At 46.8% G+C, this 143,755-nt stretch overlaps 2 protein-coding genes and 1 long non-coding RNA gene across 7 annotated transcripts; 1 reads left to right on the forward strand and 2 right to left on the reverse strand.

Annotated features, from left to right (window-relative positions):
- Positions 1–6,655: 6,655 nt before the first annotated feature.
- Positions 6,656–8,614, reverse strand: LOC144325877 (uncharacterized). The gene has a single exon (XM_077920669.1). It carries the CDS (start codon positions 8,591–8,593, stop codon positions 6,656–6,658), a length of 1,938 nt encoding a protein of 645 aa, XP_077776795.1. The 5' UTR covers positions 8,594–8,614.
- Positions 8,615–32,198: 23,584 nt separating this feature from the next.
- On the reverse strand, positions 32,199–62,402 carry LOC114586069 (uncharacterized). 5 transcript variants are annotated; one of them, XR_013391018.1, is made up of 5 exons: positions 62,266–62,402; positions 38,275–41,239; positions 35,585–35,643; positions 34,622–34,901; positions 32,199–32,497 (listed from the first exon to the last, which is right to left on the reverse strand). It is a non-coding gene; the product is annotated as an uncharacterized LOC114586069 (long non-coding RNA). The 5 variants fall into 5 exon arrangements; XR_013391017.1 differs by lacking the exon at positions 62,266–62,402 and adding an exon at positions 60,530–61,212; XR_013391021.1 differs by lacking the exons at positions 32,199–32,497; positions 62,266–62,402 and adding exons at positions 33,367–33,635; positions 60,530–61,213.
- A 420-nt stretch (positions 62,403–62,822) lies between these two features.
- TBX3 (T-box transcription factor 3) lies at positions 62,823–78,476 on the forward strand. Its single transcript, XM_028708989.2, has 7 exons — positions 62,823–63,217; positions 64,924–65,191; positions 66,627–66,773; positions 69,991–70,067; positions 71,818–71,975; positions 74,222–74,931; positions 77,068–78,476. The coding sequence occupies exons 1-7, from the start codon at positions 62,823–62,825 to the stop codon at positions 77,497–77,499; spliced, it is 2,187 nt and encodes a 728-aa protein (XP_028564822.2). The 3' UTR covers positions 77,500–78,476.
- Positions 78,477–143,755: the final 65,279 nt, after the last annotated feature.

Raw genomic sequence — 143,755 nt, forward strand, 5'->3', positions numbered from 1 at the left:
CCAGTCTGGCCTAAATCATACATTGCATTAGCACTCATACTAATGCAAACATCACAAAGCAAAAATAATCACCAGCAACTATATTAAGAGATAGAATGATTGGAGTTTAAGGAATGAATATTATATGTACCTGCAGGACAGAGAGCCAGAAGTCCTTTTACTCTTTTCTCTCTTTCTGTACTTTTTCCTTTCTTTTCCTTTTCTCTCCCTTTCTCTCTCTATCTCTTTTTTAGGTCTCTCCTTTTCTTGTTTTTTCTTCTTCTTTCTGGCTTTGTTATTTTTTAGACTAAGTAGCTATCTTATCTTAGTATATTATAAAAAGATATTTTGTAACGGGTATGCATTTTTGTATATCTCTGAAGAAGTATCAATAAATAAGTTAATAAAAACATCCTTTTTTCAAGAGTGGGGGTGGGAAACCAGTTTGCAAATCCTATCAATTTCAACAGGTGTCACTTACATGAAATCACTTCTTTCATGTAGTTGTTAAAAGACAGATTCCAGCCAGGTAAAATCACTAGAGGATGTGGACAGCAGGTCCCATGAAGGGCGTGATCCCAGGGCATGGCTTGGACAGAGTCTCTTGGGTCAGATAGCAGCAGTGTGGTGGCACATTTAGAACTTTAGGATCCCAGATGATAGTCACAGCCATGCCCCTTTACAGACACCTCTGCTTCTAATGTTGCACAATAATGTGAGAACGATGCAATAATAATAATTAGGAATGCATTGCAACGATCGATGCAAATCTCCATGTGTAGCCGTGTAGCTACACATGACAAATGTGCCTAGACAAATGATTTGGAGAGCTCCAATATCTTCTTTCAGCATGACTAAAGGTGTTTTCCGTGAAGTTCCATTGTACGTCACTGAACTTGCAGACCATTCTCTAGAAACTGAAACGTCTGGTGTTTGTCAGTGTTTCTAAATACTTAGCTTTGGAGCATGTTGTTGTTGTTGTTTAGTCATTTAGTCGTGTCCGACTCTTTGTGACCCCATGGACCAGAGCACGCCAGGCACTCCTGTCTTCCACTGCCTCCCGCAGCTTGGTCAAACTCATGTTCGTAGCTTCGAGAACACTGTCCAACCATCTCGTCCTCTGTCGTCCCCTTCTCCTTGTGCCCTCCATCTTTCCCAACATCAGGGTCTTTTCCAGGGAGTCTTCTCTTCTCATGAGGTGGCCAAAGTATTGGAGTCTCAGCTTCAGGATCTGTCCTTCCAGTGAGCACTCAGGGCTGATTTCCTTCAGAATGGAGAGGTTTGGTCTTCTTGCAGTCCATGGGACTCTCAAGAGTCTCCTCCAGCACCAGAATTCAAAAGCATCAATTCTTCGGCGATCAGCCTTCTTTATGGTCCAGCTCTCACTTCCATATGTCACTACTGGGAAAACCATAGCTTTAACTATACGGGCCTTTGTCTTTGGAGCATACAGAGCAACAACTCCTGCTCACCTTCTCCAGAATGACCCTAGGAGCCAATCTTCCATGGCTGACTCACCTCCTTTCAACCTGGTTGGCTCCAATCGGCACAAAGGGTGAGAAGACTTCATTAAGGTGGCTTAAAAGCTCCCCTTTCATGCTGATTGGGCAGCTATAGGACATGGAAGATAGGGATCCTGCAGGGACTGTGCTGCAGAAATACTAATGAGTCTTTGGCATCCCCATGACCCCAGAACAGGACACTACTGTCATATAAAGATATACCTTTAATACTGTATTCCCTTTTCTCTCCCTTTCTGTTTTTTTTAGGTCTCTCTTTTTCTTGTTTTTTTCTTCTTTCTGGCTTTGTTATTTTTTAGACTAAGTAGCTGTCTTATCTTAGTACATGATAAAAAGATACTTTTGTAATGGGTATGTATTTTGTACATCTATGAATAAGTACCAATATATAAATCATTCCCTGAGCCTGAGGTTCCCCACCCCTGAACTATGGAGCCCATTTCATCCAACACCCTGCATTTACCTGCCAACTGGTAGATACACAAGAGAGAAGGGCTCCTGCACTTTAAATAACTGTACAGAGGAGGGAATTTCAGCTGGTGAGTTTGCTTGCCCAGTGCCCTCTTCTACATAGTAATTAAAGGTGCACAGGGCCCTGTCCTATTTTGCATCTGGATCCCTTCTGCAGACCACACTTCATGCATCTGATGAAATGGACTCTGGTAGTACAGTGGTACCTCGGGTTACATACGCCTCAGGTTAAATACACTTCAGGTTACAGACTCCGCTAACCCAGAAATATTACCTCGGGTTAAGAACTTTGCTTCAGGATGAGAACAGAAATCGTGCTCCGGCGGTGCGGCGGCAGCAGGAGGCCCTATTAGCTAAAGTGGTGCTTCAGGTTAAGAACAGTTTCAGGTTAAGAACAGACCTCCAGAACGAATTAAGTCTTAACCCGAGGTACCACTGTACATTCAACTCTATGCCATAATAAATTTGTTCATCTTTAAGGCTGGGATGGAGAAAGAATGTTGGGCCAGTACGGCCAAAGATCAAGGATGATGGGAGATGTAGTCCAACAACGTCTGAAGGACCACAGCTGTTTCAAGGTGACCTAAGTCTCTTGGCTGACTTTGCTCCAACACAGTTGCACCTCTGGAAATTACTCCGAAGTGAAGTCTTGCTGTCTGGGTGCAGGGCTGCAGCTAAAGTGGCTAGAAAGAGGACAGTGATGCCTTTAACAGACATGTAAAAGATGGAATATCAGCAGGTATAACTGGTCACGTAGGCTACAACTGCTGAGACCCTTTCTTCTGTACAATGTGTCTCATCCCCTGTTGCATCTGGCTATCCAAACAGCAGCCTTCGCCATTAGCAACCCTCATTCTGAAGAGCTATTCCAGTGATGGTGTTTGCCAGCTATCACCCTGAACCCTCTCATCAAATCTCTGGCATCTCTGCTGACTCTCAAGAGCCCTCTTGGGTCTCTGAGTCTGGAGAGAGTCATGTGAGCTTTTCCAACCTGGGGCTGAGTGGCCCACGGCTCCAAGAGCCATCAGAGAAAGACAGCAACAAGATAGGCGGGTTTCAGCAGGCTGGAAGGGGTGGCAACAGGCCCTTGGGGAGACAGGAATGCATTCATCTCATTCCCCCCACCCCTCACCACCATCGCCCACAACATAAGGAAGGCAACTTCGCTAGGCTGGATTCCTGGGGCATCTGGATAACATCTGTCAGCAAGGTTGGGGAGGGGAGGCAAAGAAGGCTGATCCCCCCCCCCCCCCGCTTCCTCTGAGTGTGAAGAGCTAGCTGGGGGTGGTGAGTCCATTGGTAGGAGGCAGAAAGCATATTCCCCAGGTGTGGATTTGTACTGGGAGATGCATCTGATTTCAAATAAAACCAACACGATATCGGAGTGTATATGAGATTTTTTTTGAAATTTAATAAAATATAATAAGTAAAAAGAAGAACAATGTGTATGCTGTTATTCATAACAAATAGCAGTTTACGATTATTGTGCATAAAAATGGTACAGTAAAATCATATAAAAATGTTAACGTTGGAAATCAGCTATTCTGGAAAGGTGTGTTCAGATGGAATAGAAACGTTTTCGGCAGGCATATGAAACCTGAAACGGAAGAAGCTCAGTGAATTAACTATTGGCAGAGCGTTGCACAGCACTGGGCCATGACACTAAAAATTCAGTGTCTTCTTGTAACAACTGCTGCAGAGGATCTCAGTGACCGAGTTGGGATAGAAAGGTTCAGGTGGACCCCGAGGTACCCTAGACCTAAGGTGTTCAGGGCTTTATAACTTAATACAATGACCTTGAACCTAGCTCAGAAGTAGATAGGCAGCCTGTGCAGATGTTTTAGCAGTAGTGTTGCTTGTTCCTAGCCAGATGCCCCCACCCATAGTATGGCCTCCTCATTCTGCACCAGCTGGAGCTTCTGAACTCCCAAGGGCAGCCCCATGCAGAGCACATTGCAGTCATCCAGACTCTTGTAGCACCTTAAAACCTGATTGGAGACACTGGTCCATGGAATTCTATGCCATTTTCAAAAGAATGTTAGCTACAAGACTCTTGATGGTGCTTTTTTCCCCTACACCAGATTAAGGTGGCTTGCGCTTTGGATTCTAAGTGCTCATGGATGGTGCAGAAAGGATGCCTTGCAAGGAGGGGGAGGGGGAGCACTTCTGAGGAGTCACTCCTGATATAGGAAACTGTGTGTATATCAGTTTGGGTAATCTCCCCTTTTTGCTCCCAGTTGCTCTTCAAGTTAACCTGCCGCTTTCTCCCTAGACAGCCTGTCTCCAGTGGTCATTTCTGTAGGCTATAAGGGCTGTCAATCCCAGCTATAAGGTACAGGTGTAAATCTCTCCTGACATTCCAGCCTCCCAGCACCTCCTCACCTGAAGGGCTCCCATTTATGACTCAGAGCAAATAAACCCAGCAGGGTGCTCTTTTTTGGTCTTGTTTTAAGAATAAGCCTCCCCGCAGGGTGGGTTTTTTATGGTGTACCTTCAAGTCAAACCCCCCCTCCCCAATCAACTGTTTGCTAAGGCAAAGCAAATAAGTGTCATTCCAACCCTCTTGTCTCCTCTGTGTACACATATAAATCCATTTTGTCATGGGTTCCCCCACCTTTTCTTTTTGATAGGTCCTCAGAAAATGGGGGCGGGGGAGTGGGAGAAGAGTTATTTCATGTTAAACATTAAGTGGCTCACCTGGAACATGTTCCTGATAGGGAACTTACAAAGATAATTTACACAGATGTACGGATATCTCTCTCTCTCTCTCTCTCTCTCTCTCTCACACACACACACACACACACACACACACACACATATATGCACACACATGTCCAACCTAATATCATGGGAAATAATAAGGCTATCATTCAATGACTCCTAGCCAAGATGGCTCTGCTCTACCTCCACTGTCAGAGCCAGCAATGCTTCCAAATATCAGTTGACGAAAACTTTGGAGGGGAGAGCGCTCTTGTGCTCAGGTCCTGCTTGCGGGTTTCCCATTGGGGCATCTGATTGGCTACTGAGAGAACAGAATGCTGGACTCAGGGGCAGCCCAAGACCTTTAAAGCCCTAATGGCCTCGGTCCAGTATACCTGAAGGAGCGTCTCCACCCCACTGAGGTCCAGCGCCAAGGGCCTTCTGGTGGTTCCCTCACTGCGAGAAATGAGGTTACAGTGAACCAGGCAGAGGGCCTTCTCGGTAGTGGCACCTGCCCTGTTGAACGCCCTCCTATCAGATGTCAAAGAGGAAAACAACTACCAGAATTTTAGAAGACATCTGAAGGCAGCCCTGTTTAGGGAAGCTTTTAATGTTTAACAGATTTTAATATTCTGTTGGAAGCCACCCAGAGTGGCTGAGGAAACCCAGCCAGATGGGCAGGGTATAAATAATAAATTATTATTATTATTATTATTATTATTATTATTATTATTATTATTATTATTACACCTGGAGTGAACCAATAAATGGTGTTAGCCACCAGGGAAGAATGGGTGAGTGTAGATCTACATCAGGAATGAGGCAAGGAATGAAGGAACACGTGCAGGGTGTGTGGAGGGGTGTTAAATCAACCTTACCAGATGGTTGAAGTGGGAATTGAAATAAATATTTAATTGCCTCCCCAAGGGACCCCTGCCTCAGAAGGAGGACCAGGACCTTGGAAGGAGCGCAAATGAAGGCTCTGTACCGGTCGGGAAAAGACAGAGACCACACCAAAATTTGGGAAAAAGCAAAGCCTGATCTTTATTGAAAGAACAGAAAAAACCAACAACACAAAAAACTGTTGCAACAGGGTCCCCGCTCACGCAATGACACGGAGTCAGAGACCCCGAACAAAAAAACTGCCTTGATTCTTATACCTTTTGATTTTCATTGAGATCAATAGCAAGGAGGTGGGGGGGAAGCGATATGAGGGGTGTGAAGAGTGGATTAACATAAAGTAAGCAGGATGTTGAAAGACTTTCTGGAGGTGTCAATTTGCTGAAGGGCTCAGGTGGTATGTGTTGATCTTCGTGTTATTTAATTTTGGATCTGCTTAAAAATGGCTTTTCCTTTATCTACAGGAAAACCTCCGCAACTGCTGATAATCAGCATGCAGATGTGAGGCTGGATGTTTGAGGAGATGTTCAGGAAATAACTTAAATGTTAATGTGAAATCCTATTCTGCATTGCTATCAATTCGGGTGTGATAGCCTGATGTTTGCATACTTTTTGGAAAAGAGGACTGCTTTATTTTGAGCTCATATCTGTGTGTATTCATGGTATGGTTTGCAGACCCAGTAGGAGGCAGTGTGGTGGATTGAGTTTCGGCAGCCTTTTGGATACAATATTGAGTCAAGTATATACATTTTGAAATATTTAGATTGTTACATTCTTTAAAAACTACATTTTGGATACATTCAGAAAAGTACATACATTCACGAATACATTTTAAAAGGATAGCTTCATGGAGAAAGAGGTACACAGGAATGGCAACAGGTACGTTACATTAAGATGATGCATTAAAAGGCACACATTATTTACATTCAATGATACGTGAAAAGACACAGTAAGATGGCATATTCCCAACAATGCGTTCTTTAAGGCACAGTTTATTATTGTTGTGGGACTTTGGGGTAGGATGTTATCATTAGGATCATTTTTTTCCTTTATTCCCCTCTCTGACCCTGATTCTCTTATGACAATTATTGCCTCACATCCATTGCTACATACTCTCCTTCTCCAAGGTGATACATTGGCAGGACCTCGGGAAGGGTGTGATCGGGTTGCAAGGGTGCAAGAATGGGAGTGTGGGGTAAGGGTGAACGGAAGCTGGACATAAGGATAGGAATACATTGTCCGCAGCAGCACAGGAGGCCAAGGAAGACAATCAGGGAAATGAATATAATCAGTATGCCTCTCGCTAATTCCCGGAGCCAAGAGGTCTGAGGTAGCCATGACCAAGGATCCCAGTCGGAAAGACCTTCATGGGGGATCTTCTTCAGAGTATCAGTTAGGGAATCTATGGAGTCAAGGTGTCCAGTGATATTGAGGGTCTGGTCTGACACAAAGGAACAGCATTCTGTCCCGATTAGTTTACAAGCACCTCCTTGGGATGACAATAAATAGTCCAGACATAAACGGTTTTGAATGGACATTTTGCGCACTTCAGTGAGCTCGGTAAGGACAGAACGTGTAGTGGCTTCTGACTCTTTCATGAATTGTAACAGGACATCAGCAAGCCTAAGAATGTCTAGGTGATTTGAGAAGGTACCATAAGCGGGGAGGAGGGCTCGGAGCCACGTTTCCCCATTTGGTTTTGGCTGTGGGCGTGTCGTGGGAATGGGGGATCGCCTGTTTCTCAAGCGGCCGTCAGGTAGAGCTAGGGTAACTCTGAACCCTGGGTGAATATGGCCGAGGTAACAGGACCCCTGCATATGAATAGAGACCCACGTATAAGCTCTTTGCGCACAGATCCAAAATAGTCCTCCCAGCGGCTTTTCTATACGCCCAGTGCGGAAGGCAGTAATGAGGTCTGGCATAGGTTTCTCTCGAGTGAAGGGTGTCAGTACTGCAGTCAAAGCATCGCTGAGAGATTTGAATGAGCGGGTGTGGGAGTGGTTGCGAACCAGTGTGGTGAGTCCCTCGGGGTCAGTTTTGATGGTAACATTACAGGCACTGGAGCCTACATGGTCTCCAGTTCCCGAGAACTCCTTGCACACTGGTCCAAAGGTTCGGCCACTCAGATAAATATATTGGGAGCTGGGTTTCAGGAAAGTTAGGTTGCGTTGAAGCAGGTAACTAGATCTGTATTGATCTAGTGTGAGGGGTGTGCTTATGAAGGGTATCCCTTCATCAATGTGTGACGGGGCGTGTGCACAGATCCAGCACTGTGAAAGATTTGTGGTTGATAGTCTGCGGGCTGGGGGGGGAGGTGTTATTTCTGAGAGCTTAACATGTCTTGGGGCAGTTCCTATGGGGTGGACAGGGTCCTGGGACTTGAGGAGCATTGGGTCAGTTGCTATTCCCCCACATCGCTGCGGTCCCTCAGGATCCCATTCTAAGGTTTTTCCACCACCCACAGGATGCAACCACCCTTCAAGATACGCTTTTCCTACCCAGTCAGAAGTTGTGTGCAGGTCCCATATACAGCAGAATCTTCGGACGCAAATACCTTGGTAGGTGGAAGTAGCCATTTGATTGGTGCAATAAAATCCATAAGTCCAATGTTCGTAGTACATGGAATCCGTGTAGCTTTCCCAAAGTCCTTTGCCGATTTCAGAGGGTTGATAGTGCCTGCTGACTTTTCCCCATTCAGCTTGGATGTAAGTTCCATTGTGACAGACCAAGCGGATCCATGGATCTTCAAGGGTGTATATGGCTCGTCCCAGGATGGCATAGGAGGCGCTTCTGACGATAAGTTCCCAGGCTTGGGTGTTTCTGAGTCGTGGTCGAAAGGCGTGGGGAATCAGGTTCCTAGTGCCCGACAGGCAGAAGTCGAAATCTCCCAAGGCGTTGAAATCGTTGGTGTCAGTAAGGTCGCGATCAAGGTAGAAGTGTTCCACGGGGGTGTCTCCACACTGGGACCCTGGCGGTACACTGGTGGCGACTGGAAGGAGGGTACAGATGAAGTACAGGGACATCAGGCAGGCGATTCTCCAGGAAGTCATGGTGGTGAACCTGTAAAAAGAAAAGAAGACAGACAACACACAGACACACACACAAGGAGGGAAGGGGTGACACAACAACAACAAAAAAGGGGGGGAACAAGGGGGAGAAGAGAGATTATCCAGTGTTGGAGCTGGGTTTTTCTTCCTTCCGGAACTGCATTCTGATGGGGGGGTGGTCGGGGTCTTCTGGGCCAGGATCGACAAGTATCCTCGAGAGCCACTTTTCTTCAGAACTCTTCCCTGGTTCCTCTCCAGCTGCTAGGGGACTACGATTACCCCCGCTGTCATCAGTTGGGCAGTCCTCATCGTCAGGCAGAGTCACGTCTGGCGGGGGGTCGAGGTCTGCGTTGGGGAAGCTTGGAGGATTGGACTCCTTGCAGAAGGTGTAATGGATCCAAGCACTCCTTTCAGATATTTTAATTGCGGTGGGTGTCGTGAGAAGGATCTGAAAGGGGCCTTCCCATGACGGCTCTAGAGTGTCCTTCCTAAATGATTTCACTAGGACCCAGTTCCCAGGTTGAAAGGGATGGGCATCCACATCCAGGGGAACATTTTGGTTTGCTGCAGCGTATTGGTGCAACTTCTTAAGGTGTCGCTGTAGTTGTATAACATAATTAGTCAGTTCGTTTTCTCCCACCTCAAGTTCAGACACAGGAAGCTGAGTGGTGTGGGTAGGGGATGGGCGCCCAAACAAGAGTTCATAAGGGGAAAGTTTTAAGGTTCCTCTCGGTTGACTCCTGATATTGTGTAATACAATAGGAAGGGCGTTGATCCACTTGAGACCAGTGGCTGCACACATTTTTCCTAACTGAGTTTTGATTAGTCCATTCATGCGTTCAGTTTGCCCTGACGATGAGGGATGATACGGGGTGTGCAGCTGCCATTTAATGCCGAACGCTTTTGCTACTGACTGCACTATTTCTGCAGTAAAATGAGAGCCCCGGTCGCTGTCTAAACGTCTAGGTACCCCAAACCTGGGAATGATTTCTTGTACTAGAATACGGGCCACAGTTTGCGCAGTTGCGCGCTTGACTGGATATGCTTCAGGCCAAAAGGACAACTGATCTGTTATGACAAGTATGAATTTATAGCCTAAGCATTTGGGAAGTTCTGCAAAGTCCAGTTGCAGGCTTTCAAAAGGGAGGAAAGCCCATGGTCGAGATCCAGGGGGCTTTTTGGGTTCCCTCTTTGGGTTGTAGCTGGCACAGATGGTGCAGTTCTTTGAAACAGCCTTTGCATGTTGGTGAGCGCCTGGGGCGTACCAGTGTCTAAGGAGACTATCGGCCAGTCTATTTGCCCCCCAATGCGTGCATTGATGTAGGATACGCAAGTGTTTGGGGACCCATGCTTTGGGCATTATGAGGCGCCCATCAGGAAGTGTCCAGGTTTGACCAACTTTATGCCCCCCTATGTCCTGCCAATGCTTAACTTCCTCAGCCTGGGCTGAGTTGTACATACGTGCAAAATTAACGTCTGAAGGCACTACAAGAGCCTGGAATTCGTTTTGAGGCTGTGAGGAAATTGCGGCTTCCTGAGCTGTGGAGTCAGCGATGCGATTTCCGACAGAGACAAAATCAGTTCCATTAGTGTGCGCTTTGCAATGAATTACAGAAATAGCCTCAGGAAGATGTATTGCATCCATGAGCCGCTTTACAAGTGGTGCATGTGAGATTTGGGTCCCTGCTGCTGTTAGAAATCCTCTTTGTTTCCACAGTATTCCTGTAGCATGGACTAGACCAAAACAGTATTTGGAGTCTGTATATATATTAATGCGCTTTCCTTCACTTAATTCGCATGCTCTTATTAAGGCAATTAGTTCAGCAGCTTGTGCACTATACCTAGGACTGATAGGCGCTGCTTCCAATATACTCTCATGGGTGACTACAGAATATCCTGTCTTCCGTACTCCAGAAATGGTTTTTGAACTCCCATCTGTAAAGATGGTGAGATCTGGGTCCTTTAATGGTAGATAATCTAAATCATCTCGTGGTTTTTCTGCCAGTCTGACAGCTTGGGTACAATCATGGTGGGGGGTGCCATCATCAGGGAGTGGAAGGAGGGTTGCAGGATTGAGCGTATTAACCCTCTTAATGCGGACATTTGAAGGGGTCAGTAGGGCAGCTTCATATTGGCTGAGTCTGGCATTACTGAAGTGTTGGCAGCCGCGCAAATTTAGCAAGGTGGCTACTGCATGGGGCACATTTAGGACAAGTTCTTGGTTTTGCACAATTTCTAATGCCCTTTCCACCAATTCTGCTGATGCAGCTATTGCTCTCAGGCATCCTACTGTCCCTTTTGCAACGCTGTCCAGCTGGATGCTATAATAGGCAACTGGCCTTTCCTGCCCCCGGAATGTTATTAGTCATTTGCACCAGGGGTTTGGTCAGTTCACCATACCCCGGGATCCAGGCACGGCAGAATCCACTCATTCCTAGGAAACCTCTCAATTGTTTCTTAGTCTTTGGTAAGGGAACTCTTTCAATAGCTTCTACTCTTTCTGAGGTAAGGGCTCTAGTTCCCTGTCCTATAATATGGCCCAAATATTTGACTTTGGTAAGGCAGTACTGAAGTTTTTTTGGTGAGACTTTGTGCCCCTTGTATGCCAATGCTGTAAGGAGGTAAATGGTGTCCTTTTGACAATTTTCCTCTGAGGTACTACTCAAGAGCAGGTCATCAACATACATCAAGAGTGCGGATCCTGCTGGGAACGTTAAGTCCTGTAGGTCCTTATGGAGGGCTGATGCAAAGATGGTAGGGCTTTCTACATAGCCTTGGGGCAATCTAGTCCATGTTAATTGACTGCTTCCCCATGTAAACGCAAACAGGAACTGGCTTTCCTCATGAACTCTTATAGAGAAAAATGCAGAGCACAGGTCCACGACACTGAAGTGTGTGCTGTCAGGAGGGATTCCTGTTAATATGGTGTTTGGATTGGCTGTGATGGCATGTCTTGGGATTACAAAATTATTTATGATCCGCAAGTCCTGCACAAGACGGTATCTGATGGGAGTCCCTGGGCCAGGTTTCTTGACAGGCAGGAGGGGTGAGTTACATGGACTGGCACAGGGCACAAGGATTCCTTGATCCATGAAGTCCTTTATCATTGGTTTCAATCCTTCTATTGCTTCTGTGGGGAGGGGGTATTGCTTGACGCAAGGAAAAGGAATGTCTGTGCGGTATTTGATTATAACGGGGTCTGCAGATTTAAGAAGTCCTACTGCTGTGGAGGTGGTTCCCCATAGCCAAGGGGGCACAGTGTTCTCAATAGAAGGAGGTATTCCTACCTCAGGGGAGTTCTCTTCAGTTAAGATACCCTGGAAGGAGGCTGCAGAATCTTCGGGCATGTGTAGAAAAATACCATCGGGGCTACATGTGATAGTCGCTTTAAGTTTGCACAAGAGATCCCTTCCCAAAAGATTTACAGGACTGGCAGTGAGGAGGAATGAGTGTTCAGCTGTTAAGGGTCCCAGTGTCACTGTGGTGGGTTTAGAGAGATTACATGTTCTGGGAATTCCGTCAATGCCCATGATGCGTTGCCTTTTGTGACTTGGGGTTAAATGACTATCACTTAAGGTGGAGAATGTAGCACCCGTGTCCACTAGACATCTATATTCATGTCCATTGATATTTATAGTGCAAATGGGTTCATTGGAAGAAAGGTGGAATGTTGGGCAGACTAGGGCAGCTGATTCGGAACTCCCCTCTAATTGTCAATAGTCAGATCTCCGAGATTGGGTCTGAAGGAAGGGATTCTGATGTTGTCTTTCGTGGCTCTGGTTTAATGCTGGGTTTTGGTTGTAGTGATTAGCAGTATTGAAGGTTTGACCAGTGGCATTTAAGCGTGCAGGACAATCCCTTCGGAAATGTCCTTCTTGCTGGCAATGATAACAGCGTGCGTTTGTGGGGTTGCGATTTATTTCATTGTCGGCATTCTGTTGATGGTTGCTTCGGGAAAATGAATAATTATTTTGTCGGGGTCCTTTATATGGAGGTTGGCTATAGGGGTGGTTTGGTTGCGGTTTATATGAGGTATTTGTAGGTGTTGAAGGAGCTTTATATGGTGGGTTCAGAGGAGGAAGAGGAGGATTATAGGGTGCACCAAGTGCTAGCGCTAAAACACGAGCATTTTCCTCCCTCTCCCTTTTATCCTCCTTCTTTTTCCTTTCATCTCTTCCATCGAAGACAGTTTTTGCAATTGCTAGGATTTCACTCATAGGCTTTCCTTCATAACCCAGTTGGTGAGTGAGGACCTTTTTAATATCTGGGCTGGATTGATCTTTGAAGAAGCTTTTTACAATGACTTGATTTTCTGCGTTATCAGGATCGATTCCTCCCCAGGTTCTGAAGGCTGATATTAATCTGGTGTAAAAGGCAGAAGGGGCTTCGTCTGACCCTTGACTGATGGCTTGGATTTTTGTCCAATTTATGCCCTTTTTCCCCGCCAATTTTATGCCTTCCAGTATAGCTTTCCGGAAGATTTTTAAGCTCCAGATTCCTTTTTCTGTGTTGTAGTCCCAACTTGGGTCATTATGTAGTTGAGGCACAGTTACCAGTTCAGCATTGGCGGGTTTTTTGTCTTGGAATTGGGGTTTTCCTAATGCTTCTGCTGCCTTATTAAATATTTCCTCTCTTTCTGGGTCATTGAAGAGAGCGTTTAGGAGCATGTGAACATCAGCCCATGAAGGGTTGTGGGTTGAAAAAATAGTAGATATCTGACGGTAACATCGATCTGGATCTTCCTTTAAGGAGGTCATTTGATTTGACCAGTTCATCAGATCAGATGTTAGAAAGGGAACGTGGGAATAAACAAACGTGGTAGGCTGTCCCACTGCTGCCGGTGCAATAGGGACTGATCTAAGGGGATACTGTCCTTTTCCTATGGCTTCGAGATTTCCCATTGCATTTTCAGTGTTTTGGTCTGATTTAGGGCTAGCCACAGTCTTTAAAGCAGTGAGGAATTGGGACATTAGGTCATCATCCAGACTTTTGCTACGAGTTCGAGATGCAATTGGACTTAATTGTGGTGGGGTAGAATCTGCAGCAGAGGTTCTGCTGAATTCAATTGGCTCAGGATTTAGGACTGGTGGAACATTGTTCCCACTGCTGGGAAGGCTGGCAGGGGTGGGAGTCCCGGACACAAAATTCCTGCTGCTGTTCTCGGGTGGTGGGGGCGATCCCGGGATGGGCTGTCTCTGGAGTGGGGCTAGGCTGCTGGGTTCATCTTCTAAAACTTCCTGATAGGGAGGAGGTTTCTTCTGGGGTGAAAAAACGGGCATTTGGCGGGACATGGCACTGTCAGTTTTAAGTTTGTCCCTGGCATGCTCAAATAGTTCAAGGTATCGGATTTGAAGAGGGTATTGGTCTTCCAAAACAGTGCGCAAAACAACAAGGCGCTGGATGTTAAACGATCCCTCTTTAACCCATCTTTCTTCGAATGTGTGTCGGGTTGTAGCTCGCAACCAGTCCCTGGTACAGAGTTTCACCAGTTTGGATTTTGAAAGTCCTTCTGTTACTGGCAAATCATTCCAGGTTTGAAGCACATATCTAAGGGGACTGTCAGGATTCTGGCGGGAAGTAAGCACAATTCCGGCTTCTTTCCCACCAGGAGCCTGAGAACTCATTTCTTTGGATAGGGGTGCACCCATTTTAAGAATTTAGTAGCGCTAGTTTTTTTTTTTTTATATACTGCAGTCGGGGTTTTATCCCCACTTTTTCAGGAACACAACTATTGGACAACTCCGAGGATTACACACCGCCGTTCGTCTGGCCTGACTTACTAGGCTGGTACAGCTGTTGGCCTTTCCTGGCTACTAAGCTAACAGTGCGATCAGCGATCTCAAACCCCCCCTATGGTCATTACTCAGCCGGGGAGCCCACAGCAACCTCCTGCCTCTTACAATCTAACCTGAGAGTTCCCTACTGGACGCTTGCGTAGTGCAGTGCCAGATTGGGACTCAGAAATGACAAAGAAGGAAAGGAATCAGGTGCCCTTGCTTTCTCTGCTCACAGGTCATTTCTAACAAAGATCGCCATGGCAGAGGTGCGGCTGCACCTGGGAGTTATAGTTTTGAGAAGTTATAGTTTCAGTACAGAAGAAAAAGCACGACCTTTTCTGGGCAAAACTCCGAGAGACTAGGTCAGCAATAGAGTTAAACTCACAAGACCCTCCTCTGGGCAGCTCCGATGGATTTGGGTCTTGTGTTAAGATCAGGTGTTGGAATAAGGGGGGAGAAAGTTAGGGGGGAGAAAGTTTTAGATTTGAAGCAAAAGAGAAGAGTTAAAGAATTTTGGTTGCTGTGGTTTAGAGAACCCAACCCACTACCCGTGTTCCCACTTATACTCACTTCGCAGGCGCGCTGTCCCTCTTCTTTCAGGGAGCTTCGGATTTGGAGATGACAGAAATACCGGGGAGAGAAAAGTCAGAGGGAAACACCCCCCCCCCCAAAAAAAACAGCCGGCTAGATCACCGTTGCTTTTTCCTGGTTGGTCCTGCTGAGGATCCCAGTTAGAGCCGGGACTCAAGGTTTACCAGGGAAAGAAAAGCCCCCCTTGCAAAAGGCTGGGTGCGCTTGGGCTTTCAGTCCCTGACACCCCAAAAATCCCGGGTAACCGGCTCCTGGCTGGCTCGCCAAAATGAAATAAATATTTAATTGCCTCCCCAAGGGACCCCTGCCTCAGAAGGAGGACCAGGACCTTGGAAGGAGCGCAAATGAAGGCTCTGTACCGGTCGGGAAAAGACAGAGACCACACCAAAATTTGGGAAAAAGCAAAGCCTGATCTTTATTGAAAGAACAGAAAAAACCAACAACACAAAAAACTGTTGCAACAGGGTCCCCGCTCACGCAATGACACGGAGTCAGAGACCCCGAACAAAAAAACTGCCTTGATTCTTATACCTTTTGATTTTCATTGAGATCAATAGCAAGGAGGTGGGGGGGAAGCGATATGAGGGGTGTGAAGAGTGGATTAACATAAAGTAAGCAGGATGTTGAAAGACTTTCTGGAGGTGTCAATTTGCTGAAGGGCTCAGGTGGTATGTGTTGATCTTCGTGTTATTTAATTTTGGATCTGCTTAAAAATGGCTTTTCCTTTATCTACAGGAAAACCTCCGCAACTGCTGATAATCAGCATGCAGATGTGAGGCTGGATGTTTGAGGAGATGTTCAGGAAATAACTTAAATGTTAATGTGAAATCCTATTCTGCATTGCTATCAATTCGGGTGTGATAGCCTGATGTTTGCATACTTTTTGGAAAAGAGGACTGCTTTATTTTGAGCTCATATCTGTGTGTATTCATGGTATGGTTTGCAGACCCAGTAGGAGGCAGTGTGGTGGATTGAGTTTCGGCAGCCTTTTGGATACAATATTGAGTCAAGTATATACATTTTGAAATATTTAGATTGTTACATTCTTTAAAAACTACATTTTGGATACATTCAGAAAAGTACATACATTCACGAATACATTTTAAAAGGATAGCTTCATGGAGAAAGAGGTACACAGGAATGGCAACAGGTACGTTACATTAAGATGATGCATTAAAAGGTACACATTATTTACATTCAATGATACGTGAAAAGACACAGTAAGATGGCATATTCCCAACAATGCGTTCTTTAAGGCACAGTTTATTATTGTTGTGGGACTTTGGGGTAGGATGTTATCATTAGGATCATTTTTTTCCTTTATTCCCCTCTCTGACCCTGATTCTCTTATGACAGAATCAAAGGACATCGTGAGGATGAATCATGCCAGGCAGTTGCAGAGCCCAGGAGACCCAAAAAGCAGCACCTGCCATTTCCTCCCTAGGGTTGGAAGGAGAGCAACAGGACCTCCTATTCACTGTAGAAGCGGCAATGGGTGGGGGCTGCTGAGGAGGTGGCAGATCTGGCCTACAAGGAGCATACTGCAGTCATCGCTGCCATCACAGCAGCAGCAGCAGGCAATGCGTTCCCTTGGCGGCTGGATTTATTTCCCCTGTGGATCCTGCTTCACCTTGCTTCATGGGTGTGCCAGCCCTGGCTGGACTAGATGGACCATTGAGCTGATCAAGCAGGTTCTTCTTACATTCTTAAAAGTGAGAAAAGCATGTGTCCAATCACTCTACAGATTTCAAGAGAAGAAAGTTAAATGTTTTAATTGCCCCCTAGATGTTGATGTGCATTGCAGTCTAATGCATGTTTACCTAAAAGTCAAGGACATACGGTATGTTGAATTCAATCAGAGTGGATCAGGTTACCTGAGAGACCATCTTATGCACCCAGTATAGCTCACTGTGGTTTCTCCTACCAGTTCCAAAGACCTCAGAAGTCTGTTCTACAGTTCCTTGGAGCAGGGCTTTTAGTGTGTCTTCCCGTTCTGTGGAATGGCATTCCTTTCGAGATTTGACAGGCACCCACTATCTGCTCTTTCCGGAAACAACTGGCAGGCTTTCTCAGTTGGATAAACAGGTCTTTGCCAAGAGTGTCTGCTCACTGAGGTTTTAGTCTTGCTCTACATGGACTCGTTGTTTTTGTGTGTTTAACTGTTTTTAATGACCTTATGTGTAAATCACATTGAGAGGGTGGTTTAGAACAGTGTTTCCCAATCTTTTTTCTGAACATGGTCCCCTTCCAACCTTGTTCCTTTCCTGTGCCCCCCATGGGTGTGACCGGGAGGCAGGGGGGGCAGCTGCCCCTCCAAATAAGTACAAATCAATACAAATCAATACAATTCTGAGCTTCTGCCCCCCCCAACAAAAGCCTGCCCCCTAACAAAAACCCTGGCAATGCCCATGCCCCCCTCTTACTGGTAGAAAGGTAGCTATTTAAAGGTTTTGTTTGTAAATAGAACATGTTTTATTTATAATTTTTATAATTTATACAAAATACAATTACATAAAATGATAGGAACATAATAAAATATTGTTGAAGCAGACAAACATAGAATCGTGGAGCTGGAAAGGACCTCAAGTGTCATCTTCCTAATGCAATCCCCTGCAATGTAGGAAACTCAGCTAAAGCATCCGTGACAGGACTTCCGGGTTGGCGCCATCGCTGAATGGCGGATTCCCTCCGAGCTCCGGAGGGAATCTGCTTGGCAGGGGTCGGGTTCTGCCGCGCCGGCGACGCGGGGACCCTCAAAAACCACGGGCGCGGAAACCCGTGGGCCTGTGACTCGGCGGGCACCATTAGCGCCCCCCGACCCGCGAAGGAGCCTTTTTAAAGGCTGCGGAGCGGGAGACGGGGAGCGGTGCGGTGCTGTGCTGTGAGTCTTCTGCTTCCCCTGCCGAACAAAGCCACATGCCATTCGATGGAGAGCGCTGACTTCTTCTTCTGAAAAATTGGACTAATTAGAAACAAGAACCCGTGAGTAATTGGGAAATTGGACTAAAAATTTTTTTGGATTCGGTACAAGCGGGGGAGGTGCAAAGAGGAAGTCCGTCTCTCCCCCCCCCCCCCATTGTAAACAATTTAAAGCAAGGATCTGACAAGTAAGGTCGAGTGAAGAGCCTTTTCTTTATTGGAGAAAAGTCATTAATTGCATGGATTGATAGTATAAGTCATTGTGCTGGAGGATAAGAGCTAACTCTCTGAGTTAAATTGCCACCCCCACCCCCCCCACCCCCGGGACCGGGAGTGATCCGCGAGAGGAGCCTGCTGAGGAGATACAGAAGATTTTGACAGCTGTCAGATTAGCTGTCAAAGTCGGAAAAATAGAGAACTTTACTACTGATGTTTTTGCCGGTTACATTAGATACAATATGGTTATAAGTTGCTGAAAACAAGAAGGACTGAAACAAACTAACTTGACTTTTGGGTTGGAAAGTGAAAGGAATATTGAACAACCAGAATCCCTCTAGAGGGGGTTCAGGGACATTACAAGAATGGAAATAGGTCGGAAAATACTAGCTGACCTGGATGAGGTTGCTTTTCTCATGAGAAAGTTGCGAAAGTTGTATGAGCAAGGTCATGTTTTGTCTACAAGTGCCGTAACTTTGAAGTCAACAGCAAATGTATCCGCTGAGCTGGAAAAGGACTTGATCTACAAAACCCAGGCAGCTGAACAAGAAAATGAACAAGAGGAACAGGAAGGAGGGGCTGCAGTACTGCAAAAGGCAAAGGAGAGCCGGAGGCCTGTCAAGATGGATGAAAATAAAGACTGGAAGAGGAAATTTGGTTTGAACTTAAAAAGGAGGAATGGAAAGATCTCCTTTTGTGGGGATCGGAAGATCTATGGACTATAAATTTGAACAAGGTGGAAGTTGGAGCCTTTGGACTATTTGGACTTAAAACGATTAAAAAACAAGATTTTAGCTCCAACTTTAAACAGGGAGGTCTGGCTGGAAGGAACATGGACATTATGGGGATAGTGCCCCTCCGAGAGTTGGTGTTAAATACAAAGGACTTCCAAAGAAACCGGCAGAGAGGGACTGAGAGAGACTTGAGGGCCTCAGACGTGAGGTTGCCAGGCTGATAGTAGATGGACTAATGGATATTGGTTTGGGGATCGAAACCGGGGAAGGGAGGGTGGGGTTTGGAAATCCAAAGGGTGTCTGACTTTTTTCACTTTTTTCTTCTTAATTTTTTGTTGTTATTAGTATAAAGATGGGAAATTCGTGGAAGGGAAATTGGGTTGACCTTAGGAAAAATTTTAAGTATAAATGATTGATGTATATAAGTTAAAAGTTGATATATAAATTGAATTAAATATAATAACAAATTAAGGTTAAAAATTCAGGGTTAAGAACTTGTTGGATAAATATTTTGGACATGGAATACAAGAAGGGGAGGTGAGGGGAAGTTCTGGAAAGAAGTTATTGAAAATCTGGAATGTAATGAATGAATCGTTTTCTTTTTTTTTTCTTTTTTTGTATTATTTGAAACTTTAATAAATATTATTTATAAAAAAAAAAAAGCATCCATGACAGATGCCCATCCAACCTCTGCTAAGAAACCTCCAAGGAAGGAGAGTGCAGAACCTTCCAAAGGGAGATCCATCTTCCATGTATTATAAAAAGTAAACAACACTTATTTGACCCCAGTTTTTTTGACACAGAGGGGGAAGCCTACAGATACAGTCCAAAAGGTGCACAGGGAGTTCTGTATATATGGGACAAATTTTAAAAGCAAGTTGTCCTCACTGACCTGGTGCAACAAGATCTTGCAATCCAGAGGAGCCCTGGGTGCCTAGATAAAACACTATAGCCCCACACACCCTTACCTGGGAGTACGACCCACTAAACTCAGTATTGCTTTCTTCGGAATTATTTATTTGACAGTTATTTACTACAGCGGTACCTCGGGTTACAGACGCTTCAGGTTACAGACTCCTCTAACCCAGAAATAGTACCTCGGGTTAAGAACTTTGCTTCAGGATGAGAACAGAAATCACACGGCGATGGTACAGCAGCAGCGAGAGGCCCCATTAGCTAAAGTGGTACCTCAGGTTAAGAACGGTTTCAGGTTAAGAACGAATTAAGTTCTTAACCTGAGGTACCACTGTAGATGCCAGCCACACCAGACAACCCCACTAAACTAGGTGTCAGGGTGAATTTCACCCCATGCTGCCGGCAGGCCCTGCACCCCTCAGCCACATCCAAAAGTCCTGATCCACCAGGCACTGGGTGGAGTCTTGCAGAGTCAGGCCCAGGCTGCAACCTGGCCCAGCACTTGGCAGCAACAAGCAACTCCAGCTCACCCAGCCCTACACATTGCTACCCCACCAACCACACTTACCTGACCTGGGGGTTCAGCATCACAGGCTGTACTGGTGAAAAGGGACTGCTAGGCCTTGGTGGGCTGCCCCCCTTACCTGTTTGTGATTGGCCATTTGTGATTGGCCAAGCAGATAGCCAGCCAATCAGGATTTTAAAAAAAAATTAGTGATATTTTCCCCCTTCACTTCTCACTTCCCTCTGTGGCACCCTAGCCTTGTGCTGTGGCCCCACATTTATGTGATTTTCATATGTGATTTCCTGTACCCCCCTTGGAATTTCCTGGGGGGAGGGGCCAGGGGACCATATGGCCCCCAGTTGGGAAACATTGGTTTAGAAGGCAATTGATAAATTAATTTTAATAACTTTTCAAGAGTTGTGCCCTTTCCCCTTTCCTTTATCCAATCCAGGCATCCCCAAACTCGGCCCTCCAGATTTTTTGGAACTACAACTCCCATCATCCCTAGCTAACAGGACCAGTGGTCAGGGATGATGGGAATTGTTGTCCCAAAACATCTGGAGGGCCGAGTTTGGGGATGCCTGATCCAGTCCCTTCCAACTCCCTAACAAACAGTGTATTATCAGTGTGCGATTCACCAGCCATGACTGGATCTCTGCCACTTTCAACACTTACATCCTTATCGCCATGACAGAGTTCAATGGGACTAGCTTCCACACAGAACCTTTTAAGTTGCTGAGTGTTAAATCCAGCTACACTGTCTTAAGTGGCCTATGGATTAACTCTCCTGTTGCAGTGGGGAATCACTGTTTACACATTAGGGGAACAGGAAAATATCAGCTGTTTGCTTCTGTTACATGTCCTTGCCACTACGATTCAGAACATTAAGATGGACTTACACATACACACACAAACATCCCAAGATTTTTTGTGTTCCCTAAGACATTCCAAAGTGTACCATTTTTTATTATTTAAAAAAACCACATTTAAAACTGTTTCTGTGATTCCCCTGCTGTGATGCCAAAGACCCCCAACCGCCATCCATTATAAAGCCATATCATTTGCCACCTCTCTTTTTTTAGGAATGGAAAATCAAGATGGCATATAAGGTGACATTAGAATGGATTTGCTACAGAAAAGGGTCAGCTCCCCTGAAGTTCTAATTATAACCTTGGAATAATCAACCAGCCCTAGGGGGCAATGCTTGATCTGAGCAAGGGGTATAGAACTGAATAGGGTGTGCAATCCGTTCATATATATCAAGCCCCTTTATGTGAATCTGTGTAAGAAACAGGTGGGGAGGGGAGGAACTTAAGTAAATAAATGAATCAATGAGTGTAGTGATCCAGTAAGGAATCTAACCCAAGACCAAATCCTAGTGCTCTATGTATCTGTTCATATATCATGGTTATTACTTATATAAGCTCAGGATTTGGTTGTTGTTGTTTTTTTAAAAAAAGTTTCTATATGGCTAGAGAAAATAAAACAAATGCAGTATATTTTTTTATTTATTGAATTTTATTTATTCACTAGACACTAGTTAGTCCAACCTCCTGCAGTGCCTTCATGGTGATGATTCCAGAGCCAGACCATTGGTCCATCTGGCTCCGCATCGCCTGCCCACTATCTGGTAGATGCTTCCTAGAGTTTCAAGCAGTAGGTTATCCCAGACCTACCTGGAGATGCCAGGAATCGAGGCAGGAACCTTCTGCGTGAGAAGCAGATGCTCTACCCATGAGCTATGGACCTTCCTTTTGCTCTCAATGGGTTCGTTCCTGAACAGAACCTGAGTTGGATACAATCCTTCAGGATTGCCCCTGTCAGTGACAATTCTGGGTAAAGCCTGAGATGCGCTAAGTTGCCTTCACAGCAGCAGCGGGTGAAGATAAAACACCCTCCCCCTGTGTCTCTATTTTAATTAGCACCTGTGGAAGGGGGAGAAAACATAGCCTGGAAGGGCTCTTAAGGATCTCTGTCCCCCCCTAAGGAAGTTCATACACTGGCAAGCAGGGAGACGCTTCCGTTGCGATTAAACCGATCCACGCAGAGAGGGGACGGTTGGCTCGGGAGAAAGGCATAGTTTGCAGTGGACTGTATGGTTGCAGGTGCTTGCTAATTTGGGTGAGAGAGAAGAGAAGAGAAGAGAAGAGAAGAGAAGAGAAGAGAAGAGAAGAGAAGAGAAGAGAAGAGAAGAGAAGAGAAGAGAAGAGAAGAGAAGAGAAGAGAAGAGAAGAGAAGAGAAGAGAAGAGAAGAGAAGAGAAGAGACGAGACGAGACGAGACTAACTTTCTAGGTCTTCATTTTGCAGCGCCAAGCTGCCTGTAACTTACATGGATTCAAGCGTGTTTAGCATATATATTTAACATAATATCTGCAGAGCCTGTGTGGCGTAGTGGTTAGAGTGTCGGACCAGGACGCAGAGAGCAAGATTCCAATAAATCTCACTGGGTGACCTCGGGCCAATCACTGCCTTCCAGCCCAACCAACCTCACAGAATTGTTGTGGGGGTTAAATGAGGCGCCGGGGAGAACTTTGTATGCCACCTTGAGCTCCTTGGAGGAAAAGGTGGGATATAAACGCAAGAAACAAATATTTTTAATGAAGTTGCATGATGCGTTCAAATCATGCATCATCTTCAGTATCTTCAAGCAAAAAAGCGATTTGTAAAAACTGGGTTATATCCAGTCTAAAACTGCATTCCTAATCCCATTAATCGGAGAGTAAGACCTGTTGGATTCAATAGGACTTAGTTCCGAGTAGACATAATCTGGGTTGCTCTGCTAGTTAAACTTGCTGACTGATATCAGGATAACGTTCGTGTCAGTGAACCTCTTCTAAGCATGACTCCATTCTGGATTCCAACCATAATTTATTAGGATTATCAAAGGGTTAAAGGATTTTAAAGAGATTTTTAGTGGAGAGCGGTCAATTTAGCTTGCAATCTCACCTGGCAGTAAATCCTGTTGAATTCAGTAGGACTTACTCCTGAGTAGAGAACTGTAAGGGGAAAGCTGCAGAAATTCACACCTGTGGAAAAAAATGTTCCAAATGACGTTTTATTTCTGTCTCATACAAATATCTGTCGCAGGCGGTCTTATCTTAACATTTCCTCGTCGTTGTTACACAGGAGGAAATCCCTCTTCCATAATTACTACAGATACAGATGTTGTTGTTGTTGTTTAGTCGTTTAGTCGTGTCCGACTCTTCGTGACCCCATGGACCAGAGCACGCCAGGCACCTCTGTCCTCCACTACCTCCCACAGTTTGGTCAAACTCATGCTGGTAACCTCGAAAACACTATCCAACCATCTCGTCCTCTGTCACCCCCTTCTCCTTGTGCCCTCCATCTTTCCCAGCATCAGTGTCTTCTCCAGGGAGTCTTCTCTTCTCATGAGGTGGCCAAAGTACTGGAGCCTCAGCTTCACGATCTGTCCTTCCAGTGAGCACTCAGGGCTGATTTCCTTAAGAATGGATGCGTTTGATATTCTTGCAGTCCATGGGACTCTCAAGAGTCTTCTCCAGCACCATAATTCAAAAGCATCAAAACATTCAAAAACAAAGCATTCAAAAACAGATACAGATAGGCAGATCGAAATATACAAATAGGGATGCTTAGTTTTAACATACAATTTTAACAGTTTGATTGCTTTTGACATCATGAGTGTGCGTGTGTGTATACTGTTTGCTTTTACCGGCATATTTAATGAATATTTTGGATTGTCTTTTGTAAACTACTTAGAGGTCTTCCGTTTGAGTAAGCGGTATACACAATTTGCTTGTTAGATTCTTTTTTCATTTTTTAAGTCTGATGCCTCATTGCCTTGAGACCTTTCTAGACATGCAGACTCCTTTGGATCTGACCAAAAGTCCATCCTGCCCCAGGTGCCTCAGGGAAGTTTACGAGGGGGACACGAAGATGATCACTCTCTCCTCACTAACTTCTTCAGTAACTGGTAGAGCTAAATCTAGATCTACATAGGTGTGTATCAGATAGATAGATAGATAGATAGATAGATAGATAGATAGATAGATAGATAGATAGATAGATAGATAGATGATAGATAGATACTGTAGATAGATAGACAGACAGACAGACAGACAGACAGACAGACAGACAGATCTCCATTCATAGATTCATTTGACTCATCCCAAACCCTCTAAACCGGCGGGCATCAAATTGGGACAATGGGATCAGTGCACTTCCGTTACGCATTGTTCGCTTCTGTTGCTTGTACCTCAGCCCTCTGCCAATCACTGTCACTGTGTGACATAAGAACATAAGGAAAGCCTTGCAGTATCAGGCCATTGCCAGTGGCCCATCTAATCCTGCACCCTGTTCTCACGGCGGCCAACCACACCGCGCTAAATTCTGTAGAGGGAGGGAAAGAGAAAACGTTCCGTCCACGTTCTCCACAGCGTTCATAATCGTATAAACTTCAAATCCTTCCCCCTTCTCCCTCTACCCCCCCCCCGCCAAAAAATCATATCCACTGACTTCCCCCATGAGATTAGACAGTTGGTGAGTTGATGGATGCATGCTGTGATAGAGCACAAACAAACGAAGCTGCCTTGCGCCGAATGAGACCATTGGTCCGCCTAGCTCAGTATTCCCAGCACTGGCTGGCAGCGGCTATCCGTGGTTCAGACAGGGGTCTCTCGCAGCGGTACCTGGAGAGCCAGGGATCGAACGCGGGACTTCCTATGTGCAAAGCTCTACCGCTACGACGCATCCAGTAAATGGAGTTACTTTCCACGTTTAGCCAGCGGTGCTGTCCGGGCATGATGACTTTAGGGCATAAATCCAGGGTCCCATTCAGCAAAATGCAAAGGGATGAAAATGCAGCAAGGCTGTCTTACCACATTTTGAAGGAAGTGAAGCAGTACACGTTTCCACGCAAAAGGTATTCCATGGCATCAAGTGCCATAGATTTGTCGCATCCCGAGCTGGATCCTAAGCCCAGGTGCAGCAGATTCTAAGCACAGATCCGGCGGAACCAAACACAGGTTAAGACTGCAGAGTCTGGATTGCTGCTGCTGCTGCTGCTGTTAGTCCGCCTTTCACTCTTAGGTCCCAGGGCGGGTCACAACATTTAAAACACAATATTAAAAGCGGTTTATCTAACTGCTCCGTTGCATTTACCTGGGATCAAGTTGGAATGCAGGCAGTGGGGCTTACTCGTAAGTAAACATTTGGTTTTGCAAAGGGCTGGACAAAGGTTGGGGGCAGTTATCAGAAGAGCCTTGTGTGTCTACGAGAGAGATTGTGTGCGTCACTCTCCATTAAGCGCTTTCACCCAAGGATGCGATCAGACATGAGATAATGAGGTTTATTTATTTTTCTTCCCCTGCCTCTTTCTCTCTCTGTGTGTCTCTTTTTCTCTTTTTTTCCCCAGGGACCAGAGCTGTCGCCAGTTCACAAAACCCACCGTGTCGGGGCCGCACCACGCTACTCGCCTCCAATTTGTCCCGCACAAAAGCTGATCCCCCCGATCGCCCCCTAACAAACCCAGCGCCGGAGACAATCCAACCGAAATGTTTAGTTTGATTCATTTCGCGACTAATTAACCTCCCTCCTTTTCACGAGGCCCAATTAATCTGCAATGCATGTCAAAGGTCTTTAGCCCACTCGAAACCTTTGTTAAGATTCTTCCCCCCCCCCATATTGATCTTATTAGGAACTGTGTGTGTGTGTGTGTGTGTGTGTGTGTGTGTGTGTGTGTGTGTGTGTGTTTTCCTTCGCCTGCCTGAAAAAAATCTGCAGACGCCCCCTCCCTCCAAAGCCTCCATAAGAACCTCTCTTCCTCAGAGTTAATGCGATTTTATTTTATCTCTGCAAGCCCCCATTCCCTTCCCTCCCACCCCCCAATTAAAGTCTCCTAAAATTCATTTTGTCTATTTTTTTTATTTTTTTAGAAGGAAGAAGCTTAGAATGAGATCAGAGAGCGCAAGGGGGGATTTTATCTAAAAAGCCAAGAGAGATCTCAGGTTCTTGAAATCGTTGCAAATTGTTGGTTTTGGGGCAGCTGACTCTTTGAGCGGGGGGGGGGGGTAGCCCTCCAGTTTGGGTTTAAAATTTCTTGGCTAGACAAAGTACCGAAATACAAATAGCGCCTTGTAGAGCTGGGAGAAATTGCCGCTAAGGAGTCCAGGACGGCCCCCCCTTTTTTTTTCTCCTTTTGCATTACTTCAAAAGCCGGAGTTGTGTTTGGCGGGCGGCGGAGAGGGGGAGGAGGTTTGGGGAAAGAAAGGTTTAGGGTCTTTTTAAACCACCCTGGCCAGCAAATCCAGGAGGAAGAATTTATTAGCTTTCAGGCCCATCAGAGGAATAAACATCGATTTTATTGACCTAATTATGGACCAAATGACCTCTCCCATCGATCAAGTAAAATGAACTTGGAGAAGAAAGAGTTTTGCCCTGAAAGGGGGGAGAGAGAGAGAGAGACGGAGGGAGGGAGAAAGCTGAGGAGGAGAAGTTATATATTTCTTGAGAAAGGGAGAGAGAGGGAGAAAGAAAGAAAGAAAGAAAGAAAGAAAGAAAGAAAGAAAGAAAGAAAGAAAGAAAGCTTTTAAAGATGTCTAAAGCTTTTTTCAGTTGTATCTGTTTCCTAAATTGAAATCTAATTGGTGGAGGGGAAAGCGGGGGCTCTCTCGTAGCCAGGAGATGAGAAAATTGCATTGACATTGAATCTTTTCTGCAAACGCCAGCCAGCTCGATAGTGGATTCAGATCCGGTCGGTCAATTTGGCTAAATGAGCATCAAACAAAAGGGGCAGATGCTTATTCCTGGTGTCCCTTCGTTGCATTTCCTACGCTGGAAGCGGCGGCGGGGGGGGGGGGGTGGAGAGAGAAAGCAGGGAGCTGCTGAAAATGTATTAATATTGATACAGACAAGGTGCGATCCCCACGTAAGGGAGAGTTCTCCAGAAACGCAGGATCGTTGGCTAGGCGGCTGCTACTGTCCCATAAGGTTCTGTCTTACAAGAGGAACATACCCTGAGTGAAATTCTCTCTCTCCTTCTCCCTCTCTTTCCACCCCCAAATCTATATGAAGAGCCTGCTGCTGGATCAAGCCCATCGAGTCCTCCATCTTGTTCTCACAGTAGCCAAGCAGATATCTATGGGAAACCTGCAATCAGGACCCCAGCACAAGAGCCCTCTCCCTTCCTGTGGTTTCCAGCAGCTGGTATTCAGCCTCAAACTGTGGAGATACAGCATAGTCGTCCATCTTTATAGACCTCTCCTCCATGAATTTGCAGAGTCCCCCGTGACGGGGTGAGCTCCCGTCGCTCAGTCGCTGCTCCTGCCAACCTAGCAGTTTGAAAGCACGTCAAAGTGCAAGTAGATAAATAGGTACCGTTCCAGCAGGAAGGTAAACGGCATTTCCGTGCGCTGCTCTGGTTTGCCAGAAGCAGCTTTGTCATGCTGGCCACATGACCCGGAAGCTGTATGCCGGCTCCCTCGGCCAATAAAGCGAGATGAGCGCCACAACCCCAGAGTCGGCCACAACTGGACCAAATGGTCAAGGGTCCCTTTACCTTTACTTTATTTTAAAGCCATTCAGTTTGGTAGCCATCCCTGCCTCCTGTGGGAGCGACTTCAACACTTTAACTTACACAAGCACAGGGCTGGTGAAAATATGCTTGAGCCACAGTGGCCAATGGCTCAGCGATGTCGAGAGTTGTGTTCCACCAAAATCCGGAGAGCCACAGGTCCCCCACCTCTATCTTAAGTGGGGGGGGGGAGAGACTCAGGTGGGAGGTGCGTTCCCATAGATCCACATTCCCCCAGCTGAAATGTCCTACAGATGTAGGTGAACTACAACTCCCATCTGCAGTGTTAAGATATGCATGCATTAGCTAATCCCTCAGTCTGCTGGCTGAGAAGCAAGTCTGTTTCACAATGACAATTCTGCATGCCTAAGCATTTGTAATATGCAATTGTGATACGTTTCAGACATAAGACCTGGCGAATGGTACCTATCCTGAGACCAAGAGCCATTGGTACTGATTAAAGTGTTAGTCTATGGACTGGTTTGAATCCTCTTGTCCCGGCCAAGAAGCTCACAGGGCGACCTCTGTAGTCAGTCAGTCTCTCACCCAAGCCTCCCTCACAGGGTTGCTGCAAGGACCAGAAACCAGGAGACAGAATCATATCTCCTTGAGTTCTTTAGGGGAGTAGTTGAGATGTATCTAACTAAATTCTGCTCAGAGTAGACCTTTCAGAATTAATAGGCCCAAATTAATAATTGTGATTAATTGCAGTGGGTCTACACTAACTGTCTAACATTGGGTACAACCCAGTATCAATCATCATCATCAATAAATATTGGATTGTACAAAGAGAACAATTCAAGTATATTGATGTAACCCAATCTGTATTTGTATTCTACCCTGCTTCTCTGATTTGCCCTCCAAACCACATCTGAATCCAACAGTGAATTGCCTGGTGTTTACAAAGCAGATCCTTTTGTATATCCTGCTTACCAGAGTCCTGCTCCTCCCTCCCCCAAATGAGGTTTCAGTCTGGGAAAGAAATTGCAATTGATCTCAATGGGGCCATGTTAAATCATAACTAACTACTTGTATCACTGATTTCAGTGGATTCCAATGGGAGCAAAGTTCAGTTACGGTAACTTAGACCAGATCCTATTCACCATAGTTAGGAAACTAGAACATAGCAAATCAGGGAGCTGCATTATGCTGAGTCAGACCATTGGTCCATTTAGCTCACCCTACAGTCCTTGGCAGTGGCTTTGCATGGTTTCAGGCATGGAGTCTCTCTCAGCCCAACCTGGAAAAGCCAGGGATTGAACCTGTGACCTTCTGCATGCAAAGGAGATGCTCTACCACTGAGCTAGGGCCCTCTCCTTAGGGCTGTAGCCTTTCCAGTGTCACAGGATTTTTGCCCTTCCTGCAGCCAAGGAACAGAGGCCACTCTTCCGGAATGTGTTGCTGCTGCTACTGCTACTGCTGCTCCAACCAGGCAACCTGCTATGTGTATGTGTACTTGCATAGCATTGTATCCAACTTTTATTCAGGGCAGACCCATTGAAATTGTTAACAAATGGGGCAAAGTTAGCCGAGGCCATTCATTTCAATGGGGTCACAACCCATACACAACTTCTGCACTGACTAGGAAGGTGTGGGAACTAAGGGAAGGACTGGTGAGATGTGGGAATAGCAAAGGGGAAATATTTTTCCATTTCTGATCAACCTCTGGAGCTGATGAGATCTGTTCACAGCCCAGTTTACAAGTTATAGCTGGGAAATGAGTTGAGCCACATTGGGGATGTACCCCGCTTCCTCCCAACGGTACATGAAATCAAATTCCATTGGAGAGAGCTAAGGACATCCAACATCGTTGAAACCAATATGGTTTGTTGAGTGCTTCCTACACCATCTTCTGCTGCCCAATAAGCATTTTAGTAGTAGTAGTAGAGGAGGAGGAGGAGGAAGGTGGTTAAGTCGAATACGCAAGTTTACCACGAAATAAATCTGACTGAGTTCAATGGAATTACTGTGATGCTAACTGCCTCCTTCCAGGTGTGTGTGAAAGTACTATTTCACACAACACATAGTTAAACCATGGGATTCTCTCCTCCACAGCATAGTGATGGACACCAGCTTTAAAAGAGGATTGAACAAGCTCATGGGGGGAAAGGCTATCGATAGCTACTAGCCACGACGGAGGCTGTGCTCTTCCTCCAGACCAGAGGCAGCAATCTTTCTGAATACCAGTCGCTGGAAAGCGCAGGAGGAGACAGTGCTCTTGCGGTCGCCCTTGCTTGAGGGTTTCCCGTCGGGGAATCTGCTCGGTCCCCGTGAGAACAGATTGCTGGATGAGATGGGCCATTGGCTTGATCCAACAGAGCTCTCCTGGTGTTCTGCTGTGTGGGTGCATAGGATTGCAGCCTGATTCATACTAGATCTATAAGGACGTCACAGTGAAACATCGATGTCGACACAGAGTCAAGTTTAATGCGCTTTTTGCGAATTAAACTTAACTCTGAAACAACCCCCACCCACACGGACGCAGGGATTAAAGACTATGGCTGACTCGTCCCCACCCACCCCTCTTGATTTCTTTGGGCTCTGAGGGGCCATGTCCTCCGCCCCCAACCCATTTTCAATATGATTTGGAGACATTTGGTTTACCCCCAAAAGTTTGGGCAAGTCTTTTGAGAGATCGGCTGCGCCTTCCCTCCTCCTCTTACCGCACCGCACCCCACCACAGCCATTGCTAAAGGCCTCCAGTACACACCCTGACAAACCCGACTTCAATTCTTCTCCCAAAGGTGTTTGCTATTCCTCTAGGAATGGCAGATTTTTTTTCTCTCCTGGATTCATACTAATAAAATGTTTATGGGTGCTGGAAGGAAAGTTTGCTAGGTGCAGCGCGCGCGTACGTGCGCGTCTTGTGGGCCGCTGGGGCGCCCTCCAGCGGCCAGTGGCGGAATAAGACTCCCCCAGGGGATTCTAGAAGCCGGGCGAAGGTTCTGCAAGAGCAGGTGAGATGGGCAGAGCAAGGGAAGCCCCCCTTGCAGTGTTGCTGACATTGCGCCTGCGCGCTGCAACATCTGTGCCCCACCGACCCGCCTTCCCCGGTTCACGCAGCGTTCACCGCTGGCTTCCACCCTCATTAAAGAGGGATTTTTTATTTTTATTTTTCTTATTTTTATGCAGAACATCTGGGAGGGCAGGCCAACCCCACGACAAGGCCTTTTACACCACTTCCTACTTAGCTTCGCTTTTATGTGGCTCCTCCGGATTTTCCGAGGCTTTGTAGCCTTCAGAGGCTTGTTTGAGTGTTTGTACATGTCAGGCTCTGGCAGAGATAACCGCCCAGGACGGTGCAATCCGGAACGACGATGCTTCTTCATGTAATGAACTTAAAAGGGGGGTGGGGAGTCAAGCACGCACACACAAGAGCCTTCTCAGCAGATGTGAGCATCCGGCTCCACGTCCCTCGAACTCAGAAACAGCCAAAGGCCCAGGATCTCCTCTAGAAATCCTCCCCACTCAGCCATCCTGCCCTCCGCGGGATTTATTTCCGTGTAAACGCGCTTAGGATCGCGCAGGGAAACGCGCAGATCTGGGCTAATGGAACAGGGGTCCGGAGGGTAGCGACACATAACCCCCGATTTCCGTGGGGAAGCTCCTGTTGATTTCAGTGCAGTGGATTAAAGTCCCTTTCAGGTTCTAGTGATAGGGAAGAGATTTGACTGAGGGTGGGGATAAAGTTAACAATACGGTAGAAAGGCCAGCTCTGATTTTTAAAGCAGAGAAAGCAATATATTTGAAGATTATTTACTGCTGTGAATTTTTAGACCTATAACTAGAGATGTATATACTCTAGAAGAATCACAGAGGTCCTGAAGCACAGAGATTCGCCAGCTCTCAGTGGGGCCCCAGCCTTCTACACGTGTGAACAATCTGTGTCAGAGAATCAAAGACCTTCAAAGAGCCCAAGAGACCATCAGGCTCAGCCCTCTCTCCCAAAGCAGGCTCTTTCCTCTGTTACCCTGACTGAGGCCTGTAGATGACCTTCTTCAGCCAATGGGCCACATTCGCTTCTTCTGGGCAACCACCCGAAGGCTGCATCCCAGCGGTGGGCGGGGCCAGAGGCAAAGGTGGGCGGGGCGACCAGTGTCAATTTGTCTTTCTTCAGTAATAGGAAGTTCAAGGGTACATTCCAGTTGGTCTAGATACGAAGCTGGGTTACTGAGGGGTGTGGCCTAAGCAACCTAAGAATTCCAAGGGCCAGATAGGGAGGTCTGGAGGGCCATACTCTAGCCACATCAGACACTATCAAAGCAGTGGTTGACTAACCTGACCAGCATGGGAAATTAATCTTTTCTCCACCTCAGAGTTAATGGTAAGTGAACCTCTGAGCCCTGACAAACCACCCAGAAAAATGGGAAGTGGTTTAGTGTGTAACACAAGAGCTGTTTGTTTATTAGATTTGCAGGGAGAATTTAAGGGCATGATAGGAAACAAATTAAGCACTTTTAAAGCTCATCCTTTCAAAAAAGAGAGGGAGGGAAGGGAATTAATCACAGGCATTGCTTATCTTCTTCCCACTGGAATTGTTGGGGCAAGATCTCGGCAAGATCCCCTTCAGAGCTGAAACTCTGCTCACCCTCCTGACTTACATCACAGAGTTAACATCAATTTCTATGAAAATGTACTGAGAATATTCTTCCATTTCTTCATTCTTTTGTTTCCTGTAATTTAAAGAACATATGTGTTGTGTACCATATATATATTCTTTTTGTGGCAAAAAATAAAGTTGAGAGACAAGGAAGGATATTCCTGAAACCAACCCCCCAAATCTCTTTTGGAAACTTTTGAGAAAAAGATGGGCTGTTTTACAGCACAAGCCTATGTATATTTACTCAGAAGTAAGTCCCACTGTATTCAGTTGGGCTTTGGTCCTGTGTAAGTGCATACAGTGTAATCAGATGGCAACATTAGGGGTAGCTAACCTGTCTCAAAACCTCCAATCTCCTTTTAGCATGAAAAGGATCCCATCCCTGACCATTCCTGAATTACCCCAAAGACTCCTCTTGCTAGGCCTCACTTCCTCCCAGTCTACAATCTGGTTGTTGAAGCATCTGGGGTTCAAATGATGTGTCTCATCTTGATTTCAATGAGACCTGTGTCAAATTGCACCCACTTTCCTGCTCCACCCCCAGCACCAGCTAAGGTCCACCATGAGTCTAGATGAGGAAACTTCCCTTCATCTCTAAGTCAGCGGCTTGGTTATTACGGTATATTCAGGCTATTTTCCCAACACCCTTTGAAGAATATAAAAGAGCCCTGCTGGACCAGGACAAAGGCCCATCTAATGTCCAGCATCCTGTTCTCACAGCAGCCAACAACATACCCTATGGTGAACCAACAAACAGGACCCAAGAGCAACAGCAATTCTCTCCACCTGCAGATCGCCTCCAACATACAATTTGAACCCAGTAATATGAAATGGAGAACAACAAAGTGAAATCATGGCAGGCTTTCAAAAGGGACAACAAGGCTAAGCCAGAACTCCCAACCAGCTCTAGTGTGACAACAGCAGATAAAATATACTTTGAGGTGTCCGAAGAGGGAGATGCTTTATTTAAATGATGGTCACAAGTAGGCATGGTCTGTGTGGGGCAGCATCCTTGGCTAGCTTACAGCTAGGTGAAAGTGATCAGATTGTTGATCCTGGTGCCGCAGGTCTGAATCCTGGCTCAGGCCTGATGGATGTTCCCTGGGTGACCTTGTGTTTGTCAAACAAGCGCGCTCTCTCTCTCTCTCTCTCTCTCTCTCTCCCCAGAGCCTACCTCACAGGGCTGTGGTGAGCATTACATCGAGATTGACCTGGTGATGCATGGGAAAGAACTGTAATATATTAAAAGTTACTTTGAAGTTTATGGTTCTTGGTACCAAAGCAAACTAGTAAAGGTGTTTGGCTTCCTTCCTAAGTTCCTCAGAACTCAGGCAACTTGAGCCTAGGAATTTAAGAATTCCTTCCTCAATGTCTGATCCCCTATGCATGGTGACTCCATGTGTCTTTGTGGCTTACTCCAAAGTAAAGGCACATAGGAGTCTGGTCTTTGGCTGCTTTTTTATTTACTCTCAGACCATATTAGTGGGAAAGCAACATGGTAGGCCCAACGTTTAACATGGTGTGTGTAAGGGGAAGGGAGAGATTGCTAAAGTGCTTTCTGGAATCTGAGTGATAACCCACCCACCCCTTCCTTTGTCCAACCCTCTTAAATCACTATAACCTACTGTAACCAAACTCATGGTGGTATGATTCAAATAATTCTGTATTTCAGATGAATCCATATTCTTTCCCTGCTCAACCCCCTGCCTCAGTTTCCCTTCTTTTCCTCTGTTCTCTCTGTGTGTGCAACGTTTAATTGGTTAGCCCTCTTCCTGCACAGACCTATCTTATTGGACTTTAGTATACATATGTGCCAAAATAAATACTTAATGACTGTCTTCTCTAAGCAGTGTACAAGAGTCTCAGTTGTTCCCAATGAAACAAAAGAGTTTTAAAATGAACCCTGTAAAATCAAAATTCTATTAAAATGCCTGTTTGAATTATTATTATTATTATTATTATTATTATTATTATTATTATTATGTATTCAGTAGCTGGGAGTTCAACAGGGAAGGAGCCATTTGACCTTAGCTGGAAGGGAGCGCCATAAAATTTGACCCACAATACTGTAATGGTATCCTAGTGGATACCAGTTGAGCACCCAAGCCGCGGGGTGACTTATAAAGCACCATGCACACTGATGAAGTAATATAGCATCAATAATAATACCTAAGTAATAATAACTAAGTACACTTACTTGAAAGTAAGCTCCATTGAAACCCACGGGTCCCTCTGTCCAAAATCGCGTGTTTTAAGATCAGCTCGGGAGGACTAGGACTTAATGTGTGAGAGGACTAGATGGGTCTTCTGCAGGTGTGTGAAAATTCTATCAGAGACGTCCCGTCGAGAAACGCACGACCCAAAGGTGGGGTTGCCTCTCTAGATCAGCTGGGCCAAATGAGGGAGAAAGAGGAGGGACATTCAAAGCAAAGGGGCACCTGAACGGCCCCGTCCCTTGAAGGAAACATTATTTACACCTGCAAGAAAATTTTGAAAAAGACTGCATTTCGGTTCCAATTGGCTTAATTGTAAATCGTTTCCTTATGGCCCCCAAACCCCGAGGATCATCTGGGTTTAATAAATGTTCCCAACACCCCTCCTGCAAAAATGGGGGGGGGGGGGATAAAAAATAAAAAATAAAAATCCGAAGGCAGGAATCGCCGTCTGCCTGTTGCAGTGAACCTTACCCGGACGGTAATTACCGCAGGCAGCCTAATGGCTTGCGACGTGCTCGGGGTCCGGAGGGGGCCTGGGGGCGCAGAGTGGATCGGTGGGGGTAGAGTGGGGTGAATGGAGTCTTCCCATTAAAGTGGGTCCTTGGCAGTGGTTTTTCCCGGGGTTGGGGAACCAGCGCGCCGAAGGAACGCGGGACCAAGGCGCAAGCCCGATTCCCTCTTCTAGACGTCGTGAAATTAGGAGGCGTTGGGCAAATCGAATTACAAGAGGTCCCTTTCAACTCCGCAGGGCGGCCGGCTTTATGCTTTCCACCTCTGACTTTCTGGGATAAACGAAGTCCCATTTCAGAAAGAAAATAATAGCAACGCTGTGAGGATGGTGGAAATAATAAAGAGAGGCGTCGCTGCCTGTTTGCACCAGCACAGCACTCTCTCCCTCTCCCCCCCCTTAAGAAAGAAGTAAATTTAAAATAAAATAAAACAACCTGCATTTCTTGGGGGGTGGGGAGCAGTTGCTTAGCCTCAGTGGGAACGCAGGAGCTGTCTGTGGAGAGAGGGAGACAGACTTTTCTAACCCTGGAGTTCCTTCGAAGAAACTATTTCCCACGTTCGTTTTGAAATCAAGGGTATTTTTCAGGGACACTTCTGTAAGTTGAGGGGATCTGCCGAGTTCTGCGGTCTAAAAATCGACCTGCTTTCACGTGTTTACCGACCTGTGTATAATAGATCGCTTTCCAGGAAAGCGCTTCGACTGCACGTCCTAAAGAAATTTGGCACGCTGTACATTTAAAGCAAATCCCCACCCACACCAAGAACCTGGGAACTGTAGTTTAACCCTCCCAGAGAGACAAGTAACAATATCCTTAACAATCTACGCTTCTCAGGGTATTATTCTTGGGGTAGCTAGGTGTGTTTTACATGAATAGCGTGTATGCAGTCTAGGACGACCAATTCTCGCCATTTCTGCAAAATTCTAGACTTAGAATTAAAGCTGGAGAGGGGTGGGGTCTTTCCTTCTTTCTTCTGCGGAAAAATATAGAATGTCTCGTGCTTCGGGATTTTGATTCCGGAGTCCAGAGTAAAGAGACTGTAGAAATACAGTGTAAAGGGGGGGGGGGAGTCCCAGGAAACTAAATAGAGTCAAATCAAAGGAACGTGTCCTGCATAATCCACTGCCCCCAGGGGTGGGGGGTGGGGGTAGTTGTTGTTTGGGTGCCACAATTTCATACTGAGTTTCCCACTGGAATTTCCATGCAGCTTTGTTGTGCTCGGTGATACAAAGACATCTGAGCTGGCCGCAGTATATAAAATATACCTTACATACACCCACACCCACAAATATTGGAGCGTTGCCCCACTGACTTACCGTATTTTTCGCTCTATAACACGCAGATTTTTTCTCCTAAAAAGGAAGGGGAAATGTCTGTGCGTGTTATGCAGCGAATGTGTGGTCCCTGGAGCCGAAAAATGAGGCAAAAATCAAACCGCGCTTCAGGGAGAAGGGAGCTCCGTGAGAGAGGAAGTGGTGGCTTTCCTGCATTCTGCCTCAGGGTCTTACTGCCCACCCTGCTCTGTTTCGTTACTGTGTTTGCTCAAACGGAACAAAGAGCAGGGAAAGCCCCTCCCCTCCAGGCAAGTAGAGGGGAGAGCAGAGCGTCCCTCGTTCTATCCTCTCCCTGCTCCGGAGGGAACAATGTTTGTGAAGGGAAGAGAGATTACAGGTTCGGCTTAAAATTCTGATTTGACTTCCTGCTTTTTGTTTTTGGAGACACACAGCATTCAAATATGCTTTCTTCCATTTAAAAGGATGAAATCCTTAAACAGTGTTTTGCCTGTAAATTCATGCGATCTGGAAGATTACAGTGTCTGTACCTCTTAAGGGATGGCAAAGCTTAGGTTTCGCTGCTAAATAGTTCTTAATGCAGTTAAAATGCTTTCTTCTGTCATGCTGGTGGGAGGGAGAGGGAGAGAGAGAGAGCGCAGGCTGGCTGGCTTGTGTGGGTGGGGGGGGGGAAACTTTTGCCTTCCTTTCCTCACGTTATAGCCCTCTCCTGCATTCTTAGCCTTCTGTGTTTTTCCTTCCCTCCCCACTTAAAATGTGGTTACAAAGCATGGATCCACATGGATCCTCAGGATCTTTGCATTGGGTCACCCCAAATTCACCATCAGAGCACACAGCATGTCCATGGCTACAGCCTGCCCCCCCAAAATCACACACCCATTGTTGCCTGGGGCTGCAATGGTGCAAAAACGTGGTTACAAAGCATGGATCCACATGGATCCTCAGGATCTTTGCATTGGGTCAGCCAAAATTCACCATCAGAGCACATAGCATGTCCATGGCTACAGCCTGTCCCCCCCCAAAAAAAATCATGCACCCACTGTTGCCTGGGGCTGCAATGGTGCAAAAACGTGGTTACAAAGCATGGGTCCACATGGATCCTCAGGATCTTTGCATTGGGTCAGCCAAAATTCACCATCAGAGCACATAGCATGTCCATGGCTACAGCCTGTCCCCCCCAAAAAAAATCATGCACCCACTGTTGCCTGGGGCTGCAATGGTGCAAAAACGTGGTTAAAAAGTATGGGTCCACATGGATCCTCAGGATCTTTGCATTGGGTCAGCCAAAATTCACCATCAGAGCACATAGCATGTCCATGGCTACAGCCTGCCCCCCCAAAAAAATCACGCACCCACTGTTGCCTGGGGCTGCAATGGTGCAAAAACGTGGTTACAAAGCATGGATCCACAGGGATTCTCAGGATTTTTGCATTGGGTCACCCCAAATTCACCATCAGATCACATGTCTGTGGCCACAGCATGAAGCACAAAAATGATACGTCCACTGTTTCATTCAGAATATTTTTTCCCTTGTTTTCCTCCTCTAAAAACGATGTGCGTGTTATGGTCAGGTGCGTGTTATAGAGCGAAAAATACGGTAATTAATGGGCACATCACACTGTATATCGTCGGTGCGTTTGATAGGGTTTTATTGAGAACGTCTTGGATGTAAAAAAAAAAAAAAAAAGAGGGGGGAGAAAGGGGGAAATATAAATGAGAAACAGAGAAAATATTCGTGTCCTTTCGTCAGAAAAAAGGGAGACATACTCTAGAACTACTTTCTCTGCTCATTTGCCTTGAAAGCAAAGCGCCACTGAAGTCTGCGGAACTTACTTCCGAGGAGTATATACGTGCCGAAGATGGGGCTACGTATTCCTGCAGCTCCGAAGACGGTCAGGACAAGGGGCTGTAAAGTCAGAGGCCGTTGGCTGCAGCGTCGCTTCGAATTCTGCCCGCCTGCCTGTCTGTCTGTCCGCTTCGCCCTGGGGACAGCCAGGGCTCCGCAGCGCCGAGGCGCAGCAGCGCCTTAACAAACTCTTGAGTGAGGACAAGCTCGCTGCCATCCCAGGAATTATCTCCCCTCCCAGCCTCCAGAAGAGGGGGAGGTGGAGGGAAGACCGGAGTAAATTTTTATTCCTGCTTTTCGCTCCTGCCGATGACATGTCCAGAAAACTGCTGTTTTAAACAGCTCCAGGTTGGACGTCCCGACTCCGAATTAAGCTCTTTGGCTTTCAAGGGCGCAGGCTCCCGAGCCTCTCTCTAAGGCCTAACGATCTCAGCCATCAGCAGCGGAGAATATATCGGGAGAAAAGAGACCTCCACTCCGGAGATTAAGACTGTCCTCACCATCTAATTCTGGAAGTTTAGCTCTCAGTTTCATTTGAGAACTAAACTCCTTTGAATATAGTGCGATTAATAAACGCAGGATCGGGCCCTGCACGACTCATTCGTGCTATTTCTCTCTCTCCCTCCCTCCCTCTCTCTTTCTTTCTTTCTTTCTTTCTTTCTTTCTTTCTTTCTTTCTTTCTTTCTTTCTTTCTCTCTCTCATCGTTTTAGCTTCCTTCCCCCACAAAATGTAATCTGGCTTTGTTTTCGCACATGTGGTTTATGAAATCCTTCCTTCCCTCCCCGCACCCCAACCCCCTGGCATGTAGTTCGATTTTAAGCACCGTATTTTAATATATTATTTCCCCACCCGTGCAGGCAGAAGAGAGACAGATGAACTAACAAAATAGGTTTCAAATAAAAAAATATGGGGGGGGGCGGCACTACGTGGACCAAAAAGAAGCCCAAGACCTGGAGATGCAACCCCTTAATTAATAAAATGCACGTTCATCGTGTCAAGTGTGTGTGTGTGTTGCGAGTCACGAGTATTCATTTGGGGCTCTGCGATTTTAATCGACAGATATTAAAATGCTTGGGGGAAAAGACAGTCATTTTGAGCCTATGCCTCTGCTAGTGCATTGCTTAGTTAAAATTTCGAATTTTATCTCTCCCACCCCCAGCCCAGTGCCAGACCTTCCTTCTGTAGCGAGAGAAGATTGTAAATGAAACGCTTTGAAAACGCACCCATTTTTTGGAAGAATAAGAAACTGCCTATTTTTTTTTCAAAGGCATGAGACATTAACTATTCTTGAGGTTCATAAGAGCTCCCTAACTTCTAAGGTGAGCAGAGAGGCAAATGACCTGCTTACTGCATTTGTGGATGGGGGCCCGGATTTTTCCTAAGTAAAACGATGCTGGAGGATAATTGTATAGGAGGCGATGGAGGACAGCACTTTTTCTGAGGCTGGCCATCCCCATCTGGGCTTGTGGGGAGTTGTATCCGAGGCAATAGACACGGTTGGACCCCGGCGAGAAGAGAGGGAAAGCTCTGAGCCGAAAAGAGAGGGTGTTGGTGGGGGGAGGAATACGAGGAGGGGCGCGCGGAAGACTTCTGGGCTTTTAGAAATGACGTCCCTCCAACCTGGATGAAATTGACTACATCATGTATAAGCATAAACTGTAATTGACAAGGCTTGGCCAGGCTGCGCTCCATCAATCGCTGATCACAGGGCCTCGAAACGAGCGAGCCGGCGCGTTTGGCTCCCGGATGGCTTTCCTACTCTCCACAATTAGGGAGATGTCTCCTCAGCCCCCGCGACACATTAATTTAATGTGTCTTTGGCAAAAGAAAGAACTTGGATTAAGCGGCGTTGGGGAACTGACATCCATCTTTATTCCTTCTTTTCTCTCTTTCCGTTCTCTCTTTCTTTCGTCCCTCCCAGCTCAAGCTTTTTCTTTTTTTTTAATTGTCTCTTTAATTGAAACCCAATATGGTAATAGATACCGTGCTCAAATTGAGAAAACGTGTCTTCGGCTACAAGATGGGCGTTAGTTCAGCCGATCCGGCGGGCTCCATCCTGCGCCTGCCTGTCAATTTCCCCCTACTCCTGCCTCTATGGACAGCAGCCCCTTTCCTCCCACCAACACCTCCCCCGCGCCGTCGGGTTTTCGCTGTCCTCCAGCTACAGATGTCTCCTGTTCCTCTCCCCCCCCCCCAGCCCAACTTCAGATTATATCTCCTTCCCCCTCCCCACCTCCAAAGTTCTGAGGTATCAGTCCATTGCTTAGCAGCGGCTGCCTAACTGGCCGTGCTTCAAAACACCAGCAGCGGTTGACAGCTCATCTGAGCACAGGATCAAATGCCCCCTTTGTTCGGCTCCTCCAGGTGAAGCGAGAAGAGAAGGAGGAGGTCGACCTCCTCAACTGGTCCCTGCTCCTGGTTGCCATGTTCTTCTTCAGTGCCTGCGATGGGGATACAGCTGGGTGGGAGACACGGCAAGAAAATAGCATTTCAGACCCCTCGACTTGTCCTCTTCGGCGGAGGGCGGGGGAGAGTCTGTGGGACCGTGACTAGGCTTAGGAGGAACTGTGTGTGCCACGATGGTAACAGGTGATAAGTTACATTCGCCTTCTCGCTCGCTCGCTCTCTGTCTGCAGCACAAAATCTGGTCGACCTGGTTGTACCGGGTCTACAGGAAACTGAGTCTGTAGACACCGGAGGCCGGGACAAAGCAGCCTCTTGCTTCTGCGATATCTCAGCCCTTAACTGGAAAGTAAGTTGAGTTGGCATGTAAGGTGGGATCAAATGTTTAGGATGGGAGGTCCATCTTCTTGATTCGTGTCTTTGTTTGCGGGCCTGCTATGCTGAGCTTCTTCGAGGCAGAGGTCCCGGTGTCAGAGAGGAGGGCAAAATTCACCCGCAAAGCAACACAGAGGTCCCGTTCCTGAGATCAAATTGCACAAAATCGTGTTCTTCAAGAGCACCATCATTTATAGAGAAAGGGGAAGGGAGAGAGAGAGAATATAGATTTATTTATTTTGTCTCCCGCCTTTCCACCAAAAGGTGCGCAAGGCGATTAACAATAAAACACAGCAACAAATACATAAATAAATAACAACCATGAAGGCAAAACATCAATAGAGCCAATTCTTTAAAACACACACAGCCTATCAGATATGGTACACTGTGCTAAACAGACAGATAGATGGATAGGATACGTTTGAATCGGATCACCAGATCACCGGCTAAATAGTAAAATGAAGTATCACCGGCCTTCTGATAAAATGAATTGTTGGAATGCTAAATGGTCTCAGAACTTCTGAGGCTGCAGCTTCCTGCTGTCAAACTGAGATGGCCCTTATCCACTCACCCACCATTGGGATTCTTCCCGTAACAGGAGGATATAAGTATTTGGTTATATCCAATTAAGTCTTGCTCAGAGAAGACCCACTCGAAATCACTGGAGGTAACTTAGAGTCCAGTCTAACATTGGTCCATTTATTTGAATGGGACTGCTCTGAGTATTGCTTTAGGGACATAATCATTGACTTCTCTTTCAGCCCCTTTTTAATCCTTGTTTTGATTCTGCAAACATTTCTATTGATCCAAGACAAACTTTAGTCTACGAATTTGAGTGGGTCTGCTGGGAGTAGGACTTAGCACCTCAATGTCAATATTAAAAAGAAAGAAAGAAATACAAGTGGAAAGATCAAGGATAAAAGGCTAAATGCATCGATACCCATAGGTGACAACTCCCTGGGGCTCTGGGTGCCCGAGCACCCACAAAACTCCCCATGAATGGGCCGGGCACCCACAAATTTCGATGCCAGAGCCATGCACGTTGCATGGCACCCACTGCCCCGGGCGCTCACAGTCGCGGCCCCGCGGGGCCAAGTTGGCGCTCCTGTCGTTGTCTATGATGTACCTGACTAGTTCCTATTCCCCTAGTTACTGAGTCTGCAGTTCGTCACACGCTTACATGGGAATAAGTCCCCCTGGAACTCAACGGCACATATTTCTGTGCATACATGTGCAGGGTTCTGTGCTGTAACTCGGACGTAAATGGGGTTATTCCTGAGCAATCATAAATTATATGGGGTCTAAAAGATATGAGAAGGGAACGCGCCTTCCCTCCAAACGAGCCCTGGCGTGTAAGAAATCCTGGTTTGGTCTCTGTTTGAGGATTACTACTACTACTACTACCACTACTACTACTTATTTTTAAAGAAAACTTCCCCAAACTCCCGATTAATATTTCAGTTCAGATTTTATAACTTGCTTTAAAAAGGTGCGGGGGGGGGGGGCGGACGGGTAGCGGATGAGAAATTCCCCACTCCATTAGATTTATTCCGGTTGGATTTTATGAATGGGAATGTGGTCATTAATTTCAGTGCAATGAGATCGCATTCACTGGCATGAGCAGACTCGGCAGTCAATCTCACTTAGTTTCTAATTTCACTAGACTTTAGGTTTGGCGGTTTTTTTGTTGTTTTTTTTGGCGTGGTTGTTTTTTTATGTGTTTAGAATCGGGGTAAAAAGGGTTTATAATAATCCAGCCACTCTCACAAAATTAGATGGGTGGATTGAGTCCTTTTACCTTTCTGCACGCGCGCCCGCTGCCAGGATCCCGTATTCCGAAAGCGATTGAAACACGGGGGGGGGGGGGGAGCCCGATTTAGCCAAAAGTTTAGGATTTTACAGCGCAATCCTATGGCAAGGACTTCAGGCAGCAGCTGAGTCCCAAGTAAGTAAATTGGTGCTTACAAGATTGAAGGAGCTCGTCTGCTCGATTTCAACCAGAGAGAGCCAAGCGCGCGGCTTGAATCTCTCGCGTTGACATTAACGTGGCTTTAAATTGCTTAACGTTGGCTAGATCCTTCACCAATAAAAATATCAAAATGAAGTGACTGGAGTATGCGGAGGAGGTGGGGGCACACCTCGAAAATAGCCGTAAGCATAAAAATTAAGTAGCAGTCAACATTAGCTAGACTGCCCGGGCAGAAAGCCATATAGCATAGTTCAAAAACGGTTATGAAGTTGTCCAATGCAATATCTAATAATCAATGTAAGGGGAATGATTACAAGGAAGAACTGGGAATGTATGCTAATCCAGATGTTTTTATTGGCACAGGCTGTGTTTAGGGGAGCGGGGAGGGTGGGAAAGGGAATTAGAGAGAGGAGAAAGAGAGATCCAGATAGATTATATGCGTAGAGTCCGATGGTTTATGAGGTTTTCGAAAGCGGCTGGCGCCATTGCAAGGTCTATAGGCTAAAAATAATGCATCCCCCAGCTAGGCAACTTCGAAAATCGACGCGCTGCTCCCTCTCACACACACAATATTCTGACTCTTGCACTAAATTGTCCCGATCAATAATTCAGAGACTGTGTCAAAGGATATGTAAGAGTAAGTTACAGGAAAGCTGGATCGCTTTTTAACACACACACACACGTGTGATGTCTTCTTGGGACAGAAACAAACGAGTAACCAAAGGAGCGTCTGGAAGGAACAAACGGAGGAAGTAACCTACGTGAGTTTCTGGCTCCTGCAACCCCAAAACATATGAACAGACTAATATCGCCCAAAGCCCTGCTGGAGCACATCCAAGATCCATCGAGCCCAGTATCCTGTTTCCAAAAGCGGTCAGACAGATGCCTCCTCCTACTAGCTCACAACCAGCGTTCAGCCTTTGTCCATCCGCAGCGTCTGTGTATTCAAAGACAAGGGCTCCCTAAACATGAAAACTCTATTTAGCTCTCGCGGCTAAGTAGCTGGTAGCCTTTCCTTGAGCTCTTGTCTTGCCTATGGGTGTATCTAGTCCTTTAGGAGAGGGAACCTGTGGGTTTTACCCAACTCAGAGTAGACCCATTGAAATTAGTTGTGTTGGTTGCATTTATATACCACCTTTCTCTTCAGTGAGCTCAAGGTAGCATACATGGTTCTCTCCCCGCCCCCCAATTTAATCCCCTAAACAACCTGTGAGGTAGGTTAGGCTGAGAGGTAGTGACTGGCTCAAGGACACCCACGGAGCTTTGTGGCCACCTGACAGTTTGAACCCTGGTCTTCCAGGTCCTGGTCCAACTCTCTAACCACTGCACAACACTGGCTCTGAACCTAAATTAGTCATGCCTATTAACTTCAATGGGTCTACTCTGAATAGGACTAGAATTGTATACAATTCAGTGGTCCTCCATCAGAACTCTTCCATTGCTCATCCTTGGCTATGATGGGGTTGATGAGAAGCTGGGAGTTCAACAAGTTGGCACAGGACATAGCTTAGTTGGTTAGAGCACCATGCTGATAATGTCAAAGTTGCAGGTTCGATCCCTGTATGGGACAATACATGTATTGCAGGGGCTTGGACTGGATGATCCTCAGGGTCCTTTCCAACTCTACATTTCTATGAATCTGCAGGACCAGGTGCTACCAGACCTGATGGCTATGTTCTGTCTCCACTGTGGGAGGCAGTGTACTTCTGAATACCAGTTGCTGGAAACCACAGGAGGGGAGAGGGCTCTTGTGCTTGAGTCCTGCTTGGGGATTCCCATAAGCATCTGGTTGGCCACTGTGAGAAAAGGATGCTGGACTAGGTTGGCCTTTAGCCAGATCTAGCAGGGCTTTTTTAAGGAAGCTAAGACAAATTCATGCAGGATAAGGTATTAACAGCTATGGTGGCTACGTTCCACCTCCATGGTACTCCATGGCCTCTGCTTACTGTTTGCTGGGAATCACAGGTGGGAAGAGTGCTGTTTCACCCAGGTCCTGCTTGTGGGCTTCCCAGGTGTTGGCCACTGTAATAACAGGATGCTAGACTAGTTGGGCCACTGGTTGGATTCCCCAGGCTCTTCTTACATCCTTATGTTCCCTTCCCTACTTTAAGCACAGACAAACATGATTTTATAGAAGCAGACCTCTATAGAAAATGGAGCGGTGAAAACAAAGTGATGTTAAAAACCCAGATGTTTAGAAGGTCCATCAAAGAGATAATTCACTTGACACAATTAAGATGGGAAACGGGAATCCATGGACAACACCCTTTGGAAAGTTGTGCTCTACAGATCCCATTGTAGTGAACAGGAACCACATAGGGGAACTCTTAGTATCTTTGGCCTGCATTCACTCAGTGTGGCATGTATTGCTAGGGAGAATCCCCCACTTATGTCCAGTCATTTGAATGCAACAAGATCTTCTTAAATTGGACCCACTTAAACATGTGGACACCTTCAGTTCCATTCTGAATTCATTACAGAGCCCAGCAGAGTGGAGAAACAGGACACATTTTCTTGGGAAAGGATTGGGTGGCAGTTCCCCATTAGTTTATTTTACCCAATAATGATTATCTTCTTATCAGCTGCATGCACTCCATCAATAGTTGGTAGAGTGAGAGCCAGTGTGGCATAGTGGTTAGAGTTCGGACTAGGACCTGAGAGACCAAGTTTCACTTCCCCATCCTTGCCCATGAAGCTCACTGGTTGACCTTGGGCAAGTCACTGCCTCTCAGACTAACCTACCTCACATAGTTGTTGTGGAAATTTAATGAGATGTTGGGGGGGGGACCATTTATGTCACCTTGAGATCATCAAGGAGATCATGGGGAAAGGGCAGGATATAAATTCAGACTGATCTTTACTCAGAGTAGACCCACTGGCGTTAATTGGCCTAAATTGATTGTGTTCATGCATGTCAGCGGATCTACTCTGCATATGACTAACACTGGATCTATACATTGTGCTGAATCCAATATCAGACCTACTCAGAACAGACCTATTAACATGAATGAACCTAACTAATTTAGGCCCATTAGTTCCAATGGGTTTACTCTGAGTATGACTTAGGTTGGATACAAATCATTATTGCAGTGATTTTTTAGTTTTTTATTTATACTTTTCAAATTTATACATTTCATTAGTTTTACAATCAATTTAACATTTCAGAATCTGACTTCCTTCCCCCTCTTTCTGCGGTTCCTTAAATTTATTTTTTTAATATCTTTTGCATATCCAAGTTCATTTAAATTGCTCGTTTAATTATCTACTGTAAATATATACTCTTATAAAACTGCAGGTTATTACAATAATCCTGCTAATGTTTTTATCTGTTTACAATTTATCTGTAAATATTCAATAAACCACTTCCATTCTTTTTATTAAAAGTTTGTTATCTTGATTCCTTATTCTTCCGGTAAGTTTCGCCATCATCATTATTGCAGTGATTCTTACAACCATCTGATAAATAAAATCATGTTTAGTAAGTATCTCCCAAGATCTCTTGTATTCCGTGCCTGGTAAATATGCACTACACATAAGCCAATGCTGAGAAATTAAACAGTTCAATGCACATTTTTTTGTATGCAGATAGGGTTAGTAAGACACCTGGGTCACAACTTCCTCTCTTTATAAGCTTCATGGAAATAGGAACATAGGAAGCTGCCATATACAGAGTCAGACCATTGATCCATTTAGCTCACTGATTGACAGAGCTCCATTGGGTTTCAGAACTAGTCTTTCCTAGTTCTACCTGGAGATGCCAGGGACTGAACCATGAACCTTCAGCATGCAGACCAGATGCTCTATCACTGAGCTACAGCACTTCCCCGGAAGAAGTGGAAACCTGTGCAAGACTCATGTCCATCGGCTGCTCAGGGTCCCTAGTTCAGTGGTAGAGCATCTGCTTTGCATGTAGAATGCCCCAGGCTCAATCCCTCCCATTTCCAGGTATGGCTTGGAGAGACCCCTGTCTGAAATCCTGAAGCACTGCTGCCTGTCTAAGGACATTATTATTTTATTTTTATTTTTATTTTTAAAATTTGATTCCTGCCCCAATCCCACAGGTCTCAGGGCGGTTAGCAACATAAAAGCACAATGTAAAAACACAAAAGACATAATAAAATATACAAACAAGAAGAAACTGGTAACGCCCCTCCTCCCCGACACATTTTAAAAGGGCAATCAGCCAAAGGCCTGGTTAAAGAGGAATATTTTTTGCCGGGCACCTAAAGGTGTATAATAAAAGCACCAGCTGAATCCTCCTGGGGACATCAGTGTGGTATACTAGATAAAGGAGAAGCAGGGGGAGCCAGTTTCAAATCTCCACTCTGTCAAGAGGTTTATTGGCTTTCTTACCTACCCCTGCTGGCAGTCTTAACCCCTGACCATTCGGTTCAGTCATGGCTGACTCTGGGGTTGCGGCGCTCATCTCGCTTTATTGGCCGAGGGAGCTGGCGTACAGCTTCCGGGTCATGTGGCCAGCATGACTAAGCCGCTTCTGATGAACCGAGCAGCACACGGAAATGCCGTTAACCTTCCCGCCGGAGCGGTACCTATTTATCTACTTGCACTTTGACGTGCTTTTGAACTGCTAGGTTGGCAGGAGCTGGGACCAAACAACGGGAGAACACCCCATAGAGGGATTTGAACCGCCAACCTTCTGATTGGCAAGTCCTAGCCTCTGTAGTTTAACCCACAGCACCATCCGCGTCCCTGCTGGCAGTCTTACTTAACCTAACTTTCCTACCTCAAGGGGCTGTAGCGCAGATTGATTGGCTGGTGGGGCTGTCATATATGCTACTCAGAGCTCCTTGCAGGAGGGGGTGGGGTGTAATAGAGGGAAGAGGCCTTGCTGGCTGGCTGCATCTGTTCTGTGCCAGGACTCACCTCCAAATAGCTCCTCTTACTGCCTGTCCCAAGGCCAAGGAACAACACCTGTTGTCACCAGCAGGGTCCATAAAAAATGTGACTTGGAGAAGGCCCAGCCTATTTCAGACATACACAGTTCATGTGTCTTTTACTGCGTGAGACCTTAGGAGACTACTAAAATGTGATCTCCACTTCTGGCCTGCCCCCACCAGCCCCTTGAGCTCAAATGTGTGGCCAACCCATCAGCTGTGGTTGCTGAACACTTAGTATGCATATCCGGGAGAAATTCGGCTGTCTGCGGCAGTTATATCAGATACTATTTACATAGTGCTCTGGAGCATTCAGAGCACTCCACATTATCTTGGTAATTCTTGCAGCAACACTGTCTTATTAGTTTTATTATCCACAAACTGCAGATGTGGAAAGGGAGTGAGGAGAAAAAAATCATGGAGGGGGGTGTATCTCAATTCCCTAGCAGCTAGCACACTAGCTCTCATCTGCACCCCGGACTCTCCAGTGGAAGATAAATGCTCTCTCCACATGCCCAGAGACATTTCATTGCATGGTTTTTCCAATGTCAAACCTTCTACAAGGGTGGCAATGGGAATGGAAAGGAGGAAAGCCTTGATTCTAAAATTAAACTCTTTGGATTAATTAATTCTTCCTAGGAAGGCTACAGCTGAATCAGAATTTATCAAGGAATTCTGAACACTGAATCAAGACATAGAATTTTTATCACATTGTGTGACTTCATTAGCTGGCCAGTGCCAGGATATCTGCGGTATCTATGACTATTTCTTGGGAATAGCTCCCAGCCCAACTGCATGTGTTAATACAATCTTCTCAGCCACACTGAGCAAGTTATCAGCAGTCCGCTTACTGTAAAAGGTGTGCCTGTTTAACATATTTTCAAACACTTATCACTGACTGTATTTTTTCCATTTCATTGCCATTTGACTCCAACCTTGCAATCTTCTCATTTACAGCTAAAATCTTGCTCCATGCATCTAACAAAAGTGGGCACAAGTCTTTAAAAGCTTATGCCATAATAAACTAGTTGGTCTCTAAGGTGTGGCAAGAGTCTATGCTTTTGCTGCAGGAAACTAAGGTGACTAGTCCCTCTGGAAATCTTCCTAGGAAGTGATAGGGGCTCTCCCCAGGTTAAAGAAATATTTGCCACTAGTTAGTAAACAGGGTTAGTTTTTAGCTAATTGGTGGAGTTGCCTGCATGCTTAGCACCTGCAAGGTGACGTGAGCAAGTTTTTGAATGGAGCTGAAGGAGAACCTGTGTAGTGAAATGGTCAGAGTGTTAGACTATGACCTGGGAAACCAGGGTTCAAATCCCCACATCGGGTGCTCTTGAGCCAGTCACTGTCTATCAGCCTAATCTACCTCAGAGGTTGTTGTGAGGATAAAAGGGGAAGGGGGAAACCATGTATGCCACCTCCAGCTCCTTGGAGGGAAATATTATTTGTTTGCTTGCCTGCTTGTTTATTGACTTCCTTAGTCATTTCCTCTTTCTCCAAGCAACTCAAAGCACCTTAAAGGTAAAGGTAAAGGGACCACTGACCATTAAGTCCAGTCTGGGGTTGGGGCGCTCATCTCGCTTTACTGGCCAAGGGAGCCAGCTTACAGCTTCCGGGTCATGTGGCCAGCATGACTAAGCCGCTTCTGGTGAAACCAGAGCAGCCCACGGAAACGCCGTTTACCTTCCCGCCCGAGCGGTACCTATTTATCTACTTGCACTTTGACGTGCTTTCGAATGGCTACGTTGACAGGAGCTGGGACCGAGCACCGAGAGCTCACCCCGTCGCGGGGATTCGAACCTTCTGATCAGCAAGTCCTAGGCTCTGTGGTTTAACCCACATTACAGTGGTACCTCAGGTTACATACACTTCAGGTTACATACGCTTCAGGTTAAAGACTCCGCTAACCCAGAAATAGTGCTTCAGGTTAAGAACTTTGCTTCAGGATGAGAACAGAAATCAAGCTCCAGCGCGGGAGCAGCAGGAGACCCCATTAGCTAAAGTGGTGCTTCAGGTTAAGAACAGTTTCAGGTTAAGTATGGACCTCCGGAAGGAATTGAGTACTTAACCTGAGGTACCACTGTACAACCCAAATAAAGATGACTTTTTAAAAAAAGTAGTACTCCTATTTAAAATCAACAGCAAGTGACCATTAATGGAGACCACTTTATTTTAGCTGCCCAAAACGTTTAAAGCGACGTGCAGGCTCTCAGCCTTAGACGTTCGGCCTCTGTAGTGGCTGTTTTCCTAACCACGGTCAGCTGGGGAGGCGAACCTGACCTCTGCCTGTCCAGAAGTCAAGCGACCCATTCTGCCCCTTGCAAAACGCGAGACCCACAACAAGGCCCGAGGCCCCGAGGCCCGAGGGTGCTGGAGACCTTTCTACCTTCCTTTCAAAGCTGGTGGCAGCGCGAAAGGGGGCGGGGGGAGCGAGAGAAAGACAATGCGTTTGCGCTCCTGGCCTCTCGCCTTGCCCGCGACGTGTAAGGAGTTTATGCAGTCCCAAGGGGTGATTAACTAACTCTCCACACCCCCGCCCCCGCAAAAAAAAAAAAGAACCTTCCTTAATGAGCAGCTGAAAAAGTCTTTCAGAGCTTCCACAAAAGGCGGAGAATGCCGCTTATATGTCAACGCGGGAGGGCACTTAGGAACGCCTCCTCTCCCACCCCCGCAGCCGACTTCTGTCGCAGCCCTCCAAACGGGGGTGAAAGTTTAAGTCGGGAAGGAGCGTGTAATTGCCTGATTGCCGGACCTCACGCGCGGCTCGCCGCATATTTAGGGCGAAAGGGACGCCGACGTCAATTCACCCTCTCCCCACCGCGGCCAGTGCATTGATGATAAACACCGCCTGCTGCACGTTTTTTCTTCTTCTTTTCTTTCCTGGCGGTGGTTGGGGAAGGCTCTAGAAAGCTCCAAACTAGCCGCCTAGACAACAAGGTCTGACTCCGTATTAGGCTCCCTATGGAAAAGCCGCGCGCCTTTTAGGGTCGTAATAAAGTAAATTGGACCCAACTTAAGTCGCGTCCCTTAATTCTCATGGGTGTAACTCCCGGAGGTTACTAGCATTTGAGACAAGCCTCAGATCTCCCTTTCCCGGGAAAGTCACCCCCGGGGGCAGGTGACAGGGTGGTGTAGTGGTTAGAGTGGTGGGCTAGGAGCTGGTAGACCAGAGTTCGAATTCTCTCTCTCTCACACACACGCACGCACGCACCCTGCCGTGACCTTGGGCTGGTTGCAGACTCTCAGCCTAATCTGTCTCACAGAGTTGTTGCAAGGATAAAATGAAGGTTGCGGGATCTGCGTAGGCCGCCTTGAGGTCCTTGCATTATAAATGCAAATATCGCTTACACAATTCCACATACACGCCCGCACACACTACATACATTTAAAAGCGATTCCACATATATTTCAAAAACGGTTAAAAATAGCTCCAGGACTGATACAGGCAGGGGAAAGAGCCCCTCTTTAAAACACTTGTTGAGAGAGGAAGGTATTCAGCGGGTCTTCTATTTTTAAGAGAGGGAATGATACTCCTAAGATCACTCCCTACGAAGCGATTTTTTGAAGTATTCCTGTTTTTAAATAGCGTTGTTGCCTAAGTAGTTTTAAATCTGGAATCCGGTAGCTGAATCTCCTCCTACGTGGTTTCACTGCAATAGGAGAATAATGAGAAAGACCTTCCTCCTGGGCAAAATAAAAGAAGGCGACGCTTTTCAAGCGGCCCAAGCGGATCAGAGTTAGAGCGGACACCACCAGGCGCGGGAGGAGACGGTGATCCGCGTTGAGAGGAAAGGAAGTGATGTGTAGTAGTTAGAGCAGGGCTAGCCAACGGTGCCATCCAGCCGTAGTTTGACTCCAATACTCATCAGCCCCAGCCAGCAGGACCAATGGTCAGAGGGGATAGGAGTGGTGATTCAGCAATATCTAAAAAGCATCGCCTTGACTACTGTTGAATTAGAGGTTCAGGGTTTAGGACTGAGGAGACCTGAATCCCAGTTTCAGCTTTGAAGCTCACCCGGTGCCTGTGGGCTAGCCTAACCTACTTCACGAAGTTGTTGTGAGATTAAAATTGGGAGAGGTAAGCAAGGGATAACCTTGAGCTCCTTGGAGGAAAGGCGCAGGTATAAATAAGTACAGTATGGTTAGCTATGATTTTTCAAGCGCTGGAACACGACCAACCCGAGGCTGCGTACACACTACGACCATTAAAGCACATTCCCCTCATTCAGGGCTAATTTGTAATTCAGAGCTAATTTATAAGGTCTTGCTGGGAACTGAAACTCTGCAGTGCCCAAAATTCTTTGAGGGAGACGGTGCACTTCGGATACACTTTCAGGGCATAGTGTGTACAGCAGCCTCGGTTCAATCCTGCGTTGATAAACGAAAACCGAACAATGAAACGGTGTAGTGTCCTGGGAGGCAATCAGGTGTTTGTCCATTCATAATTTGCCATTTGGGGAGAATATTTCAAAAAATATCCTAGATAATAGTCGGGTCTTTTAAAAGCAAAAAAACCGCGAGGCTTGCTTAATTGCAACCTGCCCTGGAATTTATCGAAGTTAGCGAGTTAGGTTTGGACCACAGAGACTTGCAAGTCTGTTCTAGAGCTCACTGGGTGACGTGGGCCAAATCTCTCCTCCCCCCCATCCACCCACCTTGGCCAAATCACACACACACACACACACACACACACACACACACCTCCTTTTGGCAAAACCTACTTAACACCGTTACTGAGCTGATAAAGAGAGGCGGAGGGTGGGTGATGCGGATCTCTCTGAACTCCTGGGACAGTGAGCCAAGGCTGAAGCTCCTGCATCTCCGTGGCGTGGTGATTAGAGTGTCGGTCTAGGACCTTGGAGACCAGACTTCGAATCCTCGCTCAGCCAGGGTGACCTTGGGCCAGTCCCGTTCTCTCAGTCGGACCTACCTCGCAGGGCTGTTGTGAGGATAAAATGAGGAAGGGGAGAGAACTGCGCGGGCCACCTTGAGCTCCTTGGAGGAAAATGAATGTAATAATTTGGAAGCCTGTAGACCAGAGACAGGGGGAATTCGTGGTTCCTCCAGACATCGGGGATCTCCGACTACCATCATTCCCAGGCAGCCCGGAGCAGGAGTGTTAGCTTGGCCCCGCGTCCGTGGCTGCCCGGGGCCGTGGGTGCCATGCAGCGTGCATGGCCCTGGCACCGAAATCTGTGGGTGCCTGGCCCCTTCATGGGGAATTTTGTGGGTGCTCGGGCACCCAGGGCCCCAAGGAGTGGGCACCTATGGCCAGGAGAGCAGTCGGGAATGTTGGGATCTGTAGTCCGACAGCTTCGTCGAAAGCGTTCCTTATCTCTTGACTGCGACAGGTACTCAGCGGGCGAGAACACCCGCCAGCCCCTATCCTCAAGAGTCTGGAGAAAGGGCTACGCTTTTCTCTGAACCCCTGGATATGCCACAAACTCTGACAGGACACCTCTTAGGAAGTGCTTGACCTTGCCCTGCTCTTGAGGAGGTGGTCCATGAAGGGCAGATCTTCCTTCACAGAAGCTCGCGGGGACACGGGGGGCGGGGGGGGGGGGTCAGCAGCACCTTAACCCTACCGCTGTCCCCCAATAAGGTGTAGAGAACACAGAAAAGGAACGCCCCTTCCAGCTCTGGTTAGGAAAATCAACATAGGTTCGATAGCAATGAGTGTAGACAGCTGGATCGACGCCAGGCAGATGCCTCCTTATCGATGCCTCAGGCGTCCTACCCTCTCCCACTTCCTCGCCCTTGAGTTTAAAGGCTGAGCTGTATCTGCCTCCCTCCCTCATCCCTCAGCCGCTTTGGTTAGAGACCCAGAGCAAAGGCTTTAGCCTCCCTCGATGAGGCTAGATGGAGCCTAAGATGGTTGGTTAGAGACTCCACAGAAGATATTCGGCGTTATCCTCTTCCCTCCACCATCCGATGCCTTCCCCGCCGCCCCTTCCTTCTTGTCTCTTTCTCCTCTTTTAGTTGTGTTGATTTAGTTCGTCCTCAAGACTTTCCTGCAGTCCAAGGGGGAGAAAAAGCGGGGCTAAAACGTGCACCACCGAGCTCTTTTGGCCAATATTTAACTAAGATGGCTGGGCTGGCCATAGGGTGACTTGGGTCGGCGGGCTGGTTAGGTTTGCTTGCAAATTAATCATCCAGCGCGCAGTCGGCGCCAGTGTAGATTTATCACACGCAGGCGGGGCAGCGGTTGGGGGGGGGGTTGGAATGAGACTGCCGAGGAGACACAAAGAGCGTTCGCACCTTCCCGCTTTTGATCCTCAGATTAGTGCGGCCTCCCTCCAGAATACGAGTCTCCAGGGGGCTTAGTCTGGGAGGTCACTCGGAATCGGCGGAAGTTTGCACACCATTAGGAGGGGAGCGCGGGCGATTTCGCAGGCGGCGTAATCCGTAAACATTCTAGAGGGCCGCAAAGGGTAACGTCGCGGTGTGGGCGTGCGGAGGAAATTAGAGGGTAGGAACCTGTTGGTCTATGCCTCAAGAGTTTTATTCCAGTCACCCCCACCCCCCCAATCATCATTCCAAAACTGGAAGCAGGAGGAAATCAGACATGATCACCCTTCTGGTAATTCCAATGTGGAGCCAACAATCGCACACACCCCCTTCAGCAAATCCTATGCATGTTTCTTTTCATTGAAGTAAGTCCATTCAAGGTTTGATAGTGTTGCTTTCCGAGGGAGGCCGTTGCGGCACCTCGTACAGCTTACTCAGAAGTAAGTCCCATTGAATTCAGTGCAGCTTTTCCCTCAAGGAAATCGGGTTAGGATTAGTGGCCAACAGCATTTGTGATGCCCCAACTTTCTGATGAAGTGGACTCCTTTTAGGTAATAAAAAGTTATGCCAGAAGGACTTCCTGCTTAAGGTGATACAAGAAACTTCCTTTTTGTTTTGTTTGTTTGCTTTTGCAAGACAGATCTAACTGGGCTTACCCGCTCTGGAAGTTTGCTTCCAGTTAAGGGAGCATAGCGCTATAACCCTCAAGCACTTTGAGTCAGAAAGGAATCCCACTATTGTAGGTTTTAAAGCAGAGATTGGATGGCCATCTGTCATGGACACTTCAGCTGAGATTCCTGCACTGCAGGGGGTTGCACTAGATGACCCATGGGATCCCTTTCCAACTCTGCAACTCTATTATTCTATTGAGATTGACTTCCTAATCACTTTGGGAAGGGTTGCAACCCAGAACACGTTTCCTGGGGCCCAAAGAACCACGTGGGACTTATTTCGGAGTGAACAACTTTAGGAGAAGAGGTTGGCATGTTTGGAATCCGTCCTCAGCCATCTTCAGCACCCTTGTCATCTGCCTTGGATCAGACACTTATGGACTCTGCCTAACCTGTCTCACAGGATTGCTGTGAGGATCAAACCTGACAGGAACTGCTGAGAGAGAGATTCCTATTGTTATCATTATTCTCACAACTCCTTTACAAAATATTTGGAAAGTAGGGAGAGTTTCCATACAGAATGACTAGCTTCATAGAGATGGTAGGGACCCCAAGGGCCATCTAGTCCAACCCCTGTAATACAGGAATCACAATTAAAGTACCGATTACAATAAGGAATGTGAGGGACATCAGGATTCCAAATATTCTTTTGCATGTAGGATTGCTCAGCTTAGAAGCAAATACTGAAGTGTATTATAATTTGCTGAGAAAGTAGGCTGTATGGAAGGGAGAGAGAGCATGGAAAACACCCTGGTACACATCATGCATTTAAAGCACATACCCTCCACCTAAGAATCGTGGGAACTGTAGTTTACACCACCCTGGCACCCTGAACAAACTATAGTTCCCAGGATTCTGTCCATGTGTGTATGTGGCTTAAATGCATGGCATGTGTGCTGATTTGCTCATCCTTTAAGAACTTTCCTGGGATGGGATGGGATGGGACTAAAAGCTCCTCGGTTGTAAATGTTAAGAGAGAGGGAAGGAGGGGACTTCGGATGCCCAGACGTCTGTTGGAACCTTGTCCTTTGAGCTAAGGAGAACCGCGAAGTCTCCCAGAACCTTCCTTCTGGTTTCACGGGAAGGGAACGGGAGGGAGAATCCTGAGTTTTCCCTGTTCTCTCAGAAGGCCTCAACCAGCTCAGAGCCCATCAGGAGCTGGGAGGGAGGGAGGATTGTACGCACTGCTATTCACCCACCCACTCCTTTGTGGGACTCTATCCAGAAGGTGGAGAAGAACAAAGTTTTGGACCAGTTTCTAACAGAAGCCGTGAGGAAGCCTCTCTCACGCTCACTCCGGCCCTTCCCTTCCTGCCCGCCTCTCCCCCTGCACGTCTTTCTCCACAACGAGCTGCAGGCAACTGAGACTAAAATTGCATCCCCGGACACAATTCCCCTGGAAAGTTAGCCCCACTGAAGTCAGTGGGGCTTACCTCTCAGTAAGCACGTCCCTATAGGGCAGGACTGCATGGAGTTCCGAAACACTCGCTGCGAGCCTCCCCAACTTTTGAGGATCGTGAAAACGCGTGTCTGGCCAAATCCTTCCGTCCAGCTCCCGTGACTCTTCCCCTGAAAATTATACATTCTCCCTCTCTCTCTCCATACCTCACCCGCTTTCCTGTGCTCCTTCCACGGGGACCCGGCCCCAGAGGGAAGGGGAGATATTTTGGGGGAATGCAAAGTGGTGCTGGACGCTGCGAGGATTTCACCCCCAACTGGCGCCAAGGGCTCTTAGACATGTGCTCCTTGAGAAACACAAAAAAGCCATGTTGGAGGAGCTAATCGCGTTAGATGTTCCGCTCCTATCTTGCTTACAAGATCGCGACGGCCAAAGCCGGCCTCTCCTTCCTCCCTCCCCAAACGACTTGCCTGTCTCCCAAAAACAACACAATCCCTTTTATCTTTCTTCCCTCTCGCAGGAAATGTGAGCGGGAGGGGTTTTTAAAAAGATCAGGCCGCTCCGATCCACAAATTCCATTGACCCTTTTTAAACATCACCATTCCCTGGGCGTAATTCTTAGATCACCTTTCCCACACAACAAATATGCCTAATATATATATGTGTGTGTGTGTGTTTCATAAGCTCAGGCTGTCATTCATACGCCCACACCGACAATGACCCACAAACGCGTGTACTTTCCCCTTAACTCAGCCGGTTCTGCTGCCACTTTCTCCTCCATCTGCTAAAAGGAGCTATTCCTACCCATCTACAAGTAGGAAAACATAGTCAGGTAAAGTTACAGATGGGTAGCCGTGTTGGTCTGCCATAGTCAAAACAAAAAAAATTCCTTCCAGTAGCACCTTAAAGACCAACTAAGTTAGTTCTTGGTATGAGCTTTCGTGTGCATGCACACTTCTTCAGATACACACTTCAGAGTGTATCTGAAGAAGTGTGCATGCACACGAAAGCTCATACCAAGAACTAACTTAGTTGGTCTTTAAGGTGCTACTGGAAGGATTTTTTTTTGTTATAGTCAGGTAAAGGTAAATAATATATAGCCAATCGCTAATCCAAAAGTATTTTACAACCCTGTCCTCTATTAAATTTTGGGCGCATCCACGAAAGCTTCCTCACGGGTGATCACGTCTATCTGTACCTCCCCCGCTCTTAGAAAAGCGCCTTATACTTCGACAAGTCTGTCTGCACTTCAGTGTTGTCTGCACGGGCAGCGGCCCCCTTCAGGATTTCAGGCATGGGTCTCTACCAGGGGGGTGGGACCTGGGGGCTTCTGCACGCAGAGCAGATGCTCTACCACGAATACAGCGCTTCCCCTATCATGGGAGGCTTCCTTATCCGGAGTTAGAGCCTTTGGTCCATTTAGCTTAGTATTGTCTACACTGACCGGCAGCGGCCCTCCAGGTTTTCAGGCAGGGATCTCTCCCGGCTGTACCTGGAGGTGCGGAGTTTGAACATGGCATCTTCCTCAGCAAAGCAGGTGTTCCAACAATCGCCCTTTTCTCATGTCCATAGACTTTCAGCTTTGGGACCCCTCGTCTTTTTCTTCCTTCGTTTCCTTGTTCTTCCTCCCGCTTCCCATTCCCCCTTTCTCGTCAGTTGTGTTTATTCGTCACATTTGCACCCCGCCTTTACTCTCCAAGGAGTTCAAGGCGGCGCACGTGGATCTCCCTCTCTTCTCACTTTCATCCTCAAAACAACCCTGCGCAATAGGTTACTTGAGAGAAAGCGACTGGCCCCCGACACACGCAGCTAAGCTTCGTGGCCCGCTGGAGGTTTGAACTCCGATGGACACCCCACCCCACCCCCTCCAGATCCTAGCTGGCGGTCCTAGCTTATGAATCCTAGAAATTGTAGAGTTGGAAGGGAACCTGCGGGGTCATCTAGTCCAACCCCCGGCAATGCAGGAGTCACAACTAAAGAATCCATGACAGACGGCCATCCAACCTCTGCTTAAAAACCTCTAAAGAAGGAGAGTCCACAATCACACAATGACTCTCTGTCTCTATCCCACTGATCAACCGCCGATATTCTCAGCGATTTTTTCGCACCTCTCCCACGTGCACTAGTGAACATATAAGGCAGATCCACGCAGGGCATTTAAGGTACACCCAACGCACATTTTAAAGCACACGACTCCCCCCAAAGGATCTTGGGAACTGTAGTTTCTCTCTCGCAGAGCGACACTTCTTGACACCCTTGGCAAACTACAGTTCCCATGATGGGGAGGGGACGGTTCACGTCCTTTAAATGTGCATTGGCTGTGCTTCCGAGGTCTGCCCCGGACGTCACACACTGCACAAACGCCCCTCTACAACTAAAACCCCCCAAAAACGCCATCCCCCGAGCCCCACGAGCCCCATAGGCTGGCGTCTAACTTGAAGCACCCCAACCCGAGGAAGCCGAAGCGCATCCGCACGGCGCCCCTGGCAGCCTGCGCGCCCAAAGCCTCTCGCCCGTGTCCCTTCCGCCTTTTCCCCTAACCAAACACGCCTTCCTGTGAACTGCCAACATTCAGGCTCGTCCGACCGGCTCCCAAAGATAGCCCGGCAGAGACACAGAGAGAGAAAGAACCACAGAAAACTAGAGGAAGTAGGCGGTGGGGTAGAGATCTCCAGGAGGAGCGGCTGGGTCTGGGTCCCTCCCCCACCAAAACCACACCGGGGGACCACTGTCCTTTGTGCTTCCGGTCGGAGCCCCCAATCCCTCCTTTCAGCCCAAAGCTCATCCACCCACCATTCAAAAATCCGAGCGCCCCCTAACTTTCAGGGAGAGCCAGAAGTGATGTAGTGGTTAGAGTGGCGGACCTGAGAGACAAGGGTTCAAATCCCCACTGGACCGTGACCGTGGGCTAGTCACTTCCTCTCTCAGCCTAACCTACCTCACGGGGTTGTTGTGGGGGTTAAATGAGGAAAGGGAGAAGAACCAGGTATGGTCTGGAGCTCTCTGGAGGAAAGCGAGGTGGGGGGTGGGGATACAAATGTAGTAAGTGAAATAAGAATAAACTGCCACACACACACCCAGCACACACATACACCTAGAGGGGGGCTGAGCCGGGATGAAAAGTAACTCATTCCGCGCCAGTATGTCGCTCAACCGCTCTTGGAGGAAGACGAAAATTATTATTATTATTATTATTATTATTATTATTATTATTATTATTATTATTATTTTGAATCTATGTTAGTCTTCCTCAGAGTAGACCCACAAAGGGGCATGGATAATTTAGCCCTGTTCAATTCAATGGGTTTACTTTGAGTAAACGTTACTTGGATACAAACTGACGGCGGCGACGATGCACATGGGACAAAACGGTTTCTCGTCTTCCAACCCTCTGTCCGCCTCTCTTTCCTTCCTCTACCCCACGTCCTTCTTCCTCTTAAACACACAAAGTCTGGCCGTTTCAGACAGTGGGATTTCACAGTTTGCTTTTCGGATGCGCTTATCAAACAAATGCGGGGGAGGGGGGAGTTGGAGAGAGGCGAGAAGGTGGCACTTCTGATCCCAGAGACTATTGAAATAAATAAATAAACGAAAGCAAAGGAAAATAAATATACTGTATTGTGTGAGGCGAAGGAACGAGACGGGCAGGCCCCAAGCTAGTCGTAAATGCGATCCCGGAGGGAGATAGTCCGAAGCTACCCAACCCTTCACCCAGGGAGCGACCCTCAGCAATTTCTTCCCCCAGGACCAAAAGGCGACAAGATCAGGGAGAGATAGACAGTTCTGCGGGTGAAGCGTATCCTGGAGGCGAGAGGCAGAGAGACCCCTCGAATCCAGAAGCCCATCTATCAAGCCTGTTCCTCTATTCTTTTCTTTTCTTTTCAAAAGTGATCAAAACCGTAACTGGGGGTGTGGATTATAGCAAATGTCAGCCGAGGCGTCATGAAAGCCTCGGTCGCTATCTAAGCTACGAACGCCGCTTTCTATCGCTCGCCTGTAGCGCAACAGAGGCGCGCAGACACGACCCGTCCTTCTGCCTGTTTCAGAGGAACCCTGAATACGGCTGCGACAGGATGAACGCGTTCAAAGCGCGTCTCTCTCTCTCTCCAACCTCCCCCCCCCCCCATTTTAAAAGAAGCTCATCCTCGGTGCTCGCGCCCCATCCCATCTTAAAGGGACACCCGCCTTGGGTTTCAACTGGAAACAAGAGGCAAAATTTAAAAGAAGCAAGCCAAAATACTCACGGTGGGCAGAGAGTAACACGTGTGTATGTGTGCACGCGTGTATGTTCCTGCTTCGACAATCCCATCCGGCGGGGGGCGGGGGCGGGCGGAGAGGAGCTCGCTCGCGTGCGCGCCAACACGTGTACCCGGGCGTGGGGTGGGGGTTAGGGACCCATGAGGGCCAGCGGGCATCCAAACCACTCAAACCCTTATAGGCAGTGGGAAAGAAATGAGATCGGAACGTTTGTTGGTGGTAATAGGGGGGCGGGAGACGGTGGTTGAGCTTAGGCACGCGTGAGTGGGACGGGGGGGGGGCTGAGAGAGAATCAGCCCAGCCTTCCCCTCCTCCTTCTCCCACACCACCCACTTGAACCTCCTAGATCTCAAACCCAGCCTAGGCGCGGATCTTCCCCAGTGGAAGGGAAAGGAGGCGATGAAATGGAAAGCCTCGCCGAGAAAAGTTGATGATAAGTCCAAATTGAAAATGTCCCAAAGCTTGGTCAAGCCAGAGAGAGAGAGAGAGAGAGATTTCCCCACCCCCACCCCTCTTGGTTTTCTGGCTGCGGCGCTGTGGGCCAACTCGCCTCTCCGAAGCCCCCTAGAGGCCAGACGCGTACACACACGCTCGCCTTTCCCTGTCTCTCGCTCGCTTTCTCCCAATGGCTGCTCTCAGCTCTCTCTCTCTCTCTCCTCCTTCCTTCCCTCCGTCCCTCCCTCCCTCCCTCGCTCGTTCCCCACCCCCCTTCCCGCCCGCCCGCCCGCCTCTGATCATGTTGACATATTCGCACGGCACGGAGCGGTGGGGATGCTTTGCTGCAGCGTTACAATTTCCGACACCTTCTTTTTATAACTCGCCTCGGTCCCCCTCCGCTCGACCTGTCAAAACCACGCCTATGGAGCCACACAATTGGTCCGAAAGCGTCAAAGAGCCAATCAAGTATGCGGCAGCTGCCCTGCAACGCCGCACAACACAGCCATTCCATCCCGGCGCAGCCGAGCGCGCTGGCTCAGACACACACGCACTCACACCGGGGATTCTTGGAGCCCAGCGCCGCTTTCGCTCGCTCGCTCTCTCCCTCCGCGGCTCCTTCTCTCGCGCTCGCTCGCTCTCCCACTCGCTCTCAACACCCCCCCTCCTCTCTCTCACACACACACATACATACATACCCGTCTCTCTCTCTCTCTTTTCTCTCTGTCTGCTCTTCCTTGCAGGAACTTGCAGGGGTTGAGAGGGCGTAGAAGAGCGATTAAGGCTCCCCAGTTTTGCAAATCGCTATCGTTAAGGCTTTTTTGAAATTTATTTTTAAAAAAAATATTGAAAGAGGACAGGGGGAAAGAAGGGAGGAGAGATCCGAGGAGGAACGCCGGAGACGGGCGGCGGAGATTTTTTTTCTTTTCTGGAATCCAAACTTTGGCAACGGCGAGCCGCGTGGGGGGAGGGGAAAACGGAAGCTGCATTCTCTCTCTCTCTCTCTCTCTCTCTCTCTCTCTCTCTCTCTCTCTCTCTCTCTCTCTCTCTCTCTCTCTCTCTCCAACTTTTAGCGCTGCGAGGAGCCTGATTAGAAACAAGAGGCTTTCCCCCCGATTCACAATTTCTCCTCTCCTCTCCCTCTCATTCACGCGCACACACGCACACAAACACACTCCACCTTTCCAGAAGCTTTCGGCGGGGCGTTGAATATAAGGAGGGGGGAAGCATAAGAAAGAGCGGAAGGGAAAAAAAAACCTTCCGATCTCCACGTTTGCAAGAGACCCACCAGAGAAAGAAGGTGACTTCTTTTTCGAGGCGTTCCTTTTCCCTGCACGACCGAACCCTCCTTTCCTCCGTCGCCTTCCCCAGAAGTAGCGGCGAAATCTGGCCGAAGTCCTTGCTGCTGCTGCATTCTCCACCGCCACCCCTTCCTCTTTCGAAACCGACCATTCTTAACATTATAATTCAATCCTTGTGAAAAAGCGATCGCTGAGGAGGAGGAGGAGGAAGAAGAGGAGGAGGAGAAGGAGCTTCCCAGCCAGGCGCAAAGACAGACACCCTGGCGGGTTCCGGGTGACAAGATGCCTCCTGCTTTCGACTCGGGCGCTGGGACTCTCTGGTGACTCGCCTATGTCACTCTCCGGTACCCCCCGCCCTGGTCGCTCGCCTCCTCTTCGGACGGCCCTCTCGCCTTCCTCTCTTTCTCCTCCTCCTCTTCCTCCCTTTCCCTCCTTCTCTCCTTCTTCTGGGAATCGTGGCCCGACGATGAGCTCGTAAGGGCCGCGCGCTCCAGGATCCAGGACTGCGTCCGGGCAGGCCGCTGGGAGCGAGGCAAGCTGTTGGATGAATCTCTCCATGAGAGAGCCCGTGATTCCTGGGACCAGCATGGCTTACCACCCCTTCCTACCTCACCGGGCGCCGGACTTCGCCATGAGCGCCGTCTTGGGTCACCAGCCGCCTTTCTTCCCGGCTCTGGCGTTGCCCCCCAACGGGGCCGCCGCCCTCTCTCTGCCGGGGGCTCTGGCCAAGCCCATCATGGATCAGTTAGTCGGGGCGACGGACTCCGGGATGCCTTTCTCGTCTCTGGGACACCAAGCCGCGGCTCACCTGAGGCCTTTGAAAACCTTGGAGCCGGAGGAAGAGGTGGAGGACGACCCCAAAGTCCACCTGGAAGCCAAGGAACTCTGGGATCAGTTCCACAAGCGGGGCACCGAGATGGTAATCACCAAGTCAGGAAGGTAAGGGAGATTTGCTCCTGGGCTATGGGAAACGATTGGGGGGGGGGTTCTTCTCCGTCTCGCCTCCCCCACCTCCGCATACACCCGCCAACCCATTTCTCTCAAGCTGATTTCCAAGCAAACCAATCGTTTCCACTTGCAAACAAGAAAATAAAAAGCTTAATATGGAATTAGGAAAATATCCAGAAAGCGACAGCTGACCGTGTGTGCTTGTAAAAGCCTTCACTCAACCTCTGAAGGACAATGGGAATACTGTGTGTGCACAATCTATGCAATGAATATAGCGATAGATAGATGCATAGATAGATGATAGATACACAGACAGACAGATATCTGCATCCAGGAATCGTCCACCCGCGCGCAACACTTTATTCATGCACACCAAAGAGAGAACTGACCGCAGTGTTCGTGGGATATGTGCAATCATATAAAACTGGGCAGAATTTTGCACCGGGAATTTTTAAAATAAAAAATGCAGTAGCTCCCTTCGTGGCTTTGTTATGTCTGTAATTTCCTGCACTTTTTGCTGGGCAGCCAGGCCCGTTGGAATGAATGGGGTTTACTTCCAGGCAAAAACATACCCAGACGTAAAAGCAGGCTTTATCCTGCTCAGACTTTCTTTAGCAGTTAAGTCTTTCCACGCTCGAAGCAGCCTAGTTACTTCCAAGCAAATCTATACGGAGGTGGAACTCTTCGACTGGAATTTTAAAAGCACATTTGAACCCTCACCCCGAAAATAACATTGCTGTTCTGTAAATGTGGATATTTTGAACTCAGGATTTCAACTGCTAGAGAAATCCAGGTGTAGGGCCCGAAATTTGTGGAGCAAGTGAAAATATTCTAGCACTGGACTTGATAATAAAACAGAGCGTTTGGAATGAAGGGCCTCCTTACCCCGTAAAAAGTTTGTAAGCTGTACTTAAAACTTATTTAAGAGCTATATGGCAGATTATGTCCGCTCACAAATTACGAATAGTCGTAATTTCTACAGAAACAATTGCCATTATTTCATTCCAATGCAGAAAGTGAAAATATAACCCTGATGCAGATTCCTCAGGTTCACATTTACGTTGCCAGGTTCATTTTAAACTTCTTTTTAAAAAAATAATCAAGTCCCCAAGACGGCTGAAAAAAAGTAAGGAGACTTTGGATCTGTGGCCAAAGTTTCCCCCCCAAGAAGGCTTATCTACTGTTTGCTTTCTTATTTGGGCAGCTACTTTGTAAGGAGGCTTTGCAGACTTCAACAACTCGCTACAACAAAATCACACGCCTTTGCAATTTGGAAATCAACTTAAGGATTTGGGGAAGGGGTGGCAACCATCTTCCAAGCTCTCCAATATCGTTGGCCTTGGACTATTGTTGCACGCTAAATACTACGGATCTGCGTCTCCCTCCATGCCCAAACCAAAGGAGATTATTTTGCGATTATTATTATTATTATTTTTAAAAAAAGAATTAAAATGGAATATTCACAAAGGATTCCTATTATCATTTTTATTTTGCACAATAGCAACCATTCGAGAGAATCTGAGAGTATAGTTCCTTGCTAAGGTTGGGGGTGGGTGGGGATACTTTTGCACAAGAATATGCGGCTGAGTGATACGCTAAGACGATTCTATCTTTAAAAAATATATATATTTGTATATTTTATTATAAGTAAAATCTTCGCCTTCTTTGTTTTGTGCTCTGTCTGTCTCTGTCTCTAGGAGAATGTTTCCACCCTTTAAAGTGAGGTGTACTGGCCTGGATAAGAAGGCCAAATATATTTTGTTGATGGACATAGTGGCGGCTGACGATTGTAGATATAAATTCCACAATTCCCGGTGGATGGTGGCCGGGAAAGCCGACCCTGAAATGCCAAAGAGAATGTATATCCATCCAGATAGCCCGGCGACCGGAGAACAGTGGATGTCTAAAGTCGTGACTTTCCACAAACTTAAACTGACTAATAACATTTCGGACAAACACGGATTTGTGAGTGATTTTTAATTTTCCTCCCTGTAACGTAGCGTCCTGGTTCTTTAAACGCCGCCCCCGCTTACAAACACCACGCGTTTAAAACAAAGCAAAACATATATTTGCAAGGTGGAGAGATCAGCTTAGATCGACCCTCGGTCACGTTGCAGGGATTGGTGGGTTTGAAACCTATTCGCTAAAAAAGCTTTGCAGAGGCCCAAAGAGACTGACGTTTGATTTCGATCCCTTCCAGATTTCTAAAAGAAGGGAGGGGGGCGAGAAATGACTTCATATTCGGGCACTTTGGTCGATCTGCTTATAATAATATCATAATTGGTTTCTGTGTGCATGTGTTTCAGGGAGGGAAAGCGGGGAGGCATCGCAGGATGAGGGTAATCGTTCCCTTTCCAATGTTATAAATCTAATTAGGAAACTTCCTGGGCAAAAATAAATAAATCCTGCACCCTTGCTCCGATTCAGCTCTAAATGGGCAGGATCCGAACTCTAGTTAAATCGCAGGGAGGGAGAGTAGGAAAGAAAGCAGCTTAACTCCAGCAAATCTGGGGTTTGTTTTATAACTTTTCTAGGGCAAAACTGATTTAAGAGCCAGCCAGTTGCAGAATTGGGGGGGGGAGGACATAGGGTGCAGATAAAAAATAGGGAGGTGGAGGAGAGAAGAGGAAAAAGGGATGACAGCAAATAAATACACCTCCCCACTACCAAAAAAACCCACCCCAAACCACTCAAATTAAAATAAATTTCCTTGGGGTTCCAGCCGGATTTTATCCCTCTCCTAACCGACTTAGACCCATGTTTAAGCTCGGGTCGCTTTACAGTACTGTATTATTATTATTTCCTTTCCTCTATTCACATCCCTGTCTGTGTACAGATAGGAAAGTGAACTTTCGGGCAAGGCAGCTCCTCCAGCGAAGTGCAGAAAATTAGGTCATTCCTTCTGGCGAGGTTTTCTTGGGAAGGAAAAAGGAAGAAACGGGGAGATCCTCGTTTCAGCTTGGCTGGCCTTGGCTGATCTTCCTGAAAAGCCTCCGCGCTCTCTCTCTCTCTCTCTCCCCCCCCCCCCCCCCCCGCCCTTGGCCCGCTTGGAGCTCGCTCAGAAAACCACTCCGCTCTCTCGCGCTTCCTTTACATCTCCACGCCAGTCAACTAATGACCTGGGCTTAGCTCTCTCTCCTACTGGGTTGGAAGACAATTATTATGATTGGTAGTATTATTTTAAAGCAAAATATTTCCAAGCAACGGTGGTTCTAGATGTGCAGAAGAAGGGAGGGAAGAAAGAAAGAAAGAAAGAAAGAAAGAAAGAGGGCGGCTAGGATTTGAAGGCCTAAATTCAGGCTTTGCTGATGTTCCTCCTTTCGTTTTGACTGAGTCTGGATGTTCCTGCTTGTCTGTCTGTCTCTGACCCGCCCCCCCCCCCCGTCTCCCGCACCCGCAGACCATCTTGAACTCCATGCACAAGTACCAGCCTCGGTTCCACATCGTCCGGGCCAATGATATTCTGAAACTGCCTTACAGCACCTTCCGCACTTACGTTTTCCCCGAGACAGAATTCATTGCGGTGACTGCGTATCAGAACGATAAGGTAAGAAAGAGTCGCTGTGGAATGCATTTAAGGGAATGAGGTGGAGCGGTGGGTAGGGGGTGGCGAGAGAGATGGGTGATCTTGAGCCTCTGATCGTGATCTGATTTTGCATTAAAAAAATGGGCCTTGTCTCCTAGCGCGCGCCCCCCCCCCCAAAAATTTATCACTTCGGCCACTTCAGAAAGAAAGTTAAAAGAAGGAATTAAAATTGTTCTAATTTTCGATATTCAGTGTATCCAGAGAAACCTAGTAAGAGGTGGTGGAGAGGAAAATAGATGTGTTTGTAGTGTGAGAGAAAGAGGGAGAGCGCAAAAAACATATCCGACTTTCACTTTCTGTGTGCAAATGTGATTTTCGAGGAAACAGAACCCTAATCAGACCATACATCAATTTACTTAAAAATACAACAACGACAGGGGCAACCAGGCCCCCAAATGTAGGTCTGGTTCATATTATCCACCCACCCACTTTATACTGCAGTGTTTTTATTAATAGTTTTGAAGTAGGGTTGGTTTTTTTAAGGGGCAGGGGAAAGAAATATGCTTTTAGCAGCTAGCAGCGTTTAATAGGAAGGACATGGCCCATTCTGATTTGAGGATGGGGTTGGGGAGAGAGGTGTAGTTGTTAAAGATACCCTATCCTCAATTATCACCAGGACTCCTGTTTGCGGGAGGCCGCCTTGCCCACCAAAGCGGTCTAACTGGGAGCTTGGCGCGGTCTAAATTTATGGTAATGAATTCAAGGCGAAGGACCCGGGAGACTTCGACTAGCCAGCCTTAGTTTCATTTACAGCGAGGGGGAAAAAAAATAAAAATGAAATTAGTACTTTTGGTATTTGGATTCCCAAACTCGAGTGCGGTGGTTTATGGAGCTTTGGCAGCGCTGCAAGATGGAAACCCCAGTGTGTACTTTGAAAGTGTGTGTGTGTGTGTGTGTGTGCGCGCGCGCGCGCTTAATTCTCCTGGCGGAGCTCCTTGGACAGTTTAGCTCTCCTGAAATCAATGTGGCTCGTGCCTGAACTCAGGATCGCGGTGGAAGTTGGCAGGATATGGTGTTGGACGAAAGCGTGTGCTTTGAAGATGGGAGGGAGAGGGATCTGATGCCGTGTTTCTGCTCCCGTTGGGAAATCGAAGCTTGGCTTGAGAAGGCCCCAGGAAGAAGTCAAACCTGCTAGGGACTAGCCGCTTAACAGAACTTTTGTTTGATACGATCGCCGAGGTGTGTTGGGGAGGGAGAGACAAAGGAGGCTCGCTCTCCTCCGGGGCGAGCGGATCTCGCTTGACTGAATTAACCCCGTGCTCGGCCCGCGGAAGCCTTTCTCGTCCCCATCCGAGCGAGAAGCCCCTTGTCAGACTGCCCTGCAATGGCGTGTGAAAGCGGTGTTGTAATGGAGCCAAAGGCCCCCTCTTTCCTGGCGTTATCTCGAGCGATCTCTCGCAAGAGGTCAGAGAACCCGCATTCCTGCGCTCACCTAGGCGGCCCCCGTCGCCTTCATTAAGCACTTTCTGAGCAATTGGAAAGTAATGGATTGACTCCCTGACATGGGTCCTTTTCTTGCGTTTTGCTCCTGTTTTTTAATCGCTAGGGGTACAGATCCCAGGGCCTGGCCAAAGGAGTCAGGGGAGGTGTGTGTGAAATCTCTCTCTCTCTCTCTCTCTCTCTCATGTTATTATATAGCATACAATATTGTATACATATGACATGCACTGTGGCTGTATTCAACCCCTCTCGCCCCCCCCCATCTCAAAAGGTCTTTGCACTTCTGTAGAAAATTGATAAGGCGAAGGAATCCTACGCATGTTTAATCCTTAGCATGTCCCACTGTGCTCAGTGGGTATCCCTTCAAACTAAGGGTGCAGAGGATTGTAAGCCTAAACTTAGAAAGGGGAGAGCGTGAGATCAAAACTTTTGGGCTCATCTTCCCACCCAAAGGGACAGCCCAGTATCTCCTGCTTTAAAAGAGGTGGCAGCAAAGATTTCAAACATTAAGCAGGTGCCGAACTTTGTGCACCCAGTGATTTCTTTGAAAGCCGAAAGCGCTGGACATGGGCCGGATCCTTGAAGAGAGAAAAAGGCATTGCAGTCTTGAAAAGGAAAGGAAAAAGCAACAATGTGCAGATGTTGTTGATTTCCTCCCACCCATCCTTTTAAGAGTTTGCAGAGGTGAGGGGGGAGCAACATGCCTGTAATATGTTTGCATAGTATTTATTCAGAACTCGGCCCCCCTCCTCAACCTCCAGCACTGTGCGCACACACACACACACACACACACACACACACACACACAAGCACGTGGCCCGTGGACGGTAATTACATAAAGTATTTTATTATAGCAAGCGGGTGACCACCATTCCTTTGCGGTTTAATTACGGCAGGTAAAGAGTTGAAACTGAAACATAACTTTAATGGATAGCCAGGGCGGCACGTTCCACTCATTCCTCTGCCAGGGTTCCCCCCTCAACACACACGCACACACACTAAGGCTGAGGCAACCAGCCACTGCAATTGGACTGGCAGAGGTGCATGAAAATGGTCTTTCATGCTGCCTTGTAGGGGGGGGGGGGACAGCCCTAGGATCCTGGGCTCTTGGCTGTAACAATGTCACATGGTTCAGTTTGTGGGTCTTCTGCTAAGGGTGTTGCTTGGGGCTTTTGGAAAGAAACTTTGAGGCATAGTTTGGGATGAAAGATGTCTAGACCCCCTGCATTATTCCCCTTGCTTTGAGTAAGGGCATGCACAGGTGAAATACCCCACCTGGATTGGACTATGAAATTAGAGGTTCAATAGGCTGGAACATAACCTTTATTTTCTGTGCTTCGATCACACCCTTCCTCCATCCAGGGTTTCACCACCTCAGAAAGCTGCCTTATTTATAGAGTCAGGCCGTTGTTGTCTACACTGACTGGCAGCTGCTCTCCAGGATTTCTGGCCGGGAGTCCCGGGGATTGAACCTGGGACCTTCTGCATGCAAAGCAGTTGTTCTCCCACTGAACTAACACATTTCGCTTTGATCCTTGCACACCGAGAGCTGGTTACTTACTAACGGAGTTTTCTCCTGGTCAAATATTTAGGACCAGATTTTCCCCCTGCACCTTTTCCAGTGGCCCAACCATTAAACCATGCCCCCCTGAAAATCTGGATCCGTTTGATATTCCGTTCTTACGCATTATTTCATTTCATTTCTTTTTTTCTCCTTTCTTTTTTAATGTAAAAATAGATAACTCAGTTAAAGATCGACAACAACCCGTTTGCCAAAGGCTTTCGAGACACAGGGAATGGGAGGCGAGAGAAAAGGTAAGGGGGGGGGGCTGTCGCAGTAGAGTGTGGGGTGTCTGTCCAACTTGCTATTAGCGTGTTCAGTCTGGTTTTGAAATGCTCCTATTGTAGGGTCTGTTCAAGGATCTTTAAAACACACAAGTCTCGTTGGGATGAGTGTTGGTGGAGGGAGGGAGGGTTCCTAACCTTAGTGAAATCTTTTTTTAGAAAGTGATATTTGTAAACGCCCAAAGGTGTGTTCACTACCACCCAAGGGAGACGTACACAGCTTAGGACACGTGTTTGCCATTGTCGAAATGTGGAACACAAGAGGCTGTGGAGAGGGAGTGGCTGGCAGTAGTTTACCCAAAGCCATATTCTAATGAGACGTTGCACTAACCTGATCCTGCATGCATTTAAATTGAAGTAAGCCTTGAGTTCCTTCCAAGGGGTGTTTTAACAGCAGGTAGTGTCAGTGAAGAGGAAAACAAGCATCTCTTAGCCTTTCTTAGAGTCAGAGGAGCTTTCCTGTGTGTGTTATCTTTGCACAATACACATTCAGGGCAGGGTAATTGGGTGTGGATATTTGTTTTGGAAGGCACTCTTCAAAGGCAAATATTTCTATGTTTTGAGCAATGAGCAAAAAAAATGTCAAGTTAAAAAAAAATAATTCCCCTAAAATCTGCAATGACCCAGCCTGTATTTCAAAGCCCCATTTAAGACCTCCTTATTTAAAATTCCTGCTTTCAATTTTAAAACCAATTGCTTCATTTCGACTTGAAAGGTGCCCAGTATTTAATTTTGATTTTACAGATACTCATACATTTAGGGATCAGGGAGAGAGCTGGCTCCTGCAAGCATTGTTCATAATTCCTCTCTTCAAAATAAAAATAAACTGAACAATAACTTCCTAGTAGCCATTAAAAAGTCAGATATCCCAGGAATAGTCCAGCAACTTTGAACAGCTGATTGTTGCTGAACTATGATTGCCCCAAACTCACCCAACCCAGCTCAACTCTTCATTTAGTCATGATTTGCTCTGCCTCCACCAATTTTTCACTCTTCCCAAACTCTGAGGAGATCAGCTGTCCCCTATCAGATGTTTAGTTTCTCTAAGCATTTTTGGATTTCTGAGATTACATCTAGACATGAAGAAGAATATTAATATCATATGGAAGTTGTCCTTGCCATGCTCTGATGGCAACTCATTCAAGTTCTTCCCTTCAAAGTTCTACCTAAACATTTCCCCTTGGAAAAAGAATGGTCTTTTCAAAAGAATTGTCTTTGGCTTCCAGAATCACCAGCTCCAAACCCGAAACTTGAAATTCTCTTACTCCTTGAGAAACCCGCCTTCTTTCCACTGAACTGACGCCAAAGGCCCTTTGATCTTCAGAAAGGCCTGTTGACCTTTGGGGGCATCGTCCGAAGTAAATAACACTGTGGTGCACAGAGCCCCTTTCTTAAAGCAGGCTGACTTGCCTAGAAACCCTTTGCGACTCTAGTGCCAGGCCAGTAGGCTGGGCAAGCCTGGCTTCGATGATAAGCATATCCGCAGGGATCGCAACCATATTTATTTATTTTATTTAAAAAATCCTGTTTGATTCCGTTGGACGTCTTTCCTCGTCCATTGGCCTGAATGGGGCACCAGCTGGTTTTTTCTTTTGTAAACAGTCTGTTGCGGTGCCAGCTGATTTGATTTAGAGAGGTATTATGGTCTGGAGCGTGTGGTATGTGTTTGAGAGTTTCCTCCCTTCTCCAGCGACTTTTAAACCAACCAACTTTTCTCCAGGAAGCAACTGACCCTCCAGTCCATGCGAGTCTATGATGAGAGGCAGAAGAAAGAAAATGGGACGTCGGACGAGTCCTCAAGTGAGCAGACAGCTTTCAAATGCTTTGCCCAGTCAACCTCCCCTGCAGTATCCACTGTGGGCACATCTAATCTCAAAGGTGAGGTAGCTCCCTACTTGCCTTTGCCCCTCCCCCCACTCCCTGTGCACCCCCCCATTTTCCCTCCCCCCTCCTTTCTATTTCTGGGTTATTACTATTTCCGGGGGGGGGGGGTTGGTGGGGGGAGGCAGCATTTGAAGGGAGTTTGGCTGAAGATCAGCCTCCGGTTGGAAAGAGGGGGGAAAAGTTTCGAAAAATAAAATAAACCCAATTTTGAAACCGCTCCAGACATTTTTAAATAGGAGGGGGGAAAACACTTTTCTCCTTTCCGCCCAGTATCTATATTTCTTCTGTGGTTTGTACAGAGTCAGCCAACACTGACTAAAGCTTCGGAGCAAAGGCAGACCACGGGGCAAAAGTTCAAAACTGCAACCAGTCCATTCATAACCATACTGGAATTTCTGAATAAGGGGGGCGGGGGGAGTGGCGGAACCCTGCAACCAATCCATTCATGTGCATATTGGAATTTCTTATTAAGGTGGAGGGGAAACCTCCTGCAACCAATCCATTCAAAACCTTACTGGGATTTTGCAACAAGGGAAAAGACAGACACAAAAAAAATTATCCATTTAAAAAATCAAGAAATTTCCTATGCTTTTGAGGACAACGCTTCGTCAGACTCATTTCATCAGACGCAGTGTGCTGTAGTGGCTAGAGCACTAGACTGGAATCTGGGATACCAGGGTACTCCTATACCCACCCCCTCAGCCAGGAAGCTTGCTGGGTGACCATGGACCAGTCACTTTCTCTCAGCCTAGCCTACCTCACAGGGTTGTTGTGCAGATGAAATGGGGAGGGGGTGAATCGCGTGCGTCACCTTGAGCTGCCTGGAGAAAATGTGGGAAATTAATGACATAAAGTGTACGTGTGTTTCACAAGTCTTTAAGATGCCACAAGGCTCTTTGAAGCTTTGGGTTCAAGATGCTAATATAGCTAGCTCCCTAAAAGATTTTACGAAGAATCTCACTTTGGCAGGAGGGAGGCACAGCCTGGGTCAAATTATTTCTCCTGTTCTCCCTTCATTCTACAAACCTATGGGCTGTAATGGGAGTTAAGCGGCTTCCAAGGAATCCTACATTTGCATGCGTACATAAAAGTCTTCAAGTTACTTTAGGCGGCCCATCTTACCCTCACTTTGGTGGAAGGAAGCCCCATTGAATTCAATCGGGTGTCCTGAGTCATGTTCTAGATGGTGTGCTGGTCTTCTCAAGCAAGTGTGCATAGGATTGCAGCCTTAAAAATGCATACTTTTGAAAGCCCTGGACTTTGCCATGCACCCTTTTTTTCTTTTTAACCCCCTCATTTGTTACCAAAAAAATTGCTTGAACTTTGGTTTTCTCAGGGGCCTGCCCTGTGAAAGCAGAAAACAAATGGCAGGGGATTTCAAGCTCATGTAAGCAGGCCCTGTGTCTGAGGCTAGAGAGAAGCCAGACCCTAAACGTTTAACTTTCCCTTGCGTTGGGAAGGAGGCGAGATGTTCCAACAGAGCACAGGAGAGGGGAATAAAAACCTGGGAGAAATAAAAGCTGGGGGAATTAATATGATCCTCCTCCTGCCCCCAAGCCTCTCCTCTCCTCTCTCCCTCACCCACTTCAGTTGGACGTTTATTGTGGAAACAAGGAGATAAAGTGTGCCTGGATACCAGACAGGAGGGGGAATAGGCTTACTTGCGTGTATCAACCTAACATTTGGGAAGCTCAGCTCCAAACAAGTCTGTTTGAATTCGTCTAGTAGTCCTTCCTTCAGAGGCGGTAAACATGATGGAACGCTTCACCAAGGGGCGGGGAAGGAAGAAGGAATTCCACCGAATAAAAAAATGTTTAGGTTAGGGGAACAGGCAAGGCTAGAACCGTGATAGGCTACTTTTCTACCTGCAGAGATGCCACCCCCCCTAAGATGGTGGACTGAACTGAAGTCAACTGGCGATAGCTCAGCTAAAGTCTTTAGGAATAGTAGGCCAATATATATAAGATTTAGAGGGGTGGAGGGTCAGACAGAAGGTCAGACAGAAGGCTGGCAGGGTAAGTGTGCTTGTGTGTGTGTATTTGTGTATGTGTGTGTGTACAGGCGCGCGCGCTTGGAATTAGTATTTTATTTGCATTGAGCTGTGCCTCCAAAACGAGAGGGGTTCAGCTCCAAGGGGTGCGTCCTGGACCTCCCAGGACAGGAGAAGGGGAGCCTGGCTGAGCAACGGCTCCATCGTATTTGCTCTCCGACTGACCCTCTCCCTTCTTTCCGGCCCCCAGATCTGTGTCCCAGCGAGGGGGAAAGCGACACGGAAAGCAAAGACGACCCCTCGGAGGCCAACGACTCCTCCGGGAAGATCTCCACCACCACGGCTGCCATTGCCACCAACAGTAGCTCCTCGGGCTCCGGAGGAGGAGGAGACCCACGGGAGAAGAGCAGCCCCTCCAAAGTGACCCTCTTCCCCCCGGACTCGGCAGGCGGCAGAGGCAGCCGGGAGAGCGCCCCCAAGGCTCCCGCAGACTCAGCTCGCCACAGCCCGGCCACCATCTCCTCCAGCACCCGGGGCCTCGGCGGGGAGGAGGTGAAAAGCCCCTCGAGGGAGGACTGCAGGGGCCTGGCCAAAGAGCCCTTCGCCCCGCTGACGGTCCAGACGGACAGCGCTGCCCACCTCGCCCACCAGGGCCACTTGTCCAACCTGGCGTTCTCCCATGGCCTGGCCGGGGGGCAGCAGTTCTTCAACCCGCTGAGCAACGGGCACCCTCTGCTCCTCCACCCCAGCCAGTTCGCCATGGGCGGCGCCTTCTCCAGCATGGCCGGGATGGGCCCCCTGCTGGCTACAGTCTCCGGGGCCACGGCAGGAGTTACCGGGCTGGACAATACGGTGATGGCCACGGCGGCGGCTCAGGGATTATCCGGAGCGTCAGCGGCGGCTGCAGCGGCGGCGGCGGCTTTACCTTTTCATCTGCAACAGCACGTCCTGGCCTCGCAGGTAAATTATTGCGGTGGATGTGTAGAATTTTTTTTCTTTTCCGCCCGGGTGTGAGTTCTCCCCTCACTAAGGCAGAAGCTATTTGGGAATCTATTGAGGCAGATCATTACCCGGGAGTTCCCCTTTCTCCCCGCCCCCATTCTTTATCTTGTCCATTGGAGCCAAGTCCTAGGGGTCGAGGGGTCTTACCCCCCAATAAAATATTTGAGGGGGCCTCCCGAAAGTTGATACGCATTGTCATTCAAATGGGGTCCGTGCGCGGCGCCATGTGATCTATTATGCAGGGCAGGGCTTACTTGCCCCCCATGGGCGTAGCCAGGATTTATTTTTTTGAGGGGGGGGCTTTATTTTCGGGGGCAGAACCAAATTATCAGCGACACAATTGGCCAGTTAGTTAAGTATTTTTTTTTATTTACTTACTTAATTGGGGGGGGGGGAACTGCCCCCTTCAGCCCATGGCTACTCCTATGCCCCCCCGTATTTTATTCAAGTTGGCACCCCCGTCTTGTTCCAACAACAATCCTCTAATGGATTTCAGGCGAAGGGTCGTAGCTGGGCGGTAGAGCATCGGGTTTGCATGCGCAAGACTTTAGGTTCCATTCCTGCATCTCCGGGTAGCGCTGCCTGAACTCTTGAAACCGCTGCCAATTAGGGTAGGTAGTCTTGATGTAGGTGCCCCAATGGTCTAACTAAGGAGGCCTGCATTTCTCAGTGGCAGTTTGTGAAGGTAGGGCCAGGAAGTATACCCCGCCCGAAGTTCTGGAGAGCAGCTGCCAGTCAGTGTAGACAATAGGGAGCTAGATGGACTAAGGGTCTGGCTCTGCGTAAGACAACTCCCTGTGTTCCATTTCTCCTGCGATGGTGGTCCTAAGGAGTGAGCTAGAGGAAGATTATTGTGTGTGTGTCTGTTTTAGTATAGACTCTTCGGTGACATGTTTAAAAGAGTTCAGATGGATTCTTTATTCGCAGAAGAGAGAAAAGTATGCAAGCATGCCCTGTCACTCCCACCTTCCCACTCACCGCTAAAATCATATAGACCGGAGCCATTTCAGATCAGACTTTTTAAAGCTTCGGCTTTCAAATTCTGCGCGCCTGCGCGCGTTCCTGGGGTTTCTTTTTAAGGGCATTATTATTATTATTTCCCTCTTTTAAAATAACCTCTAAGGAACTCCGGGCAGCCTAGGTGGGTTATTCTGTTCCATCCTCACAACAACCTTGTGAGGAAGGGGACAGAGGGAGAGAGCTGCAAGTTCAGCCCGTGAATATTAAGACCGAAAGAGGGGATTTGAGTGCAGCTCTGCTCTGGCAAAGGCCGGTATCAGAGGGAAAGCGAGGTGCTTCGTTTACTAACTAAATATAATTTCAACACTCTCACGTGCACACAAACGCCCTAGCTCTCTCCCCAACACAAACGCGCTCGCTCTCATACACACTTAAACTGAAGCTCAACAGGCGTTCGTCAGGATGAGGGAAAGGGCGTACAGTATAGGGAATCGACGACAGAACATCCACCTATACAGTACAAGGTTTCTCTGGAGCTCTTGAATAGGACAGGCCATCCTCCATAGCTCGCTCCGACCACATTTTACAAGCTAAAGAGTTTTTGACTCGCTTGAAAGCGATGCCAACATTTCCTTTCCCAAAAGGCGTTTTGTCCGAGAGAGAGGGAGGGAGAGCGCAGAGGCTTTTCTATCTCCCCCCCCTCCCCCGCCGCCGTCTCTTTCCTCTCGAGGTGTTGACTCCCGCGGTTGGAATGGCAGCTGAGGGTGCTCAGCACCTTGAGAAGACAGATGATTGAAAAGGGATATTTTAAATAAATGGAGCTCCAGCTTGGCTCCGGGCCCTCGCGCTTCGAACTGCTGGTCCCGGCGCCAGGGAATGAAACGGCGCTTGGCTGAGAACCGCGTCTCGGAGGCTCTCCGGGGCTGGTTACTGCGTTTCCCCACGTGCATGGCGGCGTGGGGGGGGGGGGGAGGGAGAGGACACACAAACACACACCCACCCCTCGCTTTCCGTCTTCGCCTAGGTTGGTATTATGTGTTTGGGTGCATGTGTTTTCGTGCCTGTTTTCTTGCGCCAACGTGTATATACCTTTAACTGTGCCAATTACTGACCCGGCCGCTGCTTCTCTTGCAGGGCTTGGCTATGTCCCCCTTCGGAAGCCTTTTCCCTTACCCGTACACCTACATGGCAGCCGCGGCTGCCGCCTCGACCGCAGCAACAAGCTCCGTCCACCGCCACCCGTTCCTCAGCGCGGTGCGCCCTCGCCTGCGCTACAGCCCTTACTCCATCCCGGTGCCCTTACCAGACAGCAGCAGCCTTCTCACCACAGCCCTGCCCTCCATGGTCGGCGGGGCGGAAGGCAAAGCGGGCGCCTTGGCATCCAGCCCGGCCTCGGGAGCCTTGGACTCCGGCTCCGAGCTGAACAGCCGCTCTTCCACCCTCTCCTCCGGCTCGGCCGTCTCGCCCAAGGTCGACAAGGAAGCCACCAGCGAGCTGCAGAACATCCAGCGTCTAGTGAGTGGCTTGGAATCGAAAGGCGACAGAGCCCGGAGTGGGTCGCCCTAGAGGTGGGGAGAGGAGGAAGGTCCCCTCGCAGAAAAACTTCTCCATCCCCCCACAGTCTCCGGGCTAGGGACTCTTCTTTTCCCTTCCCTCCCCCATTTCTCTGGCCTCCTGCTAGAACTCGCCACTGCCGCTCCCACCTCTGAGTGGGACTGACCAGGCAAGGTTTTGTCCTGGAGGTTGCAGGGGGCGGGCGGGGAGCGGGGAGCCTGGAGGCCGCTAACCGGACAGAGGGGGGAGAGAGAGGTCGCTCTTGGAAGCTGCTATTGTGAACCAGAGTGTGGTGTCCACTGGAGGGGCGGTGGTGCGCACGTGGGGTCAGCGGATCCTGGGGAGAGGTGACCCCCATGGCCTCCCTCCCTTGTTTGTTTCTACCCCTGTCGACACACAACAAACGGAGATGAAAGGAGAAGACACCGAGGAGTGATCCCCGGTGTGTCCCGCCCCCCTTGCTCCCCTTCAAACGGAGAAATGACTTTTTGCATATCAGTTCAAGCCTGACCACGGCCCATGTCAATCTTTGTTAAAAGAGGGGCGTGTCCCTTTAATACTCGAGTTACGTCTGTCAGCCTCTGTAAGGCTCTGTTTGCATGTTCCATTCTAAGCCTCATTATTTTGGAGTTTTTTTTTAATTAAAAAAAAATTGCTTGCTTAAGTTCCAAGGGACTTTTTTTTTTTTAACCCTCCCCCTCCCCCAAGTTTATTCTCCACTTCTTCCCTTAGGAACAATTTAAAATGTAGTTGGAAAGATGATAATTTTTTTAAAGGGCCGTAATTTCCTTGAAGCGGTTCCCCACTCCCTCTCCCCCCCCCCTTTACTGTATATGCAATAACAAGGTTTATAACATAATAAGGAAGAAAAAAAGAAAGGAAGAAAGAAGTGGACACTATGGATAAAGTATTTATGTAATTGATGGATAACTTGTAAATAAGTGGCATATGAGTACTCGAAATTAAAAAATTAATTTATTGATATTGTACATATGTCTGTAAATAAGGCCTGACGCTGTCTTCTTTTATCGTTTTCTTTTTCTCTCCAGTTGCTTTCATTTAAAATAAAATTAAATAAAATCCCTTGAAGAGAATTTAAAACGTATTAAGATAGCAGGAGTCCCTCAGCGAAATATATATATAATGTTTACATTTGTCATATTTTATTTGGATTCATTATGTCACCGGGGACATAATTTTGGTTATTTATTTACTGGGGATAGAATGCAAACGGCAAAAATAAAATAAATTTTAGGGCTGGAGAGGGAGAGGGAGGGGAAGGAAAGATTCTACAGTAGTGGGACTGCTGGGCTCTCTCTTCCTTCTAAAACTGGAAGCGCCGTCTGTAGAAATGGTTGAATAAGTACGTTAATTAATCACCAAAGCACTTCTGAGGCGGGTTCGTAAAAAGAGATAGCGGGAGGACTGGAATTCTTGCCCAATTTAAAAAGCAAATATCTCGATCGATTCCTCCCTCTCTTCTCAGTTACGAGATATATTACCGCCACTATTCCAAACGAGTTTTTATTTTTCTCGTGCTAAATGTTGCCTTTGCTTCGAGGGAGTCCACATCGCCATGCTATGGCTACAAAGTCTGGTTCCAAGAGCTGGGCAAACGAATATATATACTGTATATAGTTGAAAAGTTCTTAAGGATTTCCTCCCCAGTAATTCCCCCTCCCTTCTATAAGGAAACAAAGCCTCTTAAAATCACTCGAATATCAATTTTGTGTGTGTGTTGAAATCCTTAGGCCTCCGGTTATATGCCTGGGGAGTCTTTGGTTTGGTTTATAAATAACTTAGCGATTTCTTTCAGGGCATTTCTTGACTCAGAATGGCAAAAGTCCGAGAATGGAAGCTCTGTAGGATTCCCACCCTCCACCCCTTTACTGGGGAAATTATATATATATATAAACTCCCGAGGAGAGTGTCTTTCTCGCTTAAAAAAAAAAAAGTTTGAAGGACAGCTTTTAAAATTAATAATAATTTGAAAGTTGAATTACTTCCCAGTTAAGATTGTAAATACTCTTACTTGAGAGGCGCAAATTTTCTTCAAAAGAACCCGACGTCCAGCCTAGTCCTATATTCCGATCGTAGGGCTGCAATCCTATTATACATACTTGCCTGGGAGTAAGTCCCATTGAGTTCAATGGGCCTTCTTTCAGAGTAGACCCGTATGTGCGGCTGAACCTTGGAAACTGCAGGGGATGATATGAGTCTCTTCATCCCCGCGTTGGAAAATAAATATAGTTGGGACTGAAAAGTCAAGTGCCTCTTCTTGTTTAATTGCTTGGTCTAAAAGTCTTGTAGAATAAATAGAGAAGAGCTGGGGTGTGTGAGAGAAAGGGAGAAACATCGTTAAAATGGAAACAGTAAGTTTATCAAAATAAATAAATAAATGGGAGTCTAGGAGGGAAGGGCGGGGAATCAACAAAACTTCAAACTTTTTCCCCGGGTATCCAAATCGCCTGTATTTATGATTTGGGGCAATGTTTATAGAACGCCAAAGAGCCGCCAATGGAAGCAGCGAAGTCGTGGTTCAGTCGCTGATTCAGTTCTAAGCGACCCTCGCGAAGCCTTTGAAGGTCAGCTTGTGAATGGACGGGCAGATAAGACCGCTCAAGACCGCCGCTCTGTGAGCTCGCCAGCCCCTCAGCAGCCCGCCTTGATAAATTGTTGTTTTTAAGACGAGCCCGGAGAGTCTCTCCACGCCGTCGCCCGTGCGTTTCAACGTGAGCCAGCTGTAAATATTATAAAAGTTCACTTCCACTCTCTATCCTGTTACGTCGCCTCCACTCCCCCATCCTTTCCCCAGCCCTCTCGGAATTGTGTCACTTGGAGATAAACACCAGCCCGGTTAGTGAAAGTTGAATATATACAGCAGGATCTGCTTTAACGGCCCTCTCGCTCTCAGCCCCACCGCCCCCCAGTCTCCGAATGGATGTGTTTCCTCCCCAAATCATTTATGGCACTTGATTTTTTGGCTCTGGAGTTTTGAAGAGTGGAGTGTGTGTGGAGAGGTATTGATCGTTGTCCCTAAATAATAATAATAATAATAATAATAATAATAATAATAATAATAATAATAATAATAATAATAATATTATAAAGTTCGAAGTTTATGTACCTCGCTTTTTGATCACATCCTCGGTCCCTTCGGGAGTTTCAGGGAGGGAGCATGTAAGCGACTGGATCTCGACGGGAGAGCCTCGGCTAGGCAAATATTTGTTTCTTTTTAACTCCTGGGGGATCTGTGCCCCTGTCCTTTGCTGTTGGGATTAATTCCCTGAAGAAGATGGCGAATGGAGATCGTCGAAAGCTGTAACCCAATGCACAATTACCTGGGAATCAGCCCCAACGGAACAGAGGTGGGATTAGCTATCAAGTAAACATACATGAGATGTCTATAGTGTATACAGTGAGCAACAACCGACAGAACAGCCTTGCGGGCAACAACCGACAGAACATTTCCTGTGGCAAAAGCTACTGGGGACAACAGACCGCTTTCTCAGATGCGTGAGGGGTATGGTTTGTAAGGTCGCCTTGTCTGCGCGCTTACTTCCAAGTAAACATGCATGGATAGGCGCACTCAGTTTACGAACCCAGTTTCATTCTCATCTGAAGGCTGCAGTCCTCAACTCGCTTCCGAGGTAGTAGCAATCCCATTGAGAACAGCCAGTTACTCTTTTTTTAAAAAAATGCTTTTAATATCCAGAAACCTCAACAAACTAAACCTCCGCAGCTACAGCCTTCTTTGGCGAGAAATTGACAAAAACCTCAATAAATGGAACAAAACGCAACTTCACCCTCTCACGCAAAATAGCTAGAGTTACTTTTGAATAAACCTGTTTTAGGAGCGCTGTACACACACACACGTTTCTGATGCTGGTTCTATGCCTTCTGCACACACACGCACACATAAACGCGCAGCAGAGCTTCAGTCTCAGACACGGGAGAAGTGCATTAGGGTGCGTATCTAAAGCACCCCCAAATTCTGTTCAAAGGGGGACTAGCGTCAGATTGCTGGGCGTTCTTTAAAAGATGGGCAAATGGCGATAGATCTAGTGGAATATAGGCAGCTTGCGAAATCTTGGATCCATCTGCTCCGCGTGAAGAAGGGTCGGAGATCAAACCAGAATGGATTCCATGAAACCAGTCGCCCTCCTTGGCGAAGGCACGACCATCCCTCTCTCCACGTCCATCAGCTCTCTTGACGTCTATTTCATTTATTTGAAGACTGCGAAACCGCCAGGAGCCGAGCTGGTATGTAGCTACCCCTCTCCTGGGTTCCTATGACTGTTATTGACTAAGAGAGTCTTCAATTCCTTGATTTGGGAAGGGGACGAGAAAACTCCGAGAGGCACGCCGTGGTCATCCAAACTGTCTCTGGTCGTAAATCTCTCGCCTCGAAAAGCAAGTTCTTCCACCTCCTCCCGGGAAAAACACGGGGAAAGTTGCAAAACACCCTCACGCCACTGCGTTCTCGAAAGAACTCGGCCGCAAACTGAGGCGGTTCTTGCCGATAAATGGGTACAGCACGTGTCTGAACTAAAACTCACTTCTGTACTTTACTCGTGGGGCGCATGTGAAATAGGGGCTCGCCAAAAAATGAGATCTTTCGCAGAAGCCCGCAGAAGGCGGCTGTCTCTATGCCACCTTGCTATCAACAGAATTTCTGTTTTCCAAGTTGATGCTGGACCTATGGACCCGTGCCAGCTTTCAGGGGGATTTGCGATCCTACCATATACAGTAACACAATAAAGCTGTTATTCTTTGCATACTTACCTGGAAGTGCACTTCCCATGAAACACAAGGGTTACTTCTGAGCAGACATGTACACGACGGCGCTGTAAATCAATTTCTTTCTTTCTTTTTTCAAAGGCAAAAGCCTAAGCAAAGAACGCGAAAACAACCGAGTTCTTTAAAACCGAAGGTGCTGCGATTCTCCCTGAAATTAGGCAATCGCATTGCGACCTGATGGCATGTGCCACCTCTGAATATTTACTCGGAAGTAAAGCCCACTGATTCTGAGGTCAGACTGCAGGTCGCTGCATCTTTAAAAGTGCCTGATTATTTGCGTGTGTGTAAGTGTAATCTCAGAAACACAACTTTTTTTTTAGAGGAGAAAAAGGAAACGAGTCTTGCGGCACCTTAGACACCAGATATTTACAGAAATTGGAAAAAAGAGGCCACAAGACAAGACCCTCCAACAAAATCCTACTCAGAAGTCAGTGTTTAAGGAGCCTTCCTCTGCAGTAAGTGTGCACAGGCTTTGCTATATTTTTGTAGCAACACATTAACATGGCAGGTAGGTCTGGAAGGTATATCAGCTAGGTACATCATTAAAAGGTTGGCTTCCAGACCAAGCTCTCCTGAAGGGCCAGAACCAGCGTCAGCGTTCAGGTGAAACCTAATGTCTGCTTTCCCCGTATAAAAACAAAACAACCGATTATCCTTATTATTATTGTCAAATCTCTTCCTGTAAGGCAGGGAAAAGTGGGGGGGGGGGGGAGCTTCCACTACAGGGTAGTTCTTCCCTGAGAACTGAAGCAGAGCAGTCTGGTCTAGTGGCTAGTCATTTGGACTAGGACGGAGGATCAGTGTGATCGAATCTCCGCTCAGCCATGAAGCTCACTGAGGACCATGGTTCTAGTTACAGGTAGGTAACTAAAAATATTCCTTCCAGGAATATTCCAGAGACCAACTAAGTTAGTTATTGGTATGAGCTTTCGTGTGCATGCACCACGGGCGTAGCCAGGGGGGCAGCTGCCCCCCAATCAAGTACATAAATAAAAACACTTAACTGTCCAATTGTGTCGGTTCTGCCCCCTCCCCAAAACATAAAGCCTGCTACTCCCTAAAATAAATCCTGGCTAGGCCCATGCTGGGGAACCTTTGACCAATCATTGTCTTTTCAGCCTAATCTACCTCACAGAGATGTTGTGGGAGAGTCATTTAACGCCACATGGAAAAAAAGTGGGGAATGAAATAAGTGAGTATATAAATACAGGTACAGTACAGCCCAGGCACGTTTTGGCCGCCTCAGTAAGATTTAGCCTCCTGCCTAGTACATCGCTGAGCTGAAACTGAAATCGTAAGGCTGTGCTATCTCTCAGACAGGAGGGGATGGAATTGCACAGTGAATTCCTAGCGATGCCTCGGGCTTTGCGGAAGGGCTAAAACCTCAGACGAAACTGAGCCCCAAAGCTGGCCATGGATTTATAACACACATACACACACTTACGCGTGCAAATAATACGGAGGAATTTGAGGTCTGTGATTTGGGGGAGCAAAAGGTTTCACAGCCTACCCCGGAAGAGAGAAAATTAGATGCGGAAATTGCTATTAGCATTTGTGGCCTGCATATTTTATTTGTGAAGGACTTCCTCCTTCCACCGAAACACACAAATACTGTATACTTCTTGCAAACTCTGCGAAAGCAGCCTCGGGGCTCTCTGGGAGATGGCTGGTCGAGTTTAATGCTTTTGGAAAGAAAGGAAAAAGATGGGCAGCGTTAAGGCCAGAACTCTGTCCGTATACAATATATAGAGCAGCGTTAATGAGTAACTCTTGTGGCGCTTGTTGTGGGAGATAAACAGCGAGCAATCGCTGTGGATTATCCTGTCTATTGCTCACCTGGCGCCTCGGCTGATATCTCCAGAGATTTTATGGCTCTGCAAGCCGAGGCAAGGCAGCAACAGAGGCGCCGGGCCCGGACGTTCCGTAGGGACGGAGCGCCACCTATCGGCGGAAGCGGGGAACGAACAAGGACAAAGATAGTCTCTCCTCCCTCTTTCACAAGAACATAGGAAATCGCCTTATACCGAGTCAGACCATTGGTCCATCTGCTCAGCATTGTCAACACTGATTTGCAGCTTCTCTCCAGGGTTTCAGACAGGGGATTTCTCCCAGCTCTACCTGGAGACGCCGGGCATTGAACATGTGGCCGCCTGCGTGCAAGGCAAATACTCTGCCACTGAGCTACCGCCTTTCCCCTTTCACTTTTGTTCCATCGCAGTCTTAATTTCAAAGAGGAGGCTCGTGGCGCCTTTAAGGCACCCTGAGCTGATTCTGGCACAAAGATTTTGTGGACCCAACTGGTGAGAAACATCTAAGGAAGTGGGTTCTCTGGATCATGTTTTATATTTATTTTTAAATACCATAATAAATGTTTTCATCTTTAGAACGTATCAAGACTTCCTCACCTCCTCCTTCCCCCCCTTCCTTGAGACAGAATTGACAGCTCAGTCCTGCTAGCCGAGCTGACTCATAAGACAGCCACACCTTGCTTAACGTGGTTTATAGTGGGCAAGGAATTTGTCACTGATTTCTGTGCGGACTTGTAAAAATTTAAACGAATAGAACATTTTAAAACAAATGAACAACCCCCCTCCACGCACACCTAGTTTGAAGAAGGAAGAAAAGAGAGCTCAGGAACTGAAATAATTTACGGGTTGCGTCTAAATCCTACTCAGAGTAGACCCACTGAAGATAATAGACTTAAGTTAGTCAGGCCCAACAATTACGATGGAGTAGAATCATAGAATCATAGAATCATAGAATCATAGAGTTGGAAGAGACCACAAGGGCCATCGAGTCCAACCCCCTGCCAAGCAGGAAACACCATCAGAGCACTCCTGACATATGGTTGTCAAGCCTCTGCTTAAAGACCTCCAAAGAAGGAGACTCCACCACACTCCTTGGCAGCAAATTCCACTGTCGAACAGCTCTTACTGTCAGGAAGTTCTTCCTAATGTTTAGGTGGAATCTTCTTTCTTGTAGTTTGGATCCATTGCTCCGTGTCCGCTTCTCTGGAGCAGCAGAAAACAGCCTTTCTCCCTCCTCTATGTGACATCCTTTTATATATTTGAACATGGCTATCATATCACCCCTTAACCTCCTCTTCTCCAGGCTAAACATGCCCAGCTCCCTTAGCCGTTCCTCATAAGGCATCGTTTCCAGGCCTTTGACCATTTTGGTTGCCCTCCTCTGGACACGTTCCAGTTTGTCAGTGTCCTTCTTGAACTGTGGTGCCCAGAACTGGACACAGTACTCCAGGTGAGGTCTGACCAGAGCAGAATACAGTGGCACTATTACTACAGGGCTACAGAAGCTGAGGCTCCAATACTTCGGCCACCTCATGAGAAGAGAAGACTCCCTGGAAAAGACCCTGATGTTGGGAAAGATGGAGGGCACAAGGAGAAGGGGGCGACAGAGGACGAGATGGTTGGACAGTGTTCTTGAAGCTACCAGCATGACCAAACTGCGGGAGGCAGTGGAAGACAGGAGTGCCTGGCGTGCTCTGGTCCATGGGGTCACGAAGAGTCGGACACGACTAAAGGACTAAACAACAACAACATACCCCACATTTGTAAGCTCAAGGTGGCTTACATTATTCCACCCCCTCCTTACGTATTTTAATCCCCACAAGAACAACAACCTCGTGAGCAGGTTAGGTAGAAAAGTGTGCGGCTGGATCAAGAAGCTTTGTAGTAGAGTCGGGATTCGAACTCTGCACCCCCAGGCCCTAATCCGACACTGTAACAACCAGTACAACCGCACTGGCTCAGTTGCCTGACCCAGTAAAAGGCAGCTCCATGTGTCAGCAATCCACGTTGCCCAGTCAATTTAAGACAAGGATCTGGGCGTGTTCAAATCCGACTTTGTGGCATGTGGCCGGCGGTGCTGTAACCTTCGGCAGATGACGGCCAAAGATGATCTCATCGCCCCACTCAATGTACCATGCATCTCCACCGGAAGTGTATTGTAAAAACCGAAAGTGAAGCCCTCCTTACCATCTGGAAGGCACACACACCCGATCAAACTCACCCAGGATAGGAGCATAGCTGCCAACGTTTTCCCTTTTTTAAGGGAAATTCCCTTATTCCGAATAGGATTCCTCGCAAGAAAAGGGAAAAGTTGACAGCTATGGATGGGAGCACCACGTTTATCTCAGAATCCGCATCGTCCCAGCATGTGCTTCTGGGCGGTCCGGTCCAACTGTGCAGGCAGAACACAGAGAGGGTGTGTTTGTTAGCGGCCATCGACAGCCGTCTACTGGATACCTGTGCAGCGGTGCCAACTTGAATAAAATACTGGGGTGGGGAGGTAAGCCCCGCCCTGCAGGAGCGATCACTTGACACGGGTCACACGCACCATTGGAATGGCAACGGCCATCAACTGGGGGAGGGAGCCCGCTCAAATATTTCATTGGGGAGGGCGAAGACCCTTCGGCCCCAAGGAGTTGGCTCCTATGCCTCTGTGAACTTGTCTAATCCTCTTTTAAAGCTTTCCGAATTGGTGGTCTCTTGTGGGAGTGAGTTCCATAGTTTAACTGCGATGTGGGACTTCCTTTTACCCTTCCTAAACCTTCCAACATTCTTCTTCTTCAGGTGCCATCCCAGTTCTAGTGTTAGGGTGGGGGGACGTATCTCTATCCGCTTTCTCCATTCCAGGCAATATTCCATATCCGTAAACTTCTATGTATGGAAGTGAGAGCTGGACCATCAAGAAGGCTGATCGCCGAAGAATTGATGCTTTTGAATTATGGTGCTGGAGGAGACTCTTGAGAGTCCCATGGACTGCAAGAAGATCAAACCTCTCCATTCTTAAGCAAATCAGCCCGGAATGCTCACTGGAAGGACAGATCCTGAAGCTGAGGCTCCACTACTTTGGCCACCTCGTGAGAAGGGAAGACTCCCTGGAAAAGACCCTGATGTTGGGAAAGATGGAGGGCACAAGGAGAAGGGGGCGACAGAGGACAAGATGGTTGGACAGTGTTCTCGAAGCTACAAACATGAGCCTGACCAAACTGCGGGAGGCGGTGGAAGACAGGAGTGCCTGGCGTACTCTGGTCCATGGGGTCACGAAGAGTCGGACACGACTAAACGACTAAACAACAAAAACTTCTATCATACGCGCTCTTACGCGCTTTGGTCGCGATCTCTCGGATCGATAGGACGTAAGGCGCTCTGTTGATGCTTAGAAGCAGTCTATGGGATGGAGGTGCCTTGCCACAGAAGAAGTGCAATGGACTGGGGTAAATGCCAGGGCAGACGAAGGCTTTTGAATGCCAGATTGATGGAAATGGCACGAGGGGAAGAGTGCTGCTGCGGCGCTCAGGTCCTGCTCGCGGGTTTCCCAGAGAGGAGCATCTGCTTCTAACGTAAGGAATGGAAGTCTAGCTTCGTGTTGCAGAGGTTTGCTCTGGTATAGCAGGCAGAATGTAAACGAGAGTTTGCACAACTATTTCCGAACCCGAGTTGATTCATTCAGACGGGAATGAGTGAAGTATTGCAATAAATTTATTGGGCAGTAGTCAGCTAAGCTTTACTCACCGTAGACCTACTTAGACAATGTGCGCTGATTTCCATGGGTCTGCTCTGAACTCAGGTTGAATACCATCCACTGTCATATACCACGCACTCCTCGTATACTATTGCTATTGCTATGATATGATGATGATTTATTATTTATACTTGGATTGCCGGAGCGGAAAAATGAAATAAAAGCGGTTTTCCATCATAACGTAAATAAAATAAAAGCGTGGTTTAAAAGCAGGTCCGACAACCAGTCTGCCCGATTCCACTCGGAAATTAGGATACTAGAATAAACTTAGGGTCCTAAACGCGCTACTCAGAAGACTGTGTTGTGTTTTGCATTATTGAATGGCAGGTATCAGTAGGATCGCAGGTGGTTAGGAATTGTGGACCTCACTGAGGGATAAAGGCAGAAATCGCTCTTTCCGCCTTACGCAGCCCAATTCCCTCTCTCTTTACGCAGAAGTCAGTCTCAATAAATTCAGTTGTCCGTCCCCCCCGCCCCATTCCCATAGCTGTCAACGTTTCCCCTTTTTTTTAAGGGAAATTCCCTTATTCCGAATAGGATTCCTCGCAAGAAAAGGGAAACGTTGACAGCTATGCCCATTCCCCGCTATAGCAGATTGCAGGCTAAGGTGGCAGTCCTATAACCACTTACGCGGGAGTAGGCCCTACCGAATTCAGTGAGGCTTACTGTGGAGTAGACGTCTCAGAGGCTTGCACTGTGCACGTGCAGCACGCTAACCCAGAAGGAAGTGTTAGTAAACCGCCCCGGGACTTGCTTGTTTCCTAGCAAACTTGCCTCGGATCAGACCGCAATCTTAAAACACGTTTGCTTGGGGCGGTTCTTTGGTAAGGTTCTGCAAGGGCGCCGTAGCTCCGCGACAGAGCACCCGCTTTGTGCGCAGAAGATCGCAGGTTCGATCCCCGGGCGACAAATCCAGGAAGGGCTGGGGAAATCTCCTCTCTGAAAACCCTGGACAGCCACCGACCGTGGCAAAAATACTGAGCTGGGTGGAGCAATGGGCTGGCCCGGTCTAAGGCAACCCCGGCGGCTTCGGAATAAACGCGCATAGCGTCCGGCTGCAATCCTTTGCGTTAAAATCCTATTGAACTCAGTCCATAGTCAAACCAAAGCCCCCTCCACCCGAATTGTCCTGGTTTTGGGGGTTACCTCTTGGATTTTAAACACATCTAATCCGAGAACAGACAGATATCTCCAAAGAAATGAGTTTAGCATCGGAGAGAGATTGGAGGTTCACCACCCCCTTTTAACTGTGGTTGGTTGGCCGTCTGCAGGGAATTATGATGTTGTGATTCCTGCATTGCAAGGGTGTGTGTGGACTAGATGACCCTGGGGATCCCTTCCAACTCCACAGTTCTGTAAGTCTATTTTGTGTGTGTGTGTAATGATTTTCCAGGGCGTTCAAAGGGAACCACTGGGGCGGTAAAGGAGAGTGCCAACCGCATCTCTTTGACTAGATCCCTTATTCTGGTAGAGGACCATATAGCTCAGTGGTAGAGCATCTACTTTCCACCCAGAAGGTCCTAGGTTCAATCCCCGGTACCTCCATCCCCCCCCCCAACTTCCCAAACAAGGAAGAGCAACTCTCCGTTCCTGTCGGGTTTCCAGCAACTGCTATTCAGAAGCATTGCTGCCTCCGGCTATGAGTCGCACCGATTCCGTTCCATTTCTTAATCACATCCCCGCCAAATTCAAATAGGTTTGGAGTGGGAGTCGAGAAAATGCTTTCCAACCTCTCTCTACAAGCTGGGTCCATTTTTATTCCCTTTCGCAAAATAATTTTTCCCCCGCCCCAAAGTGCAGGAATAAAGACAGCTAAGTTTAAAAATGAAAGTAAAACAATGGCAGGTTTGTTTGTGTGTTTTGCACAAGGGCTAATTTTCTTCCAGTTCCGAGAGTTTTGCTCTGCGCCTCTGAAGTCAAAGCGGATGGTTGAAAACGGCTCCGATGTCCAGCTCTTAAGACTTGGTAGAAGCAAGCTCTCAGCTAAAGCGCCGCTAAAATTCAGACCGAGCGGAGGTGCGCAGAAAGAGGCCGGAGGGGGTCCCCTCCCACCGCCCCCAAATACTATGCGAAAGATCCAAGGGGTATTTCCCAAAGAGTAACCTCGTTAAGACTCTTCCATAAGGGATGGGCGGATTTTACGGCTGGAGGGATCTACTTTATTTGTGTATTTATTTGGACCCCGCGATCCATTCATCAGAGCTCGTTGCCAGACAGACAGAATTAAATAATCCTGAATTTGTTTTGAACACACAGTCCTTCCAAACAAGGGCAGCATCACAACCCACTGCCTCATTCTAGTTTTCCTAATTTCCGAGACACTAACCCACATGGGGCCGTTTTGTTGTTGCAATCGTTTAAACGAAGTCAGAAAACCATGCGGATCTACTTCAAATCACTCTTTCATCTATCATCTTTCATCTATCATCTATCTATCTATCTATCTATCTATCTATCTATCTATCTATCATCTATCTATCTATCTATCTATCTATCTATCTATCTATCATCATCTATCTATCTATGTATCATCTATCTATCATCTATCTATCTATCTATCTATCTATCTATCTATCTATCATCTATCTATCTATCTATCTATCTATCTATCATCTATCTATCATCTCTCTCTCTCTCTCTCTCTCTCTCTCTCTCTCTCTCTCTCTCTCTCTCTCTCTCATCTATCATCTATCCTTCTTCTTCTTCTTCTTCTTCTTCTTCTTCTTCTTCTTCTTCTTCTTCTTCTTCTTCTCCTTTCACTTTTTTTTTGGTGGGGGGGAGGTAAAATGTCCAAGGCAACAGATGGCACAGTGCCTGTTTTGCTAAACTACAACTAACCTAAGTGCACCTTCTAGAAAACAGAACATTTGCACCCCCCCCCAAAAAAGTGGAGCAACCCGTTGCTAAACATTTCAATTCTCAGAACAACAGCCTGGCAGACCCACCAGCAGGATTAGCAAAAGAGGGAGAACTTCTGGACACATGGACAATGCACAGCCTCAACCTGGAGGACAGTCCTAGTGTGGCTGAGCCTCAGCAAATGAAGTCCTTTTGAGCATCCCGTCCTCAAAGCCCTAGAATTGCCGCCATAGAAACAGCACCCTTTCATGTTCATCAGAGCAGCTGATCAAGGCAAAGGCCAATATAAATTACATTGCAATATAATTAAAAAAAAATACTTTGTTTTGTCCATTGCAGGAGAATTTATGTTATTTTAGTGACTAATGGAATAAGATTTTTTGGGGGGGGTTGTGTGTCTGTGTGTGTATGTTACAAAACAGCGAGGGCAGAAAGCAACATCATTACAAACAGTGGCAATTCAATTATTTGCCCTGGCCCCCAGGGGAATGCCCTCCCGCCTGCCTGGCATCTAGGCACATCTTTCCGCCTAGGATTTTGCAGGTGGAGGTGGAGACCTAGATGTTCCCGCTTTGCTATTCACAATTATTTTCATTGCTGGCTTAGTGACAGGACACATAGAAAGCAGCCTTGTACTAATTCAAATCATGGGCCCTTCTAGAACAATCTTGTCTGGGAGCGGCCACCTCATGAGAAGAGAAGACTCCCTGGAAAAGACACTGATGCTGGGAAAGATGGAGGGCACAAGGAGAAGGGGACGACAGAGGACGAGATGGTTGGACAGTGTTCTCGAAGCTACCAGCATGAGTTTGACCAAACTGCGGGAAGCAGTGGAAGACAGGAGTGCCTGGCGTGCTCTGGTCCATGGGGTCACGGAGAGTCGGACACTGAAGTTCTATTGCAGAAGTTCAGTAGGTAAGCAAGCATAAGATATGGGGACCAGAGTACTTCCTTACTATGTGGGTGGGGTGTGTGTGTGACTGCAGGCCTGCAGGACAAATGCAGCCCACCAGGCCTCTCCATCCAGCCCTTGGGATGTTCTTGAGTCCACACCCCCTTCCTAAGGCACAGCCCTCACCACTCCTGGTTCACTCTATCCTTGAGTGTGGTTTTTTTCTTCATTCCATGAACTCTAATAACTCTTGCTTGCCCTGAGAGAGAGGAGCATGGGCAGAATTGAGCTTGCTAAAATCTGCATCGGTCTCTCTGCTAGATCCTCAGACTCTGTCCATCAGCATTTGGCCCCTAGAAGGCTGTCATGTGGCCCTTCCACCACTCTTGCCTTACTATGTGATTGATATGTGGATATATATTTCGAAACACTGAAGTTGCAGGGAGCCAGGCAGAGGGCCTTCTAGGCAATGGTACCCACCCTGTGGAACACCCTCCCATCATATGTCAAGGAGATAAAAGAACTACAGTGGTACCTTGGGTTAAGTACTTCATTCGTTCCGGAGGTCCGTTCTTAACCTGAAACTGTTCTTAACCTGAAGACCACTTTAGCTAATGGGGCCTCCCGCTGCCGCCGCGCTGCCGGAGCACGATTTCTGTTCTCACCCTGAAGCAAAGTTCTTAACCTGAAGCACTATTTCTGGGTTAGCAGAGTCTGTAACCTGAAGCGTATGTAACCTGAAGCGTATGTAACCCAAGGTACCACTGTACACAACTTTTTAGAAGACATCTGAAGGCAGCCCTGTATAGGGAAGTTTTTAATGTTTGACGTTTTATTCTGCTTTTATATTTTGCTGGAAGCTGCCCAGAGTGGCTGTGGAAACCCAGTCAGATGGGCAGGGTATTATTCTTATTCTTATTAATCATATACAGTTGTTACATACATACATACATACATACATACATACCTTCTTCTTGACTTTCCACCCCTCCTTTCCTGATGTTTATTTTTATTATTCCTTTTTATTAGCAGTTTTAAAACACATTTTTATTATTATCTTAAGCCCCAACATCATTGATTCTTTCAATAATCTGCATCTTACTATGTTATTCCTGTAAACTTTAATTTCCCCATAGAGATAATTATCCAGAGGTCTCCCCCTCCCCAAGGATGCTACATCATTTACACAAGCAAGTCCACAGAGTCCAGTGGGAGTTACTCTCAGATAAGTGTGTGCAGGATTAGGACCTTCATCAGCACCCTTTCTCTCTCGTCTCTCCTTCTGGGCTTGTGTTTACCCCTCTTAATATATTTCGTTCTAGCGCATGATTTCCATCTCAAAAGTTTTCCTGCCAATGTTTTCAAGAGCCTCCAAGCTTTTGCCTCCAATTCTTCCCGTTGAAGGGCTCTCCAACCGGTCCTGAGCTCTCTCTTCCACAGGGCTATTATCTCCTCCTTCTTTCCCAACAGACTTAATTGTTTTCCTTTGGGATTAAGCTTTGGCTCCAAGCCCTTGGTCTTTATCCTGCTTTCCGGGTGAATGAAATCAACCAGTTTACAGTACCAAAGGGCAACTTATCATTCCTTCCTTCTCTCTCTCTCTCTCTCTCTCTCTCTCTCTCTCTCTCTCTGTGTGTGTGTGTGTGTGTGTGTGTACAACCACTTGGCAAGGTGGTTGCCTGTATGGACCTGCCAAGAAAGCAGGAGATGTTCAGTTTTCAACCTTTATAAGCTGGTGAGCTTATAAAGTATAATAATAATAATAATAATAATAATAATAATAATAATAATAATTTAATTATTTATACCAGCCCATCTGGCTGGGTTTCCCCAGCCACTCTGGGCGACTCCCAACAGAATATTAAAAACACGCTAAAACATCAAACATTAAAAACTTCCCTAACCAGAGTTGCCTTCAGATGTCTTCTAAAAGTCAGATAGTTGTTTCTTTCCTTGACATCTGATGGGAGGGCCTTCCACAGGGCGGGCACCACTGCCGAAAAGGCCTTCTGCCTGGTTCCCTGTAACCTCACTTCTCGCAGGGAGGGAACCACCAGAAGGTCCTCGGAGATGGACCTCATTGTCTGGGCTGAACGATGGGGGTGGAGACGCTCCTTCAGGTATACTGGGCTGAAATATAATGCCTTACTTGCACACCTTGGTAAGTTGTCCATTGTCATATGATCATATATAGTTTGGTTGTTTTACTCTGCCCTCCCCATCCCTTTTTCCTTTTGTGATGTGCCTTTTTAGATTGCACGTCTGAGGGCAGCAGATTTTGAGCTGAGTTGGTTCGACGAAGTGGGTGCCTTTTCCATCTGGACCAAGGATGCAAGTGTCCCTGAGACACACTTGGGGGACACCGTCCCAGAATTCTCCTCCCATAAATCTGATTGTGCGTCTCAGAGTCGCCCCCTAGCCCTCAGAAAGCAAGGTTCACAGATATCTCTGCGCTATTTGAAGAGGAAATAATTCAGCGTTATCTGGACGAAGATGAAGAACTGGAAGCCAACTAAGCAAGAGGAGCCAGTTCACGGCTAAGATTCATTGCCGTATGTAAACTGTTCTTTTATTGCCATCTGGTGGTTATGGAGTGTAAATGCTGCAGATGGAAATTAAATAAGCACAGGGGCACCTGTGGATTCCCTTTCCACATCACACATGTACCGGTAAACGTTGGTGGTAGGAGACTTATATTTGGCTCAGAACCTGTTTTCAGCGTCCAAAAACTTGTGAATGGAACAGCAATATCCTAAGCACACGCAGGCTCTGATCTCTCAAGTTTTGGAAGTGTGCTCCATAGCTATAAAACAAGGGAATGTGATTTCCCCTACAAAATATATTATATACTGTGTGTGCTTTGGGAAAGTTGATGTCCTTGTATCAGACTGCAAAGGGCGATGTGTGGACTCTGAGCAAAATGCTAGTAATGAGTGGGGGATCTGTTGTTTGGCCTAAATAGAAGGTCTTTAGGGTGTAAATCATCTTTTTGTGATGATTATTTCTCAATAGGTAAAGGTAAAGGGGCCCCTGACCATTAGGTCCAGTCGTGACCAGCTCTGGGGTTGCGGCACTCATCTCGCTTTACTGGCCGAGGGAGCCGGCGTATAGCTTCCGGGTCATGTGGCCAGCAGGACTAAGCCGCTTCTGGCGAACCAGAGCAGCACACGGAAACGCCATTTACCTTCCCACCAGAGTGGTACCTATTTATCTACTTTCACTTTGACGTGCTTTCGAACTGCTAGGTTGGCAGGAGCTGGGACCGAGCAACGGGAGTTCGCCCCATTGCGGGGATTTGAACCGCCGACCTTCTGATCAGCAAGTCCTAGGCTCTGTGGTTTAACCCACAGTGCCACCTGCGTCCCTTATTTCTCAATAGAAAATGCAAAAAAGACAAGGCACATTCACAATTGAAAGAAAGATGAGAGACAAAGAGAAGAAGACAGGAAGAGAGCAAAGAGAAACCAGACCGTATGATGTCTAGTGCTGCTTGCATTGATTCGATCGCTGAGTTTTAGTTGATTAATTGATGATAAATCAACTGTGTGTGCATTAAGGATGCAAGAAGGCAGTAATTTCCCTTCCAACCTGTATTCATCACAATCAGCTCCATTTCCGTTCTGCTGCAGTTTGGTTTCCATAAGTACTAGGTCATTTATCATGCACTCTGCTGTTTAGTGTGACTTACACCCATTCTAAAGTAAAGCAAATGTCAAAGCAATGTAAGAATGCAGTTAATTACATATTGTTCGCCGATTTGAAAACAACAAGAAGAACAACCGTGCGGACAAATAACAATTTAATTCACTGGGCTGATTTCTGTTCCTGACCACAGACGAACACACAAACTGCAGCCATTTCCACTTCCTTTACTGTTTGCATTGAAATTCTCTCACATCCCTGTTCTGCACACATTGGCATTTTAGGAAACAATAATCCTAAAGAGAGGGGTTGGGTTTTTTCCTCTTTTTTGGCTTAAGGGCTGCATTTCCTCTTGGCCAGTCCTCCGGAGACCATTTTCTCACCCAGCTGAACCACAGCATCCTCTGCGACCTTGAAAAGGATTCTGTGCCATACATCTTAGAATTGTCTCCAATGCTATTCCAACTCGCACAGAGGAAGGGTGGGAGATCAATTCAAGCAACAAAATATCTTTGTATGCAATTTGTATTAATATTAACAAAAACATATTTGCAATGCAATCCCCCCTAATATAATGCAGTACAGTGGTACTTCGGGTTACATACGCTTCAGGTTACAGACTCTGCTAACCCAGAAATAGTGCTTCAGCTTAAGAACTTTGCTTCAGGATGAGAACAGAAATCATGTTCCGGCGGCACGGCGGCAGCAGGAGGCCCCATTAGCTGAAGTGGTGCTTCAGGTTAAGAACAGTTTCAGGTTAAGAATGGACCTCCGGAACGAATTAAGTACTTAACCCGAGGTACCACTATATTGCAGGTTATATTCATGACCATCTGTGTTTTTATGCACACTTTATCCTAGTATGCGTATGGCTGGAGAACGCCTTTGCAAAAATCAGAAAAGTACAAATTTCCAAGGAGGGCTGGGTTTCAGCTTGTGTACTGTTTCAGAAGGCACAAATTAAGCTTGGGTCACCTTTAAAGGTAAACCAGACTGCCTTTCTACTCTATCCCTAGTCAGAAATACGCCTGGTCAAGCTAGAAAAGGAAACAGTTGTCCTACTTTCCCCAACTGCCGCTGATTATTCCCCATCAAGTCCCATTGTCCTGTGTGCATGGGGACATGCTCTCTCATTAAGAACTGGGAATTGTTTGGTGAGCGAAGGCGCAAGAGGAAAGTCCATTGCTTTTCAGAGTGTGAGGCCTCCTTCCCAGCCTTCGGAAAGATCACTCTGTAGCTTTCCCCTCTTTTCTCTCCCTTTTGTGTGTGTGGAGGTAATTCCAAAGGGCTTTAGAAGCTCCTACAAGATAGATGAAAGAGTTAAAACCCTCAGCGTTGCCTGTTAATTCTTTTTGGAGGGCAGGAGCGAAGGGGGGGGGGGGGAGAGAACTCTACACAGCTGTGGGAGGGGAAGGTGACTCCGCCAAGCGGAGAAACCTTTTGAGTGGCTCATTTGGAGAGCGCTCCGGGAGGATTCGCAAAGCCGAGATGGCCAACAATTTGTCCGGAAGTCAAGAGATTAGCCTGAGCTGTATCAGACGCGCCACTGGCTATTCGCTGGCGGTTGGGTTCTGATCGGAATTGACAGTGGCTCTGAAGTTAGGGGGATAAGAACGGGAGCCAATTCCTCACATTTCTGAATGTGAAATCTGGAGTCCAGACTGCTCGAAGTTTTGCTTTGCTTTCTTTCTCCAGCTAGATAGGGGGAAACACTCTAAGAAGTGTCAGAAAACATGAAGGCATATCAGCGATTTCTGCTTGGGTGACTCCCATCAACTCTGATGATGGACAGCCAACATAGATCTTTGTGGAGGATTGGACAGAACAGAATTAATCTATCCCCCCCCCTTTTAAGGGGATGTGCTAATAAATATAATTATTTATTATTATATAATTATTTATGTTTTATTCTATTCTGTTATTCTATTTATTCTATCTGTTCTATTCTATATACCGCCCTTTATCCAAAGATTACGTAATGGTGTACAGCATTAAAAGCACACAACAGAACATCCATGATAAAAACATGATAAAAAGCATATTAACAGACAGCCTAATAATAAAATACAGTAGTACCTCAGAAGTTGAACAGAACCCGTTCCAGAAGTCTGTCCAACTTCCAAAATGTTCGGAAACCAAGGTGTGGCTTCCGATTGGCTGCTGGACATTCGGGTTCCAAAGAACGTCGCAAACCGGAACACTCACTTCCAGATTTGTGGCGTTTGGGTGCAAAAACATACGAGTGCCAAGGCGTTTGGCTTCCAAGGTATGATTGTAGTCATCATAATGTACAACCCCCGCCCCCCATCTGTACAGAATCTCTCACACTTCTTGTAGCTGGAGCATTTTTCTAAACTTCTTTTTTAAATTAAAAATCAGAGGCAAATCTTCACTCTTACATAGGAGCAGAACTCATGACAGCAGGACTCATGACAGCGTGGTTAAGAGAGGCACCATCAGGAATTGGAGACTGAGAAATGAATAAGTTTGGAGGAGTGCATGGTTAAACCAGTGCCGGATTTATGTATAAGCTAAACAAGCTATAGCTTAGGGCCCTACTCTCTTGGGGGCCCCCCAAAAAATGTAAAGAGAAAAACACCTGGATGTACATTTCCAAAATATAAGACAAAAAACAAATAAAATAAAACCAACACGCAGCAACAGTGTTTTGTGTTGTGTAGGCTCCTATTTGTTATGTGCAAATGGCTTTAGATACCTATTAGGTCCATAAATTACCATACAGCATATATTCAACACAAAAAAGCAGCGGCAATTTGTTGTTGACAAAGGACAGCTGGACATATAAAGGGCCCCATTACCTTCAGTAGCTTAGGGCCTCATCAAACCTAAATCTTGCGTTCACAGGAGGCAGTGACAGCCACCAACCTAGCTGGCTTTAAAAGAGGATTACACATGTTCATGGAGGAGAAGGATACTGGCGTCTACTAGTGATAGTGGCTCTGTCCTGCCTCCACAGTTGGAGGCAACAATGCTTCGGAATAGCAGTTGCTGGAAACCACAGGAGAAGAGAGGGCTCTTGTGTTTGGCTCCTCCTTGAAGGTTTCCCATTGGGGCATCTGGTTGGCCACTGTGAGAACAGGATGCTGGACAAGGTGGGCCATTGGCCCAATCCAGCAGGACTCTTCTTATGTTCTTCAGAATATGTGGCCCCTCATAATGGGAGAGAGCCCCACTAATGCCTCGTCCCTATAGGACAGGCACCCCCAAACTCGGCCTTCCAGATGTTTTGGGACTACAACTCCCATCATCCCTAGCTAACAGGACCAGTGGTCAGGGATGATGTAGTCCCAAAACATCTGGAGGGCTGAGTATGGGGGTGCCTGCTATAGGAGGAGGGATGGGGTAGCCATCCTTAGAACTTCCCCTAATTTTGCAGTGCTGTTCTCCAGCCAAGCAGTGTGCACAAAAATGCACCTACTAGGGTAACATGCACATATGAACACACAGATCAGTGAAAAGATCACATAAAGATGCACAGTGTTAGGGCAACTGCTTTGCAAAAAAAGAGAGAAGTGTATATTAGGGAATTGGAGGAGAAATCTGCAGCAAAGTGCTGATGTATTGTCACAGGGTTATATACAGTGGTACCTCGGGTTAAGTACTTAATTCATTCCAGAGGTCCGTTCTTAACCTGAAACTGTTCTTAACCTGAAGCACCACTTCAGCTAATGGGGCCTCCTGCTGCTGCCGCGCCACCGGAGCACGCTTTCTGTTCTCATCCTGAAGCAAAGTTCTTAACCTGAAGCACTATTTCTGGGTTAGCAGAGTCTGTAACCTGAAGCGTATGTAACCTGAAGCGTATGTAACCCGAGGTACCACTGTATTTATTTTTCCCCTATTGCGAATTGGTGTGTATATGTGGAGAACTGAATGCCAGATTGGGAGAGAAGCTGAAATGGACAGATGAGCCCATCCCTGCCAGCAGTGAGTAGTGAGCAGTAAGGCAGGGGAAAAAATCTTTCCGAATGCCATGCTATGGGCTGCTGTGACATCAGTAGCTGGTCAGCCAATCCTCTGCCTCTGCCTTCTCCCCTATTTGCATGCATGAGAATCTGTAGATTTCCAACATTCCCACCGTTTGTTGGCTACCTTAAAGGTTCTTTCCTTCCTTCCTTGAGATTCACCTTTGGCTCTGCTGTCTGCATCTGGGCTCCAGCTCCCAAATTATATCCAGCATAGTATGAAACACTGATGCCGAGGAAGAGGGTGGAGGGGTGGGGGAAGAGGACGGGGCAGAGAAATTAGGCAAGCTTCCTTTGAACAGACCTCAGCTAATTAGATGAGGGGAGCAGGAGTACCAAGTGCCCATCAACAAAAGAGGAGAGCACCCCCCTCACCCCGGAAAATGAAGAGCAACTGCGCCTGTGTTTTCATTCTCCCTTCCTCATGTAAGAGAAGCTATTTGCAAGGCGGAAATTGCTTAAGAATGCCAGGCCCATTATTCCAGCGTGAGTCTCGCAGGAGGGCCACTTTCTATGAAGGCAAGGTCACCCTAGACAGCCACTTGAGGCAGACTCCGGCTTCTTCAGAAAATTAATTAGGGAAAGGAGCGGAGAGCATTGAGTGCCCGGCGTGGGGCGGGGTGGTCGGGGGCGAGGGGTCAGGGTCACCACTAAAACACTGAGGCCTGTTTTGATCCTCAAGGAGAACAGAAGAAAGCCAAACTATGTCTCCCCATCTGAATTTTGCAAAATGCATGCTGTTGACTTTTCTCATTCAGGTTGTAAAAAAAACCCACACACCTTCACTCTTCTGAGACTGAGCTTCCTTTTCCCTTTTTTTAATGGACACTCAAGCCAGAGAGAGATTGAGGTAGTGTCTCCTTCCATGTCTAGAGATTACATCTTTGTTTATTGCATTTATAGCCCACTTTTCCTCCAAGGAGCTCAAGGTGGTGGACATGCTACTCTTCCTCCATGTTTTATCCTCAAAACAAGCCTCCTTGGTGCTTCCAAGGCATGGTCCATGATTTAAAGCTCTGGAGCTTGGCCTGTGAAAACCTGCTCTCTAAAGCTCAGTTGGAGCCAATGGAAATCTGTGGAGCACCCAAATTGCCATTTGTTGTGCTTCAGCTTTCACAGGGAAAGCTCTGGGGCAAAAAAGAGAGAGAAAGAACGCTTGGAGTGTAGATAAGCCCTTCATCTCACTGTTGCCCCGTGTAGACTTTAAGAACAAGGAAGATGGGTAGGGCAAAACGATCTGGCATTGTCCTCAGCTCTCATTGTCTCTGGCTCCCCTGTCTGTTGGGCTCCCTGCCTTCCATTCCACAAGCCCCAGAGGGAAACCAACCACCGTTGATTCCAGCAATGCAAAACCAGAAGCTTCTGTTTTCTACTCACTCAGAGTCTGTCTTCCATCCAAGCGAACAAGAGCCACCATCACTAATCAAGGCTGCATTCAAACCAGGGGAAAGCACCTGAAGAGGGAGCAGGGCAGAGCTGGTGAGGGATGGGGCCTGTGGGGAAGGGGCGGGGCCTGGGGAAAGTCCCAGGGGCCAGCTAGAAAGGCCTGAGGGACCACATTTGGCCCACAGACCTGAGGCTTCCTTCTCCGGCAACACTGAATGCCCTACATGTGAATGCCCAAACCACGAATGCCCTACATGTGAGTGATATGTGACCAGGGTCCAGGGACAAGGACTTATTGCCAGGGACACAAACCGGCAATTATCATACAATTTTAGAGTTGGAATGGATCTTGAGGATCATCGGATCCAATCCCCTGTAATCCACAAATATGCAGTTATCCCATACAAGGATTGAACTTGAAACCTTCGCATTCTTAAGCACCACGCTGTAACCAACTGAGCTATCCATGCACTGATTAATGCAGTTAGTAATATAATAAAATAATAATAATAATAATAATTTATTATTTTTACCCCGCCCATCCGGCTGGGCTTCCCCAGCCACTCTGGGCGGCTTCCAACAAAATATTAAAGTACAGTAATGCATCAAATATTAAAAGCTTCCCTAAACAGGGCTGCCTTCAGATGTCTTCTAAAAGTCTGGTAGTTGTTGTTCTCTTTGACACCTGACGGGAGGGCGTTCCACAGGGCGGGTGCCACTACCGAGAAGGCCCTCTGCCTGCTTCCCTGTAACCTGGCTTCTCGCAGTGAGGGAACTGCCAGAAGGCACTCGGCATTAGAGTGGCTGGGGAAACCCAGCCAGATGGGTGGGGAATAAATAATAAATTTTTATTATATAATTATTTTTAGTGACCACCTTGGCTGGAAAGTGTCCTTGGACGGTGCTGCTGCTGCACCTCTCATATGCCAACCTTGTATTTGCCACTTGGAAGCATTGGCAGAGCTAGGTGGTCTGGCACTTGGAGTGGCACCTGCAGGGGCGGGGCTAGCCACCCATAGGAGTGCTCCGGCAGTGGCAAGCTTCCGGTGGGGTTGTGCCGGCAGCAGCGAGTTTCCCACGGGGGTGCTCTGGCAGCGGCAAGCTTCCCACAGGGGTGCGCTGGCCACAGCAAGTTTTCCACAGGGGTGCTCCAGCGGCGCTGGCATCCCCAGGGGGTGGATTTCTGCAATTGGTGCCACAAACATCTGCCCGCTGATCAGGCAAATACACCCAGCCACCGGGGCTATTTGAGCGACTGGCGGTCAGATTTTCGCAATTGGCACTGGCACTCCTGCCTGCTGATTGCAAAAATCCGACTGCTGATTGCGAAAATAGGCCCGGCAGCCAGGTGTATTTGCATGATCAGTGGGCGGATTTGGGCAACGGTTATCGTGCCAATCACGGAAATCTGCCCGTTGAGGTGCGAGCGCCGCCATGACGATCCGCCCGGGGAAATTTTTGGCACCCCCCCAGGCATAATACCCGGGGCAGACCGCACCCCCCCCCACAGCCCCCTTGCGACGCCCCTGCTTGGAAGTCCAGAAGTCCTCCTAGGGTGGCCTGCAGCTGCCATGAAAGAAAAGAGGGGCTTCCTAGTGCCATCTAGTGGAGCAGGCCTGCAGTGCTGCTCTTTGCCTCTCAGCAATCTTAGCAGATTATATTGACGGCGGACCTTTTCAATGCTGTTTTCTTCTACCTTGGCCATGGTGCTTGTAGCCTAGTAAACATGATTGTGTGAAGTGCTTCCATTTACGTCAGCTCCAGAAATACCCAAGATGAGTGCTGCACGAGAGAAAAGAAATATGTGTTGTATGGCGATCTGAAGTGGATTTATTGAAGCTGGCTTTGTTCTTTGAGACGCAGAGCTGGGCGGCAAGTATTGGAGGAGCTCCTGAAGGGCTTATATTAAAAAGCACAAATTGGCCTTACTTATATAGGGGCAAGCAGGTTGCGCTTACAGTTATTACTCTGCTTCCCCTACAAAAAAAGCAATCTTTTCAGATTTTTAGCCATCTTAGACACTGCATAAAAAGTATCACACACACACACAATTTATATACCACTTGATTTTAGTAAAACCTCCAAGTAATTTACAACAAACATTAAAATGATCAATAAAAAAACAGTCTAAAACACATTTAAACATAATTAAGATCAACAATAAAATAGATTAACGTGCCTGGATAGGCTTCCCTCAACAAAAACGCTTTAAGCAGGTGTTGAAAAGGGTACAGGGGAGGTGCCTGCGCAATGTCGTTGGCAGGGAGTTCCGGGTGCTGCTACACTAAAAGATTCATTTATTACAACTTTGGAGTATTTTGTGGCTCCTGCAATGATGCCAGTTCTGCAGATCAGAGCAGCCGAGGGGGCACATATGGACTAAGGTGATCTTGTAAATATTTAGGAACCTAATACTGAGTTACACCCTTGGTCCATCTAACTCATGGGTAGGCAAACTAAGGCCCGGGGGCCGTACGCGGCCCAGTCACCTTCTAAATCTGGCCCGTGGACGGTCCAGGAATCAGCGTGTTTTTACATGAGTAGAATGTGTGCTTTTATTTAAAATACATCTCTGGGTTATTTGTGGGGCATAAGAATTTGTTCATTCCCCCCCCCCCCATGTAGACCGGCCCCCCACAAGGTCTGAGGGACAGTGGACCGGCCCCCTGCTGAAAAAGTTTGCTGACCCCTGTTCTAACTCATTGTTGTCTACACTGACTGGCAGGGGCTCTCCAGGGTTTCAGGCAGGAGCTCTCCCCAGTCTGGAGATGCCAGGGACTGAAAGTGGGATCTTCTCCATGCAGAGCAGGTACTCTGCCACTAAGCTGGAAGCCATGGGGAGGGAGGCAGAGTGCTCTTGTGTTTGTGTCCTGCTTGCATGTTTCTAGCAAGGCCTCTCGTCCTCCCAGAGGGGAGGGGTTGCGAGCGGGAGCAGCCTCCCGCAGAGGCAGGGAGGCGTATTTGGCTCCCTGCTCCTGATAGCTTCTGCTGCCACAGCCAAGCCTCCCAGCCGACCAATAGGGCTGGCTGGTGGGTGGGGCTAAATGCATTCAAACAGCCGTGGCAGTGCTCTGCTCCCAGTCTGTTCCTGCTTTCTTCGGATCTCCCGCCCTCCCTCCCTCCCTCTTAGGTCAGCTTCTTTTGCGTATTGACCTTGCTATGGACTTCAGTTGGTTGCCTTGGTTGCCCAAGGGGCCTGGTAGGACTTTTTTATCCATTTGGCAAATTGGCACCAGCCTCTTGGTTTTTTCGCCTACCTCGTAACAATTCGTCACAACTTTCTGGTATTGGCGGTAAGGCATTGGAATTATGTGTGCTGTGTTGGAGGATTGGGTATGCGCCATCATCTACCCCTCCTCTTTTGGGTATTCCGTTAAAGGAATCTGGTGGTCGTGGATCCCGTCCAATGCCCTGCTGGTGGCTAGGGCCATGGCACGACCCCTGATGACGTCATGGGGGAGCTTCCAGTTGTATTTGCATCAACAAGTTCCTCCCATTGGTTGTTAACCCTGATATGACTCCCGGCTGTGCGGGGTGGTCTTGTATTGCTGTTTCATCCAATGCCTAAGCCAATACTACTCACATCTTGTAACCAATAAAAGTTGTGGCCTAATTTTGCCCATTAACCTAAAATAATGTGTCTGTGTGTCTTATTATAATCCTAGGTGGGTGGAGGGTCCTTGACTCACAAGCATCTGGTTGTGAGAACAGGATGTTGGACTGGATAAGCCGTTGACCAGATCTAGGAGGCCCATCTTACATTCTGATGACTTCTGTGGCTTGCACGCTGCATCTAGCCTTCTTCTCGAGTTCTCCAGATGGACTGCGTGCAAAATATTTGCTCATCTCCCAGACGAGCTTCCCTGCGTATGTAAAGAGGCAGCCCCATTCCATCACTCGACATGTCAAGGCAAAAGTAAAATAGAATGAAAACGACATAATGAAAGGATCACTGCTCATACCTCCCAAAGGCTCTTTAATGCACGGATTACAAAGCACTTTGCAAGGGTGGGACAATTATTATTATTATTCCTAACCTTGCGTCGTGAGGTGGGAGGGCGAGCTCCTGCCACCTCAGACAAGAACTTGACCTTGCTGCCGCTCCAGGCCTGGAAGCCTGCTGAGTTGGCCCTGGAGGCAGCCTTGGTTTCAGCTCCTCAATCTTCTCACCTTTCTTATGAGCCTAATAGCACCACTCGGTCTGGGTGTTGCACCTGATAATTGCCCAACAGTGGAGCAACAAATAACCCTTTGAGGATTACCAGCACCAGGCAGGTGTGAAGGAGTCTTGCAGGAAGCTGGAAAAGAGCAGAGTGCCCTTCCATCATCATAGGAGGGATAAAGATGAATGACATTTTTCGAAGGGGCTTACATAGCATCCTTAGGTGGTCTCCCATCCAGGGAGCCTGCTTGTTAGTGCTGCACCTGCTTACCTTCAGCAATACACCTACCTCATTAGGTGCCTTCAGCAGTTCTGAAAGCTTATGCGGGACGTTTACAACATTTCACTGCTTTTTTGAGTTGAGAGAAAAGGAGAGTAAGAGTGGGCATGGTAGAGGTGTATAAAATTGCACACAGGGTGGAAAAAGTAGATAAGGAAACGTTCTTCTCCCCCTCTCATAATGCTAGAAATCAGGGCATCTGATGAAGGCATCAAGGCAGATGAAAGAAAGGACTTATTAATGCAGGACATTTGTTAAACTGTGAAAATGGTTCCTACAGGAAGCAAGGATGGCTTTTGGGGGGAAAGTATATATTATGCAGAACTGTGTTAAAAAGGAGTTCTGCTTGAAGAAAATAACACTAGAATGCTGATGAATTTCCATGAGGACTATTAAGAACACGCACACACAAACTGATGTGGAAATGTGGGGATTTGACAAATGAGAAAGTGAAATGGACAAGTTCTTTCATCCCTAATTCGGCAACATACCGAGTTCATCTGAAATACTTTCCCTTGCAGGGTTTTAAAAGAAGACTTTTAGAAATGTCAAGAGCCATGGACTTTGAACATCTGGCTCCACTGCCAAGTCATTATGGATGGCGCAACATTCTATGAATTAAAGACTGTTTGTGATCCGAAGGGGATAATCAAATAGATACTCACTCTAGTTTTCACACCTAGTAATTACCCTGGGCATTGAATTTCAAAGGCTTTGATGACTCCCACATCTTTAAAGGATATTAATGAGCTTGCTTGACAACACATCGATGGAGAAACTAGAGTGTGGTGTTTCTTCATGCTCTCATGCAAAGCTTCCCAAACAAAATTGTATCCAAGTATAAAGACACCTATTAGACCAGGAAAAAGGGGACCTCTGACCCTCCAGAGGATGTTAGACTCTAGCTTCCATGATTCTTGAGTGTTGGCCATGCTGACTGGGGCTGATGGAGCTGGACTCCACCATCTGGAGGGCCACAAGTTCCCAATCCTTGGTATAGATTTATCAGCGTGGTTCTTGGCCTGTCTTTCTTTCAACAACAAGTTGGTGGTGGTGGTGGGGAACAAGACACACTGGACATACGACAAATGACAATTTGGAATCTAATGTCAGCTGTTAGGTCAATGTCAAATAAATTCCAAAGAGGTCAACTGGTACCAGTGGACACAGTGGAGGCTGATTTATTAAAGCAAATTGGGACACTGCCCCATCAACTTCAGTCAGTATGCTGCCAGCCACCCCCAACTGCCTGCTTTCTTACTTATTGACATTCATTCCAGAGGGTGGAAGTGCCTGTCAGCTGAATGTTGGAAGATTCAGGAGAGGTAGAAGAAAGCACTTATGAATTAAACAGGGGGACTCACTTCCACAGGAGGCAGAAAGGCAGATGGCTTTAAAGGAGAATTAGATTTTTGGAGGAAGAGGCTAGCAATGGCTGCTAGCCATGGTGGCCATGCCCGGCCTTCCATAGCTGGAGTCGGTAAGGCTTCCAAGTATAGGAAGCTGGAAGTCATAGGAGGAGAAAGTGCTCTTGTGCTCAGATCCTGCTTGTGGGTTAGGCATCTGGCTGGCCAGTGTAAGAACAGGATGCTAGACTAGACGAGTCATTGGACTGATCCAAAAGCTCTTCTTACGTTCCCTCTTTAGTCTCAGTATTGTCCCTTAGACAACTCAGCAAGGATGAAGATGTGGGCAGAATTAAAATTAGCTCCATTTGTCATTGGCTCTGACTCCACCAATCATTGACAGGCGCTGCCTAATATTGGTCTTCATGCCTTCTGTCCTACCAACTCCAATGGGCACCAACTTCCACTGTGAATGCGATTCATATTTAAGCTCTAATTATTATTACCAACTGTAATTGCATTGCTGTTCTGTTATCACTGTACAATTTTCTCCTTTATACATATGCCAACTACTGTAAGATTTCACTAGGCATCTATTAAAATGGGCGTGAGTCCCACAACACCGTAAAGGACCGTTAGGTCCAGTCGCAGACGACTCTGGGGTTGCAGTGCTCATCTCGCTCTATAGGCTGAGGGAGCTGGCGTTTGTCTGCAGACAGCTTCCGGGTCATGTGGCCAGCATGACTAAGCCACTTCTGGCAAAACCAGAGCAGTGCACGGAAATGCCGTTTACCTTCCTGCCGGAGTGATACCTATTTATCTACTTGCACTTTGACGTGCTTTTGAACTGCTAGGTGGGCAGGAGCTGGGACTGAGCCACGGGAGCTCACCCCATCGTGGGGATTCGAACTGCCGGCCTTCTGATCGGCAAGCCCTAGGCTGAGTGGTTTAGACCACAGCGCCACCCGCTATGCTATGACAAATTGGTTAGCCTTTAAGTTGTCTGCAATACTTTTTATTGTGTTCCTACTGTTTCCCCTTGCATACTAAACCACCTTCATTCATATGAGTGGAAAATGCATGCCTGAGAGTTGTGGTGGTTGCTGTTCATTGGGGCTGTTGGGGCAAAAGGCAGAGACCCTGCCTGTATGTGAAGCCAGAGCCAATGACAGGCAGAGTCAATGAATTCTAATCTCCCCCCTGCTCCCCTTCACATTGAGCTCTGCAAGGGCAACACCGAGGCTAAGGAGGAGGAAGCTGACTAGCAGTGCCACCCTCTGCAAGTGAGAAAGCAAGCAGGTGGGGGCTGGTTGAGGGCAGACTGCGGTTGGTGGGGCAATGCCTCATTTGCCCCAACAGGCCAGCCTCCACTGCCTGAGAGCCAAATCTTTAAAATTTCGGCGTATTTTAACACTCCAGTCAAGTGCCAAAAGACCTCCACTTCAGTGACCAAAATAAGGTAAAGGTAAAGGTCCAGTCGTGACCGACTCTGGGGTTGCGGCGCTCATCTCACTTTATTGGCCGAGGGAGCCAGCGTACAGCTTCCGGGTCATGTGGCCAGCATGACTAAGCCGCTTCTGGTGAACCAGAGCAGCGCACGGAAATGCTGTTTACCTTCCCTCCAGAGTGGTACCTATTTATCTACTTGCACTTTGACGTGCTTTCGAACTGCTAGGTTGGCAGGAGCAGGGACTAAGCAACGGGAGCTCACTCCGTGGTGGGGATTTGAACCGCCAACCTTCTGATCAGCAAGTCCTAGGCTCTGTGGTTTAACCCACAATATGTATGTGCAAAAACAGCAATCTCTTTATGCAGACTGAGAACTTACAAAATCTATGATGCAGTGTGACTGCAAGTGGAAACGCACTGAAATGATAAACAGCAGATGGATTTTCTTCTGAAACCTGGGGCTCCTAAACAGATGACTTATTTTTAAAAGTACTCCTCCTGGTGAGCTTGCACAAAGCTTACACGGTGGTTAGACCATGTCTGGTTTCCGTTGAGTGTTTGTTCTGATTTGTTTATAGGCTGGTTATATGACCACCATCATCTGTCCTGATTTGCTTGTGGGGTACTTTATGCATCTCTCTGTTAGTCATTTGTTCATCCCACACTTTTCAAAGCGTTTCGCCGTCACTTTCCAAACCACAAAAAGCCTGATCCTTTTAAAAAGTGGATTTGTTGTGCGAAGGTGACAGAGCCCTTTAATCCACTTTGATTGCACAAACCTAAAGTTCTGGTATGCACTCAAATCCCTCCTGCAAAAAATACTGACAGTCTGGAGCTCAAGGCTGGGGGAAAGAACTGCAAAATGAAATTCCTCCAGAAGGCTTCGTGTGTTGTGCCTGCAGCTTAATACGTAATAACAAAGCAAAAGCAGAAAGGATGGGGGCGGGGAGGACACCAACCCTCCTAATTGATAGGCTCATTAGGGTAAATGGGGCACTGCCCCACCAGCTTCAGTCTACGCTTAGCCAGGCCCCACCTGCCTTCTTCCTCACTTACAACTAATCCCAGGAATGGCCCTGCTTTTCATCTTCCTCCTCCTTAGTCAGCACTGCTCTTGCAGGAGGAGGATGGTGTGAAGCTAGAATTAGCCTTCTCTGTTTGTCATTGGCGCCATCTAGTGCTGGGCTCCCTACTTTCTGCTCCACCAGCCACTGCAATAGTTATTGTGCATGTGCTGGTCATAACTAAAACAGTAAGTTCTGCCCAACTCAGACAGACTTTTCCAAGTAATCGTGCGTAAGACTGGACTGTGAATTAGGCTTGATCATGTTGGGCTCAAGATGGATTTCAGGTTGCACCAAGGGGCATCAATACATCAGGGGCACTTCCCTTTGTGAGGAAGAAATATACAAAGTCCAAGTGTTTTTCAAACCCCAGTTGCTGCTGAACAGGGATGGAAGGAGGAGCTGCCAAATCTGGTCCTCTCAATTCCTCAGTTTTCCAAGTTTAAAAGTCAGTACTCCACATTTTGTAGCAATATGCAATTTTTTAAAAAATCCTCATGAAAATCCATTAGCATTGCAATGCAAATTTCTCCTAATAAACACATTTTGGGCATGCAGTTTTGACTTATGTACAGTTTTTTGGCAGACCATTCCCCCCGATACAATGCATGTTTGCAGGGGCACCGTCTCACCTTCAAGATTATGGGTGCCCGCCGCTGTAATGTAGGCTCCTGCAAAAACAGACGTGATGTTGCACGTCGTGTATGTGACATCACATGCACTACATGCAGGTATGTGCATGTGATGTTGCATGTCTGCTTTGAAGGAATGCTGAGGAAAGGTAGGAGAGGATATATTGATTAAATATTATCTCACTCATGCTTGTAAGTAGCTTAGCACATTCCCTTGCACATTGCTGGAAGCTAGCTGATGGATTCATGAGGATCATTTGAGTTAAGCAATCCAGTCTGGCTTGTCCTGTCTGGCTTGTTCCTGGTAAGTTTCCCCTTCTGTTTCCCTCTTAAAATAATCATGCAACAGTCTTCATTAAAAGTAACAGTAAAGTTTACTTACATTCAGTTCACAGTAGTTTCCTGAAGGCAGGCTTTAGCTTACAGTTGGAATTACATTTACAGTCATACCTCGGGTTACAGACTCTTCGGGTTACGTTTTTTGGGTTGTGGACCGCCAAAACCCGGAAGTACCGGAACGGGTTACTTCCGGGTTTCGGCGGTCACGCATGCGCAGAAGAGCTAAATCGTGCTTTGCACATGCGCAGAAGCGCCAAATCACAACCCGCGTGTGCGCAGGCGCACTGCTGTAGGTTGCGAACGCTGCAGGCTGTGAACGTGCATCCCGCATGGATCACGTTCGCAACCTGAGTGTCCACTGTATAGAGAAACGAAGTGTGGCTTCATCCGCTGTAGGGATAAGCCATGTGCTGCTGGCTGAGAGCCAGCAGAGAGCAAAAGATCAGCAAAAGAGAGTATCAAGAGAGTATCAAGAGCATAAAGAGGAAGATGGCTGCATAACTGGCCTTTTTATGGGGTCTGCCAGGGTCACGCCCATCTACCTGGTCACACAGAGAGGGAGGATGCTTCAGACCAGGTGTGACAGGAAGTCCTCCTGGCTGGAGCAACATTCCCCTGTGTGTCCACTCTGGGCAAACAGGAAATGTTGATTGCTTCAGTGATTTTACATCCCACACACATTGCAGCAGTGGAGGCTCCCTCCTCCTCTCTGCAGCCAGCAAGGCACTTTTTCCCATGGTGAGGGGCTCAGACTCAGAGGCAGAGAGACTGCCTCCATGTCCAAACCCTCCCCCCCAGGAAAAGGGTGCCTCACTCACTGGCTTCTCCCTTGGGAGCAGCACCACAGGGGTTGGCTGGCTGCCTCTCTCCTGCTTTGTTCATTGACTTTGTGGGTGCCCGACCCCCACAATTATATTATTGTGGGTGCCCAAGCACCCACAGCCCCCTGGAGTTGGCTCCTAGGCATGTTTGTATGATTTCTTTTGGGGGGTGGATCAAATATCTTCTCTCTTTTATTGCATACTTCCCTCTAATATATGCATATTTGCAGAGGTTGGTAGGTGGGAGAATTGCATTGCAAAATCCAGATATGGGTAAATTTCAAAGCATAGCCATGTTTTGGTTTGTATATAGTTTTGGAAAGTCTGGTTTTGGCTTTAAATACACCCCGAATCAAATTTCTCCTCTATCACCACTGTTGAATGAGGAGTGTGAACTCCTCCAGGCTCTGTATAGGTGCTTAAGTGATCTAATAATAGCAACTGAACATTGAGAGTGTCTGGGCCACCTCAGGCTATCCGACACTCTTCTTACTCTATTTTTGATGTTCATAAGTTGGAGGCTCTGAAAGATGTGTGTGTGTGTTTCATAATATCCCAGCAAAATTGGCCATCAGCCACTTTCTATTATTCAGGTTCTCTCGCCCGACATGTGTTCCATAGTGTTTTCATCACCCGATTCCTGTCTCTTTCCTCTTTGCATAGGAGATGGGGACAATTGGGGGGGGGGTGTGGAGGTGACTCTGAAACAGGATTGGGCCGTGGCAAGAAAAAGGAGCAAAGAATGAACCATTAGAGCAAAGGATTTAATACTGCCTATGATAGTTATGTCTCTGCTTTTTGCTCCCCCCTTTTTCCTGCTTTTTAAGCTGCTCCTTGCCAACAAAGGTCCATATAGTTAAAGCTATGGTTTTCCCAGTAGTGATGTATGGAAGTGAGAGCTGGACCATAAAGAAGGCTGATCGCCAAAGAATGGATGCTTTTGAATTATGGTGCTGGAGGAGACTCTTGAGAGTTCCATGGACTGCAAGAAGATCAAACCTATGCATTCTTAAGCAAATCAGCCCGGAATGCTCACTGGAAGGACAGATTGTGAAGCTGAGGCTCTAATACTTTGGCCACCTCATGAGAAGAGAAGCCTCCCTGGAAAAGACCCTGATGTTGGGAAAGATGGAGGGCACAAGGAGAAGGGGATGGCAGAGATGGTTGGACAGTGTTCTCAAAACTACCAACATGAGTCTGACCAAACTGCGGGAGGCAGTGGAAGACAGGAGTCCCTGGCGTGCTCTGGTCCATGGGGTCACAAAGAGTCGGACACGACTAAATGACTAAACAACAACAACATGATAGTTATGATTACAATGATAGAATAATAGAACTGCACAGCTGGAAGGGAGCCAAGCACCATATAGTCCAAACCCTTTTAATGCCAAAATCACAGCTAAATAATTCCTGGCAGATGGCTACCCAAACTCTGTTGAAAAACCTCAAATGAAGGAAAATCCAACATCTCCCTATGTAGCTCGTCCCACTGTTGAACAGCTCTTACTGGCAGAAAGGGTTGGTGGAAAGGAAAAAAAATATAGGTATATTTTTGTTAATATCCTTCTGGGTCTAACAAGGGCAGACACTTCGGTTATAGCAGATGTGTCAACAACATAGGATCATAGAACTGTAGTGTTGTAAGAGACATAAAGTGTCATCTAGTCCAACTTAGAGTAATGCATGAGTGACAGCTGAAGAATTCATGGTACATGGACACCCAACCTCTGCTTAGAAACCTCCAATGAAGGAGGAGTCCATCATCTATCACATAAATCAATTAGCAATCATAGACTAAAAACTAAGCATAGGTTGAAAAAGAACACACATACATATGATTTAAGAGATAGGGTGTTTTCTTTAAAAAGGCAGAAACTTCATTCCCCACCCACTCTATCTTCTGGTTGAAAAAGATTGTGGAATAATAAAAAATGTTCCTCACTCCTGTCTTTTATCTGTCAGTCATCTGCTCAAAAGTGTGTAAAAAAAGACTCATTAGGCTGTATCCAACTAAGCTCCCACTGTGTATTCCCACTGAAATTAATGGGCCTAAGTTAGACATATCTATTAATTTCAATGGGTCCGCTCTGCAAATGACTAACAGCCCATTGTTTTCAGGATGTTTTTAATCCATCATTTTGTAGCTTGACTTTATTTTTATTCTTAATGTTTGGATGTTGTTTCTGTGAGCTGTCCTGAGCACTGTGAGATAGAAGTATTTTTTAACAGGTAAATAAATAAGTCAATAAAACCACTTTGAGCACCTGAGTGGAAAGGCTGTACATATAAACAGACAAGGCAAACTCATTCCTCGCTGAGTCTGATCTGCAGGAGAAGTGTGAAAACAATTTGTTGAGAATAACTTCCCAGAGAGGTATAGCTCCTTTTAAGAAAAAAGTATGCATGAAAGAGTGTCAGCCAGATGGGGAACCTGTGGCCTTCCAGATGTTGCTTGGTGAGGGCAGCTGGAGTCCAGCCATATCTGGAGGGCCACAGCTCCCCCACCCCTAGCTGACATAGTTATTGAGTTACATGGCTGTTTAGAGCATCCTTTGATTTATAATCTGATGCAGGGAAGAGCAACCTGGTTCCCTCCAGATGTGGCTGTACTCAAACTCCCATCTGCCTCAGCCAGCACAGCCAATGATCAGAGATGATGGGCAATTTGTTGTTGTTGTTTAGTCGTGTCCGACTCTTTGTGACCCCATGGACCAGAGCACGCCAGGCACTCCTGTCTTCCACTGCCTCCCGCAGTTTGGTCAAACTCATGCTGGTAGTTTCGAGAACACTGCCCAACCATCTCGTCCTCTGTCATCCCCTTCTCCTTGTGCCCTCAATCTTTCCCAACATCAGGATCTTTTCCAGGGAGTCTTCTCTTCTCATGAGGTGGCCAAAGTATTGGAGCCTCAGCTTCAGGATCTGTCCTTCCAGTGAGCACTCAGTGCTGATTTCCTTCAGAATGGATAAGGTTTGGTCTTCTTGCAGTCCATGGGACTCTCAAGAGTCTCCTCCAGCACCATAATTCAAAAGCAATGATGGGCAATATAGTCCAACAAATATCTTCAAGGCTATGGTTGTCCCATTTACCGGAGCAGTAGTGGCTGGTACTCACTGGCAGGGCAGAAGACAGGGAGCTCAACAGTAGGGGGCGCCAGAGTCAATGACAGGCAGAGCCAACTATGGTAATTCTAGTTTTGTCCCCATGTTCTTCCCTGATGAGTTCTACAAGGGCAAGACTGATCAGGAGTAGGAAGCTGGCAGGCAGCGCCACCTCCTGGACCGGCTGCAACTGAGAAGCTGGGGAAGGTGAGTTGAGGGCAGACTGAGGTTGGTGGGGCAGTTCCCTATTTGTGCAAATGAACCAGCTTCCACTGCTCTGGAATCTCTCCAATTAAAAACTCCTTCCTTCCTTCCTTCCTTCCTTCCTTCCTTCCTTCCTTCCTTCCTTCCTTCCTTCCTTCCTTCCATTTCTTAGAAACCCAAACTCTTCTAGAAGTTAACAACACTGCCACCCCCTTGTTTTGCTTACAAGGCAGATATGGGCATAGCCGAGGGGGTGCAAGGGGGCAGCTCCCCCCAGATCCACAAATATTAGTGAAAAGCATTGAAAGTACTCAATTATCTGAGGTTCTGCCCCCTCCTAGCAGAAGCCTGCCCCCCACAATGTCCTATTTGTCCTATTTATGGGGTATTTTATCAACCTTGGCTGTCCCCCCTGACGAAAACCCTGGCTACGCCCATGAAGGCAGATGGGGTTCATGAACTCTGACAATTTGAGCAAGTTCGCCAAAAGAAACAATATGATTCCATCCCCCCCATCCCCCCCCCCGAGCTTTGGAAGCTCCTCGGTGAAACACAGACAGGCACCAAAGATATAGACAAGCAGATCCGGCCTCCCATACAGGCTCCCTCATGAGAAGCCAGGAGGAACTTTCAAGAGCTGCCAGCGCTCCCCCTGAGGCTGTGATATTCAGTGTGAGCTACAGCGAGGATGAGAGAGCAATGAGTAAGCAGTGAGGAATTTATCTAAATTAGGGATGAGCCGAATGTTCTAATATCTTTTTCAGTGAAAGTGAGAGGTCTGGACTGGGAGGTGGAAAAAGTGTTTTCACAACTGCCCACGGCTTCCTCCTTCCTTTTTTTTGCTTTTTTTTTTTGCACAGTTGACCCATGGCTTGCCTCTTCTGCACAACCGTTGTATGGCTTGCCTCTTTTTCATGTGTGTTACTGCCCCGTGACTTGCCTCTTTTGCACAACTGCCCCATCACCACTGGCCTTTTCTGCTGCCGTGGCCATGTTTTCCAGGAGTGGGTAACCTAGATCACCAGAACTCCTGACTATTTCTCTCCCTTTCTTTCTTGAGGCTCTTAAGAGCGTTAGGTAGCTGTCTTTCGCCCTCCCCACATCCAGCCCTCTAGAGATCACCTGTGAGGAAGTGATCTCCAGAGAATGATTCCTAAAGATCAAGCGACAATGTTTCCTCCTGTGGATGTGCTGAGATGGTTTGTTGTGTGCTGCTGCTGGAAAGAGAAAGAGAGAGAGAGAGTGAGATCTGTGTTCCCACATGTGTGTGATGGCAAATATGTATGAGTGTATGACTTGTTTCTGTGTAAGTGTCAGGCTTCAGGGAATCTGATCCCTCCCACGGGGCAGCCAAGAAGCAGATAACACAAGAAGAGTTCTTACTGAGTATTTATTCAAAATTCACAGCAAGAGACAAAGGAATGCTGCCTCTTTCCAATAATGGTGTTTCTCTGAATAAGTCCCATCCCTGCTGCCTCTCCTATTCTACATCATCCTTGCAACTGCTGGACTCAGCTTTCTGCCTCTGAGCTTTCTGTTCTACTACTCTCAAGGCACGCCTGGTCCTGGGAGGGGGTGGTCTGGAATGCTTTCTAGAGACACTGAGTCTGTCAGCTGTCTCTCCCCTGGTGCTTCTTCCTGCCCCTCTCCCAGTACTTCCCAGCTCTTCCCCTCTCCAGCCTCTGAACAATGACCTTCTGCAATCCACTGTTCTAAATCTAGGCTGTCTGTCTCTTCTCTGGGAAGTGCAGGAGTCCAGTCCAGTCCCTGACAGTAAGAAAGAGGGAGAGGGAGAGGGAGAGGGAGAGAGAGAGAGAGAGAGAAAAGAAAAGAGAAGAGGAGAGAAAAGAGGAGAGAGAAAAAGAGGAGAAAAAGAGGAGAGAGGAGAGAGAAGAGAAGAGAAAAGAAAAAGAGAGGTGCATATAGGAATGGCTGTGTGCTGCCCATGTTGTGAATGCATGCATGCATTTATGTTTCGATCATGTCCACCACTGGCATGTGGCCTTCAGAGGGGGCGGAAGACAGTCAGTGTGGCCCTCAAGCTGAGAAAGATTAAAAACTCCCAACCAAGGAGGAATGGCAGCACAAACTGTTGGGAGTATGCAGAAATAGCAAAACTTACTAAAAGAATAAGAAATCAAGAGGAGAAAGCTTTTCACTTAGACTGGAGATCATTTATTGAGTATTTAAAGAACTACAGCTTAAAACATTAGCAGGATTGACTTAAAAATAATTATATATGATTATAATGGATAAATAATAATAACGTTTAACTTGGATACACAGTGGGAAAAGATATAACACAAGTAACTGCAGAAAGGGGGAGATGGGGGTCGATATTAGTATCCGGTATTTTAAATGGATTGTATCAAGTAATATCTGTTATAATGGTATGAGAAAATAAAAAAAAAATGAAATTATAAAGAGAAAGATTAACAAGCCCTTTCCGAGCTCCCACGGCTGTGGAGATCTGCTTCAAAGTAAGTGGGAATGCCTGTGGACCTTCTAGAAACCAGGCAGGTATCTGATTAAGATTTCCGGTAGCTGAGGTGGGGTTTTGTTGCCACACTGGCTTCCTGTTTATGCCCTTTGGTGTTGAAAACCAGGAGAAATTATGCAGAAATCAAGCAAAAGAAGACAAGTTACTCACCTCTGCCTCATTTACATGAATCATGCAAGCTGCCAAATCCAAGTGTTCTTGGCAAAGAATATGGTTTGCCTGAATACATGGGGGTCCCCTCCCCATGCTTTGCTTACCATATCCAGCCCAGCCTGACCTGTGACTGCTTGAAGATGCAACCTAGCAATAATCTTCACCTTTTGTGCTGCCAAATACAGCAGTTCTTTCCAAGGATATCAGGACAAAAGGAATGAGGAGGTGGAAGGGGAACCAAAACAGTTTTATTAACAAATAAACAGCAGGCATGCAAAGCATAACATACCCGACAGGGGCTACCCAATCTCCCCTTCAGCTCCCCGGAGCCCCAGGTAGAGCAGCAGGAGAAAGACCCCGACCGTCAGTCTTCCAGCATCAGGTCCTTTGATCTGGGCAGAAGCTCACTGGGCCCTTCCCACCTATGGCTTTTATAGCCTGCCTTGATGTAATCAAGTGCACCTGGCATTACTCATGATTAGCCCAGGACCCTGAGATGGAACTAATACAGAGCGGCTGAGTGTCTCCCACTACCTGCAGCCGGGCATCCAGCCAGCACTTGCAACAGAGAAGTACCCAAGAAACTCCCGACAGGTGTGTGAAACACAAGAATCCAGCAGACCTCAAACTGGGGATGTTAAAGGGAAAGGGACATGCCACCTAACTCCTTGAAATACAATTGTCTTCCACATTTCCACTACACCTTTCTCCTCCAACATCCAGTAATTTGTAAACCCCAGTTGCTTCTGACCAAGGATAGATAATATTTATTACGGCCATAGGCCCATACAGGTAAAAACAACACATAAGTGGCAGCTTGTGCCGTGGGGAAAAGAAAAAAAAACAGTCGCTAAAACACCACTATAACAATAAAATACTATAAGATGGGATGGCATACTACGCCTTAATTAGCTTGTAGCGCTCCTTGGCGTCGCTTTTGGGAGAGGACAGCGACCAGGAACCTAGCCACTTTCAGGGTCGTGTGGGAATCCTTATCCTGCAAGATTTGGGCAAGGTGGAATTTTGGTGGGGTACCCTCTAGTTTCTGTATGATTGATCCCAACAAATTTGCCCGTGGCACATTGAACAGGGGGCAAGTGAACATAATGTGCTGGAGCGACTCCGGCGTCACCTTATCACATTCGCACGTGGCGGGGACTTGGCCCTTTGAGAATCTATGTCTCAGGACATTGGAGGGGAAAACGTTGAACCTCGCTTTGGTGAAGGCCAGTCTATGGGCAACAGTCGAAAGGGAGGAGAGGTATGATGGAACGCAATAAGTTAAAGTGATACCAATGTTCTGGGGCGAACAAACACCTCCCCCCAGCGTGTAATTTTGCTGCAAGTCGATGTCATCCAGTCTTTGACGGATCAGTCTTTGAGCAGTGATTTGGTCTAGTTTTAGGGAATCTGAGGGAGAGATTCCATAGCTCAGGAGTTTGGCATGAATTTTACTAGTCCAAAGGCTGGAGAATTCATCTCGCCATAAGCATTGGGCAAGGTAATGGTTTGGTAATCTATGCCACAATGATAACCAGTAATTGAAGACTTGCTTCCACAGGCAAGTTTCTAAGGATGCGATCTTCAATTCTAGTCGCATGGCTGCGTTGCTTACGCATAGGGGGAGCATTAGGAGCCGACGTAGGAATTGGCTTTGCAGAGTCTCAAGGGGAGCAAGATCTGTCATCACGGCCCAGAGCGGGGCAGCATAAGCAAGCACTGCAACCACTTTTGCCTTGAACACCTTTAGGGCCGAAGGGACATGCAAAGCACCGTCCGAAAAGAAAAATCGGAGGAGCGCATATAACAGGGTTTTGGCCTTGTTAAGTAGGTGTTGAATTTGAGCTTTCCATCCCAAGTTGTATTGAAAAATAACTCCTAGATATTGAAATTTTAGGACTTGCTCTATTTTTGCTCCACCAAGCTTCCATTTGTATAATCTCCGGCTTCTGGAGAAAATCAGAATCTTGGACTTAGCATGGTTGATGGTTAATTGGTTGAGTTGGCAATACGTGGCAAAGATCTTCAGAGCTCTGGTTAGTCCAACACGTGTATAAGATAGAATTACCGCGTCGTCCGCATATAAAAGGAGTGGGCAGCGGTAATCCGCTAGTCTAGGCGCGTGTGTACTTGGAGATGAGTTAACTAGGGATGCTCGCATGTCGCTGATGAAAAGGTTGAATAGGCAGGGAGCCAATATACATCCTTGGCGCACTCCCTTGTTTATTGGTATCGAATTTGTGAGGTCGCCCGCAGGAGTAAGTCTCACTCTGGCAAGGGTACCTTCGTGGAGCTGACTTATGAGCCATAAGAGTCTTCTATCAATACCCTGTTTCGCAAGTTTCTCCCAAAGAATATTTCTAGGAACGCTGTCAAAGGCTGCCTTTAGATCTAAGAAGGCAGCACAGAGGTTGCCCCGGGGAGGGGAGGAGTACTTCCGTGCCAGATGATAAAGAATTATTGCATGATCTGTTGTAGAACGTTTAGTTCTGAACCCTGCTTGTTCGTGGCCAATCTGGTTAGTCTCATCTACCCATCGCAATAATTTAGTCAGCAAAAAGCTGGCATAGATTTTCCCTATGATCGAAAGGAGGCTGATGTTGCGATAGTTTTCCGGCTCCGTTGGAGAACCTTTTTTATGAATTGGTACTATAATGGCCTCCTTCCATATTTTGGGGATGAGACCGGAAGCGTTGATTGCATCGAAGGTTTTGGCCAAGATGCTAGCCCACCATTTTGGGTGTAGTTTGATGGCTTCAGCAGGGATCAGGTCGGGCCCAGGGGCTTTGCCCGGTTTCAGCTGAGCTATTAGCTTGGCTATTTCGTCAGGATCGGTGGGAGGCCAAATAGGTAGGTGGGTGAACAGATGCATCAGATGGTCGGAGGGAGCATCTGCCTGTGAGAAGCATTTCTTCAGGAACACTTCCCATGTCGGTGCAGAGATGACTGCCCTTGGGTATTTCCTCACCCTTCTGTTAATCAAAGACCAGAATTCCCTGGATCTGTGTGGTTTTGAAGCAGTAATCAAAGCCTGCCAACGATTATGTTGCCACTCACGCTTGGCAGTTTTCTGCGTGCGTTTGTAGACTTGCTTGGCTTGGGCATAACTAGCTGGCAGAGTAGATGCATCGGAGGTCTTATATACATTATATATAGCACGGAGGCGCTGTCTTGCTTGTTTGCACTGAGAATTATACCAGGGGGCACCGTGAGTATACTCGATTCGATTTAAATTTTTGGGTGGTAACCTAAAGAAGGATGTAAGCTCAGTCGTATGATGGTGGAAGCGCTTCAACACTATGCTATGCTCGTCTGAGGCAGAGCCTATGTTGGAATGGGGCCCGAGGATTTCTTTTTGAAAGAATTCCTGGTACCTTTGAGCCTGGGTCTCCGACCATTTGATTCCTCTTACTTGGAGAGATTCGTTGGATACCATCTGGGTCGCATGTCTATGAGCCTCCGGCTGCCAGTTCAGGGAGAGCTTAGCTACAAGGGGAAGATGATCACTAAATTGTACATTTTCGATCTTAAAAGTGGAAATACACTTAAGTAGATCCCTAGAGACCAACAGGTAATCGAGGACGCTGTTTGATTTAACGCTCAGGTGAGTGAAATCCCCTGGAATATCAGGGAGGCATGTGCCATTTAAGGGCACCAAATTCAAACGGATGGCCATTTGGTAGAGGAGTACCCCAGCCTCATTTGCTCTGTGGTCTTTAGAGGTTCTCCTCATGATATGTTCCAGGTCGTAATTATCAAGGTTTGGGGTAACCCACCATTTGGCTTTGGTCAGCGAGTCCCAGTTTGCTGCTGTGCGGGCATTAAAATCGCCACCTATAATGGCCGGGGTGTTAGGGAACTTAACATAGCATGAGAGCAAATGCTCTTCTAGCGAGCCCCATTTAGAGCCCAGTTCGAGGGAAGAACCCCCAGGTGGCAAGTAAACATTTGTAACTAGGAGCGAGATCTTATCCCCCGCAATCAGCCCGGTAAGGGCATAGGGAGGCAAGGCCTGTACTAGAGTAAATTTAGCATGTAGGTTGAGGGAGATGCCTATTATTAGGCCCCCTTTAGGGCGGCCTCCTTTCAGGGAGGGGCAGGCAGGGAGTTCTAGCAGCTCAAAGCCATTTAGGACAATTTTCTCTACTTCCCACGATTCTTGGAACAAGATGATATGAAACAGGTTAATAAACTCCAAGAATTCTGGCTCATGTTTTTTCCCCTCCAGCCCGCGATGTTCCAGCTGAGGACTGATAGGGGGGAGTTCCTGTTGTGTTCAATTCGCTGTCAATTCGGGGAGAGAAGTGAGTCCTTTGGAGGCAGGGCAGACCCCACAAAAAAGTCAGTTATTTTACTTTGCATGGCAGGCACCTGCTGGAGGTGCCTAATCTTGAAGTTGGTAGTGAGGTGTTCAGACTGGGGCGACAGAACGGGTCTCCCGCTGGCTGGCCCAAGGGCGGACACTTCAGTGGGAGACTCCACAGGATTTGCTGAGACTGCCCCACCGCGAGGTCTAAAGGTCGTCGATGAAACCATTTGATTTATATGTCCGGCCGGGTCTTCAGTCCAATCCGGGTCATTTTTTGATGTAAGTGGAACACTCCCCTGACCTGATGCTAGCGAAGGTACTGGGGTTGCTTGACGTACAGGTACTGTTTGTATGTCGGGTCTATGCCGCTCAGGGGAATATGAGGATTCCAGTTCCGGCATTGATGGATTGGATGGTAAGGAATTGTTTTGGTGGAAAGGAATCTGAGTTACACTCTGAGTTACACTCTTCGGCGGGGGACTCTTGGGGGGCGAGTCAAAATTTATCAAGAGTTGGGATGAGAGGCCAACTTGTGAGGCAGAACCTGGGTCTGCCCAGCGTCGGTGGGATTTGCCCACAAGTGGGGGAGACATGGGTTTAGGAGCTGGACTGAGGTATGGAAGACTTCCTACTTCCTTAAAACACGACTCCGAAAAGCTGGCACGGTTATCCTGAGAAGTGGGCAGGACTTTTCCGTTCTTCTGGACATGTATGAGCTGATGATTAAGTACTTCTAGTCTATCAATTATTTCTTGTTGTTCCCTCGGTGGAAGGTCGCCAAAGGTGGCTAAAAGCTCTCTTTCCTCCGGTGGGGTCAGAGAATTACTTGCGCCAGTGGGTTCCTTTGGAGCTCGTGGGGACGTGGGGTAAGTCCAGTTTTGGTACGGATGGATATCCTCCGGAAAAGGAGGCTCAATGTCCCGAGGTGCTCCCGACCTCTCCGACAGGGTCCGCTCCGTGTCGTAACCGGCAAGTAGAAGGGGATGGATCATGCTATCTATAAAAACTCTTGTTGGGATGATATCATACCTAGCCAAGAGTGATTTCTGCCTGATGATAGCTGAAGGGATCCTTGGAGAGTAAAACGCAAGCATCACTTTCTGTTGCCTGAGGTGCTGGTTCAAAGGTAATACTGCAATGAGATCACATTGTGTGATTTCTATGTTTAGGAGATTGCTTAGATGCTTTTTGACCCCATCCAGAGTGAGCCACCTTGCTGGCCCTACCCCGATATTTAGGCAGATTTTCTTAGGTTGCAAAGACAATGCTTGCTGTTTCAGTGCAGGATTTGGTTTATATTTAGGGATCACACTTCCTTTTTTGGTTGAGGGTAAGGTTCTCTGGCACTTCATTTCCCCCGTAGCTACAGTTGGTTTAGACTTTGACCAGAGGTTATCAATTTTCTGTTCAAGGTTACATAGCTGGGAGGATAGCACATCAATCTTCTTGAATATGCAATTAAGGGTTCTGACCACAAGGTGGAGATGTTCATGTTGTTCTTGTCTTGCGCAGTCCTCGGCTACAGCGTCCTGCACCACCCCCAGTGGGACACTCCCTCTTCCTCCGAGCTTGCCGTCCACAGTTTTAATCTGGGGTAAAAGTAATTCCTCTGGTGTTGACGTTGTTTCTGGTGACATTAGAGGGTGAAAACGGTTCTGAGTTTTCACCCTATAGCAGTGATCAGTGGGGACACTCCATTTGCCAGACACGGGGGGGTCGGTTTTTGATTGTTTGGCTCTTGGGGAGGGCAAAGCCTCGTCACAGTCCCTTAGGCGTTTGCCTTGGCCCATAGTTGTGAGTCTTTTAAAATAGCAGTGCTTAAAAGGTAATAAAAGGTAGTAAAAATAGAAATACAAGCTGATGTGAGCTGGCGGAAAACCAGTGAGTCGAAGGCTGCCGGAGGATACAGTTATCTGCTCGTTAAAGCTGATTTACGATGCAGGCTTTACAGATTATCAGCAATTTGAACTCCTGGCATGGGCTCCAACACCCTGGTGCAGTCTTCAGCAAGAACTTGAAAGGCTGGGAGCCACAACACAGATTTTGGGGAGGATTCGAAATGACTCCGGCAGATGCGTCTTACCTCGTCGCCATTTCTACAGCCGCATCCCAGATCAATCCAAAACAATCCTCCTTCGTCAAACTTAATTAAAATCTGGCATCACACCAGTGGAGAGTCCAGCAATTACTTGTCTAGCAAAATGCAAAACTTAAGTAAGTAACTTACTCCATTGGTTGTAAAATCCAAATCGGGAGAAGAGGTCGGAGAGAGCTGGAAGAAGGAACCTTACACGGCGGCCATCTTGAAGCTCTCTGACCAAGGATAAACCCTCCAAGTGTCCCTATTTTCCAGGTACAGTGGTACCCCTGGTTACGTACTTAATTCGTTCTGGAGGTCTGTTCTTAACCTGAAGCTGTTCTTAATCTGAAGCACCACTTTAGCTAATGGGGCCTCCCATTGCTGCCACGCGATTTCTGTTCTCATCCTGAAGCAAAGTTCTTAACCCGAGGTACTATTTCTGGGTTAGCAGAGTCTGTAACCTGAAGCGTATGTAACCCAAGGTACCACTGTACAGTCCCGGATTTACAGAAGCCGTCCTGGTTTCTGATTTGATCCTGGAATGTCCCGTTTTTCCTTAGGGCGTCCCTAATTTCATCGGGAAAATGTTGGAGGGTATGGAGTTATGTGCAGGGACACAGGGGCGGAAGAAGGGGGTGCAGTGGGGGCAAGCTGCCCCGAATGTCACCACTGGGTGTGTGTGATAAAATGCTAGGCTGCAGGGCCCAAACAACGCACCTCTCCTGGGAGTGACGCGATGCCTTGGGGGCCCGCAGGCTCCGCGCTGCCCCAAGTGGTCCGCCCACTGCCTCCTCCCAGCTGTAGGGCGGCTGAGTGGGAGGAAGCAGGCAGACTCCTTGGAGGCCCCATGGAGCATCCTGCCCAGGCTCATCCCGCCCCATGGGCGGCTGGCCCTGTGTGCCGCCCCAGGTGCCCGATCGGCTTGCTCTGCCGCTGCGGGAACATGCCAACATGACGTGTGCACATGGCCCGTGGTGTGCTGAGTGGAACCTTGGGGGGGGGGCTCAGGCATAGTCAGCACCACCCTTTAAGACAGGTGGAACCCACCTACACACTCACCAAAATGAATAAAACATGGGGGTGGGTGGGAAAACAGGGAACTCCGCTTGCAAAAGAGGAATCCTCCCCAAAGAAATAATGCCTTCAAGACACTCGCATTTTTTAAAATTAAAATATTTACCATATTTTTTGCTCTATAAGACTCACTTTTTCCCTCCTAAAAAGTAAGGCGAAATGTGTGTGCGTCTTATGGAGCGAATGCAGGCTGCGCAGCTATCCCAGAAGCCAGAACAGCAAGAGGGATTGCTGCTTTCACTGCGCAGTGATCCCTCTTGCTGTTCTGGCTTCTGAGATTCAGAATATTTTTTTTCTTGTTTTCCTCCTCCAAAAACTAGGTGTGTCTTGTGGTCTGGTGCGTCTTATAGAGCGAAAAATACGGTAAATGGAAGGGGGCAGGGGGCCTTTGTGAGCACCTAAGGAGCTGTCTGGGGGTGCTGTGGTGCCCCTGAGCACCACATTGGGGATCCTAGATATAGAGCCCCGATACAGAGAAATGGGTAACATTTGACCTGGAAGGGGCAATAGCAATCCATCTGCTGTTGTTTCTGCTATCTTAATATTTGCATTATATTATTATTTAAGAATATTATTCCTGCATTGCAGAGGGTTGGACTAGATGAGGGGGGCCCCTTCCAATTCTACAAGTCTATGATTCTATGATTCTGTTCATATGACACGGGTACCATTGCTATATTGTTCCATTTTACTGCATTTATTGCCCACCTTTTCCTCCAAGGAGCTCCTGGTGGCCTACATGGTTCTCCCCTGCCTCAGTTAATCCCCACAACAACCCTGTGAGGTAGGTTAGGCTGAGACTGAGTGGCTGGCCAAACGTCGCTTTCTCTTGAGACAAGCCTACCTTGTCATTTCATTCTGTATCTTTTAGGGAATGTTTAGGGAATTTTTAAAATGTCTGACGCTGTATTGTTTTTAATATTTGGTTGGAAGCTGCCCAGAGTGGCTGGGGAAAACACAGCCAGATGGGCAGGGTATAAATAAATTATTATCATCATCATCATCATCATCATCATCATCATCATCATCATCATCATATTTCTTTCAAAAGGAAACAACAGCAACAACCTCAAAGCAATTTCATCAATATTTTGATAGTTTCATTATGTCGGCTTGTTCTTAAGGTCTGCCTTGTTTTTAATCAGCACTTTCCTCACAAATGTTTTCTGTTGTTTTATGCAAACTGCTTAGAGATCTCCTCTTCCTTTTAAATTAACTCTTGCCCAAAAAGTAAGTAGATAAATAGATAAAGATAAACGTAACCTGCCTTCCAGAATGAAACACCCCAGGTAGCAAGCAATACTAACCACAAAAGAAACGAGCTGTGAAATTATGTAATCCATTTGTCTGTTGCTCTGCCAGAGATCAAGTGAGTTGATCCAGCACCTGGGAACTAGGAATCTTGGAAGAAGCTCATAGCAGCCGAGGCTAGTACTCCCCCATGCTTTTTAACATCTATATGAAGCCGCTGGGAGAGATCATCAGGGGGTTTGGACTGGGTGTCCATCAATATGCAGATGATACCCAGCTCTACCTCTCTTTCAAATCAGAACCAGTGAAGGCGGTGAAGGTCCTGTGTGAGTGCCTGGAGGCGGTTGGAGGATGGATGGTGGCTAATGGATTGAAGTTGAATCCTGACAAGACAGAAGTACTGTTTTGGGGGGACAGGGGGCGGGCTGGTGTGGAGGACTCCATGGTCCTGAATAGGGTAACTGTGCCCCTGAAGGACCAGGTGCGCAGCCTGGGAGTCATTTTGGATTCACAGCTGTCCATGGAGGCGCAAGTCAATTCTGTATCCAGGGCAGCTGTCTACCAACTCCACCTGGTACGCAGGCTGAGACCCTATCTGCCTGCGGACTGTCTCGCCAGAGTGGTGCATGCTCTAGTTATCTTCCACTTGGACTACTGCAATGCGCTCTACGTGGGGCTACCTTTGAAGGTGACTTGGAAACTACAACTAATCCAGAATGTGGCAGCTAGAGTGGTGACTGGGGGCGGCCGCTGAGACCACATAACACCAATCTTGAAAGACCTACATTGGCTCCCAGTACGTTTCCGAGCACAATTCAAAGTGCTGGTGTTGACCTTTAAAGCCCTAGATGGCCTCGGCCCAGTATACCTGAAGGAGCGTCTCCACCCCCATCGTTCTGCCCGGACGCTGAGGTCCAGCACCGAGGGCCTTCTGGCGGTTCCCTCATTGCGAGAAGCAAAGCTACAGGGAACCAGGCAGAGGGCCTTCTCGGTAGTGGCGCCTGCCCTGTGGAACGCCCTCCCATTAGATGTGATAAATAACTACCTGACATTCAGAAGACATCTTAAGGCAGCCCTGTTCAGGGAAGTTTTTAATGTGTGATATTTTAGTGTATTTTTGGTTTCTATGGAAGCTGCCCAGAGTGGCTGGGGAAACCCAGCCAGATGGGCGGGGTACAAATAATAAATTATTATTATTATAGTGCCTGATGAGATTAGAGGGGGCGAAAAAGAGGGAGCCCGCCAGTAGGTGGCGCCAGGGCCAAAGCCAGCCAATTCTCGTTTTGTTCCTACTCTTTTCCTGCTGAATTCTACAAAGGCAACACTGAGACCAAGGAGGAAGCTGACAGTCACTGCCGTCTCCCCCTGGACTGAAGCAAGAAGGCAGGCTGAGGGCACATGGACACCATACATTCAATGCACTATGATAGCATTTTAAATGGTCGTGGCTTCCCCCAAAGCATCCTGCGAGTTGCAGTTTGTTAACGGTGCTGAGAGATGTTTGGAGGCAGCTCTTCCCAGAGCTACAATTCCCAGAGAAGAGGAATTGATGATCAAACAATTCTAAATGGCTTTGGTCCACCATACCTAAAGGAGTGTCTCCACCCACATCGTTTAGCCGGGACACTGAGGTTCAGCTCCAAGGGCCTTAATCTGGTGGTTCCCTCATTGTGAGAAGTGAGGTTACAGGGAAGCAGGCAGATGGCCTTCTCGGTAGTGGCGCCCGCTCTGTGGAACGCCCCCCTTCCCACCAGATGTCAAGGAAATTAACAATTATCTGACTTTTAGAAGACATCTGGAAATAGCCCTGTGCAGGGAAGTTTTTAATGTTTGATGTCTTACTGTGATTTAATTTGTTGGAAGCCTCCCAGAGGGGCTGGGGTAACCCAGTCAGATGGGTGGCATATAAATAAAGTATTATTATTATTATTATTATTATTACTCCAGGGGGTTGCCCCAGCAACTTTCTGTTCTGTCCCCAGTGCCGGATTTACGTATAAGCTAAACAAGCTATAGCTTAGGGCCCCACTCTCTTGGGGGCTCCCAAAAAATGTAAAGGAAAAAAACCACTGGATGTACATTTCCAAAATATAATATAAAAAACAAATAAAAAATCTACATACAGCAACAGTGTTTTGTGTTGTGTATGGACCTCTTAAAGGTAAAGGTAAAGGGACCCCTGACCATTAGGTCCAGTCGTGAGCGACTCTGGGGTTGCGGCGCTCATCTCGCTTTATTGGCTAAGGGAGCCGGCGTACAGCTTCTGGGTCATGTGGCCAACATGACTAAGCTGCTTCTGGCGAACCAGAGCAGCGCATGGAAACGCCGTTTACCTTCCCGCCGGAGCGGTACCTATTTATCTACTTGCACTGGCGTGCTTTCAAACTGCTAGGTGGGCAGGAGCAGGGACCGAGCAACGGGAGCTCACCCCATCGCGGGGATTCGAACCACCGACCTTCTGATCGGCAAGCCCTAGGCTCTGTGGTTTAATCCACAATGCCACCCGCGTCCCTATAGACCTGTTAGGTCCATAAATTTCCACATAGGATATATTCAGCACAAAAAACAGTGACAATTTGTTGTTGACAAATGACAGCTGGACATATAAAGGGCCCCATTACCTTCAGTAGCTTAGGGCCTCATCAGACCTAAATCCTGTCTGTCCCCACCTACTGCTGGTTTCTTCCCCGCCCATCACCAACACAAACCCCCAAAGGAATTGCCCCCAAATGTTGGTCAGAAATCAAAAAGGATTTAGAAATTTGGTCAAATTTGAAGCTTTCCTTGCTGGGTCGTATTGCTGTTATCAAAATGAACGTATTGCCTAGAATGTTATTTTTATTTCAATCATTGCAAATTATTGACAAGATGGGTTGTTTCAAGAAGTGGCAGAGAGATATATCTAGATTTGTCTGGCAGGGCAAAAAGCCCAGAATAAAATATAAGATACTTACAGATGCTAAAGATAGAGGGGGGTTTGCCCCGCCAGATTTGAAACTTTATTATGAATCAGCAGCTTTTTGCTGGCTGAAGGAATGGTTACTTCTTGAGAACACAGATGTTTTAGACCTTGAGGGGTATGATAATGTATTTGGGTGGCATGCATACTTGTGGTACGGCAAGGTAAAATCGCATAAGGCATTTAAAAACCATATTGTCAGGAAAGCATTGTTTAATGTCTGGATTAGATATAAAGACTTTCTGGAGAGCAAAACCCCAAGGTGGCTTTCACCTACGGAAGCGAAAGCTTTGAAAAAACTTAATATGGAGGACAAATGGCCAAAATATTGGGAAATTTTAGAACAGGAAGGTGACAAATTGAAATTACAGAGTTATGAGAAGCTTAAAGAGAAGGTGCGAGACTGGTTACACTATTTTCAAATAAGAGAGGTCTTTAACCAAGATAAAAAAGTGGGTTTCCAGGTGGAAAGATCAAAGCTAGAGACAGAATTGCTAGAACCCAATGCTAAGATTCTATCAAGAATGTATAATTTGCTGCTGAAATGGAATACTGAGGAAGAAACAGTAAAATCGGCAATGATAAAATGGGCACAAGATATAGGCTATAATATCATGTTTGCTGACTGGGAGAAGTTGTGGACCACCGGGATTAAATTTACGGCATGTAATGCCTTAAGAGAGAATATTATGAAAATGATGTATAGGTGGTACATGACCCCAGTCAAGCTCACAAAAATTTATCATTTGCCGGAAAATAAATGCTGGAAATGTAAAGAAACTGAAGGTACGTTCTTCCACCTCTGGTGGACGTGCCCAAGGATTAAGGCTTTCTGGGAAATGATATATAATGAATTGAAGAAGGTACTTAAGTACACCTTTCCTAAGAAACCAGAGGCCTTTCTCCTGGGCATAGTCGGCCAATTGGTGTTAAAGAAGGATAGAACTTTCTTTATGTACGCTACAGCAGCAGCAAGAATACTTATTGCAAAGCATTGGAAAACACAAGACCTACCCACTCTGGAAGAATGGCAGATGCAAGTAATGGACTATATGGAAATGGCGGAAATGACTGGCAGAATCCGAGACCAGGGAGAAGAGTAGGTGGAAGAAGATTGGAAGAAATTTAAAATTTATCTACAGAAAAACTAAAATTTTTGAATGTTAATGACATTGAAATGAATTGAAGGGGTTCTAGCAACAAGATAAAAAATAAGATTGGAAGGATTGATAATAGATAAATTAATTGGATATGAATTTGCTGAACTAATTGTTAAAAGGGATACAAAAAAGGGAGATGTGAGGAAGTCAGGAAAATAAGTGAATCAAAGAATGTGGAATTAAAAAGAGGGATTTTTGTGTGTTTTTTTCTTCAATGTTTTTTTTCCTTTGTCATTTTTTTCCTTTTCTTTTTCTAAGTTAAATTTTTGTATTTTATACGTATGTGTTATGTTTTTTCTTACTTATTTTTTGTTTGTTGTGATTCTTAAAATCTAATAAAATATCATATTTTTTTTTAAAAAAGGAATTGCCCCCAAGGGACACCAGCCCTTGGGAGACAAAAGGGCTCCCCCTACTGTATACTATAAAATCACACACCATCCAAATGGGTGAGAAGGAGCTAGTGAAGGATCCTGGGTGTGGGGAAACAGCAGGCGGGCTTGTGTGCCTCTTCTATTGTGATCACCTTGGGGTGGTGGTGTGTTATTGTTCTCCACCTGCTCAGAACATGTCGGCTCTTGTTCTGCTAACCCCGAAACAAGGTGGCAAGCAAAAAGGCCCCTGACTCAGTTGTAGGCTTTGGCTGGCGGCTCTGGTTCCGTTTCTGTCTCGTTGCCAGAGCGCCGGGGGGGGGGGGGAGGTTGCCAAAGATGGAAATCTTTTCAAAGGCTTCAACAAACATCAATTCATTAACGAATTTAAAGAGGAGAGAGAGAGAGAGAGAGCGCGCATAGCAATACTCAAGGAAGTGCTGCCCGCAGAGAAGAAATCTCCCTGCCACCTTCATTAAAATCAAGTCCAAACAAGCAGCAGCTTTTCACGCAGGCTGGGAACCGTACAGCAACAAGGTGCAAAAGGCATCCCAATGCCAGTTCGGGATTCACCATGACCTGAATCCACCCTTTTCTGATCTGGCGTGTGAACGTGGTGCCAGCTCTGTGCAGCAAACTATGGCTCAATGTTGTTGTTTTTGTTGTTTAGTCATTTACCATATTTTTTGCTCTATAGGACTCACTTTTTTCCTCCTAAAAAGTAAGGGGAAATGTGTGTGCGTCTTATGCAGCGAATTCAGGCTGCACAGCTATCACAGAATCCAGAACAGCAAGAGGGATTGCTGCTTTCACTGTGCAGTGATCCCTCTTGCTGTTCTGGCTTCTGAGATTCAGAATATTTTTTTCCTTGTTTTCCTCCTCCAAAAACTCCTCCATCAGTGGAAGAGGACTGGAAAAAATTTAAGGATTATTTACAAAAACATTATAAGTTATATGAATGTTGAGAATTTGCTAAGTTTTGAGAAAAACATGCTTCAGTATTGAGATTCGGAAATGATTGAAATTAAGTTACGACTGAGAAAAGTTTAATTTTTAGAGTAAATAATTAGATGATAACACAAAAACACATGAAACAAGGTATTAATTTGCTGTTTATTTTCATTGTAAAGAACGCAGGGATGGAGGATGTGGGGAAGTCCAGTTGATGAGGGGGAAAAAAAAGATTTGGAAAAATGAATTTACTTTTGTTTAATCTTTTCTTTCTTTTTGTAAAATAGCTTTTGTTGTGTTATTGACGTTGTATTGACGATGTACTTTGACCTTGGAAAACAAAGCAATAAAAATATTATTAAAAAAAAACAAAAAACAAAAACTAGGTGCGTCTTGTGGCCTGGTGCGTCTTATAGAGCGAAAAATACGGTAGTTGTGTCCGACTCTTCGTGACCCCATGGACCAGAACACACCAGGCACTCCTGTCTTCCACTGCCTCCCGCAGTCTGGTCAAACTCATGTTCGTAGCTTCGAGAACACTGGCCAACCATCTCGTCCTCTGTCGTGCTCTTCTCCTTGTGCCCTCCATCTTTCCCAACATCAAGAAGAAGAGTTTGGATTTGATATCCCGCCTTTCACTCCCTTTAAGGAGTCTCAAAGCAGCTAACATTCTCCTTTCCCTTCCTCCCCCACAACAAACACTCTGTGAGGTGAGTGGGGCTGAGAGACTTCAAAGAAGTGTGACTGGCCCAAGGTCACCCAGCAGCTGCATGTGGAGGAGCGGAGACGCAAACCCAGTTCACCAGATTACGAGACTACCGCTCTTAACCACTACACCACACTGGCTCTCAGGGTCTTTTCCAGGGAGTCTTCTCTTCTCATGAGGTGGCCAAAGTATTGGAGCCTCAGCTTCAGGATCTGTCCTTCCAGTGAGCACTCAGGGCTGATTTCCTTCAGAATGGAGAGGTTTGATCTTCTTGCAGTCCATGGGACTCTCAAGAGTCTCCTCCAGCACCATAATTCAAAAGCATCAATTCTTCGGTGATCAGCCTTCTTTATGGTCCAGCTCTCACTTCCATACATCATTACTGGGAAAACCATAGCTTTAACCATGGCTGCATACATACCATAAACAGGGCAGAACTTTGGTAACAGGACATCATGAGTGAGGACAAAATTTGGTGCCCCCCCCCAATATTTCTTATTTTCATTATAATTGTTTTTAATGGATGTTTACGGTTTTATTTAAATTTGTTTTTATTGAGGTTTTTTGGGTGTGTTACAAAGCCATTGGATGAACAGGGAAAGGTACAGCACATTGGTTGCCTCCACTTTCAATTCATAGTCTTTTTCACAGTTCGGTTACATTTGGTGAGAGACACTTTTGTCATAGGGATGCAGGTGGCGCTGTGGTCTAAACCACTGAGCCTCTTGGGCTTGACGATCAGAACATTGGAGGTTCGAATCTCCACGGCGGGGTGAGCTCCCATTGCTCTATTCCAGCTTCTGTCAACCTAGCAATTTGAAAGCACAGCAGTGCAAGTAGATAAATAAGTACAGCTACAGCGGGAAGGTAAACGGCATTTGCTTGCGCTCTGGCTTCCTTCACAGTTTCCTCTTGCACCAGAAGCAGTCTAGTCATGCTTGCCGCATGACCCAGAAAGTTGTCTGTGCACAAATGCTGGCTCCCTTGGCCTGAAAGCATGATGAGTGCCGTGCCGGACTTGAGGTTGTATTATGAATCTGCAGCCTTCTGCTGGTTGAAGGATTGGTTTTTGTTGGAGAACACTGATGTCCTAGATCTGGAAGGGTTCGACAATGCTTTTGGTTGGCATGCGTATCTGTGGTACGACAAGGTTAAAGTTCATAAACTGTTTAAAAACCATATTGTCAGGAGAGCAATCTTTGCAGTCTGGTTGAAATACAAGGACTTATTAGAGGCTAAGACCCCGAGGTGGCTCTCACCGGTGGAGGCCAAAGCTCGAAAAAGACCCAACATGGAGGCCTACTGGCCAAAATATTGGGAAATACTGGAAAAAATTGGAGACAATTGGAGGTTGCAGAGCCAGGATAAACTAAAAAACAAGGTTCGAGATTGGTTACATTACGCTCAAATTCAAGAGGTTTTTAAAATAGACAAAAAAGTTGGTTTCCAGGGGGGGAAATCGAAATTGGAGACAGAACTGTTAGAACCAAAGACTAAGATACTTTCAAGAATGTATAACTTGCTGCTTAAATGGAACACACAGGATGAGACAGTTAAATCTGCCATGATAAAATGGGCACAGGATGTTGGGCATAACATTATGTCTGAGGACTGGGAAAGGTTATGGAACACCGGAATGAAGTTCACGGCATGTAGTGCCTTGAAAGAAAACATTATGAAAATGGTATACCGGTGGTACATGACCCCAGTCAAGCTAGCTAAGATATACCACCTGTCTGATAATAAATGTTGGAAATGCAAGGAAGCAGAAGGGACATTCTTTCACCTCTGGTGGACTTGCCCAAAAGTGAAGGCCTTCTGGGAGATGATCTATAATGAACTGAAAAAGGTATTTAGATATACCTTTCCCAAGAAACCAGAGGCCTTCCTCCTGGGCATGGTGGACCAGAGGGTGTCAAAGAAGGATAGAAATTTGTTTATGTATGCAACTACAGCAGCAAGAATTCTCATCGCGAAGCACTGGAAGACACAAGATTTACCCATACTGGAGGAATGGCAGACGCAGTTGATGGACTATATGGAATTAGCTGAAATGACTGGCAGAATCCGAGATTTGGACGAGGAAACAATAGAGGAGGACTGGAAAAAATTTAAAGACTATTTGCAAAAACATTATAAGCTGTATGAATGTTAAGACTGTGCACGATTAGGAAATTTTATGCTTTAGCAATTTGATTAAGTAAATGGTAAATTAAGTGATAAGAAAGAAGAGGAGGCAATATGAAACAACCATATTATGTTTATTTTAAAGGTACAAAAATTGAGTTACAACATTTTTGAATTTAGAAACATAATAATTGAAAGTTACAGTAAGGTATGAAATAAGGTAACAAATTGCTGATACTGTTATTATAAAGAACGCAGGTCTGGAAGACGTGGGGAGGTCCAATTGGTATTGTTAAATTATGGAAAGTTGAATTGTTATATCTCTACTCTTTTTTCTTTTATTTATTCTCTTTTATTCTTATTATTTGTTTCTTGTTTTTTTATTTCTGTACACCTTTGAACTTATGAACCTATGAAAAGAAACTTAATAAAAATATTATTAAAAAAAAAAATGAAAGCATGATGAGTGCCGCAACCCCATAGTTGACTTTGACTGGACTTAACCATCCAGGGTTCCTTTACCTTTACCTTACCTTCAGTGCTGGATTTATGTATAGGCTAAGTAGGCTGAAGCCTAGGGCCTCTAAATCTAGGGGGCCTCGCCAGCCCTCCCACTCCCCAACTGGCAGTCTCCCAAAATTGCAAACCCAAGACTTCATGTGAGGGCAGGGCAACTCGGGCCTCTGAGTTTAGGGGGCCTCACCAGCCTGTCCTCTCCCCAGTTCTGTGGTCTCCCCTCTCCCAAAATTGTAAACCCAAGACTACATGCAAGGGCTGGACAATTTGGGCCTCTAAATCTAGGGGGCCTCACCAGCCCTCCCACTCCCCAGCAGGCAGACTCCCCTCTCCCAAAATTGCAAACCCAATACTTCATGTGAGGGCAGGACAACTTGGGCCTCTAAATCTAGGGGGCCTCACCAGTCTGCCCGCTCCCCAGTGCCACAGTCTCTCCTCTCCCAAAATTGTAAACCCAAGACTTCATGCAAGGGCAGGGCAACTCGGGCCCAGCAACTATTAGACTCGGGGCTAGCCAGTGGGGCCCAATTGGAAGCAGTGGGGTGCAACTTGAATTTTTTTTTGTAGGGCCCCAGTTCACAGCTAAAGTCTGCAAAATCTTATAGATATAAATACAATCCATCTAGATTGCCCTGGTGCAGGGGCCCCCTTAGCAGCAGCCTGCGGGGCCCAATTTGGCCCTATTGCTCCAATTGCCTTAAGGTCAGTCCTGATGAGACTGTGCAGGGGTTGGACTGACAAGCCCTGCACCTTCTAGGTCCGTAGTGTCACCATTCAGAGTACAGACTCAAGGACTTGTTATGGAAATAAAAGGGGGGGGCACTTATTGAAAATCAGTTTTGTCACCTCTTCCTCCCAAATCCTGAGACAATAAGCCCAGCCACCTTTTATTCACAGTCGCATAAGCACTACACTACAGCATGGCCATAAACATGTATGTTCAACCGCTGAAATATACACCCAATATGTAGCAATGGAGATTTATGTTACTGCTTTATGAATGAACACTGTGTTTTATGAATAGACTCTGTATTTTGTGAATTACCTAAGAGCCACCAATAGGGAGCTCTAGAATCTGACAGCTAACCAGTTGGGTACTACCAAACAGGACCCCTATTGCTGAAAGCAGGTAACTAGCAGGGAATGCTTCAGCTCAGCCTTTGCACTGTTGACTGAACACCCCCTGCTGTGCAGATAATGGAGAAAGCTCATAAACTGTATCCCTTCTGGCATCCTGGCCAATTCTGTTATGCCGGTGTAAACCCTGGTGCACCAGAAGTACAGAATAGCAGCAAATAAAATCCGCTCATACGTCAGCAACTGATAAGGTTTGTCAACCAGTTCTTCCAAAGTCTTCCTAAATTATAAAGCTCCAAAATACAGGCCAAAAGATAGCAGGTCTGGGAAGAGTGAGGCATACAATGGGCACAACGAGTGAAAAGGCCCTGCTCCGTGTAACTCCTGCCCTGTCATTTGATAGAGTCCCACTTGCCCTCCTTCTTGACATGGAATGCTCTCTATTGGAGTTTCCAGGTCCAGTACAAAGACCATAAGAAGGGAGAACAGGGACCTGGCCAGGACTGCACCCAATCTTGTTTTTGTACAAGCTTGTTTGTCCTTAGTAACCAAAATAATATTATCAACATATACAAGCAGAAAAGTTCTTTTCCTTCATTTGCAAGGAATTGTACAAAACAAAGTGGCACTAATAAAGAAAAGTTCCAGGGTGGAAACAGAAAGCAAACTAAAAATGCTTTTGAAGTTCATCAAAACTATGCAGCAATATCAAGTTATATGTAAACTGGTGCTATTAACAGTAATCCTTCTAGTTGGTTAATTGGTTTGGCAACTTCCATGCACATGACGTGTGAGTTAAATGATAACTAATCAGAGGCAGCTACAGGAGAGCTATGAGATTCAGGTGAGGGTCAGATGCCTTGTCAATCCCAGCAGGTACATAAGAGGACAATCCGGCCTGCAATGAGGAAGAAAGTCTGCTAGGTATACTTGAGCGTGCCTGCTGGAATAAATCTTGACTGGATTTATGCATCCTAGTCCAGATAAAACATAAATGCCACCCATCCATTGCAGGGAGGGGACCTGTAATCAAAGCAAATGGTAACAAGTTAATAGAGGGCGCTTGATGTCTCATGAGAAGAGACCACGTAAGTAAAAAGAGGTGGTTATGTCTGTAATGAGTGCTTTGATGTCAAGTTGGTTAATGCATTGCTCTTTTGCAACTTAAAAATCTCCAAACAATGTAGCTTAAACACACAGAGGGAAATTAGGTAACATTTTTTTGTGTGAAACACCCTGCAGGATCAGATCAAAGGTCCATCTAGTCTATCATCCTGTTCTTCCAATGGTCTGTGGGAAACCCTCAAGCAGTGCATGGAACATAAAATAGAAAAACCTACAAGAATGTTAGTTGAGTTTGTGTGAGTAGAGCACCAGTCAAAGATCAAACTTATTTTCATCGCAGGGCTGCTGGCTGAAGCTAGAGGATACCTCTGCTATGCCGATAGGTACGCCATCTGGTGGCTGGCTGCTCGTAAGGCAATCGAGCACCCATCCTTGAATTTCTTTGCACCTGTGCTTGAATGTCTCTGCCATCTGCAATGGTAGAAACCAATTTTTCATTTTATTAAAAAGCAACAGCCTTCCTTCCTTCCTTCCTTTTTAAAAAAGTGTAGTAGTGATCAGGTGGGATTGCTATGTGGAATTATAACAAATATAGAGTAAGCCATCTGTGTCAGCAATGAAAGCATTGCATTGACTGGGTTTAAACTATTTTGATATGATTCTTGATCAATCTACACCTCTGCATCCCTGTTCCATTTCTCTTTCTTGACCAGTCACATACACTGCCAGTTGCTTTGCCAGGCAGGCACCCTGGGTCATCAAAGATAATGGGCAGTTTCTTTGATGTAGCTTTTCTGATATGTTGATCTTAGGATGTTAATCTTAGGGCCAGGAAACAGGTTTCACATAAAGGTGATAATGATCACTGTCCTCCTGGCCATCCTTATCATATATATTGCTTGTTTATCATCTCCCGGGGTTGCCAAATGCTCTCCTTTGTAGTTCTGTTTTATTTACCCCATGGTTAATTAGTTTTGGTAGTTTAACTTTGTCCCCACGTGGGGTTTGTTGAAATGCTCAGAAGAAATCTGATTGGTTCTTACGAACACTCTGTAAAAAGCTCTTTTGTGAATAAAACGACCTGGGCCAGGGGCTGGAGGCAGAGGCAGAGAGATTATTATACGCACTCTTCCCAGAGTCTTGCTGGTTCAAGCCTCTGTGTGTATTCTTATTAATCAGAGTTCAATCCTTCCTTTACTTTGAGAACTCCTCAAGAAGAGTCCAAGTTAAACTCATTTAGTTGACAAATTTGACTTTCTGGGCTGCTGGTCTGATTTCATGGCGGTCTTTCTTTTCTAAAAAATGAAGAGGGGAGGCTCGCATATGCTTGCAATTTGCATCATTTTTTCATCTTTTGTTCTAGAAGGTGCAGAAAGAGGCCACATTCAACCCATACATTTAAGGCGCCATGATACAACTTTAAGCAGCTTCCACGGCTTCCCCGAAAGAGGTATGGGATCTGAAGTTTGTTAAGGGTGCTGGGAGTTGTTGGGGGACCCTTCTTCTTCTCCCAGAGCAACATCCACCTTGCATGCAGAAGTTCCCAGATAAGAAAACGTCAGGTTTATTACTCGTGGCAAACAAAGCTATTCTGAGCACAAGCTCACAGGTGCCCACTTATGGAGCCGTGAGGTTGAGAGCGCAATGGGGTCCCTACACTAGGACAAAGAAAGGAAGATGAGAGAAGACGGAAGGAAGGAGTTTACATGGCAACAAATGGTTGCTAAAGAAGGAACCAGTGAGGGTAGAATAGGCTGCCTCTTTCTATCACCCCCTAGAGGTTCAGGTAATTTATTGCAGGCATTGATGCTTTACTCCCAAAGCTATGCTCCTCTGTAAGGGAACAAGCTGGTTTTAAAAATCAGAGGTGAAAATAGCAGCAACAGATGTTAACTAGTCAGCAAAACTGGTGAGGCTTGGAATGTGAACCTGCTGACTTAAGAGTATAGCGATGCTAAAACCTCAAACTGGTTCAACGGCAATTTTCTCTTTCCAGCTCCGTGAGAGGGCAGAGGTGGTGGTGAGAACTGGTGTGTGTGTGTGTGTGTGTGTGTGTGTTGGAAATGCCATAAAATCACAGTTCCCAGGATACTCTGGTTTGATATCAGTTCCAGCTTCCACCTCCCCAAACAGAACTCATTGGCAAAATTATCAAATGTGGCACCATCTCCACTGGTTTTAACTGAAGCTAGAATCAGTTGACGGGACGCGGGTGGCGCTGTGGGTAAAAGCCTCAGCACCTAGGGCTTGCCGATCAAAAGGTCGGCGGTTCGAATCCCCGCAGTGGGGTGCGCTCCCGTTGCTCGGTCCCAGCGCCTGCCAACCTAGCATTTCGAAAGCACCCCCGGGTGCAAGTAGATAAATAGGGACCGCTTACTGGCGGGAAGGTAAACGGCGTTTCCGTGTGCTGCGCTGGCTAGCCAGATGCAGCTTTGTCACGCTGGCCACGTGACCCGGAAGTGTCTCCGGACAGCGCTGGCCCTCGGCCTCTTAAGTGAGATGGGTGCACAACCCCAGAGTCTGGCAAGACTGGCCCGTACGGGCAGGGGTACCTTTAAAATCAGTTTCTTAAAAGGTTTTAATTATAATTTTCTGGGTTTGGGAAAGCCACAGCAATCTAAGACAGTAGCATAAAAATAGAAAGCAACACCCACAAACAAACAAACAAACAAACAAACAATATTTGTATAATGCATTGATTTTTGGGTGAGGGGAAAACACTGGTCTCACAATAAAAGTATTTAGGCAGAGCCTAGATGAGTTTGCAAGGTAGCATGATGTTCAGTTTGCGTAAAGAAACAAGAACTCAATGTCCATGGTTTACAACAGACAACATGCTTATTAGTGAATTTAGGCTCTGCCCCTTTTGCCAAGACATCTTTCACAGAATTCATGTAAATAAGAGAATGGCACCTAAGAACCAGGCCCATTAAGTACCCATGCACCTGCTTTATATACCAGTAAGAGAAAGGGAAGTCTATAGCAAAAAATAATGAGGTTTGTGGCGCCTTCAAGACTAATTAATTTATCAGCATGTGAGTTTTTATAGGCTGCATGTCTGTTTCATCAGATGCATGATGCAGCCTGGGAAATTGGAGAAGAATATTGGAGAAGAATTAATATTAATATTGGAGAAGAAACGCTTTTGCAAAAGTTGCAATGCAGAAGATTTGATAGATCTAATCAGAAAAGGGTGTGTCCCTAGACCTTGAAAAGCTTACGGAAGCAGAGGAATGCCAGCACACATTCACACCCAACCTCCTTCAGTTAGTTTCGTCTCAGTGAGATCGTTCAGGGTCAGATTGATATCTGAAGGCATTAGGTCAGTTTTCCCCCAAATTGGGTCTCCAGCTGTTTTTGGACTGCAACTCCCATTATTCCTAGCTAGTAGGACCAGTGATCGGGGATGATGGGAACTGTAGTCTAAAAACAGCTGGAGTCCCAAGTTTAGGAAACACTGAACTAGGCCCTGAAAAGATTATGGTACCTCCTATAATTCAAAATAAAAACAACGCTAAACTGTGTGTATACATGATGGAATCTGATTTCCTTGCAACATTTCGATCTACATTAGTAGGATACAGGTGGGGATAAATAACAAAAAGAGAACAGAGAAATTGGGAAAGCAGAATGATTGGCTCCAGGGTCTGCAAAGACATGGGCCTGCAATAGGCTTGAGCCTGTTCAGATCTTAAGGCCACGTATAGAAAGGACATTAGCATGGCCACTCAGTATAGACAATGCTGAGTTGGTGGACCAATGGTCTGAAGTCCTATAACCCTTATGTGAGTTCCCTTTTTTCAGAAACGAAAAGCAAACATGCTGAGAGGTAACCTGCATTGGACCCTTAAATTCTTTGGCATGCACAGGTCAAGCATAAGCGATGTATGTCCCAGGTGAAAGTCTTGATGCCTGCCTGCACTAGCAGCCCACCTGGAAAGGTGCCCAGGTGAAAAATCCTAAGCTGGTTTCGATCCACTGATCTGGTAGTTCGAAATGTAGAAAAATGGAACGGCATAAAAGGGTCAGCTCTGAGACAGTAATGGGTACATTTGATAGACGTACTGCCTGAAGATTCACTGTACTTTGCACGACAAGCTCTTGAAGCATTTGCAATTGTGGTGTGTGTGTGTTTGTGTCTCTCCCCCTACTTCCTAGACAGAGCAGGGAGTCCATTAATTGATTGCGTCAATTGCGATGGCTTGAACTTAGGACAACCAGCTCCAAAAGATGCTCACTTCCTTCCCACTTGACCTACAGGGAAAATTCCACTAAGTAACAGCTGTTAGCTCACTTTCAAGGCCTCCAGAGGACAACGCAATTACTTGCAGCCCCCATTTCAGCAAAATGCATGACTCTCCCCAGTGAGAAAGATTGGTTCCAGGGCAACAGATACAAACCGATTGGGCAGATTTCAGCAGCCTAGCAGTACAGCATCAGACTGAAGGAGGTGAAGCTGGCATAAGGCACCAGCATGAAGGATCAGTAAGCCTGCTTGGATGCAAATGATGGGCTTTTGAAACGCAGGCTGGTAGGGTGAATGATGCAAGTTCATCAGAACAAATTGTCCAGTATCCAAGGTAATGGAGGCTGGAGGGAATGGGAGATTCTACCGACCACCAAAGCACCAGGGGTTAAACTTTCCACAAAGCTAAACATTTAATACGATTATGATGATGACTTAAGAAAACATTTAAAAATTATTGGAAGTGAGTTGCTTGATCTATCTGAACTATAGAAGCAGTGTACTGAACATAAGAGCCCAGCTGAATCCCACCTTCAGAATGTGGAAGGAAGGGGAAGAAGACTCAGATAGCTACCATCTGATGAGCATGACATCAATACCAGGAAAGGTCCTAGAAAAGATAATTAAACAGTCAGTCTGTGAGCATGTAGAAAAGGATGCTGTGATTACTACGACCCAACACGGGTTTCTCAAAAACAAGAAATGCCAGACGAATCTCATTTCTTTTTCTGAGCAAGCAGCAAGCTTGGTGGACCAGGGGAATGCTATGTATGTAGTGTGTCTTGATTTCAGTAAGGCTTTTGACTAAGTCCCCCATGATATTCTTGCAGAAAAGTTGGTAAAATGTGGACTAGACAAGACAACAGTTAGGCAACTTTGTAGGTGGCTGACCGACCAAACCTAAAAAAGTGCTCACGAATGGTTCCTCCTGATCCTGGGGGGGGGGGATGACAAGTGGGGTGCTGCAGAGTTCTGGCCTAGGGCGGTTGTTGTTCAATATATTTACAAATGACTTGGAGGAAGGTATTGAGGGAGTGCTCAACAAATCTGCTGATGATAGCAAACAGGGAGGGACTTGAAGATGACCTTAATAGATTGGAGATCTGAGCCAAAACTAATAAAATGGATTTCAATAGGGACAAATGTAAGGTTCTACACTTAGGCAAGAAGAACCAGCTCCACAAATGCAAGGTCTGGGACATCTGGCTTGGCATTAGTACGTGTGAAAAGGATCCAGGGGTCTTAGTAGACCACAAACTTAACATGAGTCAACAGTGTGATGCAGCAGCAGAAAGAAGCTAAATCTATTCTAGGCTGCATCAACAGAAGTACAGAGTCCCAGTCAAGGGAAGTAATACTCCCATTCTATTGTGCCTTGGTTAGACCACTCCTGGAGTACTGTGTTCAGTTCTGAGCACCACAATTTAAAGAAGATATTGGCAAGCTGGAATGTTTGTAGAGGAGGGTGACTAAGATAATCAAGGGGTTAGGAAATCAATCTTTATCAGGAATGGTTACAGGTAGGTAGCCGTGTTGGTCTGCCATAGTCGAAACAAAATTTTAAAAAATCCTTCCAGTAGCACCTTAAAGGTAAAGGTAAAGGGACCCCTGACCATTAGGCCCAGTCGCGGACAACTCTGGGGTTGCTGCACTCATCTCACTTTATTGGCTGAGGGAGCCAGCATACAGCTTCTGGGTCATGTGGCCAGCATGACTAAGCCGCTTCTGGTGAACCAGAGCAGCACACAGAAACGCCGTTTACCTTCCTGCCGGAGCGATACCTATTTATCTACTTGCACTTCGTGCTTTCGAACTGCTAGGTTGGCAGGAGCAGGGACCGAGCAATGGGAACTCACCCCGTCACGGGGATTCGAATCACGACCTTCTGATTGGCAAGCCCTAGGCTCTGTGGTTTAACCCACAGCACCACCCACGTCCCTTAGTAGCACCTTAGAGACCAATTAAGTTTGTTATTGGTATGAGCTCTCGTGTGCATGCACACTTCATCAGATACCACCAGAATTATTCGGGGGGGGGTGTTGTGCTTTTGTGTGTGTGCACAATCATATTTCCAAATAAACCTACCTGAGACCAGTGAAAACATATCTGAAAAAGTGTGCATGCACATACCAATAACAAACTTAGTTGGTTTCTAAGGTGCTACTGGAAGGAATTTATTTTATTTTGTTTATCAGGAATGGTTGAAAGAATTGGGTATGTGTAGCCTTGTAAAGAGGATACTAAGAGGAGATATGATACCCATCTTCAACTATCAAAAGGGTTGTCACATGTAGGTTGGAGCAAGCTTTCCCCTCTTTTCCAGAGGCCAGGACTTGAACCAATGGTTTCAAGTTACAAGAAAGGAGATTCCAACCAGTGGCGTAGGGTGGGTTGTCAGCACCCGGGGCAAGGCAAGTAATTTGCGCCCCCTAACCCGTGGAGCCAGGTAGGGGCAGAGAGCTGCGAGTGCGAGCGCGTGCGCCCCCCAGATGTTGTGCCTGGTGCGGCCGGCCCCCCCTGCACCCCCCACGCTACGCCACTGATTCCAACTAAACATAGGAAGAGCTTTCTGACAGTAAGAGCTGTTTGACAGTGCAACAGACTCCCACCAGTGCTGGTGGACTCTTCTTCATTGGAGGTTCTTAAGCAGAGGTTGGACGGCCCATCTGCCATGTATGAGCTAGTTGAAATTCCTGTGTTGTAGGAGGTTGGAGTGGATGAACCTTGGGATTCCTTCCAACTCTACAATTCTACGATTCTAACAGAAACAAATATGTTCTATGCTTATGATAATATTTTATTCTCCTGTTTAAAATGTGTATTTTATATTTGATTTTATTTAGTAATGTGTTGTGAAATATTTAAGTTTTTGTTGCTGTTAACTTTGCTGTTAAATGTGCATTCTATAGCTGACCTCCTTTGTCGTGTTTTATTTTGAAATCTTTTAGGATAACGTTTTGGTTTCTTGTTAACTAAGTTGCTTTGAAAGTATACTTTATATTGAGTTTCTTCAGCATTGTTTTTTATTCTGGATTGTTGTGGGTTGTTGTTTTTTATATTTTAATGTGTTGTAAACTGCTTTGAGATTTTTCTTTAAAATATAAAGCAGTATAGAAATGAATTGAATAGTGATATTTCAGCAGCATGCATTCACAGCATATATTTAAAGCATATTTCTCCACTATAAGAAATCCTGGGAACTGTGGTTCACCTATCAC

The sequence above is a fragment of the Podarcis muralis genome, chromosome 16 (assembly GCF_964188315.1).
Source record: "Podarcis muralis chromosome 16, rPodMur119.hap1.1, whole genome shotgun sequence".
NCBI lineage: Eukaryota > Metazoa > Chordata > Lepidosauria > Squamata > Lacertidae > Podarcis > Podarcis muralis.

Excerpts from the sequence above, each read along its gene's own strand:
- LOC144325877 (XM_077920669.1), bottom strand. The coding sequence starts at position 8,593 with ATGTCCCTGTACTTCATCTGTACCCTCCTTCCAGTCGCCACCAGTGTA.
- TBX3 (XM_028708989.2), top strand. The coding sequence starts at position 62,823 with ATGAATCTCTCCATGAGAGAGCCCGTGATTCCTGGGACCAGCATGGCT. Across the intron at positions 65,192-66,626 it reads TTTCGGACAAACACGGATTT|ACCATCTTGAACTCCATGCA; the intron begins GTGAGTGATTTT and ends CCGCACCCGCAG. Across the intron at positions 74,932-77,067 it reads AGCACGTCCTGGCCTCGCAG|GGCTTGGCTATGTCCCCCTT; the intron begins GTAAATTATTGC and ends CTTCTCTTGCAG.